We start from the raw sequence: 122,725 nt of genomic DNA on the forward strand, positions 1-122,725 counted from the left end.
GTCTTACTACAGAAATAAAGCCGAAGAATTGTTCACTAACAAACTAAAAAATTGGTATTCCGAAGTTAAAATGCTGTGAATAAAACATCCCATTTTTTAACTTCAATCTACCTGAGTCCCCTGATATTACTCCTAATAGTCTAAATAAATTCCTCGTTCCTATTGTCCTATGGCTTCTGGAACGTGAGACTATGAGTTAGTTATCAAAAACTGAGCAAGTTCTCAGAGAGATGAAGCAATATAATATTGATATACTGGCCCTAAGCGAAATACGTTGGAAAGGTGTAGGCCAAGAAAACACTAGATCATGGATATGTACTGTTGTATAGCGGAGAGGAAAACCATCATCAGACGGGTTGTAGGACTTATGATGTGCCCTGCAGCATACCGAACAATGCTCAAATGGACTCCAATAAACGAAAGGATCTTGTTTGCACGATTAGCTACAACATATACTAAGTTTTCTGTCATTGTATGCTACGCTCCTACCAATGAGGCGGACGATGATGTCAAAGATAGCTTCTATGAAACCTTGCAAGCTGTCACCAAAGACATCCCCAAACATGATGTTCTATGTGTTGTTGGTGATCTGAATGCCAAAGTAGGAGCCGATCGCAAGTACTGTCCGGAAGTCCTAGGACCGCATGGACTAGACCAGATTAACGAAAATGGTTCATTACTAGTAGACTTCGAGCCAAGTAATGACCTTGTCGTTGGTGGGACACTCTTCGAGCATAAAAATGTGCACAAGTACACATGGACATCTCCAGACGGTTCAACGCGAAACCAGATTGACCATTTCCTTATCGCCAGAAGGTGGCGTACAAGCCTGTTAGACGTGCGTGGGTATAGAGGAGCAGACGCCCAGTCGCATCACATGCTCATGATCGCCCACATACAGATCAAACTACGTGCCCAAAAAAAGACACAGCAAGATCTGAAGAAACTGTACGACACGGACAAGCTACAGGAGCGAAAAATCCGCAGAGATTTCTGTATATCTTTATGGAACAAATTTGATGCCTTAGCTGTTGAGGCAAATGACTCAGAAAGCGTCGAAGAGAAATGGGAGAAAATAAAAAGTACATACACGACGATTGCCGAAGAAAAGCTAGGTTTCCGAAAGAAACCAAAGGAAAGGTGGGATCTCTGACGTAACGTGGAAACTGATTGACGAACGAAAGGCACTCAAGCAAGCCATGCTCATAGATACTACAAGATGATCAGAGCTGGCAACAAAACAATTATACAAAGAAAAAGATAAAGAGGTAAAGAAGAGTGCAAGAAAGGACAAGAGAGAATTCCTTGAAAAGAAAGCAGCTTTAGCTGAAGAAGCTGCTAGGAAGGGTGACTCCAAGACTGTCTACCGATTGACAAATGAGATGGTAGGAAAACAAAGCAGCCGAATCACCCTTGTCAAGGGCGAAAATGGATCAATTATATCTGATCCAGGAAAAATTGACGAGAGATGGGCTTCCCACTTCGAAAAACTTTTGAACAGACCGAGAACCTGTGATCAAGCAAACGCACCTGATATCCCTTTTATGTATTTAGCCATCAATACAGATCCTCCGAGTGCTGAGGAGATCATGCATGCAGCAAAGAAGTTAAAAAATGGACGAGTCCCGGGTATTGATGGCATTTCAGCAGAAATGCTGAAGTGCTCAATTAGTACCTCCATACCCATTTGGCTTTCCCTCTTCACCAAAATATGTACCTTAGGGAAGGTCTCAAGAGATTGGAGCAGGGGCATTATAGTCAAACTCTTCAAAAAGGGAGACTTGATGAATTGCCATAACTGGAGAGGCATCAATCTTCTCCATGTCTCATTCAAACTATTAGCCTCCGTCATTTTGCAGCGCCTGCGGAAAGCACTAGCCGCAACTCTACGAGATGAGCAGCATGGTTTCAGAACTGGGAGATCCTGTTCTGATCTAATATTTGTACTGAGAATGCTTGTCGAAGAATCAAAAGAATGGAACAAGAAGCTCTACCCCCTATTCATTGACTTTTAAAAGGCCTTTGACTCAGTTGACAGAGATTGCTTGTGGAGAGTTGAAATACTACGGAATTCCCGAAAAATAGTAGATATGATTATAGCGCTTTATGAAGAATCGGAATGTTGCGTAAAGACCGAAAACGGTACAACCAGATTTTTCAAGATCATGTCTGGTGTTCGTCAAGGATGTGTACTTTCCCCCATGCTCTTTATAGTTATAAGGGATTATGCCCTGAGATTCGCATCGGGCTACGGGGTAAAAGTAAGTAACAAGCAACTGTTCGATCTGGACTTCGCGAACGACGTTGTCCTTCTCGAAGAGTCTAAAGAACGGTTGCAGCAGCTACTTGACACTATTACCGAGAATGCAGAGAATGTCGGGCTAAAGATAAACATTGACAAATCGAAGAGCATGGCCATCACAACCTCGCCACTTGTTCTCCATTGCAAAAACAAGGATTTAGAACAAGTCCAGGAGTTCAAGTACCTGGGTAGCTGGATTGATTGCGATGGAGAGATCTCGACCGAGATTAAACGTAGAATTGGACAAGCTACAGGTGCCTTCAATAGATTGAAGCCTATTTGGAGAAGTAACAAATATTCAATGCGACTGAAGCTTCGACTCTTCAACAGCAATGTACTCTCAATTCTTCTTTACGCAAGTGAATGTTGGAAAATAAACACCCAGCTTGAAAAAAGGATCCTTGCATTTGAAAATATGAGCCTCAGAAGAATGTTGAATACAAGCTGGCAACAAAAAATTACAAATGCAGAAACACGCAGAAAAACAGGTCAACCTCCAGTCATTGAGTTGCTGAAAAGAAGGCGATGGACATACCTGGGACACGTTCTTCGTATGGAAGACAGCCACCTTCCTCGAACAACCTGTGAACGGAAGCCAGACGGTAGAAGAAAGAGAGGCCGCCCCAAAAATACATTCAGACGAACATATGACCGAGATCTGAGGACGGCCGGCACCTCACTAATACCTGAATGGGAAGACGTCATCGCTGCAGCACCAATGCGAGACGAATGGAGAGGCTTTGTCGACGCCCTATGCGCCACCGATGGCTCTGGAGGAACTAAGGTCTAAGGTAAGGTCCTATTGTCCAGAGCCTTCCAGCATTGCCCGTGCAATTATCAACAGAAGCCCCATCCCCCCTTTTTCCGACTGTTTCCCCGTCTGAGATAGAAGAAAGAATTGACAAACTAAGGAAGACAAGTATTCGTCCTTTGGATATCCCGTTTCCTCTTATTAGTGCCTTCGGTGACTTCCTTTCTGAGCCCTTGTCTGTCCTGTTTAACGAGACTACCGAATCTGGGCAAATTTCAAGAATTTGAAAACAGGGCTTCATAAACCATTTCAAAAGAAAAACGGAAAGCCTGGTTTTGAAGGCGTTAGTCCTATTACTCTTACTCCTATTTTCTTGAAACTTTATGAAGGATTTCTTGCAGATGGGTTAAAAGAAAAAATCCTACATTTTACTGACCTGAGGCAATTCGGGAACCTAAAATCCACCTCTACTTCCCATTACCTCATTTCTCTTATTGAAAACATCGGGAAAATCCTCGAAAAGCCTAAATCCAGGCTAAATTAAATTTCCGTTGACCCTCAGAAAGCATTTTACCTTGTTAATCAAAACATTTTAATTGAGAAACTTGTCAGCGAGTTCAATATTGATCCCTTGCTGGCGAAATCGGTTCCCTTCTTCTTAACAAATAGATCGATGGTAGTCAAATATCAGAATCATTATTCGAATCCTCTCCCTGTCCACAATGGCATACCCAAAGGTACTCTCCTAGGTCCCCTTCTTTTTTCAGCCATGATTAACGGCCTCTCGATGGAATTTCCTGACCGATGGCAATTTTTTGATGACTTAACGGCCGTTGAGCTTTTTCTGAACCCTTCCCTATTTTATCCCCCATTCACTCGGCTACTTCAAGATATGAAAAAACTTTTGTCCCCTTCACCACAGAAAAAAATTAATAAAATATCCCACTCGTTTCTTTTTTCTTATTGGCTAATGGTGCTGCCCAGGTTGTTGCACTTATTTGCTTGTCCCCCCCCCCTGAGTTTTTTAGTTCCCTTTTAATTTTTGTATATTTTATATTTCTTTCTCTTTTTTGTGTTTATTCACTTATTTTTGCTCCTCCCCCTTTTTTGACCAGTTATTATCTTCTTAACTCTTTTATTGACTTTATGCAGCTAAATTTTTGACAATTTTTTAGTGTCCCTTTTAATTTACATGTATATTTATGTCTTTTTTTTCTCGCTTGTACTACCTCCCCCCTTTCCCTTTTTTAATATCCCTTTTAATTTTTTTCTAACTTGTATTTGTTTGAGTTTAGTTTGACCAGTTTTTATCTTTTTAACTTTTTAATTGACTTATTATAGTTTAGTTATTGACTCACATATGATTATTCATTATGATTTTTCTTTTTCGTTGTTGTATTTTGCATGTTTGCCAGTTTTAGTACAACCATATGATTTGTCAACTCCGAAGTCCAAATTCGGCCCTTTGTGGGCTTGTGATAGAGATTTTTTAAAATATTTTGACCGATGGAATATATATTGGGGGGATGGGGGGGGGGGGGAGCGGGTTGAATCGTAGAAGCACCGCCAAGAAACGCTGTAATTAGCAATATGGTTTTTCAAAGTTAACGATTCCTCGGGTTAATAGATCAACAGAATATAAACAAGCAGAGATTGCTTGTGTCTGTTAGGTTTAAGGAAAGAAAAAGGAATTCTTACCTTAAATTTGGTTGTCACTTGATTAATTAGCGGAATATATTCACTTAGACTGGTCGCATCCCTAGATCTAAGCAAAGTCTCCGATATAGCAGGCATCAATGGTAAAATATCTTTATCTAAACATACAACAAGTCGATGACAATACTGTCGGAGTGCTCCCTGAAATTCTGGCAACACTGTTGGAACCTAGAAAATATTATTTTTATGGGACCATGGTTCCAAATCTGAGGCCTTATAATATAAGCACATAAACATAAAATACAAGCTTATAAAATATAAGCATAATAATATATATACAAGCATCCACACAAGGTCCATGACCTCGCCTTCGCGCACGCGCAATGACAGATGTTTTCGATGGAAAACCAAGTAGCAAATGAAACTATGGCTCTGAAGTATATGCTCAGAGTCTAATTACGCGCTATGAAATGTGTCATGTTTGGAAAAAAATTCGCTACTGGTATATATTATATTTATACTGTGATTTATAAGATACCATGGTGCCAAATCTGAGGCACGAACTCCACAAAGGACCAACTTATATTTTGGTAACTCGAATATTTACATAGAATTTAGCCTAACTACTCTGGTCGAATTAACATCGAACAGACTAAAAATAACACAGTCGAACTCATTTCTAGACCTAATCATACTGACTGAGAATGTCCTTTATTCGTTGGAAGGGCCTAAAACGCTTATAGGCAATAGGACCTTTCTTGTGATTTAAAGTCTATTGAAAGCTAAAAAGCATAACGTTTTCAAAGATGGAGCGGGGTTTAGCACATGCTGATTCTATAATGTTTTATAATTTGCGAGACATATTAAATAGGTAGCAAAGAAGAGAGCCAAGTTTGAGTTCTTAGACACTGTCCAGGGGGGGGGGGGCGAGTTGGATTAACCTGACGTTTTTTCAACTTTTTCTCTTGACAGGTTATAACACCAGAATCTCAATGGCTTGTTCATTCTGCTTCATAGTTTCGTATAAGTATAAGTAACCTGAACAAATCTAAACTGCAATCAATCAAAAAGAGTAAATATTGCAAAAATCCTAAGTTCATCTTAGGATTGGCCAATAGCCAACAGCCAACTAAATAAATAGCCACTAAAAACTAAAAAACTAACTAATAGCCACTAATTAACTAAATAGCCAACTAATTTAGTTTGGCCAATAGCCAACTAAATACAAGGCTGAGTCAATACGACCCAATTTTAGGGAATGAAAATTACAGTTAGCAGTAAACCTGAGGTTTGCCACCAATTTACTAAATGTAATCCTCTCTTTTTTCCGGAAACTGTTATGGAAAAATCGAGGAAAACCCACTTTCAATCCAATACACCATTCGGGATAGAAATAACAACACGGCCAGACTCTTTCACTTGAGAGAGAAATTAACAAGTCAAATGAACATCAGTTTGGTCAAACAATAAAAACAAAGTAGCTGAAAAACAAAATTCTGAAAGAACTTGAAATGATTGAATTCCTATCCATGATTCGATGGTTTAACCACCGAATTAGACAAAAATGATTGGTACAGAACATGTTGAAATTAACATTGACAAGAACATTTTAATCCCCTGAATCAATCTTAGGTCTATTAATACCTGGAAACCATGTTTAAAAATAATTTTTGTTTCGGTGGTTTCAAAATTATGAAGCTTTTAAGGCAACGCCATATTTTCACCACTATTACCACGCTGACTCATGCAAATAATAAGCAGAACTAATTTCTTCTGAATTGCGACCTACGAATAGGGCCAATTTTAGCCCTTCGGGACCAAAAATATGAAACTCTTTATCATTATTGATTAGAGATAAGGTTCACGTTGCGAAATTATAGCGTCAGGTTATTTTTGTTTTTCTTGTTTAATTTTGGGAGGAAGTAGCGTCGGGTTGTTATTATTTCTCATGTTTTATTTTGTAGCATTGATGTAGCATTTTAAATTATAGAAAATGAGGTCTGCATGATGATTTTTACGTTTCTTTGTAACAGGTAATGCGCTTAAGTATGCCATAAGGCATTTTCGTTTACTAACAGTGTTTATGTCTTGTTGTAAACAAAAAGTAACTCATTTCTACTCTAATTAGTTAAATTTGGCGACACTTATCGTCCGTAAAAATTTAAACATTACTAAAATATTCACCAAGACACCTACCCTGTGGCGGCGCAAAAGGTTTTACCTTAGCTTGATAGTTGAACCTAGAGAAAGAACCCGGTTGTGGTAACACACTGCAGGGCATACACAGAGACCCTAGCGGTCAAGAAGCATCGTTAATTCGGTTACTTACTTACTTACGACCACACCTTCTTAAGCTATCTTGTGACATGTGTTTTTAGATTATTTTTTTTGCTGATTTTTAACCTGTTTCTTTTTTTAATTTTTCACCCACTAATACTAAAAACGGAATAGCCCTGTATGGGGGTATTTTTCGTCAAAATTACGTTCCTGTTTTTTCTAATTGTTAAAAACACATATAGTTGAATTAGTATCCACTTAACCGATTTAAACTGTAAAATTTCATTTTCACTTTCCTTGGTACTTTAACACTAGCTCCATCCTGGACGACAAGTCTGTCTTGAGCCGTCTTTCCGTGAAGACGAAATAAACAGGACACAATAGTATAAAAATACACACTGTTTTCATAAATAAACAAAGCAAAACAAGCATGAAAAAGTATAAAACCTCAGCCGACTTGAGAAAAATTTGTATAGCTTCAACAAATGTGGGGCCACAACCAACAGCTCTCATTGCTAGCTGATTACTAAATGCTTTGCTGCACCAGGTGCAAGCATTAACAGCCTGTGCAGCCAATTTGTCGAGTACAACAATTCTAACAGGTGCAGCTTCTCTTCGAACTTGATCCAAAACGGTAATGAATGACGTCATTACAGGCTCCAAAAGCTGTTGTATAAGCAGTATTTTAGTCTGAAACAAATATTTGAAATTAGATGAATATAGAATAGACGTCTGATAACCAAAATACGAACATAAAATTTAAGTCAGAATTTGATTTTCTTCCAAATACTTGCCTTGTATCTGCGAAAATAGGAAATTTGACAACAGTAACTAACAAATATCGAAACTCACTAGTATCATATCGCTAAATCAGAACTCTTGAGATAACATTACAAGATATTTTCGATAACATACATTACCTTTGCTAAAATCTGGACATTTTTCTATTTTTCGTATTTGCAATTGCCAATTTTCCTAAATTTTTTAAGCCTGCAATGTCAGTTTTGATGGCATAACTTTTGTCTAAGGTCGAGATTTGTCTAAAAAGATAGGTCGAGGAGGAAATTGAGATTTTCTCTAATTGAACTATCTAAGGACAGTTCTAAGTACTCTTTCGCACGACAGTATATAAAACACAAAACTGTTAAAAAAGATTGTTCAATTTCCATTTTCAGAACTATAATGAATTAAAGGTTAAGACATAAGGCCAAATTTTTACAGACGCTGGAGGAAGATAGGGTGTCCAGTCGCAGCGTAGTGGGCTTGATCTCAGCTTGGTAATACGGAACCCAGAGTTTAACTCAGCTGTGGCAACAAGATAAAAAATAAAGCCAAAATTCGCACTTTTTGAGAAGTCAGCTAGGGCCTCAACAGGGGTAGGACAAGTTGATAAGAGGAGATATGACGGAAATCGAATTTCCCAAGAGGGAGTATAGTGACGCTTTGAACCAATTAGGGGGAGCGGGGGATACGTAAATGTGTTGGCCACGGGGGTTTAGAATTACGCTGGGTTGTTAGAAGGAGTAGCAGAGTAGCGTTCATTCATCCTTACATTCATTTTAACGGTTTCCTTATTAACCCATTTAAAAGTGAAAAACTTAGATGAGCTCCGTTGCCTATGAAGCAAACAAAAAGATTGCAAGTCATTTCAGCAACAGACTTTGTAAATTATGGAATACAACAATGATTGCAACAATTTAAATGACATTCATTTATTCGAAAATATTGTATTTATGGGAGCGAAAGGACCTGTTTGAGCTTAAAAGGTCACACTTAAAATCAGGGTCGAATCCAAGAGGAGAGGGTAACCCCCCCCCCCCTAAATACTTCTTAGAATCCTAAACTGGTCTTAAAAATGCAAGTAAAAAGCCAGGTTGCTAACAGGAATCTCAAGATTCACTAAGCTTATGCATTCTATAGTCTGTGTTGTGAAATCGTTTATGAGAGTTCATTCCTCCGAAGAAAGAGGTTGCAAGATTGGACCAGACTGGCTAAAAAATTCAAGAGGACAATAGAGCTGAGTGGTTTGGCCTTACTGGCCGTCTATAGGAACATTGATGTCTACCCTGAAAAGGTAATACAGTTTTGCTGGTTAAATCTGTCGTTTAGACTTTGCTTTGAAAACATTTCTTTTACTTAACTAGACAAAAGCTCTTGGTTGATTTTACGAGTCTAAAATGTATACCAATACTTGGCTTACTTATGTGGCCTTGCTTAACGTAATCTAACTTGATCATTTTTACTTATGATAAAATTACTAATTTTTTTTATTAAGCAATAATTTATAATAAGTAATAATAGTAAGTAATAAGTAATAATAATATAGTAATAATTTAATAATTTTTTATTAATTAATAATTTTATTAAGTAATAATTAATATAATTAATTTTTTAATTAAGTAAGGATAAAAAATTACTTACGCAGCGTGAAAGCCATTTAAACTTTAAACTGTCAATATTCCTCATAAAAAAGCCCTTAATTTCTCAGTCCAAATTGTATTTCCATTTAAAAATAAACAAAATGAAAATATAGAAAAACGGGTACAATATTTCAAATAAGGACACTTGAAAAACAAAAAACAAACTTCCCCCCTAATAACAACTTGAAGTCCAAATTTAGACTTTCTTGACTATGTTTGATTTGTAGCTATTAGCATGGTGGCCATTGTTCATATAGAACATTACTACGAGGTGCGTTTTTTCTTTCGCATGCGCTTTTTTTTCGTTGATAAAGGCTTCCTGACATGAAGCCAAAATTTTCGGACTTAATTATTATTAGGGGATTTTTTTTTTCCACAGGGGCTCATTTGAAAGATTATACCCGTTTTTCTATATTTTTATTTCGTTTTATTTAAAATAAATATTCCGAAAGTACTGCAGAGTAACACTACTGCTTTCATACACTTTTTTCACTGTGTATTAAGGAGTGAATTAAAATGGCAAGTAAAGACTCCTAAGAAGCTCATCAAATTTCCCACGATCTTTTACAAAAACCGGGAATAATCTTTTAACCTTCTAACTAATATAAAAAGGAATCGAAACGAATCTGTCTTAGTCCCATAAGTTAACTTCGCAGGGATCAAATAATATCTGGTCAACATCGAATTACCTAGAACACAAGATTTTTTCTTCAAGATTCAAGATCAAAATGCTAAATCCAAATATTCTATATCTAGATATTTAGGAAAAAATTTTGGAAGTTAGTCTCGATATCCAAAATTATAATAGTTCTTTTATATATTTTATAGTATAAATTTCGATTTTCATGGTATTTTCAAAAATTTCCTAAGCATATAAAGTTCAATCCTAATATCTTTATTATCAAGAGAGCTATCAAAAGAAGCTATGAACCTTGGTAAAACTTGATGGTCTATCAGAAGAGGCTATGAACCTTGATAAAATTTGATGGGAGGGAACTATTATCCCTATGTTGTATTTTTGAAAAGAGGACATGTTATGGCATTTTTGGGAGAGATATGTCAAGCGGGATGGATAGAGGGATGAAGGGGGTCATGAGCCCTTGTCATCAAGAAATTCAGCAATGAAAGTCGTCGAGCCAGTAAGAGCACGTGAACAAGTTTCACCTTTTACGGGTTCATACCTAATCTAATAGATTCTTGTCATCATAATATAACCAAAAACTTATTGAATCTCAACTATGTTTGACGGGACGTAAGATTTCTTGCTGAATTTTATGGATTTTATAACTGAACCCTCTTTGAGGAGTGGGAGAGGTTATTGTTTTGTAATCAGGATATCTACCAAAACAAGCCATCAGATTTCAAAAACACTTGTCGAAGAGTGAGCACGAATTTCCGTTTCTGGCATTATCGGGTCCAAATCCGGTCTGACCCCCCCCCCTTATAGGTTAGAGAGAGCCAGTTATCAGTCTAATTTCCAAGCAGACAGGCAGAATTCCTTCAACCAATAAGGTTAGCGGCTACAATTATAGTTTCGGGTGTCAGCTAGAAAGAATGTTTTCTCGTTGATTTTTTTCTCTTATCCCTGACGTACTTTTTTTTTTATCTCTGACTTTTTCAGTTTCAAACTTTTTTTTGATACATCATAGTTTTTATTTTTTTAATAATCCTAATTGACAAAAATACATGTTTGTCAACATTTATCCTATCTGCCGTGCATATAAAAATAAATACATATTACTATATAACAAGAAAAAACTAGTAATGCACGAATGTAATACAAAAATACGTACTTGGTGAAAAATACCGACAGAGAAATGCTTAGCATTTTCTTTCGAGGAATTTCAAACATTAGCCAATTCCAGGAACCTATGTAGGATTTTTTTTGTGAAGCAGTCGGTCGAAAGTAATATACCAGTAACTATATTTTTACACTAACTATAAGAAAAATACAAGAGAAAAATACCAAAAATACATTAGCTTCAACAAATGATGCAATTTTTTTCAATTCACCAAGGAGCAGTGATGGCTTAAAAATACTGAGACAAAACGGTAATACAAATTTAGGCAACTGGCTTACCGATGTTGAAAACAATGTTGGGAGCTTACCAATAATTTATTTTCTTTTTTTACCCTTCTTAAAATTATACTGACCAAGTATAATAATCTGATTCCAGAAATAGCACACAATAATTAACCAGATGGTACTATCCTCTTTGTTTTTATAGCGTTTTACCTTAGCACCTAGTTATCACCTAGCACTTAAACTTAACAAAAATTACTCTGACAGTCTAGCTTACTTCAAAAAGCGATACCACAAGTCATTTAAATAAAACAAGGCTTTTTTTACAACAGGGGAGGGGAAAGGAGGGTCAAAGCATTTTCACTGGGTGTAATTTCGACTGTCTATTCATTACTGAAGGCTTGATCCTCCTAACCCAACTACTTTTCACCACAAAAATTTCTATTTCTCATTCCTCTTATTTCATTATTTTATTTCATGCGATTATTTCAGCTTTATTTCAATTATTTTATTTTTCTTATTTTAATACATTTATGATTCCCCTTTTCATTATTTGTCTAAGATTGAATTCATCAATTATTACTTGGTAGTTATCTGAATTGCCATATTTTGAAGCATATTTGAGCCAATCACGTTTTCAATAAATTTGTTCATTGCCTGAAAATATTACAAAAATTCCTAATTGGCTCAAAATGGTGCTAACTGAATCTCGGTATTAAAAAAATCTGTTTGAATAGAATTTAAACAAGTTTTAAAACGAGGCAAATGCAAAAATAGGAAGGAACTTAATTTCTCTTTAAGACATCAATTTGGAGTCGTACATTTGCAGTTATTTCAATTTGCTTATTTCAATTGTTTCATTCACTTATGTTCATGCAAAGATTATCTAATATTTAGGCGTTGAAGTGGCACTGTTAACAGTCTACATGAATTATTATAGAATCTTATGAATTATTATACTTATAAATAATCCCTCTTCGTATAGTATGTAGTTATGTTTGTGTTTGTTGATTGTAATCTCTCTTTTTGTTGATTGTTTATTTTCTCTTTTTTTTTGTCTTACTCTGTCACTAGGGCTACAACCCTCTTTTTCTTGTCGACGGGTCAGAAATAAATTGAATTAAATATTGGGAATTAAACTGTAATAATATAATGAATTAAACCGCAATGAAATGAAATGAAACAAAATGGCCGAAATGGAAAGTAGAACATTCTGGAATAACCTAAAGAAAGAAAACGACCAAAGAATGGGGTTTTTAAAGGCCAAATGAAAACCCCATTTTTGATCGTTTTCTTTCTTTAAGTTATGGCAGGCCAGAACTGTCTCATTTGGCCTTTTAAAGGCCAAATGCAAACCCCATTTTTGATCGTTTTCTTTCTTTAAGTTGTGGCAGGCCCTAACTGTCTCATTTGGCCTTTTAAAGGCCAAATGAAAACCCCATTTTTGATCGTTTTCTTTCTTTAAGTTGTGGCAGGCCAATATGATTTAAGAAATTATTCTGGAATAAATGAGAAAAAAGTGATATACAAGACTTAAAGGAGTCGGGAACTTCACAGGAGGGGGAAAAGAGGGAAACTCTGATTAAGGGGGAATATTGCCCATATCTAGGGGGGATCTCAGGCGGCTTACTCTGCTGTTAGCAGTAGCAACAGTACTTAAATTTTTATAATACTATTATAGTAAATATGACTTTGTATTTTTTAACCAAAAACAATTATACAGAACTACAAAGTTAGTTTAAATGAGAGACAGTTCTTCCTGCGCCACTGAATGATTCGTTTTATTTTTTTTTATTATTACCCTTATATACAAAATTTTTCAAAACGCATTTCAAATTTTCGGGTACTGTGGGCTAGGGTACATTCTTTCCTTTGTTGCCTCTCTTTCACCATATTTAAACTGTTGAAAAGCAACAAATGTAATATATTTTATACAATTCTTTGCAAAAATATACTACGATAAATTTAGATTAATCCTATGGGGTCGAGAGTAATTCTTTGCCCTTAACCCTTCTTGTGTGCAGGAGAATACATTCAACAGCCAAGAGTAATAATAAGATAGAGAGACTTACATTTTGCTCCGAATTTGCATTTATAATAAGAGTTGCTGCAGTTTCAAATATGTACAACTGATCATCAGGAGAAAGGAGAGAAGAGGATGTGGCTTCTGAGGGAGGGCTCAATATGAGCAAATCACTTAACTGTGCTAAAATATCCTCAGTGTAATTTGACAAATGGGACCTGCAAAAGATTTTTATAAATGACTCTGAAAAGGGAGTAAATAAAAATGAAGAAATATAAGGATAGAACACGGGGAAAGCCCATGGTTAAAGTAGATGGGAGCAAAAACTCAGACTCGAAGTACTTTTGGCATGCTATAAAAAAAAAAAAAATCCATGGACCACCCCAATAGCCTATAAAATATATCCATCCTCTTTTCAGAGACTGATTTCAAATACTTGGAGGGGGTCTACATTTGGTCTGCTAAAAAAAAAAAAAAAAAAAAAAAAAAAAAAAAAAAAAAAAAAAAAAAAAAAAAAAAAAAATGCACAACCACAATATAAATTATATCCTCTTGTGTAACTTATACAACAATCAATCAATAATTTTATTGACCCATATAAAATGACACGAAAGTGCCCATATAAAGTAAAGGAAAAAAAGAGAAGAAAGAGAGAGAAAAAAGAGAAAGAATCAGACTATGATAAACAATAATAAATAAACGCACTATAATATGGGTGGCTACGGTCTAGAGATGAAACAAATTCGGCACGTCGTTGATCCACAGCTACAAATGGATCAGTAACACCATGTAGCTGCGTAACTTTGCGGTTACGAGCCCAAAGAGGAAGGCTTAGAAGATACTTTGCATATTTGTGATATAGCTTACGGATTGTCCGTAAATCAGTCATGATAAATAGCTTCCAAAAAGGAACTAGGGTTAGGACATGAGGGATTGTGTAAGCGTTATAGAGTCTAGCCAAAACATTCTTACTGTAACGATTTTTAGCATTAACTAGCAGTCCATAAGGTGTTCTAGCCTTCGTGCTGAAATGCCCAAGTAGCTCTGCACACGTACTTTTCAGGTCAGTACCAAGGGGTAAACCCAGGTAAGTTAGGGATAACGAAAGTTCGATATCAGAATCACCCAACTGTGGACTGTGGTACTATCAGAACCTGGTCGTTTAGAATGGAACTTAATACATTCACTCTTACTCGGAATGAATTTTAGACCAATATCGTTATAGTCTTCACTTAAACTTGCAAATTCTTCTCTATTAAAGCCAGGGTCCGTGTAATTAAAAGCGATACGTCCGAGCCACGAAAAATAAATCTCATTTCAATTTTCTTCTGGGCATCGATAACACTGTTGTTAAATAGCGGTGATGAGGTTATAGCACAACCTCATTCCAAATATTCAGCCTACTTTTAGCCTGCTTAAAAAGAAAAGAAAAAACAAGTATAAATTATATCCTTGTGTTTAACTATAGAGCCTGATTTCAAATACTTGCTCAGCCTACTTATGGCCTGCTTAAAATAAAAAAAAATCCACGGACAACCACGGTATAAATTATGTTCTCTTGTTAAACTTCAGAGCCTGATTTCAAATACATAAACTCGCCCTACATTTGGCCTGCTTAAAAAAATACATGGAAAACCACAGTATAAAATTATATCCTCTTGTGAAACCTTAGAGCCTGATTTCAAATACTTGCTCAGCCTACTTATGGCCTGCTTAAAAAAAAAAAAAAAAAAAAAAAAATCCATAGACAACCACGGTATAAATTATGTTCTCTTGTTAAACTTCCGAGCCTGATTTCAAATACATAAACTCACCCTACATTTGGCCTGCTTAAAAAAAATACATGGACAACCACAGCATAAAATTATATCATCTTGTGAAACCTTAGAGCCTGATCTGAAATACTTCGCTCAGCCTACTTTGGCCATGCTAAAAAAAAAAAAAAAAAAAAAAAAAAAAAAAAAAAAAAATAAAAAAACTGTAGTAAGGAACGACCCTTACTATCGCTCAATAGTTTACTTAGCTCAATAGTAAACGAAAATCTAAAAAACAGAATTTTTATACTAAAAGATACATCAAAAGAATCGGAGTTTTATGCTGATTTTTTAGATTACCTACCTATCCCTTTAACGGCATCTCTGGAGGTAATACAAAAATTAATTGATAAAAAATACAGGAAAAATTCTTAGAATTTCAGGGAACCCGGTTTTGAAGATTACCTACCAATCCCTATAATGGCATCTCTGGAGGTAATTTCAACAAAAAATAAATGATAAGAATAAAGAGAGAATTTCAGGGAACCCGGTTTCGAAGATTACCTTCCTATCCCTCTAATGGCATCTCTGGAGGTAATTTCAATAAAAAATAATCGATAAAAATACAGGAAAATTCTTGGACTTTCAGGGAACCCGGCTTGGGAGATTCCAAGGCTTAGAATCTTCAATCCGGGAACAATCCCGGCTTGGAAGAAGAACCAATCCCTTTAATGGCATCCCTGGAGGTAATTTTAGCAAAAAATAATTCATAAAACACAAGATAATTCTTATAATTTCAGGGAACCCGATTTTGAAGATGACATACCCATCCTTCTAGTGGCATCTATAGAGGTGATTTCAACAAAAAATAATTGATAAAATATAGGAAAATTCTTAGAATTTCAAGGAGCCCGGTTTTGAAGATTACCTATTAATCCCCCTAATGGCATCTCTGGAGGTAATTTAAACAGAAAATTATTGAAAAATACAGGAAATTTTTTAGAATTTCAGGAAACCCGGTTTTGAAGATTACCTACTAATCCTCCTAATGGTATCTCAAAACTAAGAGGGTCTTACTTATCCACCAAGAGTAGTTTTTTATTCTCTTGACGAAACACTAAATTAAACGGTAATGTTTTTTCAATCATGTGCTGGAATCAAGGTTCAGAACTGAATAAGAAAATCCAGTTCCTAGTGGTTTTTTATAGAGTCTTTATCTTGATTCACTTTTTTTGGAATTAGCTAGTAGAACGTCTTGTTATGCATTGCTTTTGTGGTCGTTTAGAAACAAAAACACGGATTTGCTCCATAAAAAACACTTTTGATAGTTAACATCTACACAATAGAATCTTATCTTACACATCAAATTTACTGACATCAGAATTAACAGTCATGGGTGAAATTTTATTCAAATACTGATCTTTATGGAAATTTTTAACCTCTGGGCCATTAATATAATTGTAACTGAATAACAACAAGAGTATAGGGTTACAATATAATAAAATACTGAAGTATTAGCACAAAGACCAGCGTGAACCGTGAACCAAAAAGACCTCTATGGTTAAGCCCAAGTCTCAACAGCTTCATCAGTTTACGAATTACTCCAAAATCATTGCTCTCGTTGTTCTTACCAAATTTTTATTATAAATATAACATTCACCGAGATTTGTCCTTAAATCTGCTAATTCTTTGCACTCTCCAATAAAATTAAAAGTCTTTCCCCCATTTCCCCGCACACTGGACAGAAGCAAGGTCCTTTTTTCCAATTGTAGTACTACAATCTACCTAGTACGGATGTTTGACTGAGTCCTCCAATGGATTGAAAAAGGTAGCTGTTTCGTCGACATCTGCGCAGTGGATTTCCGAAAGGCCTTTGACCTAATCCGCCACCTGACTGCAGGCATGAATCTCCAGGAAATGGGGGCCAAACGACGCACCCTTGGCCTTGTACTTGACTTTTTAACTGGCCGAAAACAAAAAGTCTTTGCACTCCACGAAAACGATTCGGATTCATCATGGTCAGATACTTCTTGCAGGGCCCCACAAGGCACGAAATTAGCTGGAATAATTTTCCTGGCTGTAATTAATTCCCTGCTTAATCATCACGACGACCGTTACAAGTTTGTAGATGATCTGTCCATAGTGCTCGCTTACCTGGTCAAAAACACTATCATAACAAAGCAGTTTTCAGACCAGTTATTTGATCAGCTAAAGACCGAATGCTCAAGTCATGATTTGACCATTAACGTAGCCAAGTCGAAGATAATTCGTTTCAACCCTCTGAAGCGGAATATAGATATGCCTCTAGTCTCTTTCCCGATTGTGAACGAAATAAAAATCTTAGGAGTAACTTTCACTAGTGACTGTAGTTTCAGTGCCCATATTAATTTAACCGTCCACAAGGCTAATGCAAGCCTTCAGACACTTACCAAAATGGGGCGTTTTGGGTGTGATACTGAAAGTCTTCTCCATGCCTACATGTGTTGTGTTCGCCCGTTGCTCAAGTACGCGTGCCCGGTTTGGGGTCCATCTGCTATACGCACAGCGTACCTATTACGCGACATAGAGTGCGCCCAGAAAAGAGCAACAAGGATTATACTCCGAAACCGTGGCATACCCTATGATCAAGCCATCGCAAAATTAAATTTATCTCCACTTAAAGTCCGGCTTGAACACCTTATTCAGCAATTTGGAAAATCTGTCCTAGCCAATAAGAGCCACCGATCACTACTACCCGAACCAGCCCCTCCCAATAGCCAAACTCGGTTACAAAATAAACTTGTACCCCCTAAAGTACGAACTAATCGTTACACCAACTCATTTGTGCCTTTCTTCACATCATTTTTTAATGCTGAGTCGTAGTGTGTGATTGCCCTAAAACCGCAGCCATAAAAGGCATGACATAATTTTTACTCTCTATTTACAGTCATTATATCCTCATAATTGACAAAAAACTGTATTCCGAGAATAGTCCTAATAAGCGGTCCACAGTGGGGAGGGGAAAATAAAATATTTGCTTTTCTTTGAAGGATTGCTAGGGAGTGTGGCTCAATAATGGGACGTCAGGTTGCAATGTGTATAAATTATTAAAGAAAAATAGATTTCAGTGAACACCTACTTGACTGTCCTTACAAATCGCGAGAACAGATAGGAGACTCGACTTCTAACTTTAGGAGAGGGGTGACGCATGCCTCGTTCATCTAAAAACGCCATGGTTACATTAGGAATATGATCAGGCTCACACATAAAAAATCGGTCATAACGGACAACTGACTCAAAAAATTGTAGTTTGACAACAGGATGTGGATGGGCGAATACACCAGATGTAACCATCGTTCTCAACATAACCTGCAATGCACTTGCTTTGGCCTACAAACGAATAGAAAGTGGTTAAAAATCTAAAAACATAAATCCCAAAGGAAAAATAGAGGACCGACAGCCATGAGTAAGATCATAGAAGAGCGGGATTGATAACTTGGGTACTTGTCGGTTACCAGAGACACCCAAAAGTGAAGTTAGGTTAATCCTAATGAAAAATAAGAGAACATGATGATAAAATAATAATTTAGAAACAAAATTATGGGAGCGTAACTCATAATAACGTAACATAACCCCCACCCACCCCTAATGTGTATATATATGGCCCAAATTATGCAACTCCAATGCATTGTATCACCCCCCTCCTTGTTTTTGTAGCTATGAAACGGGTTTTCTGAGATGTAACCTAAGCGTAATTCTTGAATGTGTTTCCAATAACCGACAAGTACCCAAAACTTCGACCACTATTGTATTGTAAAGCAATGCAAAACAGCACTAGATAGATCGTAATACCGAACCTCGGCGCAGGCCCTGTCAAAATGAGGGGCCTTAGTAGGTTCCCTAAGGATGGATGTAAGTTAGTAAGGAATGCATATAAGCAAAAAGTAATACAATGAAGAAAGATTAAATAATAAAAATACATAGTATTCATCTAATAACTTACTATTTAAATTTATTAATTATTAACAAAAATATGAAATTTAAGTATTGTATACACGACATATTATTGTGGCTAGGCCATGTTATACGGAAAGAGATCATAAGAAGGGATTTAAATAAAATTAGAACTTCATTTCAGGGAGTAAACAGTGGAGCTTTAAATAACTTGGAGTGGAGGAGGAGCTTGGAGTTTCGATGGCCTTAAACGGATTGATGCTGAAGTGTGTTGTTAGTAAAGGTAGTTGGACGTATAAAAAACTTAAAGGACAAATAATTTGTAGTACAAATCATGTCTATCGTATTTTGAAAACATTTGTCTTATGTAGAATTGAAAGTGGAACCCCATAGTTGAAAGTAAGGCCTAAAGAACAGCACAGTCTGTTTGATAGTCAATGTTGATAGTTGTTGATAGTCAAGTTTGAGCAACTAAAAAAAAAAAAAAAAAAAAAAAAATTTAGGCATTTTTTTATTATATACGTCTGTATATGTGTCTAGGCCTTTGTATATATGTATATGTATTTCTATATATATAAAAATAAGTTGTCTGTCTGTCTGTCTGTCGAGTGACGTCATTATATGACGTCTAAATTATTTCATCATATACCAATTCAAAAACGAATGTATTCAAGCCGAAGTAGCTGAGTTGGTAAAGCGTTATGTTCCAGGTTCCAGGTCCGAGAGGTTCCAGGTTCGAACCTTGGCTTTAGCATTAATACAAAAGAAGAAAAAAAACTAAAAAAGCTAAAAAACTAAAAAAAATAAAAAAAGGTAAAAAACTAAAAACTAAAAAAGAAAAAAAAAACTAAAAAAAAAACTAAAAAAAGGTTAAAACTACAAAAAAACTAAATAGAAAAAAAAAATAAAAACTAATAAAAAAAAACTAAAAAACTAAAAACTGAAAAAGAAAAAAAAAGGAAAAAATCAAGGAGAAAAAGAAAACTAAAAACCGGGACACAGGGAATATAAATGACGACCGGGACACTCAAAGAGAAATTACAGACTGGGACACTGGGACACAAATAACGACCGGGAGATATAAATGACGACCGGGACACTCAAAGATCAATTACAGACCGGGACACCGGGACACAACTACAAGGGGGATGCCGGGGGCACAGGGGGATATATAAATGACGACGGGGACCCAGGGAGTGTTCGATTAGCAATCACCATCAACAAAGCTCAAGGGCAATCATTAGAATAATCAGGTATAGATCTGAATACGGATTGTTTTTCCCATGGACAATTTTATGTTGCATATTCAAGAGTCGGTAAACCTGACAATCTATTTATATGCACAGACAATGGGACATCGAAGAATGTTGTATATTAGCAAGTTTTACGTAGTTAAAAACATATATATATATGCTAGCTGTTGGGGTCAACACCTAGTTGGTGGGGGCGCCTCGTGCCCCCCTTAAGCCCCCCCGCGCGCGTAATTCGTTACGCGCCATATTAGTTACGCGCCGTTGTAGTTGTGTCCCTGTGTCCCACCTGTGAATATATATATATATATATATATATATATATATATATATCTATATATATAAAAATAAGTTGTCTGTGTGTGGATCTGTGGATGTGTGGATCAGGTGACGTCATGTTTCGGCTGACGTCATGAAATTAGTTGCCATCATTTTTGCTTTGAAGGTGACGTCATTCAAGTTATATAAGACATATGTTCGCCGTCATGTTTCGGCTGACGTCATGAAATTAGTTGCCATCATTTTTGCTTTGAAGGCGTGACGTCATTCAAGTTATATAAGACGTATGTTCGCGTAGAATTCTATTAATGCTTAAGTTTATAATGACTGATGAAGATGCTCAAAGAGTCTATGCCAAAAAACTTGCTGCTGATAGAGAAAGTCAGAAAAGAAAGCGTGCCGAGGAACTACCAGAGCAACGCGAAAGCAGACTTGCTGCTAAAAGAGAAAGTGAAAAAAGAAGGCGTGCCGAGGAACTACTAGAGCAACGCAGAAGCAGACTTGCTGCTAAAAGAGAAAGTGAAAAAAGAAGGCGTGCCGAGGAACTACTAGAGCAACGCAGAAGCAGACTTGCTGCTAAAAGAGAAAGTGAAAAAAGAAGGCGTGCCGAGGAATCAAAAGACCAGCAGGGAAACAGGCTTGAGGCTGATAGAGAAAGAAAGAACAGAAAGCATGCCGAGGAACTACCAGAGCAACGCAGAAGCAGACTTGCTGCTAAAAGAGAAAGTGAAAAAAGAAGGCGTGCCGAGGAACTACTAGAGCAACGCAGAAGCAGACTTGCTGCTAAAAGAGAAAGTGAAAAAAGAAGGCGTGCCGAGGAATCAAAAGACCAGCAGGGAAACAGGCTTGCTGCTGATAGAGAAAGTAAGAAAAGAAAGCGTGCCGAGGAATCAGAGCAATCTGAAAGTTATCGCCTGGCATTCAGGTACAACCCAGTCGATGATTATAGCTTGAGTAGATGTGTTCAAATCGGGACAATGTCTAAAATTTGTCCCTATTGCAAGGCCTTGAAATTCAATGGTGAAACAATGGGAATATGTTGCGCCTCAGGAAAAGTTAAACTTCCTCTATTGGCTGCACCACCAGAGCCATTGAAGACTTTCCTTACTGGAACTGATACTCATAAAATTGTTATTTCCGCTGACAAAACGCCTCCTGGCCAACATGTGCGTAGATACAATGCTCCGACTATCGACGAAGTGGCAATCGTTATGGTCGGTGATCAGTTTTTACCTCGAGATATTATTCTACATAAGCGAAACGCTCAGTTGTTAAGAATTGCTGAAACTCATCGATGCTACGATGCCCTACAATATCCTATCATTTTTTGGGATGGAGCCGACGGCTATCACTTTAATATTAAATTGATGAATCCAGCCACTAACAAAGAAATGAATAAGAAATGCAGTGCAATGCATTATTATTCCTATAGACTAATGATTCGGCAGGATGAAGAAAATTATATTTTAAAATGCCGTGAATTGTTTCACCAATTTATGGTTGATATGTATGCTAAAATTCAATCAGAACGTTTGCTATATATCCGCCTGAATCAGACCAAGCTCCGCTCTGAACAATACATTCAATTGCGAGATGCAGTTATAAATGACGGTAATACCACAAACGTTGGAAGATTAACAATTTTACCTTCGTCATATGTTGGCAGTCCCCGTCATATGCATGAATATGCTCAAGATGCTATTGCGTATGTTCGTCTCTATGGTCGTCCAGATTTATTTATTACATTTACATGTAATCAATCTTGGGACGAGATACTGCAGCTTTTACTTCAAGGACAATCGGCGGTTCATAGGCATGACATTACGGCACGTGTCTTCCGGCAAAAGTTGAAATCACTGATAAACTACCTTGTAAAACATGAAGTGTTTGGGTCAGTGCGATGCTGGATGTACTCAGTGGAATGGCAAAAACGAGGTTTGCCACACGCACATATACTAATCTGGCTACATAAAAAAATTACTTCAAACGAAATTGATGATGTGATTTCCGCTGAAATACCTGATAAAAATGTCGTTAAGGGGTTACATGATATTATTGTAAAAAATATGATACATGGACCTTGCGGTGCACTGAACGAAAATTCACCATGCATGGCCAAAGGAAGGTGCACAAAGCAATATCCTCGACTTTTAGTACCCAAAACAATTACTGGCAATGATGGTTACCCACAATATAGAAGAAGATCTACTGAAGATGGCGGTAAAACAGCAATAATAAAGAAGCGTAACGGTACCACCATCGAAGTAGATAACCAGTGGGTTGTTCCATATTCCCCTTTATTATCAAAAACATTTAATGCACACATAAACGTTGAATACTGTAACTCCGTAAAGGCAATCAAATACATATGTAAATACGTCAACAAAGGCAGTGACATGGCAGTTTTTGGCTTGCAGTCCGAAATCAAAGATTTCGATGAAATCGTAGAATATCAGGCTGGAAGATACATAAGCAGTAATGAAGCTGTTTGGCGACATTTATGATACGATAATGCATTGTGTCGATAACAACGTTGGAGAAATTTTCTTTTTGGATGCGCCAGGAGGTACTGGTAAAACGTTTGTGATAAAACTGATTCTGGCATCAATTCGATCTAAAAATGATATAGCGTTGGCAATTGCGTCGTCCGGAATAGCCGCAACATTGCTGCCTGGTGGAAGAACTGCTCATTCCGCTTTGAAATTGCCTCTGAACTTGCATTCTACAGAAACTCCCACGTGCAATATTTCCAAATCATCTGGGATGGGTAAAGTATTGCAGCAATGCAAACTTATTATTTGGAATGAGTGCACAATGGCACACAAAAAATCGCTCGAGGCTCTGGATCAATGCTTGAAAGATTTGCGAGGGAAGTCGAAACCCTTTGGCAGCACCTTAATATTGCTTGCGGGAGATTTCAGGCAAACATTACCTATAATACCTAGATCAACTCCTGCAGACGAAATGAATGCTTGCCTGAAAAATTCTAATTTATGGGCACACGTAAAAACATTAAAATTAACTACAAATATGCGTGTCCGATTGCAAAACGATGACTCTGGTCAAACATTTTCAGATCAATTGCTGGCAATGGGAAACGGAAAGCTCCCAGTAGACTCAATTTCAGGACGTATACAACTACCTGCTGATTTCTGTAATTTAGTGACGTCCAAAAATGAATTGATTGAAAAAGTATTTCCGAATATTCTAAAAAATTATAAAAATAATAAATGGCTAAGTGAAAGAGCGATTCTCGCACCCAAAAATATAGACGTCCACGAAATCAACAATATTGTTTTGACCAAGATTCAAGACCAGGCAGTCCTTTACAAGTCAGTCGACACAGTTTTGGAACCAAATGAAGCGGTTAATTATCCATCTGAATTTTTAAATTCCATAGATCTTTCAGGGTTTCCACCACACGTGCTACAACTAAAAATAGGCGTACCAATAATTTGTTACGTAACATAAACCCACCAAAGCTTTGCAATGGCACTCGACTTGCCGTAAAAAAAACAATGGAAAACCTAATAGAGGCCACAATCCTGACAGGGCCTTTTGAGGGTGAGGCTGTTCTTATTCCTCGCATTCCCATGATTCCAACAGATCTGCCTTTTCAATTTAAAAGATTGCAATTCCCAATTCGATTAGCATTTGCAATCACCATTAACAAAGCTCAAGGTCAATCATTAGAAAAATGTGGTATTGATCTTAATACTGATTGTTTTTCCCATGGACAATTGTACGTTGCATGTTCGAGGGTCGGTAAACCTGACAATCTATTTATATGCAGCGAGAATTGGACAGCGAAGAATGTTGTATATTCGCAAGTTTTACGCAGTTAATTTGTATTTCGGAACCAAATGAAGCGGTTAATTATCCATCTGAATTTTTAAATTCCATAGATCCTTCAGGGTGTCCACCACACCTGCTACAACTAAAAATAGGCGTACCAATAATACTTTTAAGAAATATCAACCCACCAAAGCTTTGCAATGGCACGCGACTTGCCGTAAAAAAAAAACAATGGAAAACCTAATAGATGCCACAATCTTGACAGGGCCTTATGAGGGTGAGGCTGTTCTTATTCCTCGCATTCCCATGATTCCAACGGATCTGCTTTTTCAATTTAAAAGATTGCAATTCCCAATTCGATTAGCATTTGCAACCACCATCAACAAAGCTCAAGGGCAATCACTAGAAAAATGCGGTATAGATCTTAATACAGATTGCTTTACCAATGTACAATTGTATGTTGCATCTTTGAGGGTCGGTAAACCTGACAATCTATTTATACGCACAGACAATGGGACAGCGAAGACTGTTGTATATTCACAAGTTTTACGTAGTTAATTTGTATTGTATCTATCTATCTATCTATCTATATAAAAACGAGTTGTGTGTATGCATGTTTGTTTGTTTGTAAAAAGAGCGTTTGCATATGACGTCATTATTAGTACATACGGCTTTGTATATGGACAGACAATGGGAAAGCCAAGAATGTTGTATATTCGCAATTTTTACGTAGTTTGAAACACATATATAAATCTATCTATATTCACAGGTGGGACACAGGGACACAACTACAATGGCGCGTAACTAATATGGCGCGTAACGACTTACGCGCGCGGGGGGGCTTGGGGGGGGGGGCGCGAAGCGCCCCCACCAACTAGGTGTTGGGGTGGCGCGAAGCGCCACCCCAACAGCTAGTATATATATATATATATATATATATATATATATATATATATATATATATATATATATATATATATATATAAATAAGTTGTCTGTGTGTGTGTCGAGTGACGTCATGTTTGTGTGTCAACTGACGTCATGTTTGTGTGTCGACTGACGTCATGTTTGTTGATTGACGAAATTACACACCGGGACATCGGGACGCAAATGACTACCGGGACACCGGGACATACGGAATATAAATGACGACCGGGACACTCAAAGAGAAAGCGACCGGGACACAAGGAATGTTCGATAAGCAATCACCATCAACAAAGCACCGGGACACAAATGACGACCGGGACACAGGGAATATAAATGACGACCAGGACACTCAAAGAGAAATTACAGACCGGGACACCGGAACACAAATGACGACCGGGACAAGAATGACGATCGGGACACCGGGACACAGGGAATATAAATGACGACCGCGAAACTCAGAGAGAAATTACAGACTGGGACACCGGGACACAAATGACGACCGGGACACAGGGAAACAACAACAACAGGGACGCCGGGGGGCACAGGGGGATATATAAATGACGACAGGGACACAGGGAATGTTTGACTAGCAATCACCATCAACAAAGCTCAAGGGCAATCATTAGAATAATGAGGTATAGATCTGAATGCAGATTGTTTTTCCCATGGACAATTATATGTTGCATGTTCAAGAGTCGGTAAACCTGACAATCTATTTATATGCACAGACAATGGGACAGCCAAGAATGTTGTACATTCGTAAGTTTTACGTAGTTAAAAATATATATATAAATATAAATATATAAGATATATAAATGACGACGGGGACACAGGGAATGTTCGATTAGCAATCACCATCAACAAGGCTGAAGGGCAATCATTAGAATCCTGAGGTATAACTAAAAAAAACAAAAAAAAGGTAAAAAACTAAAAACTAAAAAAAGGCCAATTCAAAAACGAATGCATAGACAGACCGGGACACCGGGACACAAATGACGACCGGGACACCGGGACACAGGGAATATAAATGACGACCGGGACACGGAAATTACAGACTGGCGCGAAGCGCCCCCATTAACTAGGTGTAGGGGTGGCGCGAAGCGTCACCCCAACAGCTAGTATATATATATATATATATATATATATATATATATATATATATATATATATATATATATACTAGTTGGTGGGGGCGCTTTGTACATGACCGCAAAGCTGACTGAATCCAAGTAGAGTTAAGGATCTGGGTTTTTCCTATCTTATCTCAATTAGAGATAAGGATTGGGTTTTATGAATTGGGGTTTTTTCCTCTCTTTTGGGCATTTATAGAATCGAGTTTTCAGGAGTGGGGTGTTTTCCATTATTTTGAACATTCACCAGAACATATATGCGATTGTAGACATTGTCACATGCACCGGTGAGGGTCCGAATGCACAAGAAAGTAATGAAATATTAGATCTTTCACTTACGTATTTTTGACATTCACCGGTGAAAGTCGACATTAAGCGTTTTTGGACATTAACGGTAGCATATATAAGCCGAAGAGGCGGATTAGAAAAGTGAATTGCATACTATTGAAATGTGCAAGGGGGAATAGGGTCCCACCAATATTCTAAATTTCGCCAAATTACTGGGCATTTCTTATTCAAATTATCTGATACTTTTTACGATTGAGTTCAGTGTTGTTGTTTTTGTATGACCTTGAGATTTTACAGAGTAGGAAGAATTCAATTCAATTCAATCCAATTTATTTTCAAAACGGGCAGCAAACAAGCCGAATATTCGTTAAGTCGTCAAAACATAAATATATGTAAAATATTGACTGACTGACGAATCTGACCATAGACATTTTGACTGACGAATTAAGACGGTTTGAACTGGATTTATTAGGGGTTTCAGAAACTCATATCCCAGGGGTAGGAAGCATGAAATTAGGTGACATAGAATTTGTTTACTCAGACAGGAAGGATGGGGTACATAGACAGGGAGTAGGGCTCATGATGAATAAGGTAGCTGCTAAGTCTTGTTTAGGCTGGGAAGGTATTAATAATAGAACACTAATTGCTCATTTTAGGACTAAAAAGTTCAGGGCATCAGTTATAGTAGTATATGCCCCTGTTGAACCAGCTGACGGAGATACTAGTGACTCAGATGAATTTTACTTACAGTTACAGGAGCAAATAGACAGGGTATCAGGCAGAAATTTGTTTTTTTTTGCTAGGAGATTTTAACGCACAGGTTGGTAGAAATAGGGATAGATAGTATCCTAGCCTAGGTAAATTTGGTGTAGGAAAAGAAAACAGTAACGGCTATAGACTTTTGCAATTTTGTTAGTTATAACGACCTAGTTATAACCAATACAGTTTTTGGTCACAAAATGGCCCATAAGTTGACATGGCATTCACGTGATGGTAAGAGAGCAAACCTTATTGATTATGTTATTGTAAACCAAAGACTAGCAGGATCAATACAAGATACTAGGGTGTATAGGACTGCTGTTATTGATGTTAAAAGTAATGATCACCATCTAGTAGTGTCTAAGGTTAATTTAAAGCTAAAATTTCGGAAGGGTAACTACCTCCAGGAAAGTTATAATGTTGGTAGACTCCAGGATGAAAATTTGAGAAAAACCTTCCAGGAACAGTTGAATACTAAACTTGAGAGTTGAAAATTTGACAATGTGGAAGATGGATGGGATAATTTTAGAAAAACAATTTGTGAAGTTGCTGATGGTGTCTTAGGGAAGAGTGCTAAAACTGCAACTAGGAATATTAGTGAAAAAGCTATAGGTTTAATAGTGAGTAGAAGGGGTTTGTATAAGAATTATCTGAGTAACAGGTCATATGAAAACAAAAGGAATATAAAGAAAGTGGAGAAAGCATTAAAATATGAACTAAGGAGATGTGAAGTGAATGCCATGGATAAAATTGCTGAGGATCTGGAAGATGCAGCTAGAAGGCATAATAGTAAAATATTATACTGGCATCTTAATAAAATGAAAGAGAGTAGTCAATCCGGACTAGTCCCAGTTAAAGATAAAAATGGGGCCACAATTAGTGATAGGGAAAAAGTTAAAGAAAGATGGGTGGAACATTTTGAGAATGTGTTAAACCGAGATACAGTTACAGGAAAAAGATATAGATGAAAAAGATAGAAAATAATATAGATAGAAAAAATAGATAGAAAAAAATAGAATATAGATAGAAAAAATGAAAAAGTTGGTGATACCTTGGATGTGAAGGAAGATTTGTTTAGTGAGGAAGAATTAGCGACAGTACTAAAATGATTAAAAAATACTAAAGCTACAGGTGCTGATAGTGTGATAAATGAGTTGGTTAAATATGGCGGCTCTGAGGTTAGAAATAAGCTACTGAATATTATGAATATGATTTTTGAAAAGGGGGAAGTACCTAATGATTTTAGGAAAACCTTAATTAAACCACTGTATAAGAAAGGTGACGAGAGTGAGTGTCGTAATTATGAGGCAATAGTCTGGTCTCTGTAGGTAGCAAATTACTTAGTAATAGATAGATAGATAGATAGATAAGTGTATTTCAAAAACCCGTGGGCCATATACACACAAAATATAAATAAATAACAGACAAGCAAGGAAATTAACAACAGTACGAACACGCAAAAAAAAAAAAAACAGAATTCAACGCAAAAAGTACCTAATCTAACTACAAAAGAAATTAATCATATAAAACTTTTTCTTCTTATTAAAGATTTTTCTATATACACTCCCACTCGAAATATTTTGGTAGGGTTACTATTTTGTAGAATACCCGGAAGCATCAAATTAATCCCATGCAAATAAATTTCCCGTAAATCCAAGAGCACCGGGCATTTCCGGAGAAAATGATCCAAGTCTTCATGATCATCTTTACAAAGAGGACAAAGATACCGCCTATCAGGACCAACTATCATTTTATTTTTGTCGAACATTTTTTGCCTGTTCTGGATTGGAAGACAATTTGCCCTAAGCTGAATCCAACGACGTAGAATCATAGCCGGTAAATTAAGTTTAAAATAAACTTCCTCCCCAAAACTAGGTTTTGCCTGATTATAATGTTGTAGGGTTGTAGAATCAAGAACCAGCACTTGCCAATGCTGAATTTCCTGACTCTCTAATATAAATCGTACCTAGCTTTCTAAATTTGCTGGTACATCGCGAGAGCAAAGACCATTATTCCATAAATAAGGCATTCCTACTTTTTCTAGTAATGATTTAATTTGGGATGGCCACGAGGTTTTTAAACCACATTTCAACATCTCTTCATATGCCACTCTTACTAGTCTATCTTCATTACTCTTAGTTAACTTCAACCAGAATCTAAGCATTAAAATATACCTACGTAGCTTTAAAGAAAACAGGCCCATATCACCTTTCAGAATCTGTGAATGAGTTGTCTGATGTAAACCAAACACTCTTTTATAATACTGGAGCTGAAGGGACTCCAGTTGCTGCACCGTTTCTCCACCCCATATCTCTGCTCCATATTCTATTACGGGTAAAATTTTTGTGTTAAATATTCTTTTATGCATTTTTAGGTTTTTGATCCCCATTATCGTCGGGTTTCTAAATATAGCTGACATGGCCACCCTACCTCTCTTAATTATTTCATCAACATGACTCCTTAGGCTTCCATTTTCCGATAAGATAAAGCCTAAATATTTTATTCTTTTACTTATAAATAGTTCCTTATTATTAAATTTAAACGTATATTTTTCATCGTCCCCAACCTTCCTTTTTTTAAAAATAACAACTTCGCTCTTTTCAGTATTCAGCCTTAACTTTTTTATATGCAAATATTCTTCTATGAGATTCAAAAGAGTCTGTAGATCTTGCGGTTTATTAGCCACCAAAGCAATATCATCTGCAAATAATAAGAGAGATAGTTTTTGAGTCCCTAGGCTAACTTTCGGAGCCCATCTATTCTCTAGAAAATTAACAACATCATTAATAAAAATATTAAACAACTTAGGTGAAAGAGTGCTGCCCTGTTTTACTCCCCGCTTAATATCAAAAAGCTTCGAAAACCTATTACCAACTTGAATGATTCCACTCACACAAGTATACATGCTCACTATCAATCTAACAAATGAATGGGGAAGGCCAATATTTAGCATGACATCCTTCAATAACTCTCTGTCGACACTATCAAAAGCCTTATGGAGATCCAGAAATCCCACATAAAGACAAGTTTTACCCTTTCCATATTTATCTATTAATGCCTTTAAAATAAACACACTATCTGTCGTCCCATACCCTGTCCTGAAACCTCCTTGTTCCTCATGTATTAAATTATTTGTATTTAACCAATTGGAAAGCCTGGTATCTAATATTTTCTCCAAAACCTTACTTAAAGCAGGGACAAGTGCTATTAAACGATAATTTTCATGAGCCTTCGGGTTTCCTCTCTTAAAAAGTGGTATAAACAATGATGTCTTCCAAGCGCTTGGCCATTGCCCTGACCTTAACACCTTATTACAAAGAAGAACAATTATCGGTATCAAAATGGAAAGAAAATTCTTAAATAACAATATTGGTATACCATCAACACCCGCAGCAGTACCACCTTTTAACTTCTTAAATATTGACTTAATCTCTTGGCCATTCACATCACCCACTAAATCGTAATCATGTTCTCTCATGGGATAAATAACCATCTCTGGGGTATGCGCTACCTCCTGAAGATCTGCACAAACACCTTCTAAATTATTTAGGCAATCAGGCCATGCTTCCGGAACAGCCTGGGTATTAACATTTCTCCTTCCACTATCATTCTTTATATAGCCCCAAAACTTTTTAAAATCTTTATTTCTAAAATCATCAGCGATATCCAGTTTCTTCTTATGCTCGTACTCTTTTTTTTTTCTTTTTATTAAACTTTTATATTCTCTTCTTTTATCTTTATAATTAGCCAATTTTAGACTTTGATCTTCCGCGCTATCAAATTCATTCAAACGATTTAATAAATATTTTGCTTCTTCTTTCATTAACTTGCAATCCAAGTCAAAATATCCCTCATTCTTTTTTAATTTTTTAGTTAGGCCACATGATTCTGCACAACTGCCCATTATTTCATTTAACAGCATAATTACAAAGTTGCGTATTAATTAGCACATAATCTACAACACTTGGAGTTGGACCCGAAAGGCAAGTGAACTCGCCCCTACCCTTATCCTTCCCAAACCTACCATTCGCAATCATCAGACCATGTTCCCCACAAAACGCCAAGAGCTTTCTTCCCCATACATTTATTTTTCCTTTTTCATCCTTGTTGCTTCGTGGTATTCTACAACAAATTGGGACAAAATCACCTAAATCTGGGATCAACACATCTGGGATCTCAGCCTCCAGGCCGGTATAAGCATTGAAATCCCCCATTAACACACAATCCAGATCTTTATAACTTTCTTGTATTAACGAAAATTCTTCCCCTAAAATTTCCCAAGTATTTTCTCGATTGTACGAACTATTCTGTGGAGGTATATACACTACACCCAAAATTAATTGCTTCCCACATTTCAAATAAATAGACAGCCAAAGCAAGTTTTCAGATCTACTACTAATTCTCTCATAGCCGTCAATAGCAGATGCTTTAACCAAAACCAAAATGCCACCATAATGTCTATTATTTCTTGCTACATTACGCACGGTCTGTTCAACGAAATACCCGGGGAGAGGTGATATAGGAGAACAATCGTTCCATGTTTCAATCAGCGAAATCACATCAAACGAAAATAAATCGTCATATAAATAGGTCAACTTATCACGTAATCCTTGTATGTTCCATGACACTAGACTCAGTATATGGCCCTCTATATCCTATGTTTCTACGCCTTCTGTTAGCACGTTAACATCACAAGCCTTTGGTTGAGATTGCTCGTTACTAGTCTTAGTCGGGGGAAAGGCAACATGATAATACTCACGAGTGCGGTTATTTATATCCGCTAACTCACTTCGGTGTTTATTGTAATAAAAATCACGTGAAAAACCACCACGATGTCTATCATTAAACTTCTTTCTTGGCGAATGGCTTCCTTTGGGTGCTACATTACGAGTACCTGGTCGAAACAAGTCATTTGGGCTGATAATAGCACTAGAAGGTCTTTTAGCTGTCGATACTGCCTGAGGAGTGGTGGTCGATGGTACTAATGTCTCAGTATCACTATCACTGGCATCACTAACTAGCCTCATCGGAATATTATTGGGATCATTTGGGAGCCTAGCACTAAAGGGTGGACCAGAATTTTGTACTGGCTTCAAATTACGCTTAATCTCGACTATTGAATTTCCATCATACCTGAATATTCGGCCTTCGATGAATAGTTTGTCACCTCGTAATTTTGCATCACGGCCATCATTTTGCGCAGTAGTTAACATTTCCTTTAAATGTTTACGGGCCTCCCTTTGTATAGCTGTGTAATCCGGAGCCACCGATAAACCAAACCTTCTTAATACGGAGCTGTTTCTTAAAATATAGTCTCTGATTTCAACCGAGTTTAGCTTTACTACTATCGGCCGTGATTTCAATCTAAAAATGTCACGTATATCACTTCGATTTATCCCGAGAGACGGCATAGTACGATTTAATAACCCCGTTATTTCTTGCTTCAGAGTATAATCGCCGAGTTGTTGAGGGGTGTAATTATAGAAGATTAAATTCGTTCTTTTCTGCTCTGCTTCGAGCTTGTTGGCTCGTTCATAAGAGACTGCTAGGTTATATTTCACATTTTCCAGCTCTTTTTTAATTTCATCATTTGTCTTAGCATTGTTAGATAACTGCGTAATAATGTTACTTAACTGTACTTGTATGGCATCAATGCTATCCGAAAGTTCAGGAATCGTATTAACTTTCTGCGAAAGCACCGGTAATAAATCCAGTTTAAAATTAATTTCTTGCAAGAACTGGGCACTTTGCATTTTCTCGGCCTCTCGTGTTTGGACTGCCATTTACACCCTTATAAACTTATCAAAGTGCAAAGTGTAAAACCTTTATCACTCCTTGATTTGATCCAGTATCGTTAATTAGCAATAAGACTTTTTTTTCACCATTCGAAAAAAATCACAATATTGGCTCAAAGCCACGCGGGAGAGAAACGTTATTTCAATCTTGGTTTAAACTAGTTAGTTACACAATTTGTCTAAATGTAAGCATGGATGTTATCCGAAAGAAATGAAATCTGGTTTTGTTGTTAACTCCTTGAACTCTGAATGAAAACTGATACTGTAATATGATACTTTTTGGGCTGAGAGATGCTGCAGACAAAGTTTTAAAGGAAGAACAGTGCGGTTTTAGAAAAGGTAGAGGATGTGTCGACAAAGTTTTCACTCTTAGGTTAATAATTGAGAAGTCCCTTCGTTGGCAAACACCTTTGGTCCTCAGTTTTATCGATTATGAGCAAGTTTTCGAATCTGTCGATAGAAGAGCGTTAGCAAAGGTCTTATCCTTATATGGTATACCAGAAAAATACATTAAAGTGATTTGTGCTATGTGCGAGAATAATACTGCTGCGGTTAAGGTAGGAAATGAGGTTAGAAACTGGTTTTGTATTAAATCATTTTGATGGACTTCGTCTTAAGGAGCACAGGAAAGGCAATTGGAGACCACGGAATCAAATGGGGAGGAAAAATGCTCCTGGATTTAGATTATGCTGATGATTTAAGCATATTAGATGAAATTGTGAGCAAAATGAATGAATTTTTAGAGGTTTTGCGAGTTCAGGGTGCTAGAATAGGCTTGAAAATTAATGTGAAGAAGACTAAGTCACTAAGGCTAGGAATAAGTGAAGATGAAAAGGCGTCGTTGGGTAACGAAAATATTGATCAGGTTGGCAGCTTCACTTGCCTTGGTAGCATTATTAGTAAAGACGGTGGGAGCACTGAAGATGTTAAAAAGTAGAATAGCCAAGGCTCAGGGTGTTTTTTCACAGTTAAAAAAAGTTTGGAAGAATAGAAAGATAAGTCTGCAAATCAAGATTAGAATATTGGAAGCTACAGTGATGACAGTGGTCAAAAATGGCTCTGAAGCATGGGCGCTCCGAAAAGCAGATGAAAATTTACTAAATGTTTTCCAGAGAAATTGCCTACGGATTGTTCTGGGTACCCGGCTGACTGACCGTATTTCAAACAGTAGGTTGTACGAAAAATGTGGTTCAATCCCGCTTTCTAGGGCTATAATGGAAGAAAGGTTGAGATGGCTAGGCCACGTTCTGCGGATGAAGGATGACACATTGCCGAAAATTGGCCTTTTTGGCCAACCGTCTGGGGCTACACGGAAAGCAGGTCGTCCTTGTCTGGGTTGGGAGGATGTCATATATAAAAATTTAAAGGAAATGGGAACTTCCTGGGAGGGTGTAAAGAGGGAGGCCTTGAACAGATTAGGTTGGAGGAGCGTGCGTAACTGTGTTGGCCTCATGCGGCTTGGTGCCGCAGTGAGTTATTAGTAGTAGTAGTATAGTCAACTCATATGACATAACTTAAAATAATTCTTATCATCCACTTAAAATCAGTACACAATAACTGACTAGTGAAAATATAATAAAATATAACTAACGAACTAAAGCAGTGGACAAGCCAAATATTCGTTTTAGTTGTCAAAACACAAATACATGTACAATCCATAGTCAACACTAATGAGATAATTTGAAATAAATCCAAGCGTCCACATAAAATCAGTACATAATAACTGACTTGTCAAAATGTAATATAACTAACGAACTAAAGCTGTAGCTATTCTTGCTTTCTAGCAGTAATGCTAAAAAACTTTACAAATGAGGGAACAAAGCTTTTCAAATATCTGTTTCGAGACACATTGATTGGCTGTATACGAGGTACAGCTTTTTCCACTGCTCCTGCGGGTCTTTCTCGATGTGGTTTGAAATCAGGGGGCGGTAAAGATCGATGGGGTGTGCTGTTGAACACCCCTGTACTGAAAGTAAGCGACAGTTTTTGTCTACGGCTAGCAAGGGAACCTAGGCCAAACTGTTCAAGGAGGGCACAGTATAGGAAATTGGGCGCTTTTGAACTTACCAACAATGCCCGAAATTGAACTCTCTCAATCGCGTCCGACTGCTCCTGCATTAGGCCATAATGCAAAATAGGGTAAGATTATTCAAGGCAAGATCGTATTAAAAAGGTATAAACTCGCAAAAGGTGATCCGAAGGAGTTCCATGTCGAGACAGCAGCATCAGGGAGTTAATACAAGAACACAGATGGCAGGCCTTCCGCAAAAACACTACAATTAATGATACTGTTTTCGTTCCTAACAGTGTCTTGGGATGTTCTAAACTGTGATTCAAGGGCACATGCAGGAATTCTGTTCAGAGGGGAGGAGGTTAAAGAAGAAACTTCAGAAAAAACATACGGCCTTGCTGTGATTAATACTTATTAGTAGAGAAAAAGATCAAAGTCCCAACTACTTTTTTTTTTATTCTGGATTGCCAATGCTTGGCTTTTCAGTCCAAAATCACATGAAAAGACATTTCACCTCGAGTGTTTAATAATTTACTAAAACAAGATTGCACTACACTCGGGATTTATGGCAAAGGTTTAAAGCTGATTGAACATCTAATTTGCAAAATTTTTCCTCGCCCTAGCAGGGCACTGGAACATCATAGAGAGGCATTAAAAGGCTCATGTGAAAGGAAATAGCTATAATCTAGTGTCTTTTGTAAGTACTAAAACATACTAAAAAAAATAGTACAATTTTTGACAAAAACTATATCTTCAAATACCAAATATGTAAAATAAAGTAATGGCTTGAACCAAAGGTTGAATCTATGGAACCAAAAGATGAGTCTACAGAACCAGAAGATGAGTCTACGGTACCAAAGGTTGAACCAGCAGAACCAAAAGATGAATCCAAGGAACCGAAGGATCCATGGAAACAGAAGACAAATCTAAGGAACCAAAGGTTGAATCTGTGGAACCACTAGACAAATCTAAGGAACCAAAGGTTGAATCTGCAGAACCAAAAGATGAATCTGCAGAACCAGAGGATGAGTCTACGGAACCAAAGGTTGAATCAACGGAACCAAAAGATGAATCCAAGAAACCGAAGGTTAAATCTACGAAACCAAAAGACAAATGTAAGGAACTAAAGTTTGAATCTGCGGAACCAAAAGACAAATCTGCGGGACCAAAGGTTGAACCTGCGTTACTAAAAGATAAATCCATGGAACCAAAGGTTTAATCTATGGAACCAAAAGATGATACTAAGGAACCAAAGGTTGAATCTTGGTTGAATACACAGAAGCAGCTGCAGCAACATAATGTAGGATCGACGCACGGACCTTGGTAGTCAAGAAGCGTCAATAATCCAATAAAAAAGGGACATAATCAAGAATAATATAATGACTGATCAACGATATCTGATTAATTTAAAAAAAAATAAAACAAAGTAGTTTGTCGAAAATTTTTACATTTATATAAGAAAAAACATGAGGTCTACATATATGTTTTTAGCTTAGTCTAAAAATCTTACTTCATCATCTAATTTTTTTTTCTAATCCAAAACACAAATAAACAGAAATTTAAATGCTTCTAGTCAGAGGAGCCAAATGGAAGTATTATTGGTATTTGTCGTTCGAGAAAATTAAGGAAGTACTTTTTTTTGATAAGAATGTGTTAGTATAATAAAACGTACCATGTCGGAAGCAAAATGATTGCCTTGGGATGAAGGAACAGCTTCTCCTAATTCATAAAGACAAGTGATAGCAAGCTCTACATCTTGGAACTTCAAAGTCTGCCAATTCGTCAACGTACTAGTTACAAGCTGTTGAGTTCGACTCAAAATAAGATCCTTGTCCAATGAGGCAATATTATCATACAGCTTTTTCAATTGTTTTCTAAACTCTAAAAACTGAGCTTCTTCGTCACCATCATTATCAAAATTGTACGATTCGTCATACTTCATCTTTTCAAAATTGATTGAGATTAGTGATTCGAGATGCTGGCGATCCACAGACGACAGAAGAGCTTTCTGCTTTAGTATCTATAAAATTAAACTGCTTATCGATTTGTCAGAGTACTATATTTTGAAAATTTTAAGCAAAAGGTATTAACAGGTTGAAAAGTCATTCAGAAGCGCATAGAGACGGAACAAATAAGCAGGGCTACTAACAATATATACAATGCAAACCAGTTTCAATAACTATAGCATTTTTTTTCAAACTTGTTTTAAATTGTACTAGAAAGCAAATTTTTTCTCTCAAGAAACTAGAAATTTCAATGAAGAAGAAGGGCACAAAATGGATTTGACTTAACATAATATAGATATCAAATTGTTCTAAGGAATGATTTAAAAAATTGCACAATTTGTATAATTTAAGTCTTTTGGAGCAAAGAGCTGATCTACGAGGGAAGAACTGATCTGGGAGCAAAAAAGTTATAAATGTATAAATGAAAGAGTCCTTGAGTAGAAGAAAATGAATTAAAAAAAAATTCAAGTTATGTATAGAGCCAAATATTCCTAGATTCTTGAAAAACAAATATTTCCTACTTTTCGGTCCATTTCTAAAATGAGTTTAATCTTTTTACTTCATTAGTTGTTTTCAATTATACAAGCATTCGAAAGGGTTAAGCATTCGAAAGCATTCGAACCTGATCTGGGAGCCCAAACCCCCCATTCACCCCGTATATGCAAACTGAAACAAGCAACCTATCGGTGCTGAACTCGGACATCGGCAACATTAGTATTGCAGCAATACTTTTCATTAAAGTATCTGTAAAATAAATCTTTAGTTCAAGAATATATAATCAAGTGTTTACTGCAATTATTTATAAGCGAAGTATTTAATTCTGATTCTCAATATTCAAATCTGGCCTTTGTTAAATTTTCACGAATATTCCAGACTGCTACTAATAACCGTGCTCTCCCAGCCTGTTGTATTAGTCAGATCACAATATGATTTTTGAGAAGCCACTATTCGGTCTTCCAGCAGCACACAAAATGAAGATAATGAATCGACCCATGGTAGCATTTTCGTTCTTTCGAACAATGGATTGGGGCGTTTGACTTCGATGAGATTTGTTCTATTGCGGATATCAACATGAAGATTGAGACTCTTGAACTTCCAGCTGTCACGCAAATATCACGAACACTGTGTGAACATAAAACGAGGTAACGCCAAAGACAAACACAAGGAGACATGTGGATTTAAGAAGCTTATTATGACCCGCTACTGGTTTCATTATGATGATAACATCATTCAAGCGGAGACTGAGGAATCGTATATTCAGAAGAACCGAGCAACACAGAAACGATATGCTCGTTGAGAAAAAGTCACCTCTATTCAAAGGTGAAACATCCCAGAAATGAAAAATTCTGAAATAAGGAATTTGACTGGTAACCATGGCAGATTTTGTGTTACGACACAAAATAACGATGGCACGTCAATAGTATCAGATGAAGTTAGCTGCTTCTTTGCAGTTATACCATCTATTTGCCTGTCTTTCACAGAAACAGAGATCGACACCCTCGTTGCCGAAATCATCAGGGACGTAGCTAATAAAGTGCTTGAGTTTACAGTATATAATGAACTACTAAGGTCAAAGAGAAATTGAGCCTTATCCAAGAAATTCAACGAGCAAAATTCCCAAGTGCTGGAAAACGTGTTCATGTTATAGTTAAGATAAAAAACCTCAACCTTGTGATGTGCTCCGGCAAAATTGAACTGCAAAAATTACACATCGCTTGACAAAAGTGACTGAAATATTTTTTTAACGAGTTTCTTGTCCCCAAATCAGCTAGCCCTTGATTATTTTTAGTAGGGTTACCTGAAAGGATGTAGCAAAAGGCATTATTCAGTGCACATAACAATTGATTATGGAGTGATTAATTTAGATAGAAGGGGTCTCCTTGTTGAATTACTTCTAATCGATAACAGCAATGCTGTTAGATCACCATTAAACAGCAGTAAATAAATGAAATGATGGGTGCAAGAAAGCACATTCTGCTTCTTGTCATTGACTTCCTATGAAATTATTAACAGTGTCTATACTCTCTCTTTACGGGTTGCGTCGACTCCAAGTAGGCTGAGTGGCTAACGTACGCCACACTACAAGGTACGAAAGTAGGATCCATCTTGTCCCTAAAAGAAATTAAGTACATCCCCAAAGAATTCGAAGAGAGGTTGGAATATGCAGATGGCTGCTCCCTGCTTCTTAAATACATCGAAAAGAATTAGAAGTACATCTTCAATGAAATCTAGCAAACCCTTTTTCAACGATACTACAGCAATGGCCTTCAAAAAAAAAAAAAAAAAAGTGATTGACTCTTTCTCTCAACTCTACTTTTTCAAAACAGTAAAAAACTCCAGCGTAAAGAGCGAGGCGTTGATGAGGGAGGAGCCCCTTTTATATAAGAAATTTTTTTTTTGTACTTTTTAAGTTTTAATGTCGCTCCTTACTTTCATTAAAAAAAACTTTTTTTTAATAATTTTAAAACGTTTTTGAATCAATGTAAGTTTTGATTTTGGCTTACCGCATATGAATAGTTAAAACGTAAAAAAAAAAAAAAAAAAAAAAAAAAAAAAAAAAAAAAAAAAAAAAAAAAAAAAAAAAAAAAAAAAAAAAAAAAAACAGTGATGAGGTCTATATCCGACGAAGCAAAACCTCCTGTTTTCTGAATCGTGGTACCCAACTATCTCTGTTCCTATGATTCTGATATAACTTTTAGCAGCGCCTGCTCGTTTTACGCAAATGTCATCGATAGGGTGGAAAAGAACAAGTGTACAGTACGCTCCTACATTAGTTTGAGACGGTTGGGTTTCTCCCAATCTCCGTTTAGATTACGTGTGTATGCCCTATTCTTGAATATTTATATCATTTTCAAGGCCCATGAGCGATAAAACGAGCATATAGAGACGAACGGGCGATCAAGATTATGTGGAACCAGAAAAACCCTAGTTACGAGAATGCTTTTTCTACACTAAGCGTCTTAACCATTGAGGACAGTCGTCTCTGAATAATCTACAAGCTGGGAGTTTCCACCTTTCCTCTATAAGACGTCGTTCGCCTGCACCACTCACAGCCAATATTTGTCAGAAAGTTTTTATCTATTATTTGTTCCTTTTTTTTGGAAAAAACATTGCTATTTGGACTGACCCCTTAACATTCGGAGACAAAGTTCCTCTTGAAAAAGCACTGAAACACGGCATTTATGTCGGTTATTGCCATATCAAGTTGGACAAATACGTTGCGGTACCTCTGAGGTATTTTAAATGAAAAAAAATTCGACCATTTACAACAAGGCTGTTCTAATAACGCGCTGTTATCGGTTCGCTGGTGATCCCGAAAATTCTAAAGACAACTGATGTACACGTGATATTAAATGCGCTAATTGATTCATGCAATTCTTTCACAGCAATCAGAGTCCCTGACGGTTTTATCATCGTATCAGTGTACCTCCCCACGAATTATCATGATGCTCTCTCAGAAAGATGAAATACGAAGGCTTGTTCGAGACATGGGAGGGTGGCTGAACAATACAAGTCAGAAAAGGTTACTATCTATAGAGACTTTAATTACTAGCTTTTAGATGGTGACTGTTTCTTTACTATATTGAAGAGATGTCGGTCAGATGCTATAGTCGCAATCCCTTAATTCTAGTCATAGCGTATCCCTGCTGGCTACGTCAGATATCGATCAATTTTTTGGCGAATTTCCAAATCCTGACGGGGATGAAAGCAGTTGTACACTCTGAGCGTGACTGTAGCAATTATCTTGGAATTAGCTTATTGGTACCATTCTCGATTCCACAAGTTAGACCCCGTGCGATCATGGCATAGAAAGAGCGAATAGCATAAAGTAGATCAATCCTTGTAAAAAAAATATCCTTGACTCGACTCTTGCGAAAACGAAAGTATACTTTCACCTGCTTGCTCACGGTAAAAGTGAAGACAGACTAGCTCTAAATATCTTTTCGCTCTGAAATCGTACACTCGACGAAGTTCGCAGAATCAACCTCTGTGTCAGTAGCAAAAGTAGTACCCCAACAACGCTATCGCGCTGCCTATGATTCCTGACTAAAGTATTGCTCCAGCAACACCCTTCTGTTGGCAATCCAAAAAGGGGTATTGCAACACTCCACATTAGAAGAGGCAACGTAAATCCAGATTAAGTTTGAAGTTGATCATCCTTTTGCCTAGTTCAGATAATTAAAATGCCGCGTTATTAATTTCATGCTAAACGAAGGAAAAAAAGAAAGAAAGATACTCACGATAATATACTCTTTAATATATTCCAAAACTGAAGCGGAAACATCATCATCTTCATTTCCAAGAAAAGCATAGATGACAGGTAGTTTGTTTTCAATTGCATCCAAAGCGACGGCAGCATCTTTAATGTCATTTGCCTTCTTTAATCTGAAATATACAACTCATTTATTGAAAATAAATATGCTCAATTTTATCACTATTCCTCCTACAATATCATAAAATCATATAAAATATAACTTGAAATAACGAAAAGACTTCTATGGGAGCTAACAGCCTTCCCTGGTCGTTTCTTATGTTTCCTGAGAAGAAAGCATGGCACTACAACTATAGTTACAACTGGAGTTTATTCTTTATAGCCCTGGTACACTCTATTAGTATTGGACATAGGGCGGCGTGTAGTTCCATGGCCACTTTTACTCTTGATGCTAATGAATGGAAACTTATACATCCTAGAACCCACCTAGATTTTGAAAAGAAAATTCCCGTAGGGTGATTTTCATTAGAAAATGCTCTTTGTGATATTTTCATATAAAAAATTGAAAAACCCACAAATTTGGACCCTCCACCCCAGATCTTTAAAAATACATTTTTCAACTCCACCCCCCCACCCAAAAAATTCGGGAGTTGGTGCTATGACCAAGAGGTAATTTTTGACTCCCTCCTCCACAACAAGCTGGAAAGGAAACGCTAAAAATAAAGAATTTTTTCCCTTTTCACTCTCCTGTAATTGTTTCGAAATGCCAAAGAGATTGAAATAAAACATTGTTTGCCCCCTGGACCTAACAAAGGTCTATTCATACACGAAAACTGCGACTTTCTAAGATTTTTCATTTGGCTGTTTCAAAATTACAAAGTTTCTGGTTAGTATTTCTATCCTTGTCAAGTGTTGGCACATCGAACCGTGAAAATAACTAAGCATAAATAATTAGTTAAGTTCGACAGCCCTCTTCGTCCATAAAATCGAAGCATTATAAATCCGTTGATTTCCAAAGACGACTAAACCTTAAAAAAGCTTGATTTTTCATCATACTTGTTTTAAATCTTGCACCACCTACTACATAAATTGTAGAAGCATAGTTGAAGTTATTTTTCCTGAAGAACTGAACCTTAACGTTCCCTAATTTTTATATGATGTATAGATTTCCACTTAACTATATCGTACAATAGATTTCATTTTCATTGTCCTTGGCACTTCAGAATTAAAACATAGAAATATGTAATACAGATTAAACTTTTAACTGAAAGAGGGAACCATAGTAATTACAAACTTACCCGTTTTAATACGTAAGGTATTAAATATAATACCATATACAATATATACCGTATATAATAAGGTATTATATATATATATATATATATATATATATATATATATATGTATATTCTATATAAATAATATTATCTATAATCTAAGGTAATACGTAAGGTATTAGTAAGGTATACGCAAGGTAAGGTATTGTGGTAAAGAACGCGGCCTGGACTTTACAGTTGCTAATCTCCGTCTAACGGCCCTTCAGCCAGGAAATGCATTAGGTTGGGGGCTAGCCATCCTGTGCTTTCGCAAGTCCTCCGTGTCTACCTTCCCCAGATTTCACCAGGTACCTATTTAGAGCTGGGTTATCTCTGACTGAGCTTACAGAGTCACGCCACTGACCCCCGTTCAAAACCAAACGACCAGCAACATCAAAGCTCGAACCCCTGTCCTCACGGACAAAGGATTTCAAGCCATGTGTTTTAATCACTCGACTACAACGGCCTATACACACCTACATATATACATACATATCTACAAAGTAAATTCTTGATTATCCGCGTTCCTTCAGGAAACGGACTTATTGTGGAAAACAAAAATAATGTACATGAACGATAACGATACTATCTATACTGTGGCCTATAAAACGTGCTGAAAATATTTTTTATTTATTTGTGGCATATGTCGTCCTAATTTGAGTTGTCCGAATATTCCACCAACCAAATCTGTAGATGACGGATAGTGCATCAACTTTTGGTATCTTAGCACTCCCGAAAAGATTGACACAAGACGAAAGGGAAGCGAAGTAGCTAGAGGGCTAAATAGTCTTGACTTGGAAGCCCTTAAACTAAAATGGAAGAAAAAGAACAAGGATTAAGAAAAAGAATGTTGCTCTAGTATCGGTGTATATTACACCGCATGGTTATATTAAACCATATGCATATGGTATATATTACACCACATATCGTGTAATATAGACAGCGAAATATTGATTGCTTGTACTTTAGACCATAATTCAGCCATGTTTAACATATAACATTACAACAACCATAGGCAGCGCAATAGCGCTGCCTAAGTAAAGAGCGATGTGGGCACAATGTGTATTTATTTATTATAATTATCAATGTTTTTTTTTTTTTTTTTGGTTTTAGACCAGGGCACTTCGTATCGAAGGAGTTGTCGTAGAAACTTCGAAAAGGGCTCATTCGATTGGAAATGGGAAGGTCTTGTGCCTTTTTTAAAAGTTAAAAGTGATTGTAGGGCAACTAACACCACTCCCACGCCCACCATTTCCCAAAATAAATCCAATCAAAATTTTAATATAGCCACTTGGTAAATATTGATAAAATACTGCATTACATACAAAAACATTTCTTGGGTGGGAAATATCAGCAACAGTGATAATATTGCATTACAAACCAAACAAGAGCTAAGAGCTCATATGGCACATGTGACGAGGTCGGAAAAGCCAAGAGCTCATATGGTATGAGCTCTAGCAAAATTCTAAGAATCAATAGATTGCTTTAAAAGGAAAATCAGAGGCTTAATGCCGGTCGGGATTTAAAATAAGAGCTCTGAGTCACGAGGTCCTTCTGAATGTCAAAATTCATTAAGATTCGATCACCCACTCGCAAGTTAAAAGTACCTCAATTTTTTAAATTTTCCCTCTCCCTTCAGCCCCCCAGATGTTCGAATCGGGGAAAACGACTTTATCGAGTCAATTTGTACAGCCCCCTGACACGCCTACCAATTTTCATCGTCCTAGCACGTCCAGAAGCACCAAACTCGCCGAAGCACTGAACCCCAGCACCTAACTCCGCCAAAGAGAGCGGATCCAGTCCGGTTACGTCAGTCGCATATCTACGACATTTATAAGCATTTTCCAAAATTTCTGGGTTTCCCCCTCCAGGTCCCCCCAATGTCAATAGATCTGGTTGGGATTTGAAATAAGAGCTCTGAGACATGGGTTCCTTCTAAATATCAAATTTCATTAAGATCCGATCACGCGTTCTTAAGTTAAAAATACCTCAATTTTTCAAATTTTTCCAAATTAACAACCCCCAGCTCCCCAAAAGAGAAAGCATCCGTACCGATTATGTCAATCTCGTATCTATAACTTGTGCTTTTTCTTCTCACCAAGTTGCATCCCGATACCTCCACTCTAAGCGTTTTCCAAGATTTCCGGTTTCCAAGATGTCTGTTTCCCCCCTCCAACCCACTGTGTCCCTGGATCCGATTGGAATTGAAAATGGATCATCTGAGACATAAGATCCTTCTATACATCAAGCTTCATTGAGACCCGATCACCTATTCGTAAGATATCTCGATTTTCACATTTTCCAAGAATTCCAGCTTCCCCCTCCAACTCCCTTCAATGTCACCGGATCTGGTCGGGATTTAAAATGAGAGTTTTAAAGCATAAGATCCTTCTAGATATCAAATTCCATTAAGATCTGATAACCCGTTGTAAGTCACAAATACCTATTTTTTTCTAATTTTTTCCGAATTACTCCCCCCCCCCCAACTCCACCAAAGAGATCGATCTGGTCCGGTTATGTCAGTCACCGTATCTAGGACTTGTGCTTATTTTTCGCACAAAGTTTCATCCCGATCCCTCCACTCTAAGCATTTTCCAAGATTTGAGGTTCCCCCCCGCAACTTCCCCTTCACCGGATAAGGTCGAGATTTAATATAAGAGCTCTGAGACATGATATCCTTTCAAAAATCAAATTTCATTAAGATCCGATCACTCCTTCGTAAGTTAAAATTACCTCATTTTTCAAATTTTTCATAATTAACCCTCCCCCCACTCCCCCAAAGAGAGCGGATCCGTCCCGGTTATTTCAATCACGTATCTAGGACTTGTGCTTATTTTTACCACCAAGTTTCATCCCGAACCCTCCACTGTAAGCGTTTTCCAAGATTTTAGGTCCCCCCTCAATTCCCCCCAATGTCACCTGATCCAGTCGGGATTTAAAATAAGACCTCTGAGACACGATATCCTTTCAAACTTCAAATTTCATTAAGATCCGATCACTCCTTCGCAAGTTAAAAATACCTCATTTTTCTAATTTGTTCAGAATTACCCCCCCCCCCCCAACTCTGCCAAAGAGAGCGGATCCGTTCCGGTTATGTCAATCACGTACCTAGGACGTGTGCTTATTTTTCCCACCAATTTTCATCTTGATCCCTCTACTCTAAGTGTTTTCCAAAATTTTAGGTCCCCCCTCAATTCCCCCCACTGAGACACAATATCCTTCCAAACTTCAAATTTCATTAAGATCCGATCACTCCTTCGTAAGTTAAAAATACCTCATTTTTTCTAATTCCTCAGAATAAATCCCCCACCCCAACTCCTCCAAACAGAGCAGATCCGTTCCGGTTATGTCAATAACATATCTAGAACTTCTGCTTATTTTTCCCGCCAAGTTTCATCCCGATCCCTCCACTCTAAGCGTTTTCTAAGATTTTAGGTTCTCACCCTCCAACTCCCCCCAATGTCACCGGATCTGGTCTGGATTTAAAATAAGAGCTCTGAGACACGATATCCTTCCAAACATCAAATTTCATTAACATCCCATCACCCGTTCGTAAGTTAAAAATACTTCATTTTTTCTATTTTTCCGAATTACCCCCCCCCCCCCCCTCCAGATGGTCAAATCAGGAAAACGAATATTTCTAATTTAATCTGGTCCAGTCCTTGATAAGCCTGCCAAGTTTCATCGTCCTAGCTTGCCTGGAAGTGCCTGAAGTAGCAAAACCAGGACAGACAGACAGAATTTGCGATCGCTATGTCACTTGGTTAATACCAAGTGCCATAAAAATTGAATTTTCAAAGAACTGCCGTAAATACTTTATAGGTTTGTGAAAGAGAAAAGTAATTGCTAACTATTTATGCAATTAATTACTAATCTACTAACTAATTATGAAAACTAATAAATAGTTCTAAGATCTCTTGATCCCATTCTTATAAGGATGTTTAGGTAGTTGTAAAACATGCACTGAGATAAAAAAAAAACAAAAAACCTTTTTTTCAATACAAAAAATATAATCCGCCTGTTTTCCAAAAAAATCCTTATTCGATAAAGTTTTTTTTTTGACAGTACAATGTTAAATGAAATTTAAAGTGCTTTAGTTTAATACGAGATTACGGAAAGAACTTGTTTAGGTTTTCTCCGTATACTACAGCTCAATTTGAAATGTTCTTTGAATTGGCGCTGTCTATAACTGATTAAAAGGTAGTTTTTATAATTTGGAGGATCTTACAGAAATTTCATCTTCGGCTATTTAGACTTTTTATTTTTAACATTTCTGCAACCAAAGTGAGCCAATTCGTGAAAATACAAAAATGACAGGGTTAGCTTTTCTCTTATTTTTGTTCAACGAAGATAGCGGAAAATTCTTCAAAATGTTCGTTGAACAAATGCGAAATTACTCTTCAATTTTTTAATTTGGTCCCTTAGAAGGGACCAAATGGTCCCTTGCAGGGACCAAAGGGTCCCTTAGAAGGGACCAAATTTGGTCCCTTAGGACAATATCCTATTTGCTAGTTGCTGATTCAACTAGGGCCTTCGGGAGCTTTCGTTCTCGAAAGTATCCCCCCCTCTCACAAACCAACCATACCTCCTACCCCGAAAAAATTACACATGGCCGTATTAGAAAAATTCAGAAATAAACTTGTTCATGATGATTGTAAAACCTACTTTCGTTTTACTAGTTAAAAATCCAAGGCTAATTTAAATATGGCCGTATTAAATATAGCCTAATTTAAGCAATGGTCGTAATAGAAAAATCAGAAAAAAATATGTTCATCATGATTGTAAAAACTACTTCTATTTTACTAATTAAACATTCATGGCTAATTCAAATTTAAATATCAACTCTAATCAAAATATTTTGAGTTCCAACTTCTTTCACATAATTTTTAATTTCTTATTTTGGTAAAATTCTAGTTTAGTGACTTTTGGCTATCTCGGGAAAGGATTAGGTTAGGAAAATGAAACTTTCAGGGATGGGTTTAAAGGCTAAAGTATGTCACGGGAAGGTATTTGAAGTACCTACCTCCACTCCCTCTCCCTCTAGAGGGTCCTGATCTTTGCTGAACTTTAAAATATGTGTATTATAAAAGTGAAACCTTGCAAAATAGATCTTCTGCTTGAATGAAGTACAACAAAATTGTTTTCAGCTTCACAACTTTGCTCAATCCCAATTTATAAGGTTTTAAAGATATGCAAATACATTTCCTAAATTTTGAAAAAGAAAAAACATTGATATGGCTCAGAATTCAACTCAAATAACAGGAATTGCATTTTCAGAACTAAAGTCAGAGAAAAGGCAACTGGTAACTGAAAATTAAGGTAAAATGTTGTTTTGTCAAAATTTCAATTGGTATAGACCTGTCATGTAGGCGAATTTCACAGCCCTCTAGAGGGAGAAGGAGTGGAGGTGGGTACTTCCCAGTATATACTTTAGCCTGTATACCCATCCCCGAAAGTTTCATTTTCCTAACTTTACCTCTTTCCGAGATAGCAAGAAGTCACTAAACTAGAATTTTACCCTTATTTTTATTTATTTCCCCCTTTTTTTTTATAAAAACAAATAAAAAAAACTAATAGCTTAATTTTTTGAAAAAAAATCCATTTTATTCTTTGCAGTGAAGTTTTGCAATAACGAATCTATTCGGCTATTTTATGCATTTTAAAGAAATAAGTTGGGAAAGAAGAAACATTAATGGAACTTTAGTCCGTATCAGTCTGGAATTAGATTGATACTAGAAAATGTAATCGTAAGAAATTTAAGAACTTTCATTACTCTATTTATTTTTTCTATGTTATAGTGATAAGAAGCAAACTACTTAAAATATATATTGCTTCCAGTAAAGGGCCAATTACAACAATCGCGCTGATTGGAGTGCAAGTGGGAAAATTTCTCACTTCATATATCTAGTAATTTTGGTTCATTTTGACTTTGATTAGAATATCAATTTTATTTTGGGTACATTCTAAGTTCATTGCTGACTTTATTTTTTTCTTTATTACGTCTAATATCCGTTTCTTTTAATTGTTTTATCTCTTACACTATTTCAACTCTTATAATAACTGTTGTTGTTTCTTTTAACCTTTAGTTGACTATTCATTATAATGTCAATTATCTTTTTTTTACCCTGTCGAAGACACATTTTTGCTCTTTACTTTTATTAAGAAAAACTTGTTTTTATTTATTTTAATTAAGATATAAAACATAGTATTTACGTGCTAGATATGTGATTTAGAATCAGAGGCGATACAAGGCAAAACAGTGATGCTTAATTATGTTCTATTCATTTGAAAGGAATGCCTTTGAAGGAAAAACATCTTTGATGTAAATGTATTACATGTAAGACTGATAAACATTAACTGACTACTACCAGCATACTGATACAAGCGGTAACCGATACAAGCGGTAACTAAGAACTGATATGAGAACAAGGAATTTCTGGAAATTTCAGCAGCATTAAACTTTTAAATGCTATACTGAATAATAAACTTGGACGTTTCTTTTTAACTCGTTTTCAAAATGGATTTGAAAGATAGATTTTTTTTTGCCCCAAGAAAGTGAATATAAGTGAAAAAGAGGGGTGCAGAATGGATTAGGCTTTGCATAACATACATAGCAAATTATTCTAAGCTGTAAATATATGAATGTAAAAAGTTAATGAGTTGAAAACGAGCTAAAAAGATCAAGTTATATAAAGCCCAATTCGTTTTGCACCCCTCATTTTTGCTAATGTTCCATAGAATGTTAAGAAAAATTATTATCTACTTTTTAGTCCAGTTTGAAAACGGCTTTTCAATTTTTTCTTTTATTAATTATTTTCAACTTTTAAATCTTCTTTAAGACAAAAAAAAGTTCTCCAAGACAATTTTTTTAACATATAAGCAAGCAACATACTAATCATTATTGTAATTCATGCGCCATAATGCAAAGCAATTACAGTTCAGTACCAGACGGACACTTTATCCAAATCCTTAACTCGTATTGCCACATCATGAAACTTCTCCAACTTATGCTCAAGACTTTCAATCTTCATGACCCCTAATTTTATTCAGCAGACAATTTAAAAAAAAAATAAAGGAGTAGTAGGGGGAGTATCCAAGAAGGGAGAGGCTTGATTTTGTATTATAGTACAGTTATCAGAACTTAGTATGTTGATGAATATTAGAAGTAACTGAACACTCGGGAGTGATTGAAAAATGACTCCCAAATTTATCTGGCGAAGTGCAAAAATACAAGCTGGGGAGTTCAGAAAAACGAGTTAAAAAGGAATAACTACACATGACATTTTGTTTCTAAATAAGCACAAAGGGTAATTTCGTCTTTCGGGGGTACGAGGCGCGATACGATCACTCTTATTTACAATAATTATCTGATGTAAACAATTAAATGAATTCAAAGACAACAAACGGGTCTATTACCGGTAAATGAAAGCAAAAAGAAACAACAAAAATCCAACGAATATTTCGCCCATATATAACAAGGTATTTCGCGTGTATATAAGAAGGTTTCTTCACCGCAATAAAAAAAAAAAAAAAAAAAAAAAAAAAAGAAAAAGAAAAAAAAACGAAATATTCGTTGGATTTTTGCTGTTTCTCTCGCTTTCATTTACTGGCCATAGACATATGTGTCGACTTTACATTGATTTCTTTGTTTTTGTCATGACTAGCCAGTTTGGCTTTAGATCTTTTATAATACACGGTACCGTCTATGATTTTTAAACATCAAAAATTAATTATTTAAGATCGATCCCTACACAGACGTGAAAGATCTTGAATAGAAAAACAAATGCAATCTGTCTACACTAGCAATACTAAGGATATGGAAGTTTAAGTTCAAAGGGAGCTAAAGGGCCCCACTTCAGGCCCTTCGATTATACAGATTGAAATTTATTCCATCATTTTTCTGCAATATATGTGTACACCATTTGTAAAATGTTTACTTAACGAGTAGATATTTTGTACTTTTTGATTTATACACTTTTAAGCATAGTAATTTACAGTTTTAAAGACATAACCAATATTTCTTTGTTAGAGAAAATAACAAAGACTACAAGTCATGAGAATGACTTGTAGTCATTCCCAACTTATATATTAGCAATTCAAAAAATACAAAGAATAGTTTGAAAAACCAGTCAGATGTTCAATAAGACAATTTTAATGACATGAAAATTTATTCCATGACAAATATACTTTTAAACGTTAGTAAACATAAGCTAGAAGCTTCTTCACAAGAGAAGAAAATAAAAGAAGATACACAAAAATCTACATATTTATAACTGAAAGTTTAAATTTTTAATGTTTGAAATGCAATCCAGAAGTATCTTTGCTGCTAAGAGCAGTCAAATTGAGTAAAAAAAAAAGAAAAAAGAAAAGGAAAAAAAAGAAAGAAAAGAAAAGCAACAAAAAACCGCTTACCTAGTCCAAGACACTGCCAATTGAACACCCATAGTATTAATTAATTTCCCTAATTTGCATAAATAATCAGAATCCTCCTCATTGTCAATTACGAATACTCCAGCTCCATGGAGTAAACTATAAAGAGATTCTATAAGCTTGACTTTAGCACTCGAGTCCATTCCTTTAGCTACAACCTCACAGAGGCAATCACAATCTGGCTCACGCAAGTGCTGATCCTTCATAAATCTAATAAATAAGGTAACAAAACGTTCATTAGCAATTAGCGAGATGTCTATCCACGATATGTACGCACCAATAACGTCTAAGCATTCACTAACCAGCTTGGAATCGGACATTTCGTATAAAACCTGCAAAAAGAGCAGCTTTTATTCAAGTAGGCTTGAGTACAAACTAACGTGAAAACTTCAACTTACAATCTTAACTCTTTAATTTTCTGTATTTAATTAGTTAAATTACTTATTAAAACTACTAATTAATTAGTTAGTTCAAGTATTTAGGTCTTTAAAAACATTTTTTTTTAGATTCAATTGTGGGTGGAAAGGCAGTGTAGTCTAAGATTCGTGTGGTTATTTTGAAAGGTAGAATAATTTTGCTTTTTATTACTTAGTAAAAAAAACAAAAAACAAACGAAGGATCATTATAATAATAAATATCATCACTACCATAAGTACATTAACAAGCTAAGTCACAATATCCTGTTTAAGGAACTGCAAATAGTCATTGCACCTTAGTAAAATGCTTCTTATAGTATTTACTAGAATCTGAATATTTCCCCCCAAAAATGGTGACTGGCTTAAAGTTAAATAATTAAACAACAATTCAAATATTAAATAGTTAAAATGATTAAATAATATAATAAATAGTTTTTGTGCTTTATTCTTAACTTACACAAATTTGGTACCAGGAATTCACTAGGTCATTAATACATGTTTCTCTAATCGTGTCCTTGATTAAAGTGTTTCTATCAGCTTCTTCTTTTGAATGAGGGATCTCACGGTCAACAACCTAGAAATACAATCATTTTTACATACTTTCCACCATTCTAATCAGAGGTCAAAGTTGACACATAGGTTATAGGTTACAGGAGGTTAAAGTTGACATATATGAACAAAAGATAGGCAACTAATAAAAAACTCAACAGGGGGGTCAATTTTTATGTTTACTAATTTTTTTTTTACATTAGTAACAATGAAAAAAAAATGGTTATTGGATACTAAATATTCTTTTTTCAGCCAGCTTCGTCAGCTTCTTAAACAATTTACCTCTACTCACACTCAATATCACACTTATGTTTAAACCCAAGTTCTATGCTCACACTCATGCATACTTTTGTTAAAACATATTCTTCTAATTTTTAATTCTAAATTTAATTCTTCTAATAAAACATTATCAAATCCGGATATTTTCCGTTATAACTACATTACTATTTGCTCTTGGATTAAGTTGCTTCAATTTAAGTTGAAATAAAAGAGTGATGCATGGAAAAATATATAATTTAGGCTATATATTTGCTTATCAGGGGGGGGGGGGGTAAGTAAAGTGAAGCGCTATTAAGGATAGTTTAGGTAATCCTAAAAATTATAACATTTATAAGCACTTTAGGTATAAATGCCTTAGGTATGAGCTCTTAAAAGTAAAATTCAAGGGTCATGACTGACAACGTTAAGATCACATTCACATATTATGACATTCAAGACACAAGATCACATACGACGACGTTCATGATTACAGACATTAAACTTAAAAAAAGCTCAAGGTTCATGTACAGTTCTGGAGGGACACAGTCTAGAAGGCTTAATAGACCCTTTACTGTACAAATGGTTTCCGAGACTTAAGCGGTGAAGGGACAAGAAGGAGCTGTCAAGGGGACGAGAAACTAATTTGGAACTAGGGTCCAAGATTTAGTTATTCACATTTCCCTGATTTGAGTTGCTAGTTTAATATAGCCTACAGTCAACAATTAGGCGAGCATTTTGGGATAGGGACGCACCAGACTTCACTAGTCTTGGATAAACCCGGCTTCAAAATTCTGCTATTAAAAAACTGACAAATTTGCTCCACCATAATCATCCATCAAAATAAAATTGTAAAATTCTTTAAAAAATAGAAAAGACTACGAGGAGGTATAAAATATAATATACATACATTATATAATATATATATATATATATATATATATATATATATATATATATATATATATATATATATATATAAATAAGTTGTTTGTCTGTGGGTCTGTCCAGTGACGTCATGTCATCACGTCGTCATGAAGTTAGTTGTCGTCATGTTTGTTATGACAATTAAGCCATTAAAAGTATTTAAGAAAATCGTTAAAAGACAAATTTTTAATTGTAAGAAGATCGTGGACTGAAAAATGTTTAATTGTAAAATGACTGAAGAACCTACAATGGCAACAGCCGAGGAAGCTGCTCAAAGAGTCTATGCCAAAAAACTTGCGGCTGATAGAGAAAGTAAGAAAAGAAAGCGTGCCGAGGAATCACAACAGCAAGAAAACAGGCTTGCGGCTAAAGAACCCAAAACCGCGCAGTTAGATGAAAATCCACCTGGACAGCGAGAGTCAAAACATATCAAAACTGAAAATGATAGCGATGATGATTGGGTTTGGGGTTTTGACTTGGATAAGGTCATCAATGCCTACCAGATTTTAGTTAAAAAAACAAAGGTTCGGCGATATGTATTTCATAGTGACGCTGAAAAATAAAGAAGAAAAAGAAAACTGAAAAAAGAAAAAAGGTAAAAAACTAAAAAAAAAAACTAAAAAGAAAAAACACTCAAAGAGAAATTACAGACCGGGACAGAGGGAATATAAATGACGACCGGGACACTCAAAGAGAAATTACAGACTGGGATACCGGGACACAAATGACGACCGGGACACAGGGAATATAAATGACGACCAGGACACAGGTATTTAAGAATATCGTTCAAAGACAAATTTTTAATTGTAAGCAGATCATTGAAAAAGAAATTTCTAATTGTAAAATGACTGAAGAACCTACAATGGCAACAGCTGAGGAAGCTGCTCAAAACGAATGTATTCAAGCCGAAGTAGCTGAGTTGGTAAAGCGTTATGTTTCAAGTTCTAGGTCCGAGAGGCTCCAGGTTTGAACCTTGGCTTTAGCATTAATACAAAAGAAGAAAAAAACTAAAAACTAAAAAAAAAAAACTAAAAACTGAAAAAAAAACTAAAAAAGGTAAAAACTACAAAAAAAAACTAAAAAGAAAAAAAAAAACTAAAAACTAATAAAAAAAACTAAAAACTGAAAAAGAAACTAAAAAAAGGAAAAAAAAATGGAAAATAAAGGAGAAAAAGAAAAGTAAAAGCCGGGACACAGGGAATATAAATGACGACCGGGGCACACAAAGAGAAATTAAAGACTGGGATACTGAGACACAAATAACGACCGGGAGATATAAATGACGACCGGGACACTCAAAGACAAATTAAAGACCGGGACACCGGGACACAAATGACGACCGGGACACAGGGAATATAAATGACGTACGGGACGCTCAAATAGAAATTGCAGACTGGGACACTGGGACACAAATGACGACCGAGATACTGGGAATATAAATGACGACCGGGACACAGGGAATGTTCGATTAGCAATCATCATCAACAAAGCTCAAGGGCAATCATTAGAATAATGAGGTATAGATCTGAATACGGATTGTTTTTCCCATGGACAATTTTATGTTGCATGTTCAAGAGTCGGTAAACCTGACAATCTATTTATATGCACAGACAATGGGATATCGAAGAATGTTGTATATTCGCAAGTTTTACGTAGTTAAAAACATATATATATATCTATAACGAAAAGAGAAATCTTTTCTCTTTTATCTATATTCACAGGTTGGACACAGGGACACAACTACAATTGCGCGTAACGACTTACGCGCGTGGGGGGGGAAGCGCCCCAACCAACTAGGTGATGGGGTGGCGCGAAGCGCCACCCCAACAGCTAGTATATATACATATATATATATATATAAATATATATATATATATATATATATATATATATATATATATATATATATATATATATATATATATATATATATATAAATAAGTTGTCTGTGGATGTGTGGGTCTGTCTGTCGGGTGACGTCATGTTTGTGTGTTGACTGACGTCATGAAGTTAGTTGTCGTCATTTTTGTTATGACGGTGACGTCATTAAAGATATTTAAGACATGCGTTCACGTAGAAATCTATTAATGTTTAACTGTAAAATGACTGATGAACTTACAATGGCAACAGCCGAGGAAGATGCTCAAAGAGTCTATGCCAAAAAACTTGCTGCTGTCAGAGAAAGTAAGAAAAGAAAGCGTGCCGAGGAATCAAAAGAACAGCAAGGAAACATGCTTGAGGCTGATAGAGAAAGTAAGAAAAGAAAGCGTGCCGAGGAATCAAAAGAACAGCAAGGAAACAGGCTTGAGGCTGATAGAGAAAGAAAGAACAGAAAGCGTGCCGAGGAACTACCAGAGCAACGCGAAACCAGACTTGCTGCTAAAAGAGAAAGTGAAAAAAGAAGGCATCCCGAGGAACTACCAGAACAACATGAAACCAGACTTGCTGCTAAAAGAGAAAGTGAAAAAAGAAGGCGTGCCGAGGAATCACAAGAACAGCAAGAAATCAGGCTCGCTGCTGATAGAGAAAGTAAGAAAAGAAAGCGTGCCGAGGAATCAGAGCAACCTGAAAGTTATCGCCTGGCATTCAGGTACAGCCCAGTCGATGATTATAGCTTGAGTAGATGTGTTCAAATCGGGACTATGTCTAAAACTTGTCCCTATTCCAAGGCCTTGAAATTCAATGGTGAAACAATGGGAATGTGTTGCGCCTCAGGAAAAGTTAAACTTCCTCTATTGGCTGCACCACCAGAGCCATTGAAGACTTTCCTTACTGGAACTACGTCAGAATCTAAGCGTTTTTTGTCACAAATCAGAAAATATAACTCATGTTTCCAAATGACGTCGTTTGGAGCCCAAATCGAAAATCCAGATCAATTTATGTCTACTTTCAAAGTAAAAGGGCAAATTTATCATAGAGCAGGGTCCCTTCTACCATTCTCAGGCGAGAATCATAAATTTTTACAATTGTACTTCATCAGTGATAGAAATTCTGAATTGAATGCACGTTGCGAAATTTCTCCCAACGTTGAAAGGACAATCGTTTCCCAATTGCAACATCTTTTCCACGAAAATAATAATTTAGTGCGTCTGTTCAAAACAGCCATCGATTTTATGCCTGCTGATACGCATAAAATTATTATTTCCGCTGAGAAAACGCCTCCTAGCCAACATGTGCGTAGATACAATGCTCCAACTATCGACGAAGTGGCAATCGTTATGGTCGGTGATCAGTTTTTACCTCGAGATATTATTCTTCATAAGCGAAACGCTCAGTTGTTAAGAATTGCTGAAACTCATCGATGCTACGATGCCCTACAATATCCTATCATTTTTTGGGATGGAGCCGACGGCTATCACTTTAATATTAAATTGATGAATCCAGCCACTAACAAAGAAATGAATAAGAAATGCAGTGCAATGCATTATTATTCCTATAGACTAATGATTCGGCAGGATGGAGAAAATTATATTTTAAAATGCCGTCAATTGTTTCACCAATTTGTCGTTGATATGTATGCTAAAATTGAATCAGAACGTTTGCTATATATCCGCCTGAATCAGACCAAGCTCCGCTCTGAACAATACATTCATTTGCGAGATGCAGTTATAAATGACGGTAATACCACAAACGTTGGAAGATTAACAATTTTACCTTCGTCATATGCTGGCAGTCCCCGTCATATGCATGAAAAGGCTCAAGATGCTATTGCGTATGTTCGTCTCTATGGTCGTCCAGATTTATTTATTACATTTACATGTAATCAATCTTGGGACGAGATACTGCAGCTTTTACTTCAAGGACAATCGGCGGTTCATAGACATGACATTACGGCCCGTGTCTTCCGGCAAAAGTTGAAATCACTGATAAACTACATAGTAAATTTTGAAGTGTTTGGGTCAGTGCGATGCTGGATGTACTCAGTGGAATGGCAAAAATGAGGTTTGCCACACGCACATATACTAAGTCAGTCGACGGCCAACCTACCATCTTCCAAGATACCACGATAGGAAGACTCTACACCGTTCATCCCAATCAACATGAATGCTTCTTTCTACGCCTGCTTTTGGTGAATGTACCCGGTCCGACATCCTTTGAGTATTTAAGAACTGTAAACGATACTATACATGACACTTACCGTAGTGCATGCCAAGCTCTGAATTTATTGGAGAATGACCAACACTGGGATAACTGCATCAATGACGCGTGCGAAACGTCAACTCCAAGTCAAATTCGTGCATTGTTTGGCATCATTTTAACAACTTGCTCTCCATCAGCTCCTACAGAGTTATGGGAAAAATATAAGTCAAAAATGTCCGAAGATATACTCCATCGAAAACAGTTAGAGACGTCAGATATGACTTTGATTTTACATCAGAAATTTATAACTACACTTTAGTTATTATAGAAGATTTGTGCGTACGTATGGCAAACAAACCTCTTCAGGATTTGGGAATGCCTTCACCTAACCATATCGCTGCTGTTTCGACGTGTGTAGAATTGGATTGTGAACAAAGTTACAGTACGAGTGATCTATTGTCGTTAGTACAAAATAACATTTCCAAGTTAACATCGGAACAAAAAGACATTTATGATACGATAATGCATTGTGTCGATAACAACGTTGGAGAAATTTTCTTTTTGGATGCGCCAGGAGGTACTGGTGAAACGTTTGTGATAAAACTGATTCTGGCATCAATTCGATCAAAAAATGATATAGCGTTGGCAATTGCGTCGTCCGGAATAGCCGCAACATTGCTGCCTGGTGGAAGAACTGCTCATTCAGCTTTGAAATTGCCTCTGAATTTGCATTCTACAGAAACTCCCACGTGCAATATTTCCAAATCATCTGGGATGTGTAAAGTATTGCAGCAATGCAAACTTATTATTTGGGATGAGTGCACAATGGCACACAAAAAATCGCTCGAGGCTCTGGATCAATGCTTGAAAGGTTTGCGAGGGAAGTCGAAACCCTTTGGCAGCACATTAATATTGCTTGCGGGAGATTTCAGGCAAACATTACCTATAATACCTAGATCAACTCCTGCAGACGAAATGAATGCTTGCCTGAAAAATTCTAATTTATGGGCACACGTAAAAACATTAAAATTAACTACAAATATGCGTGTCCGATTGCAAAACGATGACTCTGGTCAAACATTTTCAGATCAATTGCTAGCAATTGGAAACGGAAAGCTCCCAGTAGACTCAATTTCAGGACGTATACAACTACCTGCTGATTTCTGTAATTTAATGACGTCCAAAAATGAATTGATTGAAAAAGTATTAAACAATAAAAGTCTAAACAATTATAAAAATAATAAATGGCTAAGTGAAAGAGCGATTCTTGCACCCAAAAATATAGACGTCCACGAAATCAACAATATTGTTCTGACCAAGATTCGAGACCAGGCAGTCCTTTACAAGTCAGTCGACACAGCTTTGGAACCAAATGAAGCGGTTAATTATCCATCTGAATTTTTAAATTCCGTGGATCTTTCAGGGTTTCCACCACACGTGCTACAACTAAAAATAGGCGTACCAATAATACTTTTAAGAAATATCAACCCACCAAAGCTTTGCAATGGCACGCGACTTGCCGTAAAAAAAAACAATGGAAAACCTAATAGAGGCCACAATCTTGACAGGGCCTTTTGAGGGTGAGGCTGTTCTTATTCCTCGCATTCCCATGATTCCAACGGATCTGCCTTTTCAATTTAAAAGATTGCAATTCCCAATTCGATTAGCATTTGCAATCACCATTAACAAAGCTCAAGGTCAATCATTAGAAAAAATGTGGTATAGATCTTAATACTGATTGTTTTTCCCATGGCCAATTGTACGTTGCATGTTCGAGGGTCGGTAAACCTGACAATCTATTTATATGCAGCGACAATTGGACAGCGAAGAATGTTGTATATTCGCAAGTTTTACGCAGTTGATTTGTATTGTATCTATCTATCTATCTATCTATATAAAAACAAGTTTTGTGTATGCATGTTTGTTTGTTTGTAAAAAGAGCGTTTGCATATGACGTCATTATTAGTACATAAGGCTTTGTATATGCACAGACAATGGGAAAGCCAAGAATGTTGTATATTCGCAAGTTTTACGTAGTTTGAAACACATATATAAATCTATCTATATTCACAGGTGGGACACAGGGACACAACTACAATGGCGCGTAACGACTTACGCGCACGGGGGGGCACGAAGCGCCCCAACAGCTAGTATATATATATATATATATATATATATATATATATATATATATATATATATATATATATATATATATATATATATATATATATATATATATATATATATATATATATATATATATATATATATATATATATATATATATATATATATATATATATATACTAGCTGTTGGGGTGGCGCTTCGCGCCACCCCAACACCTAGTTGGTGGGGAGCTTCGCGCCCCCCCAAGCCCCCCCGCGCGCGTAAGTCGTTACGCGCCATTGTAGTTGTGTCCGTGTGTCCCATCTGTGAATAGAGATAGATATAAATATATGTTTTTAACTACGTAAAACATGCGAATATACAACATTCTTCGCTGTCCCATTGTCTGTGCATATAAATAGATTGTCAGGTTTACTGACTCTTGAACATGCAACATATAATTGTCCATGGGAAAAACAATCCGTATTCAGATCTATACCTCATAATTCTAATGATGTGTCCCTCTGTCCTGGTCGTCATTTATATTCCCTGTGTCCCGGTCGTCATTTGTGTCCCGGTGTCCCAGTTTGTAATTTCTCTTTGAGTGTCCCGGTCGTCATTTATATTCCCTGTGTCCCGGTGTCCTGGTCGTCATTTGTGTCCCGGTCGTCATTTATATATCCTGTCTGTGCCCCCGGCGTCCCCGTTGTAGTTGTGTCCCTGTGTCCCGGTCGTGGTTTATATTCCCTGTGTCCCGGTCGTGATTTGTGTCTGGGTGTCCCAGTGTGTAATTTCTCTTTGAGGTTCCCGGTCGTCACTTGTATTCCCTCTGTCTCGGTCTGTAATTTCTCTTTGAGTGTTTTTTCTTTTTAGTTTTTTTTTAGTTTTTTACCTTTTTTCTTTTTTCAGTTTTCTTTTTCTTCTTTATTTTTCAGCGTCACTATGAAGTACATATCGACGAACCTTTGTTTTTTTAACTTAAATCTGGTAGGCATTGATGACCTTATCCAAGTCAAAATCCCAAACCCAATCATCATCGCTATCATTTTCAGTTTTGATATGTTTTGACTCTCGCTGTCCAGGTGGATTTTCATCTAACTGCGCGGTTTTGCGTTCTTTAGCCGCAAGCCTGTTTTCTTGCTGTTCTTGTGATTCCTCGGAACGCTTTTTTTTTGTTACTTTCTCTATCAGCAGCAAGTTTTTGGCATAAACTCTTTGAGCAGCTTCCTCGGCTGTTGCCATTGTAGGTTCTTCAGTCATTTTACAATTAAACATTTTTCCGTGAACAATGTCTTAAATACCGTTAATGACGTCACCGTCGTAGCAAAAATGACGACAACTAACTTGATGACGTCAGTCAACACAGAAACATGACGTCACCTGACAGACAGACAGACACACAGACAGACAACTTATTTTTTATATATATATATATATATATATATATATATATATATATATATATATATATATATATATATATATATATATATATATATATATATATATATATATATATATATATATATATATATATATATATATATATATATATATATATATATATATATATATATATATATATATATATATATATATATATATATATATATATATATGTATATTAAGTTCTTAGAAGGAAATTAATCTTCTTTCTCATGAAAACATTAATTCCAAAAAGAAAACTATCACAACGACTTGAGGCCAAAGTATATAGATTGAATAAACAATTGAAATAAAAACCAACTTTGTGCAGTGGTTAAAACACAGAAAAACTTAAAATTCAATAGCCAAAAAAAGAATAGGAAAAAAGGAAAGACATGCCTCAGAATCAATTGCTTTGAGCACCCTCAGGTAGAAATCCACAGCCTTTGGACCTAACTTCAAAGTTTGCAAGAAATCAACTAAAAAGCTTTGCCATCTTCGCGGAAAATCAACAATGAATACCAAAGAGAAAACTTGGGCTGCCTTATTCCTTAAAAATGAACTTTCTTCTTTAGCAGAAATAGACTGAAAAAGAAGGAAAAAAAGATTAGGGTAGATAGGACATTAAAATAAAAACATTTAATACCCTCTCCTCCCCACCCTGGAAACATCTTAGTTCTATTCATATCTGAGAACCATAGAACTCAAATATTTCTCTTTTGGCTGTTTCAAATTATGAAGATTTTATGGCAGCATCACACTATGCTCAGTGTTGTCACGTTAAACCATAAAAATTTAAGTTGACAACGCTTATCGTCTGTCAAAATCAAACGTTAACAATCTATTGGTTCACAAACACAGACAAACCTTCAACAGAGAGTTACACCTTCTGAAGCTGTCTAATGTCATGTTTTCCGCTTATTTTTCGTCCATTTTTTAATTTGGCACTTGCTGCTACCGAAAAGGGCGGAATTGTATTTGAAGTTTATTTTAAGCTATAATTTAAATTTTCGACTTTCCCAAAGTTTTTAAGACGTATATGGTTGTGTAAGTTTCCAGTTAGCCAATTCAAACAATCAGATTTACTTTTTCACTGTCCTAGGTACTTTAATTTAATATAAATATTTAAAAGAAAACTCCGACCTTTATTTAGTAAGTTCTTGACTTTTAAAAATATGCAAGACTTAGGCAAGATTTTCAATTAATTTTTTTTCATAAATAAGGTTTATTCTGTGTCCTCTTTCATCTCAATTTATACTAAATCCTTTTTACAAAAACCATCTTAGTCAAGAGCGCTTAGCACGCTGAACTTGAAATCCTTTGTCCGTGAAAAAAGGGCCAGACCGTGTCTAGGGGAAACTTAGTAGGCCCCCCTCCTCAAAAAACATTGTCCGATTCGTAAAAAATGGAACGAAAATGCATAAGAAAAATTTTTTGATGCGTTTTTTGTCCCATATTTTGATATCTTTGTCCCACTTATGAAGTTTATATTTTCTTCCATTCCTTCCTTGTGACTTTTTCCCACCCCGTTCAGGGATGATCGGCTTCTCGTTTCGGCTCACAATATATGGCCAAAAACCACACTGCAATCTGTCATCCTTCATCAACAGAACATGTTAAAACGATTTCAACCTTTCTTTCACAGTAGCCGTGGGAAGTAGGATCAAACAACGTTTCTGTACAGTGTATTATTTAAATAAAACGGTTATCTAAGAATAAAGAGGAGGATATTCTATACAAGCCACTGATTGTCTTTAAATTTTCCTCACTCCATCATCATCTTAGATGTTTGTGTGCAAAAGAAAGGCAGTGTAGTTTCTGACGAATTTATGAAATAGACCGAAATAGAATGTACAAATTATTTACAAAATAGATCATATAGTCTAGCAATCTGTGATATTCGTAATTACTTTTTAAGCTGAAGAACTGTTAAAATTATTTTTCTTTTACTTGTGTGCCTAAATAGAACGAATAACCATTTTTCAATTCTAAATTGGCATTAGAATCAGGCGTTGGTGTTCTTTAGGAGACCTATTTCTCTAAACAGGACTGGAAGTAAAAAGATCCGTAGTAGCCGAATAGTGTTACTTGATTTTGGTATAGGCTTACAGACAGTCTAAGGTCTTTCAGAAATATATATATATATATATATATATATATATATATATATATATATATATATATATATATATATATATATATATACATATATATATATATATATATATATATATAGTCTCATAATTAGTATCATAGCCTCAGGGATATTAGAGGCCTATAGATAGTGTTTCAGTTAGTGGCAAGCCTAAAAAACCAGGATTTTCAAATGAACAGTTGGCTTACTGTCATGAGACCCAATTCAAATGAACTTGAGGGTTGAAACTGATTAAAATGTGAGCAAAACGAATCAGCTTTTAGAGGTTTTGCGAGTTCATGGTGATAGAACAGGTTTGAATGTTGAGGTTAAGAAGTCTAAGTCGTTAAGGCTACGAGTAAGCGAAGATGAAAAGATGACGTTAGGTAACGAAAAGATTGATCTAGTGGATAGCTTCATTTACCTTGGTAGTATTATTAGTAAAGACAGTGGGAACAGCAAATATGTTAAAATTAGAATAGCCAAGCCTCAGGGTGCTTTTTTCCCAGTTGATAAAAGTTTGGAACAATAGAAACAAGTTTGCGAGCCAACATTAGAATATTATAAATATCAACAACAAGAAGAACAATAGGGAATTCTTTTCGCAACTGTGAAAATTCTTTTCGCAACTATATTCTATATTTGAATAAATATTTCGAACCAATATCCAAGGGCCGTTCCCAGCAAAACATAAATATATAAAAGAAAAGAGATTTACAATAGTAGACAGAAAACCATTAAAACTAAAATGAATATTTTTAAAACAGTCCCAGCATCCTTACTTCAGCGAAGTTCAACCAGGACTGATGATTCAGTCCTAATTCAAAACGCGCTTTCACCATTAATCTTGCCTTTCTGGCAGCTAACCTCGAAGGTCTTTTTGTAACTGCTTCTGTGTTAGTATCTACTAGATTTTTAATAGTAAAATCGCTTTTTATTAAATTTGTGCGCAGAGCATTGAGTGAGTATTCCCCAAAATTCCTATTTAAGGAAGTATTATTACTTATCTTAAGTCTGACTTCAATTGCTTCTTGAATAACCAGTTTTATACCTAGATCATTGCTACTAAGGGTGGATTCTCAAAAAGTAATTTGCGGCTAGGATTTTCGAAAACATGACTGCTTAAAGCAGAATCAAAAGAAGCAATAGCACTATTATAATTTAACACTTTGATAATATCATCTTTATGCTGTTGTAAGCGTTCCTCTTAATTCTGGTGGGTTCTACCTACATAGTATTTGCCACAGTCACTTGGTATTTGATAAACCTCTCTTTGGCAAGTAGCTGGGGTTTTATCTTTACCAGAACTTAGAAAATTCATGATTGGAATTACTAGTAAACACAACATATAGATTATTATTTCCCCCCCCCTAAATTCTGGTAAAGATAAAACCCCGGTTACTCACCAAAGAGGGATTAATTAAATGGTTTCACCTCACTTTATTTATCAGTCCTTCAGTTCTAATGGTTGTATGTTATTGTATATCTCTTTTCTTCTCTATTTTTATATTTTGCTGAGGACGGCCCTTGGACATAAGGTTAAAATATTAATTTGAAATATAGAATTCCACTGTCTTACAAAAAGAGTTCCGTATTGTTCTTGTTGTTGTTGATGCTTACAATGGAAACACAGTGCGGTCTTCGTCGCTATTTACGATTAGAATATTGGAAGCTAGTAATGACAGAGGTCAATTAGTGTTCTGAAGCATGTACGTTCCAAAAACGGACGAAGATTTACAAGATCTTTTCAAGAAAATTTGCCTACAAATTGTTTTGGGTATCCAGCTGACTGACCGTATTTTCAATAATAGGTTGTAGTAAAAGTGTGGTTCTATCCCACTTTTTAGGGCTATAACGAGAAAAGGTTGAGGTGACTAGAGCATGTTCTGTGGATGATGGATGACAAATTGCTGAAGATTGTTCTGCGGAAAGCATGTCACCCGCGGTTGGGGAGGGAGGATGTCGTAAAGAATAATTTCAGGGAAATGGAAACTTTCTGGGAGGTGGTACATAGGGAGGGTTTGAATAGATTAGGATCGAGGAGGAGCGTGCATAACTGTGTTGGCCTCAGGTGGTTTGGTGCTGCAGTGAGTAGTTAGTAGTGGTAGTTCCTGTTACAGCAGAAACTAATATAAATAATGTTTTCATGTTTCAGCATAAACAAGGAACAATGTCTTGAGTGGAGCTCCCCTTCCACGTCTAGCTTCACTATCAGGGGTGTTTTAATGATTGAAATTATTACACAACACAGTAAAACCTTTTAGCTGGTCAAATGACAACAACAGCAATTTATCATAATATAGAGGCCCCATCCTAATAGCAATACAATCATAAGAGTATAGGGAAAATTCTCTCTCTCCTGACAAAAGAAAAAATATTTTCTATAAGACCCATTTTTGCATTTTGTACCCTTGTTCCAAGAAGAAATAACCTTCTGACCTTATCCTTAACAGCCACATCTGTGTGAACATATGGTGATCCAAACACATCTCTACAATTTGATAGTGTGAGATGACGGGATTTTCTTACCTCTTAAAAGAATAAGCCAACAACAGACACTGCACCAGATGCCTCTATTCACAAAGAATATATTGCACAAAAATGGAGCCAACTCACCATATTATGGAGCCATTGAAATAGAAAATTTCTCATCAATAGTGATGCAGAGTCCATTTGAGTGTATCTAGTCTTGACAAAGTTTTCTACTATCTGCCACCAAAAAAATTTGGTGTGATCACTGAGATTATCTGCTGTTCTTGTCAGCTCAGTTATAGCCAACTGCCAACCAGTATCAGATCCTTTGACTTCCTCGAAATACGATAGCACCTGAATAAAATACAAATTAATTATGGAAATGGGCCAAGAGAAAAAAAAAGAAGTTTAAAAAACAATATGTGGATACTGGTTAAGTTTATCATTTATGTGCCTTTAAAAGTGCATGAAATAGCAACACCTGAAATAAAAATATTATAATACCATAAATAAGAGTAGATTAATATGTAGTGACCATGAAAAAACAACAACTAATAAATCAAACTTTTTACAATGAAAAAGGTTATGGTGAACTTAAAGAAGTTTGCCACTGCATTAAGTCCCTCACCAGTGGGTGTGTAACACAATAAAGTGTGTGACACAGTAAACACAGTGTTTACAAGTGTGTAACACAGTAAAACACAATACATAAGGATATACAAAATATTATACAGCAGTTTTTTGCCTTGTGTTCGTGTTTTAATTGTCTTTAAAACAACAACTATAGTTTATCAGACGGGAAGTTCTTTTTCCCCTTTGTTTTGTACAGCATTTTTGTTTCATCTAATTTTTTTTTTTTATATCTCTATTTCGTTTCGAAACTATTCTTACAACAAAATTTGATCCTGTTTGGAAAAGTCCCCTTCCATAATTAAAAAAAATTCAAGGAGCTCTTGATCACATTTCTGTTGTCAGACTTACTCCGGGAAGAGAACTTACCAAAAATAGAGCCCCATTTGGAGAGTGTGTCACGGCAGAGTTGGTCAATGAAGGGGGGGGGGGGTGGGCTAGGGTAGTGAAAAAACTTACTTCAATCAGTTCAAGTAGATGTTCATTGAAATACATTTAGGTATCTGACAGTTACTGCTTAACTAAGGGTATATTTTCATATTACTTACAATTCATTATGCTACAAAATTGTAAACTCCTGAATATTAAATTACAAAATTGCACATTACATAGTATATTACCTATTACAGCATACGTTAGACAGTTTTAGGCTGGTACATAAGCTACTTCATAAATTTTTTTTTACAACCCCCATGCCTTCTCAAAACCAGAACATGGTTTGTGCTTTACTGAAAAAAAGAAGACCGTATTGTCAGTTTAATTGGCATATAATGATATTTATTCCTTAATTTTTTTTTTGAAAGTAAGGAGAGTGAAAACATTTAAAATGTATTTTGTTTCCAGTAAAGCGAAATTATATTCTGGTCTTGAGAAGGTATAGGGGTTATCTGCCCTACTCATGTTAATTTTCGTTCATTTTGAGTTTGAATCGGCTATTTATTGTAATTTTGTTCGTTTTGAGTTTGATTTATTTATTGATAGTGTTTTGTGGTAGTTTTACGCTTGGAAGATTATTTGAATTTATTTTTGCTCATTCTTTGTTTAATAGAGTTCTTTACTTTTCTTTGAAAAACGTGTTTCGTAGGAAAATTTTTTAAACTGATTTATGTTTGTTAATTATTGACATAGTCTTCTTCACGGAAAATATACTAACATCTTTTAAATTTTTCCATAAGAATCCACAGCATTGGTTGCTATTTGTATATAAGAGAAAATTTTTCAATAATTTTTAATCCTGGCAGAAAAATTATTTTTTACTTGAATTTTATAGCTTCTGAAGTTGACCTGAAGAATAAAACTTCATATCATTCCCAGAAGATTATATCTATGTTCTTTGACAACCTGGATATACTTACGCTCTTTTTATTTATTTAAACTGTAAGAACAAAAGCAGTAATAGTAGTAGGCTATCCCCAAAAGTTTCAACTTAACACCTCCACTCGTTTTCGATACATTGCTGAGGTGTCTTATTGACAACCATAAACACAATGCCTTTTGATTTATTTTAAAGCAAAATCGGCCATTCGCATAATTATGGGGGTTGACATGCATAATATCTTTAAAGACAATTGCTGGTTCGTTCTACTATGCTGAGCAAAACGGCTGTATCAAAATTTTGACTGGATATGTTTAAAATATGAATGAGCTTGAGAGAAGGGCTACTTGCCCTCCAATCTCTTTTTAATCATAAAAAGGGCACCAGAACTTTTGATTTTGAATCGAATTAGCTCCTTTAAAAGTTTAAATTATATTTCCAGCTATTATAGAGTGGTGCTGTCTATGATATTGCTTACATACCCCTTTGAAAACCTGCATGCATAGTTTTTTTCGTTTGATCGAAACTCCAAAGCGTTCCCTATAAGTTTCATCTTAATATTCTTAGCGTCATTAGTTACAATAACTATAGGGGTAGTATTAAAAGTATACATATAGTGCCTTTTGGCTAGTTCGAAGTACCCCAAAACTTACGCTTAAAGGTCTAAATTAATAACATAAGTTGCTCTTCAGATTTTTCTTTGCTACTTCTTATTAAATTTACATGCTCATAGTTTGTTTTGATTTAGTTCAACAGCCGCCTAAATATTCCTTAAAAGCATTCAGAAGGCGTATTCTGATTCAATTCATCTTCCCCCTCAAATATTCTTGAAAATTCAACTTCATGCTCTTAGGCATAGTTATAATAGTAGTCATAGAAGTAGTATTGATACTCCTACAATGGTAGTACTACTAGAATTAGTAGCATTAACATATTGCCTTTTGGTGAGTAGAACATCTCTCTCATCGAGTCTGGAAGTTTCAACTTAATACTGACAACTTAATAAGCCCTTATTATGACATTGCTGATATGTCCTTTTGATAACCATGAAATTTTCATCTCAATGCTCTTGGCCTTACAAGTAGTTGCAATAGAAGTAGTAGTAAATATAGCAGTAACATTAGTATTAACAGTATTCTTCGCATACTCCCTTTTGGTGAAATGATCTTACCCTTTAAGTATTCTCAGAAAATTCCAACTTAACACCCAAATCAATTCTTGAGATACGCTATTTTGAAAATGTGCATGCATATAGCGTTTTGTTCAATTACGTTCAACTACGTTGAACAAAAATTTGTTCAATTTTTGTTCAACTACGTTGAACAAAATGGCTATCTCAAAATATTGATTGGATATATTTGGGGAAATGGTGAAATCGGGAGAGGGGTTAGTTGCCCTCTAATTACTTTCGACTATTAAAAGGGGCACAAGCCCCTTATATTATCAATCGAATGAGCTTTTTAGATGTTTCTACGACAACAAATGGTCAATTGAAAATTTCTATCATGTACATTTCACGAAAATACGAGGTGTGGGCGGGTGGTATCCGCTCTCCAATCACTTTGCATCTTCAAAAGGGTATCATAACTTCTGATTACCAATTCAATGACTTGAAGTTTATGTAAACACTCTGTCTATAAAAACTTTATACGCCCCCAGGACATAACTTGCAACCCTTGCTCTGAGGGCTGTGGGGGTTGTCATCATCGAAGACATAATTTCCGGACATTTTAACTACACTGATCAAAATGACTATCTCACAATTTTGAATTGGATGCGTTTGGGGAAATAGTGGGCATGGGAGGGGGTTAGTTGCCCTCTAATCATTTTTGGCTACTAAAAGGGGCACTAGTCCCTTCAATTTCAATTTAAATGAGCCGTTTCAGAAGTTTCTACGACAACAAACGGCCATCTCAAAATTTCTGTCAGATGCATCTCGGGAAAGTACGAGGTGGCGGGGGTATTCATCCTCCGATCACTCTGAATCTTAAAGAGGTCACTAGAACTTATGATTAATAATCCAATGAGCCCCCTCCGAAGTTTATACGATAACATTTTCTATATAAATCTTAAATACATCTAGGGCCTAACTTACATCCCTTGCCCCGACGGCTGTTGAGGGGTTGTGATCCTCAAAGACATAATTTCAGGACTTTTCAATTACGTTGAAGAAAATGGTTCTTAAAGTTTTGATCGTTTGTGTTTGGGAAAACACAACGTGGGGGGATTAGTTGCGTGGGAGGGAGATCACTTTCGACTATTAAACGAGGCACTATCCCCTTCAATTTCCAATCGAACGAGCCTTTTTAGAAGTTTCTACGACAACAAATGGTCATCTGAAACTTTCTATCAGATGCATTTCAGGAAAATACACGGTGTGGGGTGAGGTGGGGGGGGGGTATCCACACTGATCACTTTGAATATTAAAAAGGGTACTTGAACTTCTGATTACTAATCCAATGATCCCCCTCCAAAGTTTAAACGACCCCCCTTTCTATAAAAACTTTATAGCCCCCAGAGGATAACTTACAGCCCTTGTCTTGAGAGCTGTAAGGGGTTGTCATCCTCCAAGAAATAATTTCCGGAACTTTTAACTACGCCAAAACAAAATGGCTGTCTCGAAGTTTTGGTTGGATGTGTTTGGAGAAATAGTGGGTGTCCAAGGGGTTAGTTGCGCGCTAATCACTTTTGACTATTAAAAGGGTCACTAGTCCCTTCAATTTCCAATCCAACAAGCCTTTTTAGAAGTTTCTACGACAACAAATTGTCATCTTAAAACTTCAATTAGATACCCTCGACAATTAAAAATGCACTAGCCCTTTCAATTTCCAATCAAACGAGCCTTTTTCGAACTTTCTACCACAACTCTTACGATACGAAGTGACATGGTTTAAAAACAAATAATAGTACATTTTGCTCACATTGCTCTTTACTTGGAAAATATAGGTTTCACCGTTCGCCTGCGAGTCCATGGGACTTGGGTACCGGACACCTTTAGACTACAAGCGGCCAAGCCTATTAGGCTTAGGGTCACTTATTGGCCTGTGAGTCTAAGCAAATTCAGTCCCAGATTTTGCATACAAGTCCAGTGGACATTGTCTGTCATGCGTCAACCCAAAAGCAATACAATCTTCCATCTCTTAGTTCTATGACTATTTACCTTAGTTCTGCCCTTGGAATGACGTATGGACGGATGGATGATTGACTTATCTAACAACAAGTGAAATGTCATCATTTTTTATACAATCCTAAAAAGAGCTTATGCCAGATTTGCTCTCACTCACTCAAGGTTAGATGGCTCCAACTACTTTATTTTAATTCAAAAGCAAATTTTAGTTCATGGCTTGATTTTAATTTTTGGCTGAAGGCCGAGACCGAGTCTATTGATTTTGAATTTAAATCAAGCAGTTAAGGGTATCAAGCCAAGGCTAACTGTAGAGAAAGCCAAGACAAATAGTCCAAGTGAGGGATTGTGATAGTCCAAGTGATTTCCTAAGATTCAAACAAAATACAGACATTTTTCAACTGAGGCAAGGATACAACCAGCCCCTTTCTGAGTAGAGGTGCTTAAGAATCCCTGTTCTTGAGGCTGTTTCTATATTGGGAGGACCAACCAACAATTGGGGGAGGGGTTACTGGAACAAAGATCCTCAACTGATAAAACCGAATGGCTATGCCAAAGGCCAGAGACTTTTGATTCCACCTTCGCTCAGCGCATCAATGAAAACCCATTCTATTTCACTTTTTTTTATAACACCTCTATTAATGCCTCTGTTAAAGGTCTTATGCAAGAGTTTTCAAGGAGGCAGTTGGAATCAAAAACTATATCTACCAAAAGGTCGCCCTTAATAGAGACACTGGTGAAACCCATCTAATTTATAATTAACTTATTGATTCTGATCTCTTTTACATATGTCAACCAAATTATACTTCCCAACCTATCTCTGTTAATACCATGCCTGGTAAGCAATTACCCTTCAAAAAACCTTGTTATAAAATAGACTTTTGAAATGTCATTCACTATCGTATTTTGTATTCAATTACCCTTTCGCTGTAACACAGAAAGGGTCTTCTTCTTTTAGATTTAATGTTTGTTTTAAGGTTTGGTTTTTATCTGTATTTTATTTTGTACTGAGGACACTTGAGCGGAGGTTTCGATCAAAATATCAGCACATTTTTCTTCTATGTGCAGATTTTTTTCTCATTGGCTGTTCTCTTCAATTTGCAGAGACATACATTCAGTGACTGTTTTATCTTCTTCGTTTTCTCTTATCTTCTTATCTCTTCTTATCTGTTTTATCTTCTTCTTCTTCTTCTTCGTTTTCTCCTCTTTACGAATCTTTTTCTTTGTTTTGACAATAAGGACATAATCATATCTTTTTGGCAAAAATTTTTCTTGTATCATAGCTCTTAGATTCTGAGTAACTTTCAGATTCCAGTAAAAAAAGAAGAAAAAAATCTTTGATGGTTTCATCTACAATATATAGGTTTAGATTAAAGTCGGACAAGGGGCATTATCCAATCCTCAAAACCCTTGAAGGGTTGTTTCACATACAATTTAAAGATAGTGCAGCCTTACTAAGTTAAAAAGCAAAACTAGAGCAATTTTAAATTTGGTTTAATTTCAATTTATTATGACATTTGTGTTTTTAAGTTAAATACTAACATACAAATTTATTAGCTCTAATAAGAGGTAAAAATAAAAAAAGATAAATATGAATAAGTAGAACCCATGTAAATTTTGATCACAACTAATATGACTGGATAGGCAAGCATCAATTACTGTATACCAATTTTCATGTCAAAAATAACATAATACTCAAATCGTTCTAGAATATATATGGAAGAGAGAGCCAGAGAAAAAGAAAGAGAGAGCCAGAGAAAGAGAAAGAGAGAGCCAGAGAAAGAGAGCCATAGAAAGAGAAAGAGAGCAAGAGAAAGGGAAACAGAAAGGGAAAAAGAGCCAGAGAAAGAGAAAGAGAGAGAGAAAGAGACATGGGAGAAAGAATGAGAGAGAAGATCATAAATAACACACTTCACTTTAAAATTAATTAATCAGATATAGATAAAGAATATGGGGACGAAAAAAGACAAAAGAGAGAGAAAGAACAGAAGCTAATTACTTAGACATGAAACTCAAATACAAAGCTGAAAACTATATCATTTAAGCACTTTGAAAACAAATGAACAAATCTTAAGACTCACCTTTGCTTGAGCATCAGGAACTAATGGAGTTTCCAGTAGTTTGAGTATATTCTGATTCATATTTGTGAATTACAGTGAATCATAAGTGTGATGATCTAGAAAAAAAGGACTACATAATAACAACAATCCAGATGGAAAAAAACTAAATATTAAACAATTTTTATTGGCACTTGATATTAACCAAGTCACATATAGCGATTGCAAATTCTGTTGGTCTGTCCTGGTTTGCTACTTTAGGCACTTCCAGGTAAACTAGGACGATGAAATTTGGCAGGCGTATCAGGGACCAGACCAGATTAAATTAGAAATAGTCGTTTTCCCGATTTGACTATCTGAGGGGGGGGGAGTGGGGGGCCAGTTAATTCGAAAAAATGAAGTATTTTTAACTTACGAACGGGTGATGGGATCTTAATGAAATTTGATGTTTGGAAGGATATCGTGTCTCAAAGCTCTTATTTTAAATCCCGAATGGATCCTGTGAAGGGGGAAATTGAGGGGGGGGGACCTAAAATCTCGCAAAACCCTTAGAGTGGAGGGATTGGGATGAAACTTGGCGGTAAAAATAAGCACAAGTCCTGAATACGTGATTGACATAACCGGAACGGATCTGCTCTCTTTGGGGGAATTGGGAGGGGAGGGTTTGTTCTAAAAAAATTGAAAAAATGAGGTAATTTTACCTTACGAAGGAGTGACCGTATCTTAATGAAATTTCATATTTAGAAGAACCTCGAAACTCAGATCTCTTAATTTAAATCCCGACCGGATCCAGTGTCATTAGGGGGGGGGGGCGGAAATCTTTGTAAAGGCTTAAAGCAGAGAGATCAGGATTAAATTAGGTGGAAAGAATAAGCACAAGTCCAAGATAGGTGACTGACATAACCGGGTCGGATCTGCTCTCTTTGGGGGAGTTTGGGGGGGGGGGTAATTTGGAAAAATTAGAAAAAATGAGGTATTTGTAACTTACGAACGAGTGATCAGATCTAAATGAAATTTGATATCTAGAAGAGTCTTGTGCTGTAGAACTACCATTTTAAATCCCGACCAGATCCGATGACACTGAAAGGAGTTTGAGGGGGAAACCGGAATTCTTGGAAAACGTGAAAATCGAGGTATCTTACGAATGGGTGATCGGGTCTTAATGAAACTTGACATATAGAAGAATCTGATGTCTCAGATGCTCCATTTTTAATTCGAATCGGATCCAGGGACATAGAGGGCTGGAGCAATCTATTGATTCCTAGAATTTTGCTAGAGCTCATACCATATGAGCTCTTAGCTCTTCCGACCTCGTCACAAGTGCCATATGAGCTCCTAGCTCTTGTTTATTAGAAATTCTGTTATACAGCAAGTATTTTACACAATAGAAAAGAGAACAAATAAAATAGAAAAAACAAAACAGAAAAACAAACTGATTTGAAGATAAACCAGAGGTTATGTATGTAACAGACAACAAGATATAAAAAAAAGAAATAAAATGACAGATCTCATATCAAATGAATAAAATAGCACTTTAATACTTGTCAAATAGAAGGAAATTCATGTCTACATTATGTACCAACTCTCAAGCCTGAATTATACACAACATACTAACAGAAGATGCCAGGGATGATTTTTTTTAGCACCTCTCCGTGCTCATCTCTGTTTAATTGTATGTACATATTTCAAAAAAAGAAAGGAAAATGCACTACAATTGGGCCCAATTTGTAACCAAACTATTTTTTGGTATGATTTTCGATAACCCGGGAGATAGCTAGTACATGGTAACTAATTTTGTATTTTTTAACTATTTGAGTGCTTCTATACTAGGGGGTGGATATAGTATGTATTAGAACTTTCAGGATATTGAATCATTCCTAAGATTAGGAGGATACAATAGACCTCCACTCTTTTTTACATTTACTAATTAAGGGAATTTATTGCGTATTTTGAGCAATGTGTAGTCCTCCCTAGCGGAGACTCATCCGGTTCTACCTCAATTTCCTGTGGAGCACCCCAATGGAATACATTAGATCCTTTAGTATTTTTAATTGTTTTTAAAAATGTTTTACCAAATTTTGACAACGCTTTTAAATTTGCGGATGATTTGACATTACTTAACCTTGATCAAACCTCAAATACTTCGGTTGTCAGACTTGACTCACTCATTTAACAACTTAGAGAATAGTCTTGAAAATGTAAAACTCAACCTAAGCATACCTAAAAGCAGCTTAATGCTATTCTCCTTTAAAAAAAATATACCCCCAATCAATAAATGCCTTTGCATACCAAATTTAAATACGGTTAAACTGCTTGGTGTGCAGTTCGACAATGACCTTAAATAGAAGTCCCACGCTTTTCACTTATTTAAATCTCGTAGCTTTCTCCTTAGATCTTTCTCCCTTCTCAAACGGTTCTCCATATCAATCCAGAACCTTAAAATAATTTATTGTTCTTATATAAGACCCTGTCTTTAATATGCTTGACCTGTCTGGCACCCTGGGTTGACCAACGCCCAAAGTTCTAATTGAAAGCATTGAAAAAAGAGCAATGAAAATTATACTGGAGACATCCTATACTACTTATGAATAAGGTTTGGCTAGACTTGAACTTACTACATTGGAATCATGACATCACATCCTTACCATAAACTTGGGGCACAAGTGCCTTAGTTCTGACTATCGTCAACGTCTTCTTCTTCCCTTCAAAGAAAATCCCCCAATGTGTCCTAATACAAGACTTAATGCTCAAAGAGCTCCAAATACTCGACTTGACTTGTGTCCCCAATTGCTGACCATTAGGTTCAAAAACTCTTTTGTTCCCTATTTGCTTTGTGTTTTCAATAACTGATTTACCTTTGTAATTATGTTTATCCCTTAACATTGGTTTTATCATTGTATTTGTTCTGATCTATTTATGCTAGCTTGTGTGCTATTTTAGCCAATAAATCATATACTATTCTAATCTAAAGGATCACTCTTTCTTGTTCATAAATATAAAAAAACAAGTTTTTTGAAATGAAAGTAAGGAGCGACATTAAAACTTAAAACGAACAGAAATTACCCCGTATATGAAAGGGGCTTTTCCTCCTCGACACCCCGCTCCTTACGCTAAAGTTTTTTATTGTTTTAAAAAGTAGAGTTGCGAGAAAGAATCAAACTTTAGCGCAAGGAGCGGGGTGTCAAGGAGGAAAAGCCCCTTTCATATACGGAGTAATTTCTGTTCGTTTTAAGTTTTAATGTCGCTCCTTACTTTCATTTCAAAAAACTTGTTTTTTTTATTTAATTTCTGAAAGTTTTTGAATTAATGCATGTCTGATTTTGGCTCTCCGTACATAAATTATTAAAATGAAATTTGCATATTAATTCTTTTTTTGGCTAAATGGCTTTCTCTTAGTTTTGATCAGACGATTTTGAGAAATAAGGGGTGGGGAAGGAGGCCTAGGTGCCCTCCAATTTTTCGGTTACTTAAAAATGCAACTAGATCTTTTAATTTTTAACGAACATTTTTATTAGTAAAAAATATACGTAACTTAAGAATTAACTTACGTAACAAACTTTTATATTCTTATATTTTTGATTATTTGGGTTGGTCCCCTCGTTAATACCTCGCTCTTCACACTAAATCTTGTTTTGTCCCAATTCTTTAAAAATGACTCAAGAATCAGAAAGGCCGTAGAATAAATAGCTGAAATTACTTAAAAAAATTTTAGCATAAAGAGCAAAGTATTTTTAGAACCCCTCATATGCGTTATAATCTCTGTTCGTTTTAAGTTTTAATGCCTCTCCTTACTTTCAATTGAAAAAACTTTTTCATGTTTATATTTTCATTGTTTTTTTTAATAGTAATGCTAGAAAATCCTGCGCCCTTTTCATTGAATTTCTCTTCCCCCATGAAATATTCCTCCAAGGAAAGATCTTCCCATATAGCCCCCTCCCCTGAACCCCACACCCAAACCAATAAAATCCCCCTGATAACGTCGGTACACTTCCCAGTAACCATTACTGTATGTAAACATTGGTCTAAGTTTGTAACTTGCAGCCCCTCCCCCAGAGACTGTGGGGGGTAAGTCATCCCCAAAGACATAGTTATTATGGTTTTTGACTATGCGGAACAAAATGGTTATTTCAAAATTTTGATCTGTTGACTTTGGGAAAAAATGAGCGTGGGAGGGGGCCTAGGTGCCCTCCAATCTTTTGGTCACTTAAAAAGGGCACTAGAACTTTTCATTTCCGTTAGAATGAGCCCTCTTGCAACACTCCCACTTGGTCGATACGATGACCCCTGGGGAAAAGAAAAAAAACAAAAAACAAGAGCTAAGAGCTCATATGGCATTTGTGACGAGGCGAGAAGAGCTAAGAGCCAAGAAATCATATGGTATGAGCTCTAACAAAATTCTATGAATCAATAGATTGATTTAAAAAGGAAAATAAGAGGCTTAATGCCGGTCAAGATTTAAAATAAGAGCTCTGAGTCACAAAGTCCTTCTAAATATCAAAATTCATTAAGATCCGATCACCCACTCGTAAGTTATAAATACCTAATTTTTTCTAATTTTTCCTCTCCCTTTTGCCCCTCAGATGGTCGAATCTGGGAAAACCACTTTATCAAGTCAAATTGTGCAGCTCCCTGGCACGCCTACCAATTTTCATCGCCCTAGCACGTCCAGAAGCACCGAACTCGCCAAATCACTGAACCCCTCCCCCCAACTCCCCCAAAGAGAGCGAATCCAGTACGATTCTGTCAATCACGTATCAAGGACATTTGTTTATTTTATCCACCAAGCTTCATCCCGATTCCTACACTCCAAGTGTTTTTCCAAGATTTCCCCCTCCAAATCCCCACAATGTCAAAAGATCTGGTCGGGATTTGAAATAAGAGCTCTGAGACATGAATTCCTTCTAAAAATCAAATTTCATTACGATCCGATCATCTATTCGTAAGATATAAATACTCCAATTTTCATGTTTTCCAAGAATTCCGATTCCCCCCTCCAACTCCCCCGAATGTCACAGGATCTGGTCGGAATTTGAAATTAGAACTTTAAAGCACAAGATCCTTCCAAATATCAAAATTCATTAAGATCTGGTCACCCTTTCGTAAGTTACAAATACCTCAATTTTCAAAATTACCCCCCCCCCCAATTCCACCAAAGAGAGCAGATCCGGTCCAGTTATGTCAGTCACGTATCTTAGACAGGTTTCTATTCTTCCCATCCAGTTTCATCCTGATCTCACCGCTTTAAGTATTTTCTAAGATTTCCGGTCCCCCCAACTGCCCCCCCCCCATTACGCTTGATCCGGTTGAGATTTAAAATAAGATATTGGAGTTACGAGGTCCTTCTAAATATGAAGTTTCATGAATATCCGATAACTCCTTCGTAAGTTAAAAATACGTCAATTTTCTAATTTTTCAGAATTACCCCCCCCCCCCCCCGCAATTGAGCGGATCCGTTCCAATTATGTAAATCACGTACGCAAGACTTCTGCTTATTTTTCCAACCAAGTTTCATCCCAATCCCTCCAATCTAAGCGTTTCTCATCAGTTTAGGTCTTCCCACCCCAAACTTCCCCCAATGTCACCAGATCCGGTCAGGATATAAAATAAGAGCTTTGAGACAGGATATCCTTCTAAAAATCAAATTTCATGGAGATCCAATCACCCGTCCGTAAGTTAAAAATACCTCATTTTTTTCAAATTTTTCAGAATTAACCCCCCCCCCAACTACACCAAAGAGAGCGGATCCGTTCTGGTTATGTCAATCATGTATCTAGGACTCGTGTTTTTTTTCCACCAAGTTTCATCCCGATCCCTCCACGCTAAGTGTTTTCCGATTTTTAGGTTTCTCCCTCCCAACTCCCCCCCCCCTGATGTCACCAGATCCGGTCGGGTTTAAAATAAGAGCTCTGAGCCACGATATCCTTCTAAATATCAAATTTCATTGAGATCCGATCACCCGTTCGTAAGTTAAAAATACCTCATTTTTTTTTCAGAAATACCCCCCCCCCCCCCAACTACCCAAAAGAGAGCGGATCCGTTCCGTTTATGTAAATAATCTATCTAGGACTTGTGTTTATTTTTCCCACCATGTTTCATCCCGATCCCTCCACTCTAAGTGTTTTCCAAGTTTTAGGTTTCCCCCTCCCAACTCCCCGCCCCCATCACCAGATCCGGTCGGGATTTAAAATAAGAGCTCTAAGACACGATATCCTTCTAAACATCAAATTTCATTGAGATCCGATCACCCGTTCGTAAGTTGAAAATACCTCATTTTTCTAATTTTTAAGAATTACTCCCCCCCCCCAGACTACCCCAAAGAGAGCAAATCAGTTCCGATAATGTCAATCATGTTTCTGCGACTTGCGCTTATTTTTCCCATCAAGTTTCATCCCGATCCCTCTACTCTAAGTGTTTTCCAAGATTTTAGGTTTCCCCCCTCCAACTCCCCCCAATGTCATCAGACCCAGTCGGGATTTAAAATAAGAGCTCTGAGACACAATATCATTCCAAACATCAAATTTCATTAAGATCCAATCACCCGCTCATAAGTTAAAAATACTTCATTTTTTCTACATTTTCCGAATTAACCGGCCCCTACTCCCCCCCTCAGATGGTCAAATCGGGAAAACGACTATTTCTAATATAATCTGGTCCGGTGCCTGATACGCTTGCCAAATTTCATCGTCCTAGCTTACCTGGAAGTGCCTAAAGGAGCAAAACCGGGACTTTAGGTTTTCCCCCTCCAACTCCCCCCAATGTCATCGGATCCGGTCGGGACTTTAAATAAGAGCTCTGAGACACAATATCATTCCAAACATCAAATTTCATTAAGATCCAATCACCCGCTGATAAGTTAAAAACACTTCATTTTTTCCATTTTTTGCGAATTAACCGGGCCCCCACTCCCCCCCCCCAGATGGTCAAATCGGGAAAACGACTATTTCTAATTTAATCTGGTCCGGCCCCTGATACGCTTGTCAAATTTCATCGTCCTAGCTTACCTGGAAGTGCCTAAAGTAGCAAAACCGGGACCGACAGACTGACAGACAGACCGACAGACGGACTGACAGAATTGGCGACTGCTATATGTCACTTGGTTAATACAAAGTGCCATAAAAAACAAAAAAAAAAAACAAAAAAAAACAAACAAACAAATAAACACGCACCCATGATTTGTCTTCTGGCAAAAAATACGAAATTCCACATTTTTGTAGATTGGACCTCGAAATTTTTTCTGTAGGGTTCTCTGATAGCTGAATGCAATGGTGTGATTTTCGTTAAGATCCTATGACTTTTAGGGGTTGTTACCCCCTATTTTCCAAAATAAGGCAAATTTTCTCAGGCTCGTAACTTTTGATGACAAAGACTAAATTTGATGAAACTTATATATTTAAAATCAGCATAAAAATCCGATTCTTTTGATATGTCTTTTAGCAACGAAATTCCGTTTTTTAGAGTTTCGTTTACTATCGAGCCGGGTCGCTCCTTACTACAGTTCGTTACCACGAACTGTTTGATTATCATCTTTTTTAGTTTGTGTGGCAAAACTATTTAGAAATGATTGAGAGGGGTCTTGCCTAACTTGTAGAGGATAAGGGATTCAAATAAACAACAGATACTAAGAGCCAACACCTTCTTTCCCAGAAATCCATATTGAGAGGGGTCTTGCCTAATTTGTAGAGGATAAGGGATTCAAATAATCAACAGAAACTAAAAACCAATACCTACTTTCTTAACTTTTCCCTTTTTTTGCTGGAGAGAAAGAAATTCAGTTTTGATAAAACTTAAATTATTAAAAAACATGAATTTTCTTTTGTCTATTAAAAAAAGCAGAATTTTCTTTTTAAAGTTCAAAAAAGGGCAGTCTTTAAAATTTTCTAGCATATCTGCTTTGAAAAAAACACCTTGCTAAGATTTAAAATTCCGCTGTCTTTTTAATTAAATTTTCAATAGCCCCAGTAGCTCTCAATGGTTACTAGTCCTCAGGAATAATTTATTAACAGGCAATTGTTTTGAGATGGTCAGTCAATCCTAAGGCTCACAAAATGTTTTAATGTATTAAATCCTCTTAAATAGTCCAACTCTTCTTTTATAGTTAGGTTTATTAATCCCATTGCTGTTTTGGATGTTAGTGGAAAGAATAACCTAATAAGTTTTTTCTCTTGTCAAAATAACCAAAAGAGCCGATCAGTGAAAAACTATTGAAACTCTATAATATTTTAGCATTATTCATATAAAATATTTTATTAATATAAAATATGAATAACATAAAATAAAGAATAAGTACTTCTTTCCCCTTGATTCTTTTAAAGTGGATTCAAGGCCTCATTGAAACTTTAAGTTCGAACCTTGAGGTACACCAAAATTAATAGAAACTTCTCCATTTGCTTCTTTTTTTCCTCTAGGATACTTCTTATTTTCCTCTAGGATACCTTGAGGTACACCAAAATTAATAGAAACTTCTCCATTTGCTTCTTTTTTTTCCTCTAGGATACTAAAAGCAACATTACTGTTAAATTCTCTTTATTTCTTGATTATTTATAAACTTAAGAGTTTACAAATGCTTACTATTGAAATAGTGTGCTGTTATTGCATCTCAAATTTGTTAATGCACTATAGTGTAATTCATTAGTAGATATATAGTGTCCATTTTAAAGTGTATTTGGTCAAGAAACAGTTCTAGTTACAAAAAAATCTTTTAATGGAATCAAAAGAAAGAATAATCAGTTTTTTGTCTTCACTTAAATAAAGTCAGTAAAAGAATAGAAAAAAAGACATTCTGCAATAAAGAGTTAAACCAATATAATAGGGAGTGTATTAGTTTAGTATTTTCTAATATGTATCCTCAAAGATTCTCTAATATGATGATTCCTCAAAAGTCTATTGAATAAATATAATCAAATCAGAGGGCAATAGTCTAAATAAATTTCTCGCTTCCATTGTCCAGAGCCTTCCAGCATTGCCAATCCAATTATCAGCAGGAGCCCCATCCCCTCTTTTCCCGACTGTTTCCCCGTCTGAGATTGAAAGAAGAATTGATAAACTAAGAAAGACAAGTGTTTGTCCTTTGGATATCCCATTTCCTCTTATTAGAGCCTTCGGTGATTTCCTGTCTAAGCCCTTGTCTGTCCTGTTTAACGAAATTACTAAGTCTGGGCAAATTCCAACAATTTGGAAACAGGGTTTTATTACCCCTTTGAAAAAGAAAAACGGAAAGCCTGGCTTTGATGGCGTTCGACCTATTACGCTTACTCCTATTTTTTCAAAATTGTATGAAGGATTCCTTGCAGATTTGCTAAAGGAAAAAATCCTACCTCTTACTGACCTGAAACAATTTGGAAACCTAAAATCAACTTCTACTTCCCACTACCTCGTTTCTCTTATTGACCACATCGGGAAAATCCTCGAAAAACCTAATTCCTGGCTAAACTTAATTTCTATTGACCTTCAGAAAGCCTTTGACCTTGTTAACCACAATATTTTAATTGAGAAACTAGAAAGCGAGTTCAATATCGAACCCTTACTGGTAAAATTGGTTGCCTCCTTTTTAACAAACAGATCACAGGTGGTTAAATACCAGAACCATTACTCAAATCCTCTCCCTATCTACAATGGCATACCCCAAGGAACTCTCCTAGGCCCCCTCCTTTTTTCAGTCATGGTAAACAGCCTTGCGAAGGAAGTTCCAGACCGTTGGAAATTTGTTGATGACCTAACGATTGTTGAAAGTTGCTTCAGAAATTTACTAAGTGACCCTATGAGTATTCTCAATGAAATTGGAAGTGAGGCTTTGGACCTAGATATGACTGTAAACCCCTCTAAGTCCATGATAATGCCGATTTGTTTCCTCAAATCCTCATCCTGTTTTCTTAATCCTATCCCTCCTGAAATTTATGCATCCTCGGTTAAATTACTTGGAGTCACAATTTCTTCAAATTTAAAGTGGGATATCCACGTTAAAGATATCATCCATAAAGCTAATGCGTCTATCGCCCTCCTTAAGCTCCTAAATAAATATAGCGTCCCCCCTTCTCACTCCTTAAGATTGTACACGTCTTTTGTCCGTCCGCATCTTGAATATGCTTGTCCAGTTTGGCACCCTGGCATCTCCCGTGAAGAATCAGACAAAATTGAGTCAATCCAAAAAAGAGCCTTGCGAATAATTTTCAAAGAAGGCAAGGTGCCTTACTCTCTGCTCCTAAAAAAAGCTAGTTTGGAAACCCTTGAGCGAAGGAGGTCGTCGTTGTGCCTCCGTTTTTCAAAAAATGCAATAACGAACCCTCGGACGGCAAGTATTTTCCCCAAACGTCACTCACCATCCAGATTACGACAGCCTCGGGCTGTTTCTGAGCCTATCCCAGATTTGTCTCCCATTCGCTGCGTTACTTCCAGATATGAAAAAACTTTTGTCCCCTTCATCACAGAAAAAATAAATAAAATAGCCAACTAGTTTCTCCCCCCCCTTCTTTTTTTTGTGAGGTGCTTTAGGTCGTTACACTAATTTGCTTGTCTCCCGCTGTTTTGGTTTAGTTTCCCTTTTAATTCATATGTGTTTTTCGTGTGTTTTATGCTTCGTTCTTTTTTTTGTGAGTTTTGGACTTTTTTTTAGTGTCCCTTTTAATTTGTAGATATATATGTTTATTTCTTGTTCATTTCTGTGTTATTATACTTTTTTGTCCCCTTTCCTTTTTTTTCTGACTTATATATTTTTTTATTTATTTTTTTGACTCGTAATTTGATTATTTATTATTATTAGCTTTGTGTTTTTTGCTTTGTTTGTTTTATTAGTCGACTCCGAAGTCCGAATTCGGCCCTTTGAGGGCTTGTGATAGTGATTTTTTTAAAATAAATATCTTATCTTATCTTTTTTACCTCCATAGCATTCAGATGCATACAGCAGACACAAACATCTGTTTAGAATGTGAATTCTGCTAGAGAGCAGTTATTAGATTCAATCTAGTTTAGCAGTATTATTAGGGTAAAACACAACTAATATTTCCAAAGTTTCATCACCATCAAACCTCTATTATAACATATAGAAGTTTGATTTTTCCACCATTCAATTTTTCTAACTTTATTAATAAGCGTTTCATTAATTTGGATATTTATATACATACACTACTAACTTTTTCAAACATACTGATGGCTAATAGTAGAGCCTAACCACAAGATACAAATTTTTGGCTTGAGCTTAATCTTGGAAAATACTAATCAATTTTGGAAAAAAAGTACTTTAAGTTAAAACAAAGCATCAAACAGTTCATGGTAACAAACTGTAAGCAAGGAGGAACTTGGCCAAATAGTAACCAAAAGTAAAAAAAACTAAATTGAAAGAAATTGAAATATTTAAAGAAAAGTTTTAATGAGGATTCCAAATAAATAAGATCCATAAGCTTAATGTTACTCATCAAAAGCTATGAGCCTAAGAAAATCCGTCTCATTTAAAAAAAAGAGGGGGTGATATGCCTCCAAAAAGTCAAGCAATCTTAACGAAAATCACACCACTAGATTCAGCATATCAAAAAACCCTTGTTTAGTGATTTCAAACTCCCCTTTATCAAAATTGTAGAATTTAACATCTTTTGTCAGAAGGAAGGTTGTGGATTTTATAAATATTTGTTGTTGCTCATTCCCCAATGGGTGATTATATTGAACTAATGGTCCCAGAAGATTAGGAGAGGGCACATTCAAATTGAAATTAAATATTCTAGTACCCTTTTTAAGTAATCAGAATTATGCAAGAGTAAGTAGTCCCCCCATTCCAAACTGTTTTTTTTTCCAAAGATATCAGATCAAAATTTTGATAGAGCCACTTGGTTCAGCATATTTGAAAGGTCCAATAACTATACCTCTGGGGATGATATGATTCCTCATAAAATTTGGGAATGAGTCTTAAAGCTTCAGAGAGATTTTGGGGACAAGTCGTCAAGATTTGGGGAATTTTCAGGGTAAAAAAAAAAAAAAAAAAAAAAAAAACAGAATGGAATTTTGTTGCAAGAATTTGGGAGCCAAAATTGGTTTTAGTCTTGTTTTCAGGCTCAAGTTGGGGTTGGAACCAAATAGTAAATCAAGCCTTTTAGAGCCAAAGCACAAAGAGCCAGAGCCAAAGCAAAGGGTTGGAACCCATAGCTGATGAAAACACTTATTGCTGATTTGCAGCAAAAGCTTCAAATTTGTTTTCAAATAAAAAAATACTGAATACATGTAAACTGTAAATACCAGCAGCAATTTTTCATCAAGTTATTAATCTCATTAATTGATAAATAATACATAAAAACAAAGATTCTTTGCAGTTTCTAGACAGGTTAGTTATATAGACAAAATTAAACCTATAAGTAAGGGTAACATTAAAACTTCAGACAAACAGGAACTAAATTAAAAAAGCAAATTTAAACTTAAATTAAAAAGGGAATTCTGACAACGATTGACATGTTATCGGTTTTTTGTGCTGATTCTAAGGTTCTAGGTGTTTACCCCCCCCCTCCCGGGGTAAATTTTGCCTCATTAGAAGGGGTCAATGGGAGGGAGTGGTGGTCCAATTTAATGGTAAGAAGATGGTATTTAGGAATAGTTCTTAAGAAGAAGTAGCCTACAACTACACCACCTTTTCTTTAAATTGTTTTGTTTCTAAATTGGGATAAGACTTCATACAAGGCAGTGAAAGAATATGGTATGTAAAACAATATTTGCTAGGGATGGTAACTGGGTCACTAGGGTTGACACCATGATTGGGTGATTTTCGGGAATTTTGAGAGCTAAATTTGTTTTGGAGGGACACATGGATTTTTGGGAAAATCCCTAAAAATTCAGGGATAGTGAAAGCCCTGTTAGATAAATACAATTCACACAGAGCTGTTCCTAGGGTTCAAGGTGCCCAGAGAAAAATTGACCACAGCCCCCCTCGAAACTTAGATATAAAAAAAGGCAAAATCAAAGTGATAAGCCATGGCAGCTTACCCTGGTTGCCCCCCCCCCCCCCTTGAATGGCTCTGAATTCAGAGTATATATTTTCATAGTAAAATTCTAGTTTAGCTAATTTTTGCAATTTTGGAAAAGGGTTGGGTAAGGAAGATGAAACTTTCAGGAATGGGTCTACAGACTAAAGTAGCCTATGTCCTGGGAAAGTGTTTTTAAGTACCTATTTCTACTCCTGCTCCCTCTAGAGGAAAGTGACCTTTGATGACCTTTAAAAATCTTTATGAAAGTGAAACAGCACAAAACAAATGAAGCACAAGAAAACTGTTTCCAGCTTCACAACTTTGCTCAATCCCAATTTATGATGTTTCAAAGATCTGCAATACATTTATATGGCTTAAAATTTTACATAAATAACATGCATTGCATTTTTGGCACTAAAACCACAGAAAAAGAAACTGATAACTGAAAATTAAGGTAAATGCTGTTTTGTCAAATTAGTCAAATTTCTGAGCCTTAGAAATCCGAAGAGGCTTGGCAATACCTTCCCAGAGTATATTATTAGCTATAGATTCACAACTGAAAGTTTCATGTTCTAACCTAACCCCATTCAATATAGCAAAAAGTGAATAAGGTTTAGGGTGAGCAGCATTTGACTATAAAAGTCATTGGTCCATTATATACTAAGCAACAAATATTGTCATTTACTCTTATATAGAAAGTACTATAAAGTCAAACAAAAGACAATATTATGTTTTGTCTAAACATAGAGAATGATAAAAAGTCTTCTGTACGACTTTTAAAACATCAAATAATTACAGAGAAGTATGAAAAAGGTATACAGATGACTTTTTTGGTTTTCTCCTGTAACCTATATGATTCACTAAAATGTCATACAGAAGACATTATATTACCCCAGTGATATATAGAGAAAACAACAAGAAGTCATACAGATATAACCTATGCCTACATGATTTCATATATAGAACAACCTAAATAAAATCTTACAGATGACTTTTCACCTTGTATTACAATACAGTAGCCTAAATATAGTCATACAAATGACTTTTTTGGTAAATAAAGCAAACATAAATAAAGTCATACAGATAACTTTCCATATCTCACTCTTTTATACAGCACAAACGTGAATAAAGTCATACAAATGACTTTCTATACCATGTGTGTGTAATTATATGTTTCTATTTCTAGAGAAAAGATGATCATTACTTAAATATTTTTGAAAATTCAGCAAAGGCCAACAATGACCCCCCGATGTGAATCACTGTAAAGGAGCTTGCAAAAATGAACTTCATAAGCACAATATTTTACAAAAACACTGAAGTTTCAAGGTGGGTGAATCCAGCAGTTAAATCAAGCAAGCAATCAAATTTTATGAAGATTATATTAATAATTGTCAATTTATATTGTATTCTGTTTTCATGTAGGTTTTATGGAATATTTGTTCTCTTAAATATGCTAACAAGTGTCTGCACTTAATTTGATTCTAAACAATACAAACTCTGGGTTATCTAGTTCAAAAAGGTGTATATGTGTTAAAGATTTGTGACGTGAAAAATGGTGTTAAAAAAACTGGAATAAAAATTAAACCTCAACATAAAGAGCAAAGGATGATACATTAGAATATTATCCTAAATAAAGTCATATGGATGACTTTTTAATATAGACATATAGACCACTAGGCCTATGAATAGAGCAGATAATTTTTCTGTTTTTTTCCCCTTAAAAATAAACAATGCACTAAAACGCCATACAGAAGATATTATGCTACCCTAATTGTACATTAAAAAAAAAAAAAAAAAAAAAAAAAAAAAAAAAAAAAAAAAAAAAAAAAAAAAAAAAAAAAAGTCAAACATGTGACTTTTTAATGTAGTCTATCATTCTACTGTAGAGTAGTATGAATGAAGTCTTACAGATGACTTTCCTGGTTTTTTCTTAAATCAAAATGATGCACAAAAGAAAACATTATATTATGCATTAATAAATAACAAAAATATATAGAGATGACTTTTTAATACAGGGCCAAAGCCATCATTCCATTGTAGAGCAGTATGAATACAGTCTTACATATGACTTTTTACTCATCATACTATAATAAAGTAGCCTAAATAAAGTCATATGGATGACTTTTTAATTCAGTCTATGATTCCATTATAGAGCAGTATAAATAAAGTCTTACAGATCACTTTTGGAGTTTTCTCTTTATGTAAATATAGTGCACTAAAAAAATGTCATAGAAAAAAAAAATTATATTGCCAGACTAAGGAGTGAGACAGTATAATGTCTTTTGTATGACATTTTAGTGCATCATATGAACATGAAGAGAAAACCCAAAAAGTCACATGCAAGACTTTATTCATACTGGCTGAAAATAGAACAATGAATTAAAAAGTCATCTGTACAATCTTTTGTTGTTTTTTAATGCCAAAGTAAGGTAGTATAATGTCTTCTGTATAATAACATTTTAGTGTATCATTTAGGTTTAAGGAAAAAACCAGAGAAGTCATCTGTAAGACTTTATTCATGCACCTCTACAATAGAATGACAGCTTATATTAAAAAGTCATGTGTTTGACTTTTTATTGTTTTTTTTTTTTAATGTAAGACCAGGGCAGAATAATGTCTTCTGTGTGACATTTTAGTGCATCATTTAGATTTAGAGAAGAAAAAACAACATAGAAGTTGTCTGTAAGACTTTTTTCATAGGCCTACTGCTCAATAATAGAATCATAGCCTATATTAAAAAGTCATCTATATGACTTTATTTAGGCTACTCTATTACAACACAAGGTAGAAAGTCAACTGTATGACATTATTTAGGGCAATATTCTAATGCATCATTCTTTACTCTTTGTATTGAAGTTTAATTTTTATTTCAATTTTTAGCACCATTTTTTACATCACAAATCTTTAACAAATGACACCTTGTTTGAACTAGATAAACCAGACTTTCTTTTGCTTGGAATCAAACAGTTTGTGGTAATAAACTGTAGTAAGGAGTGACCCGGCTAAATAGTAACCAAAACTCTAAAAAACAGAATTTTGATACCAATAGCTACATCAAAAGAATCGCATTTTAATGCTGATTTTAAATATATAAGTTTCATCCAATTTTAGTCTTACCTATCAAAGTTATGACCCTAAAAAATTTGCCTTATTTTAGGAAGTAGGGGGAAACACCCCCTAAAAGTCATAAAATCTTAGTGAAAATCACACCATCAGATTCAGAATACAAGAGAATCCTATTGTAGAAGTTTTAAGCTCTTATCTACAAAAATGTAGAATTTTGTATTTTTTGCCATGAGGCAGATCATGGATGGGTGTTTATTTGTTTTTTTCCCAGGGGTGATCATATTGAACCAGTGGTCCTAGAATGTTGCAAGAGGGCTCATTCTAATGGAAATAACAATTTCAAGTAAACTTTTTAAGTAACCAAAGAAATTGGAGGGCACCTAGGCCCCCGCCCATGCTAATTATTTTCCCAAAGTCACTGGATCAAAATTCTGAGATAGCCATTTTATTCAGAATAGTTGAAAAATCTTATGACAATGTCTTTGAGGACACCTTACTCCCCCACAGTCCCTGTGGGAGGGGCTACAAGTTATAAACTTTGACCAGTACTTATACATAGTAATGGTTATTGGAATGTGTACAGACACTTTAGGGTTTTTTTGTTTGGGGGGAGGGGTTGAGAAGAGGGGGATATGATGGGGAAGCTTTCCATGGAGGAATTTGTCATGGGGGAAGAAATTTTCAATGAGCAGAGTGCAGGATTTTCTAGCATTATTTAAAAAAAATGAACAAATAAATATGAAAGTTTTTTCAACTGAAAGTAAGGAGCAGCTTTAAAACTTAAAACAACAGAAACTATTATGAATATGAGGGTTCACTTCCTCCTAATACCTTCCTCTTTATGCTAAAGTGTTTTTACCAATTTCAACTATTTATTCTACAGCCTTTGTTATTCAGAGTTCATTCTTAATGAATTGGGACAAAATTTAAGCTTGAGTGTAAAGAGTGAGGTACTGACGAGGGGGTGAACCCCCTCATATACATAATAAAAACATACAAATACAGAAGTTTGTTACATAAGCTAAGTTTTAAGTTACATATATCTTTCACTAATAAAAATATTTGTAAAAAAATTAAAATTTCAAGTTGCCTTTTTAAGTAACCAAAACATTGGAGGGCAACTAGGCCTCCTCCCCTACTCCTTTTTTCTCAAAATCATTCAATCAAAACTACAAGAAAGCCATTTAGCCAAAAAAAATATATATGCAAATTTTGTTTAATTATTCATCTACAGGGAGCCAAATCAAAACATGCATTAATTCCAAGATGTCCAGAAATTAATTAAAAAAAAAAAAAAATTTTTCTTTACTTAAAGTAAGGAGCAACATTAAAACTTAAAATGAACAGAAATTACTTTGTATATGAAAGGAGCTGATCTCTCCTCAATGCCCTACTCTTTATGCTAAAGTTTTTTAATGTTTTAAACAGTAGAGTTGAGAGAAAGATTCAAACTTTAGTGTAAAGAGCAGGGCATTGAGGAGAGATCAGCCCCATTCATATATGAAATAATTTGCTTGTTTTTAAGTTTTAATGTTACTCCTTACTTTCAGTTAAACACTTTCCACAAAGCCTACTTGAAGACAAACATTTAAATTGATGTTTATTAATAAAATCTTCATAAAAATTGATTGTTTGCTTAATTTACCCATCATGAAACTTCAGTGTTTTTGTAAACTATTGTGCTTATGAAGTTCATTTGTGCAAGCTCATTTACAGTGATTCACATCAAGGGGTAATTGTTGGCCTCAGCTGGATTTTCAAAACATTTAAGCAATGATAATCTTTTCTCTAGAAATAGAGATATGTATTTATACACACACAACATATAAAAAGTCATTTGTATGATTTTACTCCATAATTGTACAAAGTATAAAAAGTTATCTGTAGAACTTTATTCATGTTTGCTCTATAATAGCACAAGGTATATAGGGTTATCTGTATGACTTAATTTATGTTTATTCTATAAATGAATAATGCAGACAAATTCATCTGTATAACTTTTTAGCATTTTAAATATGATCTTGTCCTCTGTTTGACTTAAATTGTATTCTAAATAGCAGTAATTTGCAGTATTATATTGCTTAGATATAGATAAAAAAATTTATATTATCATAAGTAGGTAACCCAAGGTTTATATTAGCAAACCATTCAGGATGCTAAGAAATAAACTTACCTCTATAGTCAGAATTGAATCCTGAATCCAAATCTATCATTCATTTGCATTAAAAATGAGCTTCCTATCCCCACCCCTATATAGCCTATGCTAATTCATGGTATATAGCCTATTGCACATTAAGAGAGCAGGGTAAATTTCAAACTTACCACTAGCCTATAGACTAGTCAGAATGGTAAATATTTTGCAGTTCATATAATTGACTTATCAATAAAGTGAACATACCACTCAATGCCTTTTTATGTTCTTCACAAGTATAATAATTGCTTCTATTGTAAATTCAAATTTAAGCACATTTATAGCTCTTAAAAATGACCAGAATATGGGGTAGCCTACAAAAAGGCTAAAAACATTGATCTAAAATTTACTATTTCATTATAGATCCATTTTTTTAATGTTACATAATCCACAAGCACTGATATTCCATGATTAAGGTTGGATAAATAAATTCTATCAACTGTTTATGCTATTTTGTTCTTCCTTGATGCTAAATTTTCAAATAAAGTTTGTTTTTAACAAAAGAATAGCCTACTAGCCTACATTTTTTCAGCACCAAAATTATTTATAGTTAGGTTAGGTCAAAAAGTGCCCAAATTTGATTTATGATAGAAGCAATTATTGTATTTGTAAAGAACATAAAAAAGTCATCAAGTGGTATGTTGACTTTATTGGTGAGACAATTATATGAACTGCCTAATAAAACTGTCAGAGTTGCATCCTTGATCTAAACTTAATATTCATTTGCATCAGAAATGAACTTTACAACCCCTCCCCATTCCCTAATGTGTAAATATATAGCCAAAACTGAATTGATACAAGTAGGGGTGGGGAGTAAAGTTCATTTCCAACACAGATGCATGTTAAATTTTAATTTAGCCTTGGATACAGTTCTGACTATAGAGGTAAGTTTATTTCATAGCTAACTGAACAATCTGTCAATATAGGCCTATACTTTACCCAAAAAAGTAGCTAAACCATAATTTTACCCATTGACACATTAGAGGCAGAGAAGATCAAGTTCATTCCTGAAACAAGGAATTGTTAGAGGTGGATTCAGAATAAAATGATGATTTTAAAGGTATATTTATTTCTAAGATAAACTCACTAATTAGGGAGTTACTTAGAAAATTTATCCTTTTCCTTGCTATGGAACTTTCCAGGACAAAAATTATGTCCTAATAAGTAAGCAACAGCAACTGAAACACGTCATCAATTTTAAAATTAGGCCTGAGTAAAAGTAAGATTGTCTACAAGTAGGCTATGAAGACCAGCATGAGAGGAAAAAAGAAACCTTGAATCTGTAGCAAACGAAGATTAACCCTTTCCAGCTTATAATAGCCTAATACTAACTGTAAACACTAATAAATGACAAAATGTAAGTTTTCATTGGATATCATAAGCCAACATGCTTTCGGGAAATTTAATTCACTTCTTCAATAAAGAGCAACTTTCCCATTGTTCTTTTACTCGTCCGATTAGTTATCGACTAATCTAAGCGTTTTATGAGGCGCAAATGACGTCAGGGGCTACTCCGGATTACGCCCTCGAACGCTCAGGATTATTTGTCCGTGGGCTTGCACTTTCTAACCCCGAAAAAAGGATTACTGAGGACGAGTGACGTCAATGTTACATATTTTTTGAATGGATAAACATGTGAGATCATTAAGTCTAGAGAAAAGACAAGGAAACTGTAAATAGTGGAAATAATCTTAGCTTTTCAATGACCTGTAAGTAATCTAATGCATATTCCATTGGATCTAAAGGGTTTTTGGTGTTCTAGGCCCGTCTTGCATAGGCTAAGCTTCATAAGGAGTCACAAGAAAAGTTTTTTGGTGATCAAAAGGTTGGTTCTTAGGAAGGCAGCTATCACATTGATGAGTTAGTCAAATATTACTATATCAAACAGGCCTAGTTTCTAAACCATCCCATAATTTTAGTTAAAAAAAATTTGTAATGATTAGGACAATACCTATAGCCTTTTATATAGTCTGTATTTGTTGAGATTGCTATTTAAACTGGATTTTTAAGGTAAATTAGGGGTAAAATTTTACTTTATCTACTTTTGGCTATCTTCGAAAGAGGTTTGGCTAGGAAAATGAAACTTTCAGGGATGTGTCTACAGGCTAAAATGTGTCCCAGGAAGGTATTTTGAAGTACCTACTTCTACTTCTTTCTTCTCTAGAGGGTCCTGAAATTTTTGGGTGCCTTATTTTTTGGATATCAGTTTATTTTTCTCTGGCCTTAGTTCTGAAAAGACAATTCCTGTTGATTCAGCAGAACTTTAAGCCATAACACTGTTTTTTTTCTAATTTTAGAAATAATCTTGTATGCTACTTCATTATAGGTTAAATATATGGCTTATATTATTTATTCTCCATGAATTTTTGTTTTATTTGATTTCATTGATGTCAGTTGCTTTCTGTTAAAAATACTTTTATTTTTTACATCAAGCTTCTTCTTTTGTGAAAAAATTTGAACTGTTTTTCTTTTTACATGTTGCATAAAATTTAAAGGAATACCTGGCCCTTCATTTCATAGATTCAACTAAAAGTCTTTGAGGCATCTTATATCAAAATACATCTGACACATTTTAATGTTTTTTTTTTTAGATGACATAGAACACCATTAAAGTTTTGCATTTGCTTTCCTAAAAATTGTCTTAAAAAGTGCCAAGTTTAGATAGTTATGTTAATTTTCTTCTTGCTGATCAGTATAACTATTTTAAAAATTCCTTCTTTTTAGAGCATTTTAGAGAGATTCTGAGCCAACCATGGGTTGGCAGAAAACTAACCCATGCCAACCATGGGTTGGCAGCCCATTTGTTTTCTCAAATGGGCAGGCAGAAAACAAATAGAACATATAATTTCTCTTTTTTTATTATTTCAAGACTAGAATATCACAAAACTAAGCATTCATATTGCTGATTTTATCTTAAGTAAACACAATCCCTGATGGAGTTTTGTTGATACCTGTCTTAAAATTTATTTGTCTTCATAAAATACATGTTGTTTATGGGACAGCAGTGAAAAATGGGAGCAACTATGACTTGAGTTTTTTTTTCAATATTTTCTTTTTCCAAATAATTTTTGTTCTCTGGTGACATTTGTGTTCCTTCCTAAGTGGCTGGCACTCAAGGTTGAGAATCCTTTATCCAAAGGGCACAGGTTTAATTCCTGGCATTAGCAGTTTATTTGGTTTGGGACAAAAGTCAGTGATGTAACTCTGTAAGTTCAGCCAGAATTGGCCCAAACTTAACAGGTTACCTAGAGAAATCTAGGGTCAGTAAGCAGGAAGGGCATGCAAAAGCACAGGATGATTAGCCCCTAGCTTCCTATTGCACTTCCTGGCTGAAGGACCACCTGGTCCTTTACTGGGCTTCTGACTTAGCCATAGAAGCTTTCTTTTAAACCCATTAAATATAAGTACAAAGGAAGAAATACCAGTAAGGTGATCTTTCCTTTTCAATGAATTGTTGATGTACAGACAAGAGTGTAGGTCATAAGAGGTGGCTGGTGAATGTTTTGCAAGGTTTAAAAATTTAGGGCAATTGCTCAGGTTGGCAACTGAGCACAAAAGTAAAATTTTGTGAATGGTTTTTCTTTGTGAATGTTATATTTATGTAATGTCAAGCATTTTAAAGTTAATCTTCATTGTTTTGTTTTAATTGCCATGGCCCTAGGACTTTAGTGTTTTAAAACCTACTTATGTCCATCCATTTTCTTGGGGAAGTTCTATTTTCCATTCTATGTACAGAGAGGAGTTCTATGTTTCCTAGCTTCAATAAATTTATATACAAATTTGAGACCAGGGTATGAAGTAGGTCAAAACTTGCAAATGGAACTGTGGTATGACTAATTAATTTGTAAGAAATGTATATCTATTTAAAGATTAAAAAGATCATGTAGAAAACAAACAAGACAAATAAATAAAAATATCCCTTTACAACCATTTAATGAAGAATGTTTTCTGCCACCTTGTACTTGTTTTTCCAGTTCTTGTTTTGCCACAGTTGCTTCAATTAACAGGTACTAGGGTTGAGGGATAGATTGGTAGAATCAATAGAAAATATGTAATTTCAGCTATAGATTTCCATATTAGGAGGGTTGGGGCTAAAGTTGAGCAGGGCTGTATGTAGAATGTGTTAAATATAATTATTATGTAAATTACAAAGAATCATCTTTTTTTAACAGGTTTTCTTCTATAGGTCTACAGGTCCTTCTCTTGGCTTACACCACATCAAGCATTATATAACCAGAGAAGAATAAGTAGCAAAAAGCTATATATGCATAAGCACATGCTATTTAACAATGACTTCTCTAGTGCTTAACTATGACCCCTTAGTAATATTGACAAGAAATGAGTAACAGAAAAAGTGTAATTTAGTGTAAATGACAATCAGGAACTGGATACTGGCTCAAGGGGGCCAAAACAGGGCTATATAATTGGAGTTCAAAGAAGGTGGTGATTTTTTAGTAAAAAAAAACACTTCCCTGGCTAATTTAGGACTTTAAATTGATTAGCCTACTGAATTTTTTATATCCTATGCAATTGAAATAGTTTTTCCTTTTCAGAGCATTAAGACAATTTATCACAATAAAAAATATCCAAAGCATCTTGAATGGAATGACTAAAAAAGGCAAATGACAACCACAATTTGCAATCTTACAATTAAACTTCTAGCCACACAAATGTATTAGGCTACCCAGCTCTGAAATAATTGCTGAAGGTGTATTTGCCTGTAAAATTAGAAACAGGCCTAAAGCCCCAGCCTCTTCCTTGTCAGAACTTCACATAGCATTAAAGCAATAATATAGGCTATTTTAAATGTGGAAAATGTTGTTATTCTTGTAGTTATTTGTGCTGTTTCAAGTGTCATGTGGCCAGATATATATTTGTTGTTATCTTTTAGGGGTTAAACTGATAAGTGGGAATCCCATTGGACAAGTAAAAGAACTGGGGGGTAGTTATTTGTTCCGTTTCAAGTGACACTTGGCCAGATAAGTCTTTGTTGTTTTCTTTTAGGGGTCAAACCCTGATAAGTAGAAATCCCATTGGACAAGTAAAAGAACACAGGGGAGGTTTAGTTTAGATTAATGATTTGGCCATGTAGAGTTTTGGCTATATAGATATGAAATACAAAATTTTCAATATTCAATGGGATTCAGGGCCGGAAAAGGTCGACTGGAACGATTGGTCCCAATCGAACCCTGCGTTTGAAAGGACCCAACGCTATCATCATAATGAACAAACTGATTTTGAAAATTTGAAATATTCTTAATGATTCCATTAAGTGTTTCTACTGGAGAGAGATCATGCTCCAGGGTAAAACAAATAAGAAAAACTATCTGATATCAACAATGAATCAGATTAGACTAAATAATTTAGCAATTATGTTTATTGAAAGTGAAGACACAAGGAAAATAGATTTTAAGACCTTTTTTTAGAAGCATTTGCAGAAACAATTAGAAATTTATTAATTCATCCGCCCATATTTGGTGACGTAAATTTCAAAAGGTATTTTAAACAGTTTCATGATAAATAGGAGACATAAAACGTTAAACTAACGTAAGTACAAAATGAGTACAAAAAATCTGTGGGTGATACTGGACAGCCAAGACCATCAAAAGGGATAAGACCAATCGAAACAGCTGAGACAAAAGGCACCAAAAAAATATCTGAAGTAATGATAAACGAAAATATAGATAAAATAAATATGTATTTAGAATATTATGGAAATCAAGGCTTAGAACAGGTCAAAAACGAAACTGAATAACACTGAAATGTGTAGTTAAAAGATAAATGGCAGTGAAAATCATCGACTCAAAAACGAAAGTGAAAAACAAAATAAAATATGTGGTTGCAAAACATGCGACAATAAGGATCAGAATAAATCAAAGGGAAAATGAAGAACAGGGAAAATTGTGCCTAAAAGATATGCACTAATGAAAACATAGAAATATGCAGTAGAATATATTTAGCAGCGAGAATTACAAGCAACAGTGGGAGTCAGAATGTGTCAGAATGAAAGTGAGGAACAAAAAATTTTAGGACTAGCAGACACTCCACAGCGAGTATTAAAAAGTGTCAAAAATGACAGTGAAGGACAAAGATCTGTGGTCTTGGAAGAGAATGAGAATCAGAACAAGTAAAAAATGAAAGTACAGAAGCTAAAAACATTATTTTAGAAGAACAACACCATCTCAATCTTCGATGCCAACAAACTACAGCGCAAAACCCAGTAAAAACCTACAAAGATGCCGTAAAATACACAAGTATTATTTACAAGTCATTGGGACCTTTCAACTCTGTATGAATTCACTATGGAGTCCTCCATTATCCCCCAGGAAAAGTAGCCCACAAAGATGATTTACTTGGTGGCTGCTGCCTGCTTGGTTGAATTGCATTCTGGATCAAGAACTTCCAAATGAAATTGTTTGGCCTGTTATAGGACATAACTTGCTCTACGTTATTGGGACCCTTCAACTCTGTATGAATTCACTGTGGAGCCCTCCATTATCCCCCAAGAAAAGTAGCCCACAAAGATGATTTACTTGGTGGCTGCTGCCTGCTTGGTTGAATTGCATTCCTGGATCAAGAACTTCCAAATGAAATTGTTTGGCCTGTTATAGGACATAACTTGCTCTACGTTATTGGGACCCTTCAACTCTGTATGAATTCACTGTGGAGCCCTCCATTATCTCCCAGGAAAAGTAGCCCACAAAGATGATTTACTTGGTGGCTGCTGCCTGCTTGGTTGAATTGCATTCCTGGATCAAGAACTTCCAAATGAAATTGTTTGGCCTGTTATAGGACATAACTTGCTCTACGTTATTGGGACCCTTCAACTCTGTATGAATTCACTGTGGAGCCCTCCATTATCCCCCAGGAAAAGCAGCCCACAAAGATGATTTACTTGGCGGCTGCTGCCTGCTTGGTTGAATTGCATTCCTGGATCACGTACTTCCAAATGAATTTGTTTGGCCTGTTATAGGACATAACTTGCTCTATGTTATTGGGACCCTTCAACTCTGTATGAATTCACTGTGGAGCCCTCCATTATCCCCCAGGAAAAGCAGCCCACAAAGATGATTTATTTAGTGGTTGCTGCCTGCTTGGTTGAATTGCATTTTGTAATGTTTTCAGCTTTAAAATAGCAGCACAGATTTATCAAAAAATCAATTTATAGGTACAACCATAACAGACCCCTGAGGGTGATTTTGAACCATATTTATATGGCTAGATGTACTTTTAAGACCCCATGGAGACGCTAAGGAACACCTTTTACATTTTTTAAATTGTTTGACCAGTTGTAACCCAACAAATCTCGTAGAAGATATATTTCAAGACAAAAACAGCTATGCTAAAGGTCACATGAAAATGTGATATGTACAGATATATATATATATATATATATATATATATATATATATATATATATATATATATATATATATATACTATAGTATACTATATATACTAGCAATTGGAGTGGCGCTTTGCGCCCCCCCAAGCCCCCCGCACGCGTAAGTCGTTACGCGCCATTGTAGTTGTGTCCCTGTGTCCCACCTGTGAATAGAGATAGATATAAATATATGTTTTTAACTACGTAAAACATGCGAATATACAACATTCTTCGCTGTCCCATTGTCTGTGCATATAAATAGATTGTCAGGTTTACTGACTCTTGAACATGCAACATATAATTGTCCATGGGAAAAACAATCCGTATTCAGATCTATACCTCATTATTCTAATGAGGTGTCCCTCTGTCACGGTCGTCATTTATATTCCCTCTGTCCCGGTCGTCATTTGTGTCCCGGTGTCCCAGTTTGTAATTTCTCTTTGAGTGTCCCGGTCGTCATTTATATTCCCGGTGTCCTGGTCGTCATTTGTGTCCCGGTGTCCCGGTCTGTAATTTCTATTCGAACAATCCCTGTGTCCCGGTCGTCATTTATATATCCCGCCTGTGCCCCCGGCGTCCCCGTTGTCGTTGTGTCCCTGTGTCCCGGTCGTCATTTATACTCCCTGTGTCCCGGTCGTTATTTGTGTCCAGGTGTCCCAGTCTGTAATTTCTCTTTGAGGTTCCCGGTCGTCATTTATATTCCCTCTTTCTCGGTCGTCATTTGTGTCCCGGTCTTTAATTTCTCTTTGAGTGTTTTTTCTTTTTAGTTTTTTTTAGTTTTTTAGCTTTTTTCAGTTTTCTTTTTCTTCTTTATTTTTCAGCGTCACTATGAAGTACATATCGCCGAACCTTTGTTTTTTTTAACTTAAATCTGGTAGGCATTGATGACCTTAGCCAAGTCAAAATCCCAAACCCAATCATCATCGCTATCATTTTCAGTTTTGATATGTTTTGACTCTCGCTGTCCAGGTGGATTTTCATCTAACTGCGCGGTTTTGCGTTCTTTAGCCGCAAGCCTGTTTTCTTGCTGTTCTTGTGATTCCTCGGCACGCTTTCTTTTCTTACTTTCTCTATCAGCCGTAAGTCTGTTTTCTTGCTGTTCTTGTGATTCCTCGCACGCTTTCTTTTCTTACTTTCTCTATCAGCAGCAAGTTTTTTGGCATAGACTCTTTGAGCAGCTTCCTCGGCTGTTGCCATTGTAGGTTCTTCAGTCATTTTACAATTAAACATTTTAAAGTCATTCGACACAGTTTTGGAACCAAATGGAGTGGTTAATTATCCATCTGAATTTTTAAATTCCGTGGATCTTTCAGGGTTTCCACCACACGTGCTACAACTAAAAATAGGCGTACCAATAATACTTTTAAGAAATATCAACCCACCAAAGCTTTGCAATGGCTCGCGACTTGCCGTAAAAGAAAAACAATGGAAAACCTAATAGAGGCCACAATCTTGACAAAGCCTTTTGAGGGTGAGGCTGTTCTTATTCCTCGCATTCCCATGATTCCAACGGATCTGCCTTTTCAATTTAAAAGATTGCAATTCCCAATTCGATTAGCATTTGCAATCACCATTAACAAAGCTCAAGGTCAATCATTAGAAAAATGTGGTGTAGATCTTAATACTGATTGTTTTTCCCATGGACAATTGTACGTTGCATGTTCGAGGGTCGGTAAACCTGACAATCTATTTATATGCAACGACAATTGGACAGCGAAGAATGTTGTATATTCGCATGTTTTACGCAGTTAATTTGTATTGTATCTATCTATCTATCTATCTGTCTATATAAAAACGAGTTGTGTGTATGCATGTTTGTTTGTTTGTAAAAAGAGCGTTTGTATATGACGTCATTTTTAGTACATAAGGCTTTGTATATGTACAGACAATGGGAAAGCCAAGAATGTTGTATATTCGCAAGTATTACGTAGTTTAAAACACATATATAAATCTATCTATATTCATAGGTGGTATACAGGGACACAACTACAATGGCGCGTAACTAATATGGCGCGTAACGACTTACGCGCGTGGGGGGCGCAAAGCGCCCCCACCAACTACTTGTTGGGGTGGCGCGAAGCGCCACCCCAACAGCTAGTATATACATAATTTTTACATCATTTTTATACAATCCTAATCCCAGTTTCATAGTCACAAGCTCAGGGAATCTTATGAACAAAAATACCCACATAGTGAATGTCAGAAATCTAGCTAATGTCGACATTCCAAGTTATACAAATCTAATGCATTCTGTCACCCGTTATTTGTCTTTGTGACTGTGAAACTGGTTTCCATAGATCGCATATTATCCTTGTTACCCTTAACATAATTTCAACCCTAATCCTATCCTCAAAGGCTGCGTGGGTTTCAATCGTGGTTGCGTGGTTGCAAAAGGTAGGCCTATAGTTTTGGAACCTTTCAGCTATATTAAAAAAATGGCTATCTCCAACCTTTGATCAAACAGTTTATGGAAAAAAGGACACGTGGGGGCGCTAATAGCCATCCAATCTTTTTTTTATCAAATAAAAGGGACACCAGAAATGCTAATTTCCGTTCAAATGAGCCATCTCCCGATGTCCTAGGACCGTTGGTTCGATATGATCGTCCATGAGGAAAAAGAAAAACAAATTAACACACATCTGTGATTTTTCTTCTGGCAAATAATACAAAATTTAACACTTTTGCAGATAGGAGCTTGAAACCTCTACGATGTAGGGCTCTCTGAATACACCGAATCTAATGATTTGATGATAATTAATATGCTTCAATTTTAGTGAGTGATTCCTTTCTCTTTAAAAAATTGGGTAATTTTTTTTTTATAGTTTCTTAGTCTTTGATATCAGAATTCCATTTCTAGAGCTTTGGTTACTATTGAACCTTGTTGCTCAATCCTTACACTTCGTACTGCAATCTGTTTGACATGTTGGCATATAAATCCAAAAACTTAAATAATAGGACATTATCTGCGCTTTCTAGGGTTTCAATTGCAAAATAAGAGAATTTGGAGAATTATTGGACTAGATACTTGATTAGATATTAGAATTATTCCGATTAGATATTAGAAGTAAAAAAGAAAATCATTAGACAGTTCTCAGAGTAGATATCTTTTCCCCGTTTACTGCCAACCAACTTCAACCGTCACATTGCAATCGATTTAATCTATCTGTAGTATCTGTAATATCAGTAATATCGATTTATCGTATCGATATAATATATAATATAACATTTATAATATCGATATCAGTAAATCGACTAAATAATCGATTCTTAATCTATCTGTAGTATTGGATCCGTAGTAATACTACAGATCCAATTATAAAAATCATTTATAATATATAAATCAATATATAATCAATTATAAAAAGTCCTATTTTCTTTTTCAACGATTTCTGTTTTTCATCTAGAAAATTATATTTAATGTATAAATGCTTCCTTATTATTAATGATTACATTTTTGTTCTGTTTGCAGATGGTAAGGGTGTATTTATGTCCACCATTAACTCGAATTCCTAAGGTTTTAACAGAAAAAACAAATCTAATTTAGAACTGATAGATAGCAGAGAAAAAAAACCACAAATATGAAAACGAAAATTTGACCTGAGCAAATGTTGGGAAATAGGAAGTATAGAACATTTTTTGCACTTTTGCAAATAACTAGGTTTACCTGTTATCATGATGATACCACTTTGGGGTTTATATCTGATATGAACATATAGTGGGAAATCGTAAATTTCAAAGCCGGTATAAATGCATAAATACTAAATCTGGATTGTAACAGGAACTGTAGTGAATCAATATTTGGCATTTTTTTTCTATTAATTAGCTTCTTGTATAATTTGTTCAATTGAATCATGAATCTGCGCGCAACATCGTGAAAAATCACCAGATTTAGGGAAAAAACCACTAGTTTTTGAACAAAAATTCCTGTAGTTCACTAGCTAGAAGAAAATGACTAGGCAAAACAAAAATCACTAGAAATGGTGATAAATCATTAGGGGTGGCAACCTTGGAAAAAATGTAAATCCCCATTAGGCATTGTAAGACAACATGCTATTAGAAAGTTGAATTGATTTCTTCAATAAAGTACAACCATCTTAAAAGAAACGATGGTTGAGGTTTATTTCAGCTTAATGATTTCGCCATTTAGAGTTTTGGCTATATAGATATGCTATGCAAAACTTTCAATATTCAACGGGGATTCTAACAGAATAATTACAAATTTTGGTATGGGCGTTGTCGTTCCCGTCAATAAAAGAAATTAGTAAGTACTGTTGTACTTGCAAAATCTGGCTCAGGTGAAAAAAATGATAGAAATTACCTATCACCTCTAAAGAGGAGCAAACTTTCTATTCCAAGCTTGGGAAGAAATAGGAAAGATGTTATAATGACCTTAAAGCTTCTGAACGAAGGATAACCTTTCTAGTTAGGTAATACTACCAGAACGAAAGGTCATTTGATAAAGCTTTTTTAAAGACAGGCAAACACGAAGCTGCAGGACATCTTATCCTCAAGACGTTTCTTAAACTGGCTCTGGAAGATCTAAGGTAAGGTCTGACACTTGACGGGAAAAGAGACGAGATGGACTCATCAGGGAGGAGATTTTTGTACTGAAAACTAACCGTTTGCTACGTAAACCCTTGCTTGACTTGAAACTTCTTTTTTTTCTGTTATAAGCTTCTTTCAATTTTTTAAGCTTACGTGGCCAGGTTTGCGCTGTCCTATGTCTTTTATTTCTGAGAGGTCGTCTTAGATTTCACACTTCCAATAGCTTAAAGATAGCTGATACTTTATCAGTTTGGCCTGACCTCAACTAGGGTGTTGGTAGGAACATGATATGGAACACTTTCCCAGAGACTGAACGGAGCTACAACTTGTTTAGTATCTTCAAAAAGTATGTCAGAAAATTTCTTGGTAATAATTAAGTTTTCCTCGGTTTTGCTGGATTTGATACCTCCGGATTGGCTTTGCTGTTTACTTGAGTTGGTGAATCATAATACTACTCCCAGCCCTAAAGTGTGATATTTGGGATTACTTAGGATGGCGAGATGAATGCATTACGCTGAAAATGTTTATTGCAAGCATTTTTTAAATTTTGGTTTCTCCCCTGTTTTTTCCTGGCTAATGAGCCATTGGGGGAAACCAAGCTGAAATATTTATTGTAAATATATTGATGAATAGTTAAACTCTGAAATCTGAACTGTGAAATCTTAGATGGCGTAAATAATCGAAATATTGAAATGTTCTGGCTCTTATGTATGTGAAGATACTAGGGAGGACATGGCCGAAGCATAAAAAGTTAGTGTCTCTTCTATGGACTCAGAAAGTAATCTAAAAACAGGACGTGTATTGCCTGGACCATCTGGATGAGCAATTTATAAAATATTTAAATAACAACCCTTTTTTTTTATCTGTAATTACGAAAGGATAATTTGCTCATGGTAGGTAGTATTAAATAGATTGAAAATCTAAAAGTTCTTCCGTTACCCCAATTATTGTGGGTTTTACCCTCAATTATAGGAGTGCATACCCATTACGCAAATGAGTATGTGTTTCAAAGCTTAGAATAGACTAGTGAGGCAAATTTATTGGGATTTAAACTTCTTGCATCGGTTGAATTGAGCTGGATTATAATGTCGGCCATATGTGGCTTTATAATTGTGAGTTTTGGGGGCTTATGATAAAGGTAAACCACCTCTGTTTTACAATATACTCTTCTACCACTTTGAACTACCATACCCTACACGCAATCATGTATTGGTAATGCATTTACCTCTACAATATCACCTGTCATTTTTTGAACAGAGGGCCCCGTAGATATTTTAAATCCTCACTAATTTCAAGGATTTCTTTGCATACAATTGCCAGTTTTACCGGGTATAGTACTTAATATCCCACCATAAGTATATAGTCAAGAATCATCATATTGCCAGTAATTCCTGTCATGTGGTGAGTGCCTACTTTCAATGATATTGACTCTTTTTTTTATCGGTAATTTTGAAAGGATGATTAGCCAAGAGTAGTATTAAAATCATTGAAAATCTAAAAGTTCTTCCGTTACCCCAATTATTGTGGGTATTACCCTCAATTATTGGGATACATACCCATTACGCAAATGAGAATGCGTTTCAAAACTTAGAATAAGCTAGTGAGACAAATTTGATGAGATTAAAGCTTCTGGCATCGGTTGACTTGAGCTGGACTATAAAGTCGGCCATGTGTAGCTTTATAATTGTGAGTTTTGGGGGGGTCATGATAAGGGTAAAACCACTTCTGTTTTACGATATACTCTTCTCCCACTTTGATCTATCACAGGGCTTCTTAAACTTTTGTAATTCCCGACCCCATTTATGATTGCGAGTTTCTTAACGATCCCAACAAATATAAAAGAAAAATAAATTAATGTTTTTTGATGATATATTTATTAGCTAACAATATACATATGCATATGAAAATATATAAATTTAGAATTCGTTTTGAAACATATAAAAATCTAAAATTGAAATTTGCACAAAATGTTATAGAAATGTTTTTATTATAGTTTCAAAAACAACAGTGGATTCTGACCGTCTTAATTCTCTCGAATATATCCAAGTAGTTGTGTGGTAAATATTAAATTAAAGTTTACGTTAAAAATTTAATGAGATGGATGTGCCTGTTTTTATTGCATAACAAATCAAATCTTGGTGTAATTAACTTCGAAAAGAAGGAAAAAATTCCTAGAATTTTCTGACGATATTCTGGAAACAACAGAAAAGAAAGATATTTTTTGTTTTCTACCATATGTTCCAGGGTTGAGTGAAAAGCCTAAAAGAATTTTACAAAAAAATGGCTTAAAGGTAGCTTTAAGAGGTAGAATTCTGGAAAGGATTGAACTTCCGTAGAGCAACAAAGTGGGGTTTATAAAATCCCATGTACTTTTAGAAGCTCTTATGTGGGACGTACTAACCAGAATTTAAAAATGAGATTGCTATAACATCATAATTCTATTTCATCGTCTTTAAAGCAAAATAACTAACCTGAAGATTTCACGTCGGCCCTCTCGGAACATATCTATAATTTTCCAAATCATTTTATTTTGTTTGAAAATGTTTCTTTGATTTCTAAGGACTAAGGTTTAAAGCAAATTTTCAAGGAAACAATCGAAATTAAAAAAATTTATTCAAGAATAATTCCATAAACAGAGATACAGGTGAATTTGGATTGAATTCAATTTATGATAATTTACTGATTTCAAATAAAGTAAATATCACCTCACCTAAAAGCTATGACCTCTGTCCACGGAATATGTCAGATAAATCTAATGAACGGGAACCGATAAGGTCAAAGAGACTGGCTTCCGCTGTTGCATGGAAAAAAAATAAGAGCAATAAACTATATGCAATTAGTTTATTAGGTATAAATTTTGTTTGATTTTATTCATGTCTTTTAGTTTTACTGCTAATGATGAACACTGTATATGTGTTCGAAATATCCAGTTAAATTTTATATCTGTTCACTGTCAATAAAAAGGTTTCATCCCTATTTTGAACTGTTTTGCTTTCGTCTTGGTGTAATGTTTGAAACTGCTGGACGTAAGATCACTTCAACATTTTTTATCGCTGAACGATATTGGATTTAATGTGTGTTAAAGCTGAGAAAGTAACATCACATAAATATGTGGTGTTGAATAGCAGAAGTACATTTAACGCCATATCGGCGATGGTGGGGAATTCAGTTCTAGTTCCGATCCAGAATTCAGTCAAGGGCTTTTTTTTGGAATTGTAGTTTTAAGTTTGAGTCACACGAAAGCTCAGCAAATTTCTCTTGAGCTTTAAGTGGCAGATGATCAATCTCGCTTAAGCCAATCCAAAATGGCCTTTGAATCCAAACTATTTTTTGTAAATCGATATTTAATATAAAATATGTCCAGAACTATATTTCTAGCGCTTTTAAGTGATCTACAATAGTTTTTGCAATAAAAGTTTCACAATGAATTTTCTCAATTACAAAATTGTCAACACTGGAAAACATTTCGAACGAATTTTTTTCGACCCTAATTTTCCAAATGTTTTTTAATAAGACTTTTTATTAAAAAATGTTTTATTAAAAAATTTTAATAAATGTTTTTTAATATTTTTAATAAAACTTTCAATTTTTTCGTTTTAAGTAAATATATTTCAATTTTTTCCTTGAAGAGACAAGTTAAGATCGTTTAACTTCGCAAAAATACCTGACAAATAACACAGATTGGATATCCACAATTCATTTTGAAAAAAAGCAGCAAATTCACATTTTCGTTCAGTTAAAAATATTTCGATCTCGTCCTTTAATAACAATAATCTTTTTAAACTTTGACCTCTTGACAACCATCTTACTTCTACTTGTAATAACAAAGTTGTGTAGTTGGAATCCGTATCCCTACAGAGATTTGAAAATAAGCGACTATTAAGGGCATGGCTATTAATAAAGTTTATGACCTTAACAGCATCCTAAAGCACATCGTTCAATTCTGGTGCTATCAATCAATTAAGAGACATGTTTATAACAACCTTTATGCAAGTTTATAACAATAATTTTACAATTATAAATTTTACAAATTTTGGTATTTTAACAATAATTTTACAAGTTAAAAAACACTTTTTGTTAAATTGTATTTTTATCACTCGCGACCCCATAATTTTGCTACGCGACCCCAAATGGGGTCGTGACCCATAGTTTAAGAAGCACTGATCTATCATATTACATGTATTTTTTTAAATAGAGGGCCCTGTAAATATTTTAAACTCTTATTAATTGCAAGGATTTTGGTGAACACAATTACCGGTTTTACCGGATATAGTACCTCAGCTTCTTACCATAAGTATATAGTCAAGAATCATGTTATTCCCAGTAATTCCTGTCATGTGGCGAGTACCTAATTTCATTGTTATTGGCCTTGGGAGTTGTTTTTCTAAAACCAACTCCCAGGGCCAGAGTAATATTAAATTCACTGAAAATCAAAAAGTTCTTCCGTTACCCCAAATATTATGGGTATTACCCTCAATTATAGGTCTCCCCTATTTTTTTTTAAATCTATTCAGTAAACACTCTTACATAAATGTATCAATGGATGGATATTATTTGTAAAAAAAAAGCCTTAAAACAGGGAGATGGAATACGAAGTTAATTTTTGAAAAAATCTAGGTTTATGACTAGGTCATGCCCTCAATCTGTTGTCAAAATCAAAAGTGCGGCACATGTTATTCTTGTAACTTTTCAAGAGAGTCAATAAACAAAAAAACGTTTGTCGGCTTTGGTCGTTCTGAAGGATTAGGCTAATGGAAATGAACAGAACATATTCGAAACCAAGTTCTTAGGCTCTTTTTAGTGGTATAATTAATTTCAATTATTTCGCCCAAGTTTCAAATTATTCCATTTTATGGTGTAGATTCCCTTTTTCCTATAAATGAGATAATCCTCTTCCTTCAAACACATTCTGATTGAATTCAAAATTAATCCATTTTTGGCGTATGTCTCCTTTTTCCTTGACAAAAAAGGAGACAAATGTAAGGTCTCCATGTTATTGATCGATAACATAATCCTCTTCTGTCTAAACTGGCATGTGTTACTTTTTTTTACCTTCGTAATGGTACAAGATAGGACTATTATGGCTACAACATTCGACTCCTCGCGATGAGTTTATCTACAGCACATATGTAACTTATTTTTGGCCAAAATGGCATGTATAGCACTTTTAATTATTTCAGTCGCAATGGTTCTCTACACATGGGCTTATTGCAACTCTTCAATTTTCCTTTACCGCAATGTCTAGTTTTGTTTTGTCAAAATTAAAAAATTAGGAATTTATCTTTTTTGCTTGGAAAGTCCCACTGGAAAATTGGCAGTTCTAGTAGTAAAGTATCCACGAACTTTCTAAATCTGAAAAGTGTTTACAGTAGCATCAATTTTTCAATGCATGAAGAGGTCTGCCTCAATCTGAATGATTTGAAAATGATTAAAATTTTTCACATCTCGGAAGACTTCACTTTCAGAACCAAAACACGTTAGCTTTCGAGCGACAATCAAATTACTTGGGATTGTCATCACTAAACGTGTCTAGAAAGCTGAGTTTACAATGTCCCTTGGTTACTATAGAAAAAAGATTGAATTGTGTCCCTGAGATAGCCGCCATTTACATTTATTACTGATACTTCCGCTGTTGGCTAGTGCAAAAAAACAGAAAGCTACTGAATAAAACTAAAGTTGTTTGGAACTGCAGCATCAACCTTTTTATTTTACGGATCAGTGCTCACCAAGCCCTTTCAAAAAAAAAAAAAAAAAAAAAAAATGGTGAAAATATTTAAAGTAGAAGCAAAAGCTGTCTCATGAGGGAAGCGGTGGAAACCTTCTCATGGTGTCCCTGATAATAGTTGTCCCAACTACAGGCCCACTGCAGCTAATTTTAGTCACCGTTAAGCCACTAGTCGTCTTGCTCAAGGATCAGACCACGAAGTAGAATATTTGTCGGAAAAACTGCTGCCAAGGATGGATGGATCAAGACCAGTAATCGCTGTCACAATCATACTGAAGGGAGGAGGGGAAATTTCTCTGGACTCCAGAGGCTCTAATTATGGCACAAGAAAACGTCCTTTGGGGAGGAATCTGAAGTGTGACAAAGAAGGGTTCTTGATAAGGATAACTCACCTGATGTTTAATAATTATGGTCAGTCACGTATAATTGTGCACTCTTTATTATGCAGGAGACAATTGGGTAACTGTTTAGGGAAGACGGGAAGGTGTCCCTGATAACTCAAAAAGTAGATTTTTTACCCTAAGTTTCAAACTGTCCTTGGACCTTAAGATGAATATAGAGGAGTTTGTGGGGGGGGGGAGATGTAGCATCTTTCTTAGTTTAGGCTAAACCTGACTATGGATGCTATAGACCGAAAGTCCCCTCTTATTACAGAAGAATGCTTTTTTTCTTGACATAAGAGAATATATTCATATTCTTGCTGGTATAATATGTGAAGGGTTTAGAGATGGGGAATCAAGAGCGCCGCAAAGGAATATCTGTCGACGTTTGAAAGGGAGTATCGGGCTATGTGTTTATTTTTTATATAATTTTGAGTTTGTCATTATAAATGAGTCGTTATATGAGTTTGTCATTATAAACAGTAAGTAAAAAAACGATATCAGCTAAAAGTAATAAAAACCCCTAAAAAAAAAAAAAAAAAAAAAAAAAAAAAAAAAAAAAAAAAAAAAAAAAAAAAAAAAAAAAAAAAAAAAAATTGATAACAATAGGCCTACATACATTGAGAAAATCAAGCTTTTATGGTGAATTCGGTTTATAAAAATCATTCATTACCCTAAAAAAAAAAAAAAAAAAAAAAACTTGCTCGTTTTCTGAGAAGAAGGACATCACCCTATTCATCAGTTTTCATTCAGCAGTCAATGAGTGAACTTGTTTGACTGTATTTAACCTAACGCATCGAATGCTATGTAATGTTTTTGACTCTGTGAATACTCGTGATAGCTTGACATAACTTTAATTGATAATTGAATAAGAAGGAGTTTCCTGCATCCTGTATTTTTTGGCCAGCATTTTCTGTTTTAAGAAAGGTATTTATTTGGGTGTAAGACGTACCCTTTTGACACATATATACATTGCACGCTGGGAATTAGCGTGGGGAAATATAGTTCATATAGAGGTAGGCGAATAGTCTTATTTTGATACCATTAGTATGGGAAAGAAAGGCAGCGGTAAACGTATCCGAATTGAAGCGGAATCATCGGACCCTGTGATGAATTCGACAAATAATTCTGATGGTAGTGTTCTCACTGATTGTCAGAGAACAAATGCTGAAAATATTAAAATACTGGAAATGGCGCAGTCCATAAATACAAACATTGAGGTACTCCAACATAATGTCTTATGCTTGTCATATGTTTAAGAAATTATAGAAATGCCCTGAATAAATTACTGAGAAATGTAAAAAAAATATTTCGTAAATAAATTCACTGAGACTTGTGGTAACCCTGCAAAAACATGGAAAATAATTAAAAGTGTGATATCGACAGAGAACTCTATTATTCCCGATGAAGTAGTAATTCAGAATGGCCTACCAACGAAGAAACCTGGAGAGATATGTAATGCTGTTTCCAAACATTTTGCTAATATTGGCGTAGATTTATCTTCCCGTATAGTATCTTCTGATGATGATCCTCTCTTGGAGTTTTTATGAAGACTCCAATTGATATTTCTATGTATATGAGACCTTCTCTCGTGATGAAGTAGAGAAAATTATCTTTAGGATGAAAAATACATCGGCAGGTAGGGATTCACTCTATCTTCTGGTGTTGAAAATAGCGTTTCCTTATGCTGCTGATATTCTTACTTCCCTCGTTAATTTGTGCTTGAAACGGGGAACGTTTCCTGATTGCTTGAAAATTGCTAACATTACCCATGTTTTTAAAGGCGGTAATAAGAAGGATCTTGGAAATTATCGGCCTATCTCAGTCTTACCTGTTATTTCTAGTGTGCTAGAAAAGTGCATTAACACTAGAGTTTATGATCATTTGGAACTGCATAATCTGGTAAATCCAATTCAATTTGGCTTCAGGAAGGGGAGAACCACAGAGATGGCATTATCATATAAAACCTCGGTAATCAATAAAGCTCTTGACAACAACCGTAGAGTATCTGGTCTGTTTCTATTTGCTTTGCTTTGTGATTATCTCCAAAACAGAGAGCAGTATGTTCACATTAATGGATTTCCTTCAAGTAAGAGTCTTGTTAAATTTGGTATGCCCCAGGGTTCTGAGTTAGGTCCTACTCTTTTTTTTTGATTTTATTAATGATCTGCCAAATGCTGTTGCAGCTACTTCTAGAATAGGGGATATAGTGGATCCCGCAACTTCGGGAACCAGGATCACTACACCCTTATTTGCTGATGATGCGACAATGATGTGTGTTGCTTCAACTGAGCAACAACTTACCTCAACAATTAATGCAGCAATGACTATGACATGTCTTTGGTTGAAGATAAACCGGCTTGACCTAAATATAAATAAGTCAAATTTTGTTATCTTTTCACGGTCCCCAAATTATTATCCTTGGATTACGGAAATAGCTACACCGAAGTGAATTGTCAGGCGGTCAAATTCCGTTAAGTACCTTGTGATTATTATTGACGAAATTTTATCATTTAAATGCCATGTAAAAGCTATAAGTAGAAAATTATCGCAGAATTTAGGGATTATCCGTAAATTAAAACATTTATTTCCTTCAAATGTTATACGGTTATTATATTTTTCTCTGATTCATCCATATATTTTGAATTGCTCGTCTGTATGGCTTGGGACATTCCCCTCAATACTTCCCCCAACCCATGTACTGCAGAATAATGGCATTAGATCATTTTGTGGAATAGGGAACCGGGATTCGGTCAGGTCAATGTACAGTATGATAAATATAATGCCTGCAGCCGGATTGCGTGATTTTTATACACTGGTTTTTATGTATAAGTACCATTATGGGTGCGTTCCAGAATGTTTTACAGGAATTTATCGGGATAGATCTAATATCTATACCATATATTTTGAATTGCTCGTCTGTATGGCTTGGGACATTCCCCTCAATACTTCGCCTAACCCATGTACTGCAGAATAATGGCATTAGATCACTTTGTGGAATAGGGAACCGGGATTCGGTCAGGTCAATGTACAGTATGATAAATATAATGCCTGCAGCCGGATTGCGTGATTTTTATACACTGGTTTTTATGTATAAGTACCATTATGGGTGCGTTCCAGAATGTTTTACAGGAATTTATCGGGATAGATCTAATATTCATGGTCACAGAACTCAAACAAGTGGAGATATTGAGGTTACTCGCCTAGTTTCAAGTAGGACTGCTTTTTCAGCTATTTATAAAGGAGCTAAGCTGTGGAATAAGCTTGTTCCAAGTACCAAAGAATTGCCCATTAATAAATTCAAAACCGTGCTGCGTGTGGGGTTGCTTGGTAGGTATGCCTCTGAAATAGATTGAGATTGATTGATTTAATATTGGAAATAATTGTTTATTGTTTTTTGTTGTTTTTCTGTTTTCCTTTTTTTTTGCTTAGGGATCATGATATTATGTTGTTTGACTGTGTATGAATTATTTATGTAAGTTTTTTTTTCTCGGTACACGGTTTCACCTTTTTGCTCATTGGTTTTTTTTCTCTTCTTTTTTTTGTTATTTTTTGTTAGTAACACACCCTCACAAGCAACGCTTTTGGTGTGCTACCGATTGATTTTGTCTGTGTTATTTCCTTTGGTTAATAAATTAATACTACTACTACTATATGGACGAAAAATGTTGATGAACATTAAGGAATTAAATTCAGCTTATAAAAGACCTCTATTGGACAAGTTTCATGGCCCCATTTACAAAAATGTAAAGTTTTGTATTTTTTTCGAGAAGTTTGATTGCAGGTACATGTGTTTGCAAGTTTTTTTTTCCAAGAGTGGTTGAACTAATGATCGTAGAATAGAACTGAAAATTATATTGACCTTCTTAAGTATCACAAAAGATTTGGCCGCATCAAAGTCACTTTTTCTACCTTTTTTTGGTGCAAAATGACAACACTGACCCCAAGAGTCCCAGAAGACATCAAATGAAAATTTTGAGGTTGCCAATTAGTGTAAAACTATTAAAAAACATACAGTGCTGTCCAGTTAATTAAATAAAAAAACTAGTTTTTTTAAACTGAAAGTAAGGAGCCACATGAAAACTTAAAACGAACAGAAATTAATTCGTATGTGAAAGGGCCTGCTTCCTCATCAGCGCCCCGCTCCTTACGCTAAAGTTTGACTCTTTCTCTAAACTCTATTTTTTAAAACAGTAAAAAACTTTACCGTAAAGAGCGGGGCGTTGATGAGGGAGCAGGCCCTTTCACATACGAAGTGATTTATGTTTGTTTTAAGTTTTAATGTGGCTCCTTACTTTCAGTTAAAAAAAACTAATTTTTTTATTTAATTTCTGAACGTTTTTGAATTAATGCATTTTTAACTTTGGCTCTCCGCACATAAATTATTAAAATGAAATTTGTATATTAATACTTTTTTTTGGCTTAATGGCTTTCTCTTAGTTTTGATCAGACGATTTTGAGAAAAAAGGGGTGGGAGAGGAGGCCTAATTGCCCTCCAATTTTTTGGTTACTTGAAAAGGCAACCAGAACTTTTAATTTTTAACGAACCTTTTTATTAGTAAAAAAAGCGTAACTTAAGAATTAACTTAGGTAACAAATTTTTATATTTTTAAATTTTTATTATGTATGTGAGTTAATCTTAAATTTAATCTTAAATTTTGTCTCAACTCTTTAAGATTGACCCCTGAATCGGAAAGGCCGTAAAATAAATAGTTGAAATTACTAAAAATACTTTAGCCTAAAAAGAGCGAGGTATTTAGGAGGAGATGAACCCCTCATATGCGTGATAATCTCTGTTCGCTTTAAGTTTTAATACTGCTCCTTACTTTCAGTTGAAAAAACTTTGTCGTATATATTTTTTCAGTGTTTTTTTTTTATAATAATGCTAGAAAATTCTGCGTTCCTTCATCGAATTTTTCTTCCCCCATGACATATTCCTCCAAAGAAAGATCCTTCCACATAGCTCCCTCCCCTCAACCCCCTAACCCAAAATAATCCCCCTGAAAAACGTCTGTACACTTCCTAATAACCATTACTGTATATAAACACTGGTCAAAGTTTGTAACTTGCAGCCCCTCCCTGGGGATTGTGGGGAGTAAGTCATCCCAAAGACATATTTATTACGGTTTTCAACTATTCTGAACGTAATGGCTATCTCATAATTTTGATCCGTCGACTTTGGGAAAAAATTAGCGTGGAAGGGGGCCTAGGTGCCCTCCAATTTTTTTGGTCACTTAAAAAGGGCACTAGAACTTTTCATTTCTCATTTTTAGAATAAGCCCTCTTGCAACATTCTAGGACCACTCGGTCGATACGATGGCCCCTGGGGGAAAAAAAATTAACACCCACCCGTGATTAGTCTTCAGGCAAAAAATATGAAGTTCCACATTTTTATAGATAGGAGCTTGAAACTTTTACAATAGGGTCCTCTGATGCGCTGAACGCGATGGTGTGATTTTCTTTAAGATTATGTGACTTTTAGAGGGTGTTCCCCCTTGTTTTCTAAAATAAGGCAAATTTTCTCAGGCTCGTAACTTTTGATGACAAAGACTAAATTTGATGAAACTTATATATTTAAAATCAACATAAAAATCCGATTCTTTTGATGTATCTTTTAGTTTCAAAATTCCGTTTTTTAGAGTTTCGTTTACTATTGAACCGGGTCGCACCTTACTACAGTTCGTTACCACGAACTGTTTGTTATAGACAGTTATGCTGCGCTCTGGTACATTCATCCTTGAGGATGCACGAATAGACTACATTTACAAATATATTGGCACAAAGATAGAGAGGAGGGAGGGCATGAGGAGCAAAGAAAAGAATTGTTTAGAAGGGGGTGGGGTTTTAAGTACTGCAGCACCATATTTATCACCGAAATTTAAATGGGAATATTTCTCATTTTCCAATTTGTATACATTACTTGATGTTATATTGTTTTCCTCTCTTATTCTCCCAACTATTAACGCTCATAGGAAACATCCGTATAAAAATTAATTCTAAAAAATTGCCTTGACAATGTCGAAAATGATGACCTATAAATAATTCAGATATTTCAGAAATCCTCCCTAATAATAAGCTTTTAGAGGGTTTTATTTGTTGAAGGTAACTGTCATTCCTAAGAATTATTATTATTTAATTATTTTATTTAAATATAATTTTTGTTTAAATAATTAAGTTCTATTTAATTATTTAAGCAGAATATTCGTTTTACGAATATTCTGCTTAAATGTAAAACAGGGGTTGAAAGAGGATGTAGCAGCCATACTCTATGGTTAACAGAGCATTAAAATCAAACGGTGTGTGGTGAAAAATTGTAAATGAAGAGCGAACCACTTGTCAATAGAAACTGAAATTCTAAAAAAGAGGTTTTGATTATAATATATTCAACAACAAAATTTGTTATTCATTGTGATTCTAAACATGCAGTAATTTATGTCTGTGAATTAAGTCCCCACCCCAAAAAAAGGGTTGCGATTTTCATGAGAATTATGCAATGCAATCCAATATGCATGAAAGCACTAAAGGCACTATCTTAAAAAAATGTCATGTTTCTTACTTTCCATATTAAGTGAATGAATATTCAAATGATTACCATATGCGGACAAACACGACGTCACTCGACAGACAGACAGACAGACATAACCCACAAACAACTTATTTTTATATATATTTATTCATATTTTTTTAGTTTTCTTTTTCTCTTTTATTTTTCAGTTTTTTTCCTTTTTTTTAGTTTTTTCTTTTTTAGTTTTTTTTAGTTTTTTACCTTTTTTTAGTTTTTTTTAGTTTTTTTTAGTTTTTTAGCTTTTTTAGTTTTTTATTAGTTTTTATTTTTTTTGTAGTTTTTGCCTTTTTTTATTTTTTTTTCAGTTTTTTTTAGTTATTAGATTTTTACCTTTTTTTAGTTTTTTTTAGTTTTTTAGCTTTTTTAGTTTTTTTTTCTTTTTAGTTTTTTTTTGTAGTTTTTACCTTTTTTAGTTTTTTTCTTCTTTTGTATTAGTGTGAAATAATTCAGACGTCATATGCGAACAAACATGACGTCACCTGATCCACAGATCCACACACAGACAACTTATTTTTTTATATATATATATATATATACTAGCTGTTGGGGTGGCTTCGCGCCACCCCAACACCTAGTTGGTGGGGGCGCTTCGCGCCCCCCCCAAGCCCCCCCGCGCGCGTAAGTCGTTACACGCCATATTAGTTACGCGCCATTGTAGTTGTGTCCCTATGTCCCACCTGTGAATATAGATATATATATATATATATATATATATATATATATATATATATATATATGTTTTTAACTACGTAAAACTTGCGAATATACAACATTCTTTGCTGTCCCATTGTCTGTGCATATAAATAGATTGTCAGGTTTACCGACTCTTGAACATGCAACATATAATGGTCCATGGGAAAACAATCCGTATTCAGATCTATACCTCATGATTCTAATGATTGCCCTTGAGCTTTGTTGATGGTGATTGCTAATCGACCATTCCCTGAGTCGCCATCGTCATTTATATATCCCCCTGTGCACCCCGGCGTCCCCTTTGTAGTTATGTCCCTGTGTCCCGGTCGTCATTTATATTCCCTGTGTCCCGGTCGTCATTTGTGTCCCGGTGTTCCAGTCTGTGATTTCTCTTTGAGTGTCCCGGGCGTCATTTATATTCCTTGTGTCCCGGTGTCCCGGTCGTCATTTATATCCCCCTGTGCCCCCCGGCGTCCCCATTGTAGTTGTGTCCCTGTGTCCCGGTCGTCATTTATATTCCCTGTGTCCCGGTCGTCATTTGTATCCCGGTGTCCCGGTCTGTATATACATTCGTTTTTTAGTTTTGTTTTTCTCCTTTATTTTTTTCCTTTTTTCTTTTTTTTCTTTTTTGGTTTATTTAGATTTTTAGATTTTTTAGTTTTTTTATTAGTTTTTAGTTTTTTTGTAGTTTTTACCATTTTTTTAGTTTTTTTAGTTTTTTTTTTTTTTACTTATGTCCTGGTCGTCATTTATACTCCCTGTGTCCCGGTCGTCATTTGTGTCTCGGTGCTTTGTTGATTGCTAATTTATATTATATTTATATTTATATTTTTTATATTTATTAATATTTTTTTAGTTTCCTTTTTCTCTTATTTTTCAGTTTTTTCCTTTTTTTTTAGTTTTTTCTTTTTTAGTTTTTAGTATTTTTTTGTTTTTTACCTTTTTTTATTTTTTTTTAGTTTTTTTAGTTTTTTAGCTTTTTTAGTTTTTTTTATTAGTTTTTAGTTTTTTTATAGTTTTTGCCTTTTTTTAGTTTTTTCAGTTTTTTTTAGTTTTTAGTTTTTTACCGTTTTTTAGTTTTTTTTAGTTTTTTAGCTTTTTTAGTTTTTTTTCTTTTTAGTTTTTTTTGTAGTTTTTGCCTTTTTTAGTTTTTTTTCTTCTTTTGTATTAGTGTGAAATAATTCAGACGTCATATGCGGACAAACACGACGTCACTCGACAGACAGACAGACAGACATAACCCACAAACAACTTATTTTTATATATATTTATTCATATTTTTTTAGTTTTCTTTTTCTCTTTTATTTTTCAGTTTTTTCCTTTTTTTAGTTTTTTTCTTTTTTAGTTTTTAGTTTTTTTTTAGTTTTTTACCTTTTTTTAGTTTTTTTAGTTTTTTTAGTTTTTTAGCTTTTTTAGTTTTTTTATTAGTTTTTATTTTTTTTGTAGTTTTTGCCTTTTTTTATTTTTTTCATTTTTTTTTTAGTTATTAGATTTTTACCTTTTTTTTAGTTTTTTTTAGTTTTTTAACTTTTTTAGTTTTTTTTTTCTTTTTAGTTTTTTTTGTAGTTTTTACCTTTTTTAGTTTTTTTCTTCTTTTGTATTAGTGTGAAATAATTCAGACGTCATATGCGGACAAACATGACGTCACCTGATCCATCCACAGATCCACACACAGACAACTTATTTTTATATATATACTAGCTGTTGGGGTGGCGCTTCGCGCCACCCCAACACCTAGTTGGTGGGGGCGCTTCGCGAAACCCCCAAGCCCCCCCGCGCGCGTAAGTCGTTACGCGCCATAATAGTTACGCGCCATTGTAGTTGTGTCCCTATGTCCCACCTGTGAATATAGATATATATATATATATGGTTTTAACTACGTAAAACTTGCGAATATACAACATTCTTTGCTGTCCCATTGTCTTTGCATATAAATAGATTGTCAGGTTATCCCCCTGTTTCCCCCGGTGTCCCCGTTGTAGTTGTGTCCCTGTGTCCCGGTCGTCATTTATATTCCCTTTGTCCCGGGTCCCGGTCATCATTTGTATCCCGGTGTCCCGGTCTGTATATACATTCGTTTTTTAGTTTTGTTTTTCTCCTTTATTTTTTTCCTTTTTTTTTCTTTTTTAGCTTATTTAGATTTTTAGATTTTTTAGTTTTTTTTATTAGTTTTTAGTTTTTATTTCTTTTTAGTTTTTTTGTCCCGGTCGTCATTTATATCCCCCTGTTTCCCCCGGTGTCCCCGTTGTAGTTGTGTCCCTGTCCCGGTCGTTATTTATATTCCCTGTGTCCCGGTCGTCATTTGTATCCCGGTGTACCGGTCTGTATATACATTCGTTTTTTAGTTTTGTTTTTCTCCTTTATTTTTTTCCTTTTTTTTTCTTTTTTAGTTTATTTAGATTTTTAGATTTTTTAGTTTTTTTATTAGTTTTTAGTTTTTTTTTCTTTTTAGTTTTTTTGTAGTTTTTACCTTCTTTTTAGTTTTGTTAATTTTTTTTTTTACTTGTGTCCTGGTCGTCATTTATACTCCCTGTGTCCCGGTGCTTTGTTGATTGCTAATCGAACATTCCTTTTGTCCTGGTCGCTTTCTCTTTGAGTGTCGTCATTTATTTTTTTCTTTTTTAGTTCTTTTAGTTTTTACCTTTTTTAGTTTTTTTTAGTTTTTAGTTTTTTTAGTTTTTTACCTTTTTTTAGTTTTTTTAGTTTTTTAGCTTTTTTATTTTTTTTATTAGTTTTTAGTTTTTTTGTAGTTTTTGCCTTTTTTTTTAGTTTTTTGTCCTGGTCGCTTTCTCTTTGAGTGTCGTCATTTATTAGTTTTTTCCTTTTTTTTTTTAGTTTTTTATTGGTTTTTACCTTTATTTTAGCTTATTTTTCAGTTTTTCCTTTTTTTTAGTTTTTTTTTATTTTTTATTTTTTTTTAGTTTTTTACCTTTTTTTAGTTTTTTTAGTTTTTTTAGTTTTTTAGCTTTTTTACTTTTTTTATTAGTTTTTAGTTTTTTTTTGTAGTTTTTGCCTTTTTTTAGTTTTTTCAGTTTTTTTTTTAGTTTTTTATTGGTTTTTACCTTTATAGTTTTTTTAGTTTTTTAGCTTTTTTATTTTTTTTATTAGTTTTTAGTTTTTTTTGTAGTTTTTGCCTTTTTTTAGTTTTTTCAGTTTTGACGTCACCTAATCCAGTTTTTTCAGGTGACGTCACCTGACACATCCATCCACACATCCATCCACACATCCACAGACAGACAACTTATTTTTATATATATAGAAGACTAGCTGTTGGGGTGGCGCTTCGCGCCACCCCAACACCTAGTTGGTGGGGGCGCTTCGCGCCCCCCCCAAGCCCCCCCGCGCGCGTAAGTCGTTACGCGCCATAATAGTTACGCGCCATTGTAGTTGTGTCCCTATGTCCCACCTGTGAATATAGATATATATATATATATGGTTTTAACTACGTAAAACTTGCGAATATACAACATTCTTTGCTGTCCCATTGTCTTTGCATATAAATAGATTGTCAGGTTATCCCCCTGTTTCCCCCGGTGTCCCCGTTGTAGTTGTGTCCCTGTGTCCCGGTCGTCATTTATATTCCCTTTGTCCCGGGTCCCGGTCATCATTTGTATCCCGGTGTCCCGGTCTGTATATACATTCGTTTTTTAGTTTTGTTTTTCTCCTTTATTTTTTTCCTTTTTTTTTCTTTTTTAGCTTATTTAGATTTTTAGATTTTTTAGTTTTTTTTATTAGTTTTTAGTTTTTATTTCTTTTTAGTTTTTTTGTCCCGGTCGTCATTTATATCCCCCTGTTTCCCCCGGTGTCCCCGTTGTAGTTGTGTCCCTGTGTCCCGGTCGTTATTTATATTCCCTGTGTCCCGGTCGTCATTTGTATCCCGGTGTACCGGTCTGTATATACATTCGTTTTTTAGTTTTGTTTTTCTCCTTTATTTTTTTCCTTTTTTTTTCTTTTTTAGTTTATTTAGATTTTTAGATTTTTTAGTTTTTTTATTAGTTTTTAGTTTTTTTTTCTTTTTAGTTTTTTTTGTAGTTTTTACCTTCTTTTTAGTTTTGTTAATTTTTTTTTTTTACTTGTGTCCTGGTCGTCATTTATACTCCCTGTGTCCCGGTGCTTTGTTGATTGCTAATCGAACATTCTTTTTGTCCTGGTCGCTTTCTCTTTGAGTGTCGTCATTTATTTTTTTCTTTTTTAGTTCTTTTAGTTTTTACCTTTTTTAGTTTTTTTTTAGTTTTTAGTTTTTTTAGTTTTTTACCTTTTTTTAGTTTTTTTAGTTTTTTAGCTTTTTTATTTTTTTTATTAGTTTTTAGTTTTTTTGTAGTTTTTGCCTTTTTTTTAGTTTTTTTAGTTTTTTAGCTTTTTTATTAGTTTTTAGTTTTTTTTGTAGTTTTTGCCTTTTTTTAGTTTTTTTAGTTTTTTAGCTTTTTTATTTTTTTTATTAGTTTTTAGTTTTTTTTGTAGTTTTTGCCTTTTTTTAGTTTTTTCAGTTTTGACGTCACCTGATCCAGTTTTTTTCAGGTGACGTCACCTGATCCACGATCCACAGATCCACAGACAACTTATTTTTATATATATAGATAGTTTTTTTTTTTTACTTATGTCCTGGTCGTCATTTATACTCCCTGTGTCCCGGTGCTTTGTTGATTGCTAATCGAACATTCCTTTTGTCCTGGTCGCTTTCTCTTTGAGTGTCGTCATTTATTAGTTTTTTTCCTTTTTTTTTTAGTTTTTTATTGGTTTTTACCTTTATTTTAGCTTATTTTTCAGTTTTTTCCTTTTTTTTAGTTTTTTTTTATTTTTTATTTTTTTTAGTTTTTTACCTTTTTTTAGTTTTTTTAGTTTTTTTAGTTTTTTTAGTTTTTTAGCTTTTTTACTTTTTTTATTAGTTTTTAGTTTTTTTTTGTAGTTTTTGCCTTTTTTTAGTTTTTTCAGTTTTTTTTTTTAGTTTTTTATTGGTTTTTACCTTTATAGTTTTTTTAGTTTTTTAGCTTTTTTATTTTTTTTATTAGTTTTTAGTTTTTTTTGTAGTTTTTTGCCTTTTTTTAGTTTTTTCAGTTTTGACGTCACCTAATCCAGTTTTTTCAGGTGACGTCACCTGACACATCCATCCATCCATCCACAGACAACTTATTTTTATATATATAGACTAGCTGTTGGGGTGGCGCTTCGCGCCACCCCAACACCTAGTTGGTGGGGCGCTTCGCGCCCCCCCAAGCCCCCCCGCGCGCGTAAGTCGTTACGCGCCATATTAGTTACGCGCCATTGTAGTTGTGTCCCTGTGTCCCACCTGTGAATATAGATAGATTTATATATGTGTTTCAAACTACGTAAAAATTGCGAATATACAACATTCTTGGCTTTCCCATTGTCTGTCCATATACAAAGCCGTATGTACTAATAATGACGTCATATGCAAACGCTCTTTTTACAAACAAACAAACATGCATACACACAACTCGTTTTTATATAGATAGATAGATAGATAGATAGATACAATGCAAATTAACTACGTAAAACTTGTGAATATACAACAGTCTTCGCTGTCCCATTGTCTGTGCGTATAAATAGTCAGGTTTACCGACCCTCAAATATGCAACATACAATTGTACATTGGTAAAGCAATCAGTATTAAGATCTATACCGCATTTTTCTAGTGATTGCCCTTGAGCTTTGTTGATGGTGGTTGCAAATGCTAATCGAATTGGGAATTGCAGTCTTTTAAATTGAAAAAGCAGATCCGTTGGAATCATGGGAATGCGAGGAATAAGAACAGCCTCGCCCTCATAAGGCCCTGTCAAGATTGTGGCCTCTATTAGGTTTTCCATTGTTTTTTTTACGGCAAGTCGCGTGCCATTGCAAAGCTTTGGTGGGTTGATATTTCTTAAAAGTATTATTGGTACGCCTATTTTTAGTTGTAGCACGTGTGGTGGAAACCCTGAAGGATTTATGGAATTTAAAAGTTCAGATGGATAATTAACCGCTTCATTTGGTTCCAAAATACAAATTAACTGCGTAAATCTTGCGAATATACAACATTCTTCGCTGTCCAATTGTCGCTGCATATAAATAGATTGTCAGGTTTACCGACCCTCGAACATGCAACGTACAATTGTCCATTGGAAAAACAATCAGTATTAAGATCTATACCACATTTTTCTAATGATTGACCTTGAGCTTTGTTAATGGTGATTGTAAATGCTAATCGATTTGGGAATTGCAATCTTTTAAATTGAAAAGGCAGATCCGTTGGAATCATGGGAATGCGAGGAATAAGAACAGCCTCACCCTCAAAAGGCCCTGTCAAGATTGTGGCCTCTATTAGGTTTTCCATTGTTTTTTTTTTACGGCAAGTCGAGTGCCATTGCGAAGCTTTGGTGGGTTTATATTTCTTAAAAGTATTATTGGT

The 122,725-nt window shown here is 35.3% G+C and overlaps 2 protein-coding genes across 3 annotated transcripts; one reads left to right on the forward strand and one right to left on the reverse strand.

Annotated features, from left to right (window-relative positions):
- Nucleotides 1-307: 307 nt before the first annotated feature.
- On the forward strand, nucleotides 308-1,153 carry LOC136037488 (craniofacial development protein 2-like). Its single transcript, XM_065720205.1, has one exon. It carries the CDS (start codon nucleotides 308-310, stop codon nucleotides 1,151-1,153), a length of 846 nt encoding a protein of 281 aa, XP_065576277.1.
- A 3,598-nt stretch (nucleotides 1,154-4,751) lies between these two features.
- On the reverse strand, nucleotides 4,752-92,469 carry LOC136037882 (exportin-T-like; the record flags this gene model as incomplete). 2 transcript variants are annotated; one of them, XM_065720736.1, is given in 12 exon segments in its annotated part: nucleotides 4,752-4,937; nucleotides 7,434-7,676; nucleotides 13,502-13,670; nucleotides 18,325-18,575; nucleotides 37,046-37,393; nucleotides 41,621-41,765; nucleotides 51,321-51,670; nucleotides 52,212-52,328; nucleotides 61,500-61,685; nucleotides 65,851-66,060; nucleotides 72,857-72,951; nucleotides 92,360-92,469. In XM_065720736.1, coding segments are annotated over 11 exon segments (2,265 nt in total), but the record flags the coding sequence as incomplete, so codon positions are not given.
- Between the last annotated feature and the right edge of the window lie 30,256 nt (nucleotides 92,470-122,725).

The sequence above is a fragment of the Artemia franciscana genome, chromosome 17 (genome assembly GCF_032884065.1).
Source record: "Artemia franciscana chromosome 17, ASM3288406v1, whole genome shotgun sequence".
NCBI classification, from domain to species: Eukaryota; Metazoa; Arthropoda; class Branchiopoda; order Anostraca; family Artemiidae; genus Artemia; species Artemia franciscana.

What these genes read in the sequence shown, in the direction of transcription:
- LOC136037488 (XM_065720205.1), top strand. Translation starts at nt 308, where the DNA reads ATGGATATGTACTGTTGTATAGCGGAGAGGAAAACCATCATCAGACGG.